A 122,854-nucleotide genomic window follows, 5' to 3' on the forward strand; every position below is an offset into this window, starting at 1 on the left:
TCCAAATACACTGAACTTGCTGACTCAGTGGATCCAGGCAAAAAAAAGAAATTACAAGTCAGCAATTTCAAGCAACAGTAGCACCAAATGTACTGTATCTGCAATACTGATGTAATGTGCATTGCAACATCAGATTTCCCTGAATACTGTGCTCATGAGTTTGATGAGCCACAGCTTTTAGATGAAGCTGAGGATTTGCTGCACATTACATAAGGGAATTTTCCTGACACTGCTAGATGTTGGACCCACCCAGCTGCTCAAGAAACAGGCCATTTAAAGGGAGCAATTTCCTCCAGCTTCCTTCTGACCCTGACCTGAGGCTCACAGCAAATTAAAAGCAAGCACAGATCTAGCCAATTCTCCCAACGGATCCAGAATTATCAGCATTGCAGCATTTGCTTTTCAAAGCAGCTTATGCAAATACCATATGCAAATTGCCTTTTTTGGTAATTTTTTCAAGCAACTTCCTAATTTTTTTCAGCACCTATTAAGCAAAATATTAAGATAAAACTGGGCATATCTTTGCTTTAAATTTTCCATTTAATGTTCTGCTTTAATAGTGGCCGTAAGAAACTATAAGCAGCTGTTAAAAGGCTCTTAAAAAAATAGGATATATTCTAAAACAGAAACCTATTTAGAGGCTGCAATATTAAGCAACTAATTAGAGTCTGTACTCATCTATAGCTATGATAGGTGAGAGAACAGAGAGTGACAATCAGGAGGAACAATGTCTCTGGTATAGGGAAGAAAAACAGAAGAAAAACCTATGAGAGAATTGTGGAAGAATGGTTCCTGTTTTAGTATTATAGGACATTTCTGCATTCCTGAAGCTGCACATATTGTTATTTGGAAGTGTAATGATCAGGAAACATGACATTATATACAATCAATTTATGCCAAATATTAATACAAGTTATTTGTAAGGAGGGTAAGCTTATATAAAATATGAGTTGTAAGGCTCATTTTCTCTTTTGCACATTATATTTGACAACTATGAAATATAAAGTACCCAGAAATTAAATATAGAAACTCACCAGAACTTATTTTTTCCCTTTCCCCCCCCCCTTAAAAAATCTGGCCTTATTGTCTACTTTTCTTTCTTACTACTGTTACTACTTTTCTTTACTTTCTCACTGTTCTTTCCTCTCACTTACCTGAGTATTGCTTGTTGCTTGTCCAGAGCTCTCTGCTCTTCTCTCTCACAGCAATTGCTTCTGTTAATTTAGCCCCCATCAGGGTCACCCTATTCCCACTTCCAGTTTCCCTAACTTTTCAGCCACTGAAAGTGTGGTTGAGAACAAGTTCACACACAGACAAATATTTCCCCCTAAATGTTTAAAACCCCTGATGCTGCTCTGCTACAAGGATAAAGCGAGATGTAGCAACGTGCTCTGAAAAAGCAGAGAGCACACTGGAAACCACCAGGATTAAAGGGATCCCACAAAATGTCAGAGTCCACTCCTCAGAAAAAGCTCTGCTTATGCTGGAATAGTGCTCCCAGCCTTCGTTTTCCAGGAAAATTGCCACGACCATGTAACCAGCAGAATGGAATAGCTTGGTTGTTCTCATACAAAGTGAGCTTTAATAATGGTGCTTGTTCTCCCTGAAGAATATTTCTGGATACCAGACACTAATATTTTGCTTTTCTAGTGGCAGTTCAGAGCCATGCCAGGAGAGCCATGGTTCTAGCACACCGAGTGGGTGCAATACATCACTGGTGAGCAGCTGACAGACCAAGTGTTGTGTGTGGAACTGGGAGGGTTGTGGTCTCTGCAGAGGAAAAGGAACGTTCATCAGAAAAATAAGATGAAAATTGTCAGCAGAGTCACTCGTGGCCAAGGAGTTCTCCAGCTCCAGCTATGATTTGCTCACTGTTCCTGGCCAGTCACTCCCTTCCCCTTTTGCTGGAGAGTACATCACCAAGCAAGTGGGTTTATGGAATAAAATGTAATAATGTAAAAAAAAAAATTAATAATGGCTCTTAGTATCGATGTAGTTACTTTGTTACATAAGCTCAGGGAATAACTGTGTTTCAAACTTGTTTCTCTTACAGCAAACTTGAAACATCCCATACTTTTAATTCTTTGCACGACTGCGACCTTGTCTTCAAGCCTTGAAATACAAGGTAATTTAAGGGAGAAGTGGCTCCAAGAGAAAAATAAAGGCTGAAGCAAGAATACATTAATTCAAGTGACATTTAGGTCAGTACAATCTTTGGTTCGCTCAGAAGAAACCAATTTAAAGTCCAAGAAAGCAATAAACTTGAGTGGCAAGAGGCAGCTCCAAGTTAGCACTGTGAAAGGAAAGAGAGAAATCATTGCACCAGAATCTTTGTTTCTTCTAATTTCAAGTAACAGACGGAGGACAGAGGAGCTTGGTAAATTATTATTATTTACTTATTTCTCACACAAGAAGTACCATAATCTGGTGTTGCAGCGTGGACCATTAGCACGTTTTTTTTACCCTTGTTTTTGTCCTTAAGTGGCCCAAGTGGAGTATCTTCTGATATTGAGGGGTCACATTTAATTTGTATAAATCACCTCAGGTCTGAAGCTCACTTTTGTCGCTTAAAATCAGAAACCTCCTAACTTGCATTTTGTTGTTTCTCCACAGGTTAATTTTCCAAGCTCAAGATGGCTCACCCATCCAGATATGGTACCTGCATGAACAGAAAGAAAGCCATGAAAGAATTCCTGTGGTTTGGGTCAGTAAATAGAACAGAAAGTGGTTTCTGCCCCTAACAATGTGCTGTCCATCCTGGCCACTGCAGCCCTGGGTAAGTCTTATATAAACTAAGCCTCATTTCTCAAAGTTATATATAAATAATTTCACTTAATTAAAGGACTGTGAGGATGGCAGAACTCACAGAACATTCTAACATGGACAGACCATTATTTCTGGCCGTGTTTCTGTAAAATATGTGCACCTTCTCCATTCTTACATGTGTGGAAACATCCAGAAACTTCTCCGAGTGTGGATTATTCCTGAGAGATCCCTCGCCTAGAGAGCAGCAGAATATGGGCACTGGTGTGAAACAGGGATATAAATATTTGCCTGCTGAATTCCTGGAACTGGACCATTGCACTGTGCAAAGTTTACTTGTATTCTTTTTACTGATTGTTTCTTAAGAATGACCTGCCAATTTGATTTTCGCTCCCGCTGGTTATTCCCAGATACTTTAGATTTTATTCAACCTGTACCCCTGGTTTTTTATCTTGCAGTATCAGCCAGTAGTCAGCCAAACAAGGCACTGCAAACCTAACCATAAAAGGTATGTGAAACTCAAGCTTTGAAAAAAAAACCAACCCTCTCAGTACAACGAAGAAAATTGTCTGCTCGGTTTTCTTTGTGTGAGGGTTATAATGCAAGGAAGATGAGACCACCGTGCTGAATAAGATACCTGTGCAAGTTAATTTTGCAAAAAAAAAAAAGAAAAAAAGACATGAACTATTTCAAGAAAGTGAGAACGAGAGAAGAAAGGGATTGTCAGGAAAATTTTTAATGCAACAGGTGAGGCTATATATGGAATTTCCCCCAGAATGGATATTTGTGTATAGGTGCTCCTCCATGCAAGTAGACTCAAGTGGAAAAACGCAGCTACTTGAAGGCATGCTGGGTATAGAAGTACCATGGAAAGAGAAACATGGAAAATGGAGTTTTTATGGACTTTTAGAGTTCAGATGAGCTTCAACGATCCATCAAACATTGCAGATCTCCAACGTTCATTGAGGAGATAGATTTTAATATCCATGTGCCTGTGGCATAATAGCAGCCATAACTCCCACAGCCTCATTTTATCAGGGACAACGACATTAAGAGTTTGTCTCAAGTGAATTAAACCCCACCATTTTCAATCTCAGTGTTTAGATTTACCCTCCTCGATCCACCTTCAGGCACTTAAAAATCAACAGCCTGTTTTTAAATTACTGAGACCTTACATCTCTCACTGACACAGGCAGGATTTGCATGGGCCAGACACTTTGAAAATGAATTTGATGAGGATGCTCAGACGCTGATCTAATTTTGAAAGTGTTTACAGACCAACCTGCTTGTTGATACTTAGGTATAAAAACAAATTTAAAGAGAGGAAATGCAGATTCCACTGAGACAAGACTTGTATTTCACTGCTGTATCACCAAGTATCCTTCCAGTGAATTAACAGTTAGTAATGTACAGATTATCATTCAAGGAAAACTTTGTGAAGACCAACTGTTTGGAAAAGAAGTGATGAAAAATGAAACCACTTTTCTTAGGACAGAAAAGAAAAAAAAATCACCTACATCAAAAATGTTGAAAGCAAATCAAAGGATGCACTGTGCTGAGGGACATGAATCCATGTGCATCCTGCAAAAATGCTGAGACAATGGACAATTCTGACAACTGAGCCTTTGTTTCCTAAGCAAGAAAAATCAACTTGTATTTACATTTTCGAATGGGTTTGTTTGATCTGTGTGCAAGGGCAGTGACAGTCACTCAGAATTATGAGACCTTTAATATCAGCCGAGAGGTTTTAGTCACAGGTAAGATTTGTAGCATAGATAATAAAAATTAAAGTGTAAAATAATTAATCTGCAAAATACCCGTGTATATGCCTAAACTGAAGGATGCATGTAGCTTTACTAGGTTAGATGTTGTTTCAAATGTAAATATGTTCAATGCACTTCTCATGAGGAAGAGTGGAAAACAGGAAAGATACAAAGTCTTTCTCAAAGACAATATTTCATAATTTTTCCTCTGAGTACACAACAGAACTGGAGGCAACCAGATAGTGCAAAATCTGAGGCCCAAGTTCCAGACATTTGAACCAAGGCTGGCTTTAGCCTACTAGGATTAAGCACACCCAGAACTGAAATACATGAATACATCTCAACTAGACAAGCACTTTTCTAACTAAGATTGAAGTCTGTGAAGAGCTGACAACAGCACTGAATGTTTACCTCTCCCTGATTTGATAGACAACACTTTTTTAGCTACTCTTGTCAGAAAGAGCTCAAATAAAATTGGTGAAAGGAAAAATAAGATGATTCTTCCCACAGTAGTTATGCAGGAGGTCCTCTAACATCTCAATCACCTTCTGGTTTTAACTGCCCGTGACCTAAGCAGCATCTGACTGCACTGACTTCTGTGTGACCTTCCAGATCTTTTTTGATCTGGCTTATCTTTGGGATCAGCAAATCTCAGAAGTTTCAGAATTGAGATCACATCAGATCTGGGTAGGAATTCGAACTATATGACAATGAATCTTGTCAGATCTGTAATTTATAAATGTGGAACTTCACTCTGTTAACAGAGCTACAGGGATCTCTCTCCAGCTTGCAAAGTGGTGGGTACCAAATCAAAAAGCATCAATACCAGTGGGAGATGTGCTGTGAACAAACAGGGGTTTGCACCACACATGGATTTGGGACTTTGCTCTTTCAGTTCCTTGGGTAATAAGCAACCATGAGGAGAAGCCTGTCACACACACATAGAATCACAGAATCACAGAATGAGTCAGGTTGGAAAAGACCTCTGAGATCATCAAGTCCAACCCTTGATCCAACCCTGCTGTGCTTCCCAGACCATGGCACTGATGCCACATCCAGTCTCATCTTAAAAACCTTTGGGGATGGTGAATCCACCCCCTCTCTGGGCAGCCCATTCCAATGTCTGATCACTCTCTCTGTAAAAAATTTCTTCCTAATGTCCAACCTAAACTTCCCCTGACAGAGCTTAAGACTGAACCCTCTTGTCCTGCTGCTGGTTGCCTGGGAGAAGAGATCAACCCCCACCTGGCTACACCCTCCTGGCAGGGAGTTGTAGAGAGTGATGAGGTCTCCCCTGAGCCTCCTCTTCTCCAGGCTGAACAGCCCCCCAGCTCCCTCAGCCTCTCCTCACAGCACTTGTGCTCCAGTCCCTTCACCAGCCTTGTTGCTCTTCTCTGCACCTGCTCCAGCCCCTCAATATCCTTCCTTTCAGGAAAGATACTCACACAGATCTGGCTGCATCCAGAAGGCAGAAATGAGCCAGGTACCTCCACACCGGGTGGAAATTCATACCTGCTCCACTGCTCACGTGAGAGACCATTGGTCCCTCACGAGCCTCTTCACCAGACCTGACCCTGCTTACAGCACTCTGCATCAGCCCCCCTGAGGAATCAAACCCTCAGCACCACAGCCCAGCAGCCCAGCCCTGCCCTGTTTCACTTGTGTGTCCAGGAAGCGACCACACCTCTGTCAGCACTTGGTGGCTTTGTTAGGATTCCCAATCCAGGGGGCTCAGGGTGGAGAGAGCCAGCTGTGTCGTTCAGAGACAGGCTCCTCCTGACAAAGGGAAAACACTGGGCAGGCTGGGAAACCTTGGTTCCATAGTGCTGACCTGATTGTATTTAGGAATTTTCTCTTTGCAGAAAAAAAAACCCCAAACAAACAACAAAAAGCACAACACCAAAACACGGAGCTACAAATTGCAGCCTGCAATTAAAAGCTTGGCCATCACAGGAGCTCCACGTTAGGCCACGTGATTCTGGCAGGTGTAACTGCAGCAATAAAATTGTGTACCTCGTGCACCTAAACCCTTTTGCTGTTATCCAGCATTATCTGGTCCAAGCATTTTTCCTTCAGGCATAATTTTGCTTCCCAGTCTAGATGGTTTGTAGCAACGCTGGCAAACTTCAGCATCGACCTACTCTGAGGCAAAGGCACTTTCTGCTTGGAGACAAGACTGTATAAAAGTATTTTTTGAGGTGTTATTACACACACACCTTTGAATTTTGATCTTTCTGAGACTGAAGAAGGGGGAAATTATCTACTTGTTCCTCAGCTAAATTTCTCCCCTCCTCTTCATCCTGGCTTTCTCCTGGAAGTTCTGCTGTTCACTGAGAGGGGTGACAGGCTCACAGCATTTGTTTACCGAGGGTCTCCCTTTGAAGGGTGATTACAACAACATCATTCTGCATATCCGGAGGGTGGATTTCTTATCTCTCTGAAGGAGAGGGAGAACAATCACATATTTGATAAGTTCAAACAACAGCGCACACAATTATAGGAAGCCAAGTGTTTGCTAAAAGAGGGCAGTTTATACAAACCCCGTTTTTATAACCTCCTACGTGTATTTATTTCACGGCAGCTCTCAAGAGCAACGTTCTGTAATTCTGCAGTACCTCTGCCCCGTGCTGACACAGGGGATATTTTCCATCTGAAAACTGAACCACTCCGCAGGAAACAGCCACTGCAAGAACTTTGCCCTGTGTCTGTTTTCACCCCACCCACCTCACCCTCCAAGGCAGTCAGTCAGGTGTAGGCAAACCCACCCAAGGCTGCCTTCCCACCTGTAGGAATAAGGGCAGGAGAGGCACTTCCTTCCCTGTCAGCTCTGGTAAAGACCTGCTGTTCCAGGCCTGGTCATCTGAACGTGATGGGATTACGGGGAGAGAGGAATTCCTTCCTGGTGGAAGAAATGAGGAGAGAAGGGAGATTTTGATTCTGTCCTTAGCACTTTCTAAAAACTCTTAACTGCTCTGTGTTTTAAAAAGACTTTTTGTCTGCCTGTGTCACCTTTCAGCAAAAATGTATTAACTTATAGTAAGGATTAAGCCAAGTCTAACAAAGAATGTTTTCCATTTTGTTGTGCTGAGGGTCTTGTTAACCAATTTGGGAACATCACAATATAAATATCCCTCTTTTTTCTTTCTTTTCCATCCTATTTTTTTTTTTTTATTTCTACAGAAACATAAAAAACATTACTAATCTGATCAAATTCTGTCAGAATTTTCTCCACCCATAACATTAGGGCAACGTTTCTCACATGTCATACCAACACTCAGGGGTGTATTTTATTCTAATCTGTAAAGCTTTTAGACAGCCTCAGAAATAAGGCAACTCAGCAGTGAAAACTAAGATCAGTCATCTGTAAACACACATGGGTTTTGTATCAGGAAAATGCAAAGTGAGCAGTTAAATTGGGTGTAGAGCACTACCAGTGAAGAACAAAAGGTTATATTTTCCTTGAGAGCCCTACATAAAGTGCAGGACAACAGCAAAGATCTTATGTAGCTTCCCTGTAATGTTTCTTTCGGAAAACTTCATAAAATATATGATGTAGCAATTGAAATATCATAATGAGAGAGGCCATAGAGGTTTTAGAATCCATTAAAGCCTTTTAGCTGGCATATACAAGCTAAATGACACTGTTAATTCTGTTACCTAAGAAAATAAAATCTGCAGGTCTTGTAATGTAAAAAAAAAATAAAATAAAATTAAATAGGCATTTCCTGCATGGATTGACAAGGGAAGACTTCCTTGGTATTATTTGTAGCTTTTTTTTTTTTTTTTAAAGGCAATCCTCCAGCCTGAAAATCCAGATTCCAACAGGAGTGAGAAAGGTTTTCAGGATCAGATTGTGGTGTTGGCATACAAAGGAATGCTAGTAAAGTTAAAGAGATAGGCAGAGCACAGCTCATCTCAGTGCAGTTTGCACAGTTAGAGTGGGATAAAGATGCTTTGGGCAGGCACAGACAAATCTAGTCAAAAGGGGAAATGAGTTTAACAGGGTTTCTTTGGGTCTGAATAACTTTAGGTCTGCACTGTTGCTGTACCTGTGTGTAGCCCTCAGAAGGAAAAAAAAAGGTTGATGACAGCAGTTGTTCAAAAGGAATGTCTCCCACAGACTGTTCATCCTCCCCACCCCTGCTCTTTGATTACTTATGAGGGCTGGGGCCCTTTCAGGCTGAACAACAACCCTGTGCCCAGTCCACACATCCAAGAACATCCACACATCCAAGAACTGATGCTCCCATACGAGTCTGCTGGTTCATTTATGATGAAAGACTATACAATTCTATAAAAGCATATATGTGCACCGTTATCAATATTATAGATGAACAGCTTAGAGAAAAGTTCTGTACATAAAACCTCCCAGAAAGGTAATGGCAAAAATCAGTACATATAAATTTAGATTAAGGCTTCCAATCCTGCAAATGTTACTCTCTCAAAACCATACCAATGTGGAGGTTAACTGTGATGACTATTTGCTTATTTTTCTGCAGGCATAGAAGGGTTTAAAAGTTTGCCAGCGAATGTTTCTGTAAATATGAGTTGGAATTGCCACCTTTCTGCCTGGAATTTAAGGCATTCATAGCAATTGGTGTATGCCATTCACAGTATTGACTTTAGAACTACACTACATGTAAAAAAAAAAAAAGATTTTAAGGGCTATTATCCTGAAGATTCGTGTGCACATGAAAAATGGTCATACATATTCACAGAACCAAGGCCAAAAAAAGGCTGGTTTAGGAACAGATATTTCTTTTGCTGGAAAACTTCCATTTCTCTTTTTGATGTAAGGCACAAGTGACTGCTGTGGAAATGTAATGCTGAGGTTCAATCCTGATGCTACTGAAATAAAAGGCAGAATAGTCTTTGACTTCCAGACATGAAAGTTATTTTTCTGAACTCACTGGAAGGTTCAAAAAGCAAAGATATATGTTGCTTTTTAAGGCAAGTATATTCATTTTCTTCAGACATGTACAACTACCTGAAACAGAGACACCTTTCTTTACTGATTTATGCAGGGTAACTGGGGAAATAGTGCACAGAAAAATATGTTCCTTCCTACAGACTTATATGGATTCTTGTCCCTCAGCATATAGAGATCCAAGTAGTATTTTGACTTCCAAATTTTTAACATTAATGATTTACTTTTGGTTTCCTGTAAATATGAAATATATGGTTGCCTTTCCCAGAAAGGACAAAGAATTCTCTTTGTTTGCCTTTTGCTACGTAACATTTTGCAATCCCCATCTGCAGGAAAAGGCAGCATCAACTTCTGCAAGGTATAATTGCATGGGGTGTGGAAGAAAACCTGATCCTGTAAACTCACCCAAAATTATATTTGCTCTTTTTTTTCCCTTCTTTAGACAAGGTTTTCCATCCCCAGGAGCTTTGGCATTTGTGGGGCTGTTAGAATAAATGAAGGGACAGAAGTGTCATCTGGTTAACACTCAAGTAAAAGCAAAAGCAGAGTCACAGACATGAAAGGGATCACAGATATCCCACTATTTATGATGTGATTGTAAAGTGGGATACAACCTTAAGGCAATACATGTTAATTACCCTCAGCAGATCTCTGCTGTTGTAAAAGTAATTGCTGAGATCTCTTCTGTATTGCTGATAACTATATCTACCACAGCTTGGTTTGTTTGTTTAAAATTCCATTCTTATAAGCAACAGGAACTCTTGACAATATAATGCTATAGAATTCTTTATTTTTTTTAAAGTTTAAAACATTGGATCATATCCAATGGGCCCTTAGCTCTGTTCATCAAAAGAAGACAGCAATCTTGCTGGGGCAAAAGTCCACAAATGTGTGCCTCAGGTTTGACCCTGTGTTTTTCCTCTGAGCCTGTAGCAGAGCAAAACCAAGTCTATCACCAAGAGCACTCTCACCCCACAAACCACATGTAGACAAAAAATCACAGGTGTGGTTTTGGTGCTTGTAGCAAGCTCCCAGTTGCAGAGGTGAGGTGCATCTCGTTGGCTTCATACCTATAAGAGTGGGGATAATCACTGCAGAGAGCCTGTATTCCAGTCAGGCCCAAATTCATGCTGTGCTTACCTAAATGATCCCCAGAATTAGTAAGTTACCCCCAAAGCATATCCTATTCCCTATGTCCTCAGGAGCAGGTCAAAACTCCTCCCACCCCTGCAGGAGGTCCAGTTTGGGAGAGGTTGGAGTCAGTTTGGCTCAGCTACAAAAGACATAACATTTATTTCCTAATATAACAAACACCTGAACATATGAAAAAAAAAACCCCAAAACAAAATCAAAACCAAACCAAATAAAATAATCTTATATTTTTTTTCCATAGAGTACTAGAAAAACTGGGTTGATAGCTGTTACCATTATGCAAAGGAAGAATGGGCTGGGAAGAATGAAAACAGAGGCTGTGGAAAACAAGAGTTGTTTAGAAAGTTTAAATGAGCTATGAGTTTTAAGGAAAAACATCACTATTAATTGTTATCTATTAGCAAGTCAGTCAGTGACTGGTACCTGTAGCTACTATATATATATTATATATATATATATTATATATATATATATAACTGCCTTTCTATTATTGCTTGGTTTGGGTAAGGGTATTTTTGGACATTAAGACCATTGTTAAAATCTAGTTAGACTCAACAGATGTTGACATTAAGATCATTGTTCTAGCTTAGTTAGACCCAACAAGTGGCACAGAAGGAGGAGTTATAATATATTTAGTATTTCTTATTGAAGAACAAGAGGAAGTATGTCAACTTTGATTATATTATGGGCAGGATTGCCACTGACTCATTCTGAGTTTAAGACTGTACATCAAGATTGTGCCAAGTACAAAACCCTTCCTTTGGAAAAGGAGAAGATATCAAAAGATCTTTGTCACAGACAGAGCTACATAAATTAAAACCAAGTATACAACAAACCTCTGCAATATCTGCTGAATGAAGACGAGTTTGTAGCAGCTCAGAGAGTTTTGAGACTATTTAAATGACCCGGTTTCAAACAAAATAATTTACAGGGAAAAAGCAAATACTACATATTTCCAGTGCTGCCAGAGAAGCACATCCAGGAGGCAGGACTGCCCAAACCTTCCTGTGCAGCCCCACAGGCAGCTCAGCTGACCAGAAAAGGGCATTGCATTCTTCCCCGTGCATGCCATGGATGGGGTGGATCTCGGGCGAGCACGCTGCACTTAAACAATGAAGTCAGCCAATAAATCTCACAGCTGTCTCACTCTCCCAGGGCTGCAGCCTCAGCCCCTACCTCCAAGACAAGTGGGGATGTTCATCACGAACTCCTGCGATCAGAGCCAATAATTGTCCTCCCACAGAGTGATTCCACTGATTTCAGTCACGTTGCCTTTAGCTCCCTCTGACACGAGTGGAGTATCCATCCTACAGGCTGTACATAGCCAGCAACCTGCTCAGGGACCCTGGAATACTTGCTGGGCCCTGGCCTCAACCACGAGAAACAAGAGTTTCAGAAGCAACCACATCTCCTCTTTTGTCACTCACTGCAAGCAGAAAGGAAGTTGCTTTTAGCATATATATTTAAACAAGCTTAATCTCATTAATTAGTTCTCCTATGATGTTCACTTTAGTTCTTGTTGTTATTCCATTTTAGAAGAGGACTGACTGTAACTAACTCTGTGTTTTTAAGCAAATGAACTCATTTGAAGGGTTGGTGCTGTACTTTTTCTGTCTGTTAATAGCTGAGCCATTCACTATGGGACTGCAGCACCCTCAGAATTCCTGAGAAAACTGAGTCATCCCATCACTGCTCACAGGAGGGCTGTACAGCTGGGTATTACTGCCACCTAGTTTTCAACTTTTATTATTATTACCTAGACTTTTGCATTTTCCATGGGGAAAAAAAAAGAAAAAAAAAAGAAAGTTTATATATAAAACCTGAAAATTTTCATTTTAGTCATAGGTTACATGTACCCCGTGAGGTATTTAAACAGTGGAAAACTGTGCAGTGATAAAGCCCTACTAAACAAACCTACATGCACCCAGATGCAATCTTGAAATTCATATTAAGGGTAGATACTACTAATCCCAAATACAAACACCATGGGAAACCCCAACCTAAATTTGCTATGCAGGATCAAAACAAGAGCCAAGTTTGAAACATCACAGGGGTCTGTAGATCTACAGCTGATCTTTGCCAGCTGACACCCAATCTAATATTTTTTATTATGGATCTTTTTCATTGCCATTGACAAATAACATTTTTCCTGCTTGATATAGGAATACCAAAATCCTCCAGAAAGGTCTTGCAATATAAGACTCCTCAGTGACATACCATGTATTTTTTATTTCAAGGGGTATAAAGAGAACCCTTATATTGGGATAGGCCTTTTTAGACCAAAATATGAACAAAAAGCTCAGCGATAAAACACAGAGAAATGTGGAGAACAATTAAAGCAATTTTTGAAACCTCATATAAGTTCCATTTTGAGGTCTGAGAAAGGAACTGTTAAGATCCTCAATTTCAGTGACCTTTTTTGCTTTTATGCCAGTTCTGTGGTTTCTGACTCTGACTAGGAGTGCCTGTGGGAACCCACAGAAGTTGGAGGTTAAATTCAGAACCCGGCCGAGCAACCTTTCACAAGATGAGAAATAGTAAATATATTGCCACAGGCTGGTTCCAGTTTGGAAATAAAAAAAAAAAAAAAAAACTAAAAAAAGGCTCAGGCTCATAACCGAAATTTCTTATAACTTTTAGAACTGGGGCTCTGTTATGCCAAGGCAGGGTAACATGTTTTATAATTTATCCAGCGCAATTCTACTAAACCAGGCGAGGAGGAGGAAGCCTGCTCTCTGCTGCGACTGAATTTCGTCCATTCTTTTAACAAACAGCATGGCAAAAATTAGGCCATTTCATTGTGTTTGTGTGCAGCAATCACGCCCCAAAGCCGCCCCATAAATCTCCTGAAGGAGCCTGGATTCTCCTTCATGGAGGGGAAAGATTTGTGTGACCACTTTTCGAGGCAGCAGGAGCAAGTACTGATGTTGTCGCTCTTTATTTTTGCCAAAACAGCTTTAACGCCTGAAAGTTAAACAAGATGTTTGTGAACTTTCAGGCATGATGCAATCCCAGGAATTTGGCACGGTGGATGGGCTGACAGGGCACGATTCTGAAGGGTTGCTGTTTTGTTTTTTTTTTTTAAGACAAAACTGAGACATCTCTATTAACGCAGGTTGAGAGGCCACAGATGTCTCCAGACGCCCTCCCTTGTTTTTTAAATCGTTATTGAAAGACCAAATTCTATTTGAACTCAGATCCCAGGCCCCTGGGCTTGAAAACCATATTGTGCACCCCCCACCGTGCTCAGGTTAAGTTCATTCAAACTATTTCTGCAGCTACAGTATGGATCACACTCAGTTTTTCTTTTTCCCCCTAACGGGTTTGTTTCTGGTCATAAATTCTCAATCACTGGGCAAGCCACATTGTACAATTTAGTAAATAGTGTAGTTAAAACATGTTTAAAGTCGAAAGGAAAAGGATCTGACAATGGAGCATTGTCCCCTTTTGCAGAACTGAAGTGTACCTTCTTTGATTCAGTAACCTTGCTGCACTTTGGTATGAAATTGCCCCTTTTTCCATCAAACTTGCATTTAAAGTGCCTCATTAGCATGTCTCACAGGATCAGTAACGATTCTGCAAACCCAACACTCGTTTCAGTCAAGCCACCATGGTTTTTCTATCTGTTTAACATCTAAAACTCCTTGACAAAGTTCCTTTTAAAATTTACTCCTTTTGTTTCTCCTTGGGTTTTCTGCAAAGATCTTTAAACTTCGATGTACTCCGAGATGACTCCTGAACAAAAATCATGTCTAGCCCAGCTAGTAAATCTACCCTCCATTCAATGGGATTAAATAAGTGCTTCACGGCTATTGTAGAAGCCTCTAAAAAGGATCTTGCATCTTTAAGAGTTTCCTACAATAAATTAAACACATCTCACCCATTGTAAAAGAAAAAAAAAAAAGGAGACTTGATCCAGCACAGGGGAACCTCTGTAGACCCACAGTGATGCCATGCTCCCAGTACCAAAGCACCCACAGATAACAGAGCCTAAATTAACAGCAACAGGCAGTGGAAGAGGAATTTTATTTCTTTAGGAATTCAGCCTTGGACTTCACATCAGTAAAACGTGGCCAGCAAAATAAAATAACTATACAGCATCTTAAAAATCTGTGATTTTGTGGGTTATTAAAATGGGACGTGGCAGGTTTTTAGCTTTTTAGGTTAATTTGCAGTACCTCAGGCAGGAAATTCCTGTTTCTTTTCTAATATGTGAGATCTCAAGCCCAGTGTTCAGATTCATTGTAGCATCTGAGCCCTGCTTAAAATACTTGAGTAATCCCCCTGATGTCACTGAGACTGGTTCTCTGCCTGAAGTTAAGCTCATGTTTAAACACAGAGCCTACACACAATCCAAACCTCTAGATCCTTCTGCTCATATTTGAACTGGAACTGAGAAAACCCTTTTAACCAAAAGGGGGATTGAAAAATATTTGATGAAAAGAAAAAAAAAAAATAAATCAAAGGCCACTAATTCATCTCTCTGAAAATCATCCCCACTTGATGAGTGCTGAATGACCTACCTGAAGTGAACCAGCATTTCAAAGGTGTCTTCACAACACAGGAAAAAAACCAGCCAGCATCACAGGGCACCAGTTTACCAAACTTTGCTGTAATAAAAAAAAAAGTAAATAAATTCAGAATAAGTAAATTTAGAAATAACTTCTAATGCTTATATGAAGACAAAGGCCTCCAGTGTATTCTTTCCAACCTTTTGTACTGCCACTCTTTGTATTGCTAAAGTTCTACCTGTTTTACAGCAGTTGTGTTTAACCTTCTGGGTATCTGCAAGGATAGAAAACAAACAAAAAAAAAACAAACACAAAACAAAACCCACCAACCAACCAAAAAAATTTACTTGCTTGTTTCTTTGCTTCCTTTAAATATTTGGTCTACCTTATCAAAATGGACACCTGCAATGGGAATCTCATTTTTCCCAGTTTATGTCACACATAACAAGTTGTAAAACAGGCACACAAAAGAGACCTTCACAAATACTTACTGACTGGCAGCTGTGTGTCCAGTGAAAGGCAGCCTAGGTAGTGGCTTCATTATTTCTAAATGAAGAATGAATTTCTGGTAGAAAAACTTCACAGAACTTATTATTCAAGTACCTACTTTCTTTAAACACACAGTAGAAGCCTCAAAATATTTGAAAATTTCAATCACTCTCAACGAATGGAAAGCAGCACAATATTTTATTTAAACTACTCAGGGTTTTTGATTGCTCTTATTTTACTTATTTAGTTCTCATGACTCCTCCTGGGAGGAGTTTGCCACTGCAGTTTTTAGGGCCAAAAAGAGCAGCTGTAAGACCACACTTTGTAAAAAAGTGCAGCCAGTCACTGCCCAGGTCAGACTTTCTACCTGGAGAGGGGAGAAATGTAACCCAACGAGTTCAGATTGTCCCTGAACACCACAAGGCTAATCAGCCATGGAACATTAGCTGGGTGCTCTGTATCTGGAGTGTAAATGCAATGCAAGCAGTGGAAGAAAGAGAGCAATTTCCTCATTAGCAGTGATTAGAGAAGACTGAAAACAAAGTGCCTTGAGCTCACTAACCAATAAAACAGGGAAGCACAGAAGGAAGTGCTTCTTGTACAAACCAGACACGAGAAGAGATTGCTGTCACCTCTCCCCACTCCCTCTTGCTCTACCCCACCAGAGTTTATTGATATCATTATCTCAACATTAAAGTAAACTTAGTTTTGCACTTTTCTGGTGTATGTGGCATGATCCTCTTGTCCCTGAGTGTCCCCAGTGCTCCAGGTGAAAAAGAATCAGGTGCAAGCAGAGTTGGTCTCTCTCAGGCACTATTCCTGTCCCTCAGGCTGGACTGAGTTTGCAGAGCTGGCAGCTACAGCACCATTTTCTGAACCTTTCCCGTGCAGTCACTCTCTGGAGCCGAGTCATCCAAGTGACCCCCCTGGCAGGGACCCTTCTGCTTCTCCAGAAGTCGTTCAGAACTATAAAAGGCATCAATTTTCACAGCTTTGGTGGAGGTTGCTGCTATTTTCTGGTAGTTCCCGGTGCCAGTCATTTGTCCTGCAATGACTACCCCTCACAAGTTTCAAAGCCCGAAAAATATTTTCAAGCCCATAAAATGAACTAATTCACAACACAGCCTTGCTATTTCTAGGCTGGTCTCATCCTTTCTGAGGGTCTGACTCACAGGTTTTGACCCACCTGTGCTTGTAATATTCAATTGAACACCAGTCGATGCGCTTTGGTGCAAAGCAAAACTGATTCTGTTTGGTGAGCCTTTTCTCAAAACCAAAAGCATCTACAAGTCCATATTTTGATAACAATAATTGAGAATTCTCAAAGTACTGATAGGCAACGAGCAATATTTGATACTGATATTAGTCATTTTGAATTTCCTCAAGTAACAGTCATACAGAATATCTGTTCTGTTTTGGTTTATATTATGAATCAACAGTGTAGAAAAATTCACTGAGTATGGTTTGGAAGAAGGGGGGGTGTGTGAATGAAATGTGTTTGGCCAAGCTTTAACTACTGTGTACATTAGCCAAAAATCTCAGACCTACCAGGTGATTATCCTCCAGAGACAATGGAAGTCTCTCCTCCCAAGCTAACAAGTGATAGGACAAGAGGAAATGGCCTCAAGTTGCACCAGGGAGGTTTAGATTGGATATCAGGAAAGCTTTCTTCACCAAAGGGGTTGTCAAGCATTGGAACAGGCAGGGCAGTGATGGAGTCACCAGCCCTTGAGGTATTTAAAAGCCATGTAGATGAGGTACCTGGAGACATGGTTTAGTGGTGAGCATGGCTGTGCTGGGGGAAACATTGGACTTGGTGATCTTGGAGGCTTTTTCTAACCTAAACTATTATGATTCTAAAAGGCAAAAAATGTTTCTAGAGAATGTTTCCAACAACAAATACGCCAAATATTCACTAATTGTTGTATTTAAGTAAGTCCTGACCCTCTGACAGTGATTCTGTCACTTCCTCAGAGCGACACAACATCATACCTAAAGTTTTAAATTGCAGACCTCTAAATTGTGAAACGGGACTAGAACCTACAGAGCCTCTTTCAAACACAGTGGGCTGTGCTCATCCACCTAGGACACGAACCTTGCCCACCCTCCTGCTGTCTACCCTGCTCACAAGGTTCTCTGTCAGCAGCACATCCTCTGCAGGAAACAAAAACTGTATTTTTTTTTTTTTTTTAATTCCACGGGGTATGTCAAGGACAAGCTTTCCTGCTCTTGCCTTTTTATAGCTGATAACTTGTGTGGCCACGAATTCTACAAAAGAGAAGGAAATTCAAAGCTGTTTGCCAAATGACAGCGAGCATGAATCAAACAAAAAACCAACAAAAACACCCCAAACAAAACCCCAAAAACCCCCAACCAAACAAAACCCAAACAAAAAACAAAACAACAAAAAAACAAAACAACAAAAAGAGAAAAATAATAAAATGGAAAGGAACTTGATGCCTTGTAACAACAGAAGGCTGAGGACATTGAAAATTCACAAGCCTTTCACTGTCCATTTTGTGCTGGCATTAAGGGTCAAATACTATGCCCTACAGAAAATCAGCCAGTTCAGAGGACAACCACCACAGGTTACAGCTGAAACAAGGGAGAACAGTATTAGATGTTGTTTAATAACAATAATAATTTAATGAATTGTTGTGTTTTGTTCCAAAACCAAAAAGGCTGCATCAAATCTTGTCTTCTTTTATTCCGAATTTCCAAGTCTGATTTCTCCCAATCTCAGCCAGAAAAGATCTCCAAAGCACTTGTGACAAAATTATAGCAGCCACTGAGAGAAGCTGATCATTCAAAAAAGCATCACCTTTGTGGTATTTTAGCACGAAAGAGAGGTGGTGTATCATGAGGGACCTAAAAAAACCCAGACAAATTGCAAATTAAAAACCCCAAAATAGGCAGTCATCTCTTTTCCATGTGCAGGAGGTGATAATAATGTACTATAGTATCTTGTTCCTGTCTCAGCCTTAGTACAGGGAATCACATTTTGACCCAGGGCCTTCAACACAGGTGTAACTTTCTGGAAGTCCCAGAGAATGAGTTTGTTAATTTAGTCAACCATCAAAAAGTCAGATACATACTAAATCAATTCAATAAATCAGGGAAACATTTTCTTTCTCCTTTTGCTTTTCTATTGCTCCAAAAAGCCAGAGTTCCTTTCTTCAATCCCTATTTGTTTCCGCAGCATTCACAAGAATTGTTGAGTAATAATCATTATTCCTGCAAGAAGACCCTTCTGTTGCAGCTGTGTGTGCATCCAAACTCACCAAAGGAAATAATTGTTACAGAATATTTCATGTTTTCATGCTATTTCTTTGATTCCTCTTGCTAAACTACTTTTAAAGAATTATGAACAATCCTTTGGGCAGGAAAAAAAGCTTCGTGCCACTTCCACAGTGACAAATATATTTCCCTTATTTTAAGCCCACTTTGGAAATTATATACCAGAAAGAACAGGAAATCCTGTTCCTGAAATGCAGATGTTACAGAGGTAGAATACAGCTCCTATAAACACAGGACACTGAACAACATTTCAGGACAAAAGTAAAGATCACAGCAATCAAGTAAAATATACACAAGGATAAATTGATAAGAAGAATTCATTAACAAAGCTGAGATTCATGACTGACACACCAGATCCTGAGGAAAGAAAGATCAGCGATACAGGCACTGAATGCAAAGTATTTGTCTGACCCTTAAGAAGAAAAACAAATTACTTTTTAACAGGAAATTCAACAAAACATCCAAAAAATAATGTTCTCTTTCCCTTTGAATTTGTCAGATAATTCTGAACTCAATATCTCAGGATGTAGGATCTTTCTGTACTTAAATATTAATTTTGCTCCACATTATGCTTGATGACACCATAATCCCACACCAGATACAAGCACTCATTAAAAACCACACCTAAGTTTAGCTGAGAATTCTGTAGAAAGAGACCATTAAAATTACAGCCAAGCATGATAAAAGTGATACAATTGCTATTTCGCAGCCCAGTGGAAAAAAAAAAATCATGTTGCAGCCTAAACTGTCTTCCCTGAATAAGTAGGTTGATCAGGCAACACCATCTTCCCGTTTGGGGTCATGGATTTGGAGCAGCCTGTACCAGATTGCTGGTGACCAAATGCTGTTCCCAACTGACAGTCCCTCCCTGATCTACTTGGGAAAAACAAAAAAAGTGGAAAGCCTCAGTTTTTCTTCTTAATGGCCAGGTGTTGCCCTGACACAAAAAACCCGGCCCATCGTCACATTTGGTTTGCTGACTGGAATCCTTCTGGATAGTCTGAGAGGAACACAATGGGTGGAAATGACCATGGAAAGTTAATGACTCTTTCAGCCCCACAGATGGTCACTCTTAACTCCTGACTCCAGGAAATTGTCTGAAACTCTCTTATTCAATTAGACCCCAAAAAAACCCCTAGAAAATCTCTGCACGAAGAGTAAATTTGACAGGAGTTTGCCACAGGATAAAGTGCAGGGAAAAGGACAAAGACTTTTTGATACCAACCCAGGCAGGATAAGGTGTTTTATCCCACCATGGAGCAGGGATTTCAAAGCCACCACGGGACTGTCATGAAGTAACATTTAAATTTTGTACTCACCTTTTAAACATTTGACCACCAAGAAAGCCTTGTCTTCCTGCAAATCGCTCACAGAAGTGCAATCAAAATCATAATTAATCTGGTTTGATAGGAGAGGTCTCAACAACAGGATTTACATACCTTGATTCAGTAAATTCCTAATTATTTACATATTTATATTCATTCCCTATAGTTTAAAACAATCAGTGTTGTAACCACATCTCCTAATATTCCAAGAGTAAAATCACTGGGGATAAATAATTTAATATACTGAACACACATGAATAGCATTCACGTGACAACTACTGACACGACAATAAGATCTTTGAAACAACACTGGTATGTCCCTCAGAAATGGGACACAGAAAATTTCAACTTCTCAAAACCATGTTCATGATTAAACAGCCCAATCTCAGTTTCAAACAGAGACCAAAAAGCCCAGAATCGTGTTTACAGGGATTTTACAACACAAAATACTTAGTTCCCATTGATTTTTTTGTGGGTTAAAAAAATACCAGTTCAATGGTTATAGCTATCTGGATATCTGAATTTATCAAGAGAGTCCTAAATCCCATTATACTCAATGGCATCTAAACCCCTAAACTGCTCAGATAATTCTGAACCTGCTGGTAAAAGCCCCAAGGAGCAATCCTGAAATAGTTCAAAATACTGGTACAGGCTTGGGTATAGACAGGAAATAGCCCAGAAGACTTACCATTTTGGGACCATTTCTAACATCTTTTATTCTGTGGGACCAAGATACATATAAAGAGGCAACTGAATTTTACTGCTGCCAAGTCAACCTCTTAAAAATAGAGAACAGAGACTTGGTGAACTTGAGAGAAAAAAAGACCTGTTTAATTAGACATAGTAGAAGTATTTCTACGTGACAGGGACAAGTTAAGGAAAAATCAGGTTTTATTCATCTGTTTTTCAGGAGAAAGGATTTAACCCACTTTTCTTAGTGAATTTGAAAGATACCCCTGTTCCTTGGAATTCAGCCATATTCCTCTGAGGTGTGTTTCCCTCTGTGTTGCTAAAGCTGGCTTTCTGAGAAAGACAGATTTAAATTTCAGCTCAGTACTCTGGACATCCCTTTTATTTTCCATAGTGTCATTGTTTTTGTTCTGCACTTTGAGATGCCTGACCTGAAACCAGCAATTTATCATCCTGCCCCGTCAAGAGAAAAGAGAGACTGTACAATGGAAAATGTTGCTGAGGGTCTGCTGCTGTTGCCAAGCTCTATCTAAAATCGCTTCTTGATCAAGGTCCAGCCCATTTTATTTTTGTCTCTTCCATAACACAAGAGAAACAACTCGGCAAAGGTCTGCAAATTATTGGTGGAAAGACAGAACAGCTACTGGGTACCAGAGTATCTGGCAAGGCATACAAGTGTTCCCAGACACAACTATCACGAGCACATAAATAAAAACACAACTTCCATATAGCACTGCCATGGCCTGAGTGCTTTTTAAATCCATCCCTGAAGCTGCATCCATTTGTGCCTGGTTCAGCTGCAGACAACTGAGAAGCAAAGAACAATATTGAACACAGAATTTCAGGTCCCTCCGTTTGCAGGTCACGTTCACCTTCACAGCCAGAAGGTGAAGGAGGAAGTTCTGAGCCACAGGGACGTGACAAATGGCAAAATGTGTCATGGTCCCTGAAGAAGTGATATTCCAAAAGCAAAATTAAGAGCATTTCCCTCCTTGCTCACAAGGCCCAGACTTTCCCAGAGACAGAAGAAGCACACAAAATAGCAGATGGGGATACATGTCCAGGACTCACCTGTTGGATATGACTTACACCATCATAGCTTGAAGGTTTTCAGGCAGTAGCCCAAAAATGCACCAGAAATTTTCCTTCCCAAATCAAGGTTTGCTGCCCAGAGCTTTGATTGACTTTTGTACAGTATTGGGAGTTACTCCTCATAACTATCAGAACTGTGATCTAGATCCCTCTCAACATCCCTCTGTGTCCTTTTTGTTCATTATGAACAAAAATCACTGGCAAATCAAATTTGCATTTAATTCCATCGGTTGCCAATATTTCACGGGAATGAATATCTGACCCCTATGTCAGTATGTTTAAAATACAGCATGAAAACTAGTCTTAAATGAACCCTTTCAATGAAAACCAAACAAGCAGTTGCCCACATTAAACAGACAATGCCCAAACACAGAAAATTGATTGTAGGTTACAAATAGTGCAGATAGTCAAGTACACTTGGGTTTTTACCCAACACAAACAGATCACACTCAGAGAAGGAAGTATTAAATTTCTGTTGACTCCATCTATTAATTAGGGTAAACATAACTATATAAGTTCCAGGCAATTCATGTATTTTTGGCCTAGAAATGAGTAATTATCTTTTTTTGTGACTAATCTCAGTAGGAAACTTATGAGGGCCAAGGGCCACTTCAGAAGCACACAGTCTAATGTAAGCACCCAACACTGTACTAGAGGTATTTTTCTGTTGCAAAGAGCATTTCACAATCATTACCCTTTTCCAATTAAAAAGGAATAAAAGGAATTCAGGCTTTTACAATTACATCTGACTTTGTTTTTAATTCTAATAGTCTTCAGATTATTATATTCTCTGTCACGGCCTAATAATCACTCAGGCACACAGACTCACGAACCACGTGTGCACTCTGTCAGCTTTAAAACAAGGAGAAACTGGGCAGCAATTTTCCCTCTCAGTTCTCATCAAGGTCCTGGTGTTATCCTGATTGAAGGGAATGCTTTATTTAGAGCCTGACATCACACCTGTGGTCAGGGGCTGCGTGTACACACAGAGGCAAGAGGTCCAAGAGCAATTTAATCTACAGTAACAAAACTAAGGGGGCTCAGTTACCTGTAGTAAAGACCAGTCTTTCTGTGACACAAGCTCACACTGGTAACTTTGCATATTAACCAAATAGTTTCCAGAGACATGAATTTCATGGAGCTTTCCGAGGATTCCGGGGGTGGAAAAATATGTTCCATTTGAGAGCATATTCTGTCTGTGCCTCAGTGCCTGTGGCAGCCCATGCTTTTTATACATCACCTAGATCAAAGCATCCATCTCCAGCAAGTGTGACCATGGACACCAACGAAGTGACTCCAAGAGAGGAGGTGTCTGAACATTTTCCACAGGTATTTGAGCAGAGTAAACTATGACCTCATGCAAAAACAGCATCAAGGGAGAGCTCAGCCACGACCGTACAGCAAAGCAGAACGTTTTAGCTCGGAAAAAAATCCTCCCTCCAAGCAAGGCCACCCCTCTTCCAGCATTACCTACGAGGTCAGCTGCAGAGAGCTGCAAAGTTCTCACACAGCAGGCAGAACTTTGCAAGCCTTTTCTGGAAAGTGCAGTGGTGCACCTGGAAGGTTCATGTCTTTGGTTCCCGCGTCCCAGGATCTGTACGACATCCAGCTGCTGCAAGCATAATGAAATTTAAATGTCAAACCCGTTCTCTGCTTTAAAAGCTTTTCTCCAAAAAGGTTCTGGCAGGCCAGAAAAATGGGCTGGCAGTAATTTGCCAACTGTATATTTTACTAAACTTTAGGGCTTCATATAAATGTGTGACGTGTGGTAAGGCTCACCAATGTCAACACATCTGCAGGCAGGATAATATTCCCCTGTGCACTCTGTCCTTGTTAGATACAGTTATAAGAGCCTGATAATAACATATCCCAGATTTACCAAATGTATTAAGTCTTAATCCAAAATGCTTGGCAGGGATCAGAGCATGATACCTGTTTACTATTATTATTATTATGAATTATCCGAGGGTGCCAGGCAAAGAGAAAGATTCAGGATAAAATCCCGAATCTCCTAAAGTCTGGCATTGTTTCCACTGGTTTTAACAGAGCTAAGATTTCACTCCTGATCCCTGTCTTAAAAAGAAGAAGGGAAAAAAAAAAGTAATAATCAGAGTAAACAATAGACAGCACAATGCTGGGAGGTTGAGAAGAGAGGATAGCAAATCCAGGGACAGAACTACATGGTTATGCAAACTTATTATGAAACATCACCATGCTTTTTTCAAAGCAAAGAAAATAATGACCCAAAATAGAAGGAGTGGAATAAAGTGTCAGCATTATCCCATTTCATAAAAGGGAACACAAAGATTCTCAGAGTTTTGCATCAATTCTTGGCTTTATGAAAACCAGATTACTTTGCAGCTGAAGAAGGAATTCAAGAAGGAAACTTAGAAGCTGAATTCCTGAGGAGGAATTTAAGGCAGGTTAGGTAAGAACTTTGAAAATATGAATTTTTTGCCCAGTGTCAGTCAGCAGGACCATTTACCATAAGAGGGTGAGGATTTTGAACTGTTGAGTTCTGACTCCCAGCCCCACATTCAGAACAGTAGATTTTGAAACACCAGATGATATGAAGATCATCTACCTGCCCTGGCTGTGTCCTTGTGTAGGCTGGAGAAAACAGGCCTCTGCATATCACTGACAGTTTTAGAGCAGAGGAAAGAACACAGAGAGGCTTGGTGGGTATCACCAAACTCCAACACAGAATTGTTCATCAAGGTCTGAGTTTCCCCATTGTGGTTGGGCCAAGATTTATTAAAGCACAGCATGTGTTCACTCATTTCTATCCAAAATTAGCTGAAAAGGCACTTTGCATCTGCTCTCATACAAAAAAAAAGAAAAAAAAAAGTTTGCTTATTTGGCAAACTTTGTTTAAAAATCTGTTTCTTCCAAGGTTTGTCTCTTTAGTTCTTTTTGTTTGTTTGATTGGGAGTTTGGGGGGCTTTTTTTGATTTGGTACATGGGTGTGTGGCTCTCTTCCCCTCCTGTACCTCTCTTCCTCCATCTGTTGACCTCACTTCAGCACATAGTTTCCCACTTACTTTGCCAAAAATGTCTAAAACTTGAGGCGTCTGCTCCGATTTCTTTGTGACTCGTAACTGTATCGTTAAACTAACATTTGCTCTGTTCTAAAGGAGTCCCTGAAACCTTAATTAGGCTCTTCTGCTCCGTTTGCTCCTGCGCAGTTCCAAGTGTGAAGCAATGCTCACACATGGAAGGGAGAGGGAATGGTCTTTATTAGAAACAAGCTGGGTGAAAAGCCAGAAGCCTCAGCACTGCCTTTCCTACAGGGCCCAGTACTGCACTTTCTGCACATAAGATGTTTTTCCTGTGCAAAATATTTGCCTTGCCTTGCATTCCCACCAAAGCCCCCTTTTCTCCCTCTGCCATCCCTGAATTCTGCTTGCCTGGGGACAATCTTATCCCAAATCTGCTCAGAGGCCCAGGAAAAAAAAGGGCAATTCCTTGAAAATTCAGTTTTCCAGCCATGGATATGGGCCACACAGCTCACTAGTCCCCTTATTTTCATCATTAAGCCTGGGGGCTCTAAAACTACTCTATTGCATTTTAAGAGTTGGATTAATACCCTATTAATACTAATTAATACTCTATTAATAAGAGAAAGATGTCATCAGCTCAGTTCTCCTGCATCTAATACACTAATAGAGATAGGCAACAATACTCACATACGAAGCAGCACTACATGATTAGCTTGGGAACAAATTGCCATGAAGTCCAAGAAAGGAAATTATACTGAAATAAGGAAATGTCACAAGTTTCAGAGTTAGAAATCATTTTGACTTATTGAAAGGATCCTTTACTAAACCTAGTATGTACAGGTAGACCCAGAGGACAGAATATTTTCCACCACTGTTATTCCAGCAGCTGCACACCAGAGATCACACAGTGTTTCAGGAAACGTTATTTGAAATTAGATTTAGTTATTTTGTTAGTTTATATCTGTCTCATGTAGACATTTAAAGGGTATCTCCTTTAAAAAGAAGAATGGTTACAAGCTAGGCAGTTTGACATAAGAATATGACATTGGTTCACCTTTTTAATGGGATGAGGACAGTGGTGCTTTCCCCTTTGCTCTGTGATCCCTTCCCATGGCAACATCATTTCTCACCCACGTTTTTCTGTCCAGAGGCATTCAGTAGGTGTTACGACAGTCCTGCAACAAAACCAAATCATTGCAAGGTGTTCCCTTTCACTGTCACGTCCTTAAGAACATTTTAACCCAAATGATTAAAAACATAGAAGCCAAATCTCCCAAAACCCAACACTTTCAGTGTTGGCAGGTGGATTTTCCCAGCGGTCCCCCCAGTTCCTTAAAGGGAGCATGAATCCAGAGATATGTTCTCTGAAGAGCTTGTGTCCTGTAAGAACAAAAGTGAGCAGAAGCAAAAGATCCATTTACAAATTCACTGGACAGGCAATGATTGATCCCCCAGCAATCCTGAGAATCCTTGTTTCACTAGAAAATTCCCAGGTAGCTTGAACAAAGGAGAGACATACCTGTGGCAAAGCCAGGAAAATGGTAAAATCCTGTCTCTAAGTCCATTGCTCTTGAATAGAAAATCCCATTTCAGTAAAACACAGCTCTGCTCTACAATAGCCCCTGTTCTAAAGTACAGTCCCACCAACACAGAGGTCCAAGATGCAGCAAAAGCATGTGGAAAGCAACAGAATCACATTCCCCCCAAACCAGCCCTGAATGGATCCATGTTAGATCTCATGGAAAGGTGTATTTCCCAAATCCAGGCATTTCAAGGGCAATCCTAGTGGTGTCCCTCTGGATGAGCAGGGAGTAAAGCAGGAAGCACAGAAGATAAAAGGGACACTGTCATGCCAGGAAATTTTTTTTCCTGGGCCCTGGAAAGGTTCTATTAACCATCTTTGCCACTCTAAAATGTCCAGCATTTAAAACAAGCACAATAACTCAAAATCACTGAGCAAACAGTAAATTAATTCACTTTACTCATTTAGTCACGAGTCTGAGTGACAAGTTAACTCCAGTATCAATTCCTTCCTCCCCAGAAACAGAGATTACTTAGGAAAAATGGATAAATGTTGCTTTTTCACTGACAGGCAGAAACTGATTTTTTTTGTTTTTAATAAAAATGTGGTGTTTTTAAACGAGCATGAAAAGTATATATTATCAAACCACATGAACTTCCCTCTGAAACCCTCACACACAAAAAAGAGAAAAACACAATAGGCTAATTTCTAAACAAAGAGCTGTGCATTTTCCCATTTTAAACTGTTTATAAAAACTAAAAAACCAGTCAAAGTATCCTGAGAGTGAGAAACAAGGGCTTTCAATTCATCCCTGCCTCTTCCTCCAAGCGTGCCTTTCACCATCTAAGAAAATCCCAAACAATAACAACATACTAAAAAGCCTAAACTTTTGGCTAAGTTTCCAGCTGCTAATTTTGTCTGTCATGAGCTGCTATTGTCAGTCTGAGGGAGGGATTGTTCCCAACTTTAAAAAAAAAAAAAGCAAAGTGGAAGATGCAAAATATACTCAAAGTAACATCTGTGTTTTCTGATTTTATTAAAGCATTTTGTCTTTGTTATACAGAAATAACAAAACACTGAGCCCTTCCCATCAGTATTCATGACGTCTGCCTTTTCATACAAAACCCTCTGAAAGAAAATTCCCCCTGGAAAAAAAAAAAATACTTTCCTTATAAAAAAACAGATTGTGAGACAGATGATTGCATTGTTTAATCAAATTTCCATCTGAAAACTCTTTTCCTAGTTTTAGATTGAGCTCGCCCAGTAAGGCACAGGCACTAGGAAGCACGTGGAAGTACAAAGTAGCAGCTCCTCCATTTTATTATCTCCCTTGAGCTTTGCAATTGGCAAATGAAAAAAGGGGGAGGAACAAAAGTAGTGGACATAAATTAAGCCCTGCTTTTTAAAGTTCAAACTGAATTTTCTTTATTTTTCTACAGCTGTCAGATAAGCAGGGGTAAACCCACTAATGCATGTTTAATATATAAAAAACTCATAATGTTCAGTAGTACGACCTCCATTGGAGACATTAGTTCAGGCCAGTGAACTTGGAGCAAGCCAAGTGTGGAAATGTGGAATTGGGCCAGTGACCCCCACCAGTGCCTGTCATATCTGCTGAAAGCAAACTTGTCAAATATAGAAGGGGCAGAAGGAGGACAAGAGTATCCTTAAACCAGGGAGCAGCAACAAAGCAAAGATGCCCATCATCTATTCACAGTTGTCTGTTGTTCAGTGAAGGCTCTGGCCGTCTCAGGAACAAAAAGTCTGGTTGTAGCCTCAACCTTTCAACCCTGGCTGGTCTGGGGGCCTTTCATTTCACAGGCTCCCCAAAGCTGATGAGTGATCATAAAGCTATGATATGCTCCTTGCTGTTATCATCTCTTCAAACTTACTCTGTACCAGGCAGAGAGTATTCCCAGGACTGTTTGCCTGCCATAATGAAAGAGCCACTGTTCTTCCCCCTTCAGCTACAAAAACAGTCCTTAAAAATAGTTGATTGGTTGTATTAATAGTAATTCCTTAGGATTCTTTTTTTCCTGATAAATCAAACCATTTTAAATATCTGCCTTACATCCTGACACTGGTTTTAATTGACTCATTGTATGCTTTTCCTTGAGCTTTGGCTGTGGCCTGCTTTCTTTTTGTCCCCTCAATTTCATTTATACGGTTTTATTCCCCATTAAAAAAAAAAAAAAAAAAAAGATGCAACTGCAGGGAAAAAATCCCCCATGAGCATTTGATTTCACAGACAGGGAACCAGTTAAACCCCCATCATTGTCAACAGAAGACAGAGAACTTACACTGACACTGTAAAACCCCAAGAAATTTGTAGGACTTTTCAGCTCTCGTATCAGCAAGCTTTGATGACCTTACTAATGAGTTACACTGCTGTTACTAAGGAGAATAAGTGACACTTCTCAGTGTCTGAAGGTGTTTGTTGTGCAGTAGGAAGGGTACACATAATGCCTCAGAGCTCACACCATGCTCTGCACAACGTGGGTGCTGAAAATTCCCATGACAAATCCCAAAATACCGAAGCCTTGGACTCCACTGGCTGCCCTGCATCTCACAGAGGTGCTTTCCCCTGAAGCAAGCAGGAACCTCTGCCAGGTACAGAGGACTGCAGCCTTCAAAGGGCCTGAAGCTGAGCCAGGGAAGGTTTAGGTTGGATCTCAGGAGAAGGCTCTGCACCCAGAGGGTGGTTGGGCACTGGAACAGGCTCCCCAGGGAGGTGGTCACAGCACCAAGCCTGATAGAGCTCAAAAAGGATCTGGACAATGCTCTCAGGTACAGGGTGGGATTCTGGGGAATGGTCCCATGCAGGGCCAGGAGTTGGACTCAATGATCCCAACAAGTCCCTTCCAACTCAGCAGATTCTGTGATTCCATGAGCATCACATTGTGGGATCTTGTCTCTTCACTAGACAAACCTTGGGCAGCACAATCTGGCTCTGACTTATCCACAGACTTCTCCCCTTACCCCAAGTCACAACATCACATCCCTGCAAGGTTGTTCTTTGGTGTTTATTTCCTGTGTTTGATGTACTGCTTTCATGACTACTCTGCAATTCCAATTCTCTTTTTGAACAAACATGTTGCAAGTGAGTTCCCTGATTCTCTCTTCAGCAAGACATCAGTGGTGGCTCTTGTGTGAAAGCAGATCTCTAGGGGCTCTTTCCATCTAAGGCTCCTGATAGTTACCTACCTAATCACACATCAGCATTTTTATCATATGGGAGTGAGCACAGTTCTGCTTTTTTAACACAAGAAGGTCTGCTGGTGCAGACTTTATTTTATACTTTCAGTTTTGGATGGTGTGTGCAAAAGAAAGGAAGTTAGATTGCAAAAAGAAAAGACAAAATTTTATCCTCCTCCATACTAACTCCTGCCTACCAGATGAAAAGACTGGTGTTTCTTGCTATACAAAGCCCTCTTTGAATTTTCCCCCAATGTCTCACACCATACTGTGCAGACTGATAACACGTTTGGGTTTGATCACTTTTTCTTATCCTAGAGATAAGGTTATAGTGTGATAATTTTCAGACTTCTTGTGTCATGTTCCTAAAAGATAACTTCTAGGATAGCCATTTCCAGGCTAGGTATTTTTAAAAGAGAGAGATTTAAGATTTTCACGTAATTTCTCACTTTGTTCTCCTGAGAGAAGCAAACTTCAGTGTTCTGAATGAACTGTAATCTACCCAAACACGTACCTACAGTATTTACAAACACAAATTTGAAGGAAATACATACAGTCACATGTGTAACTTCTGGTCTCAGTCCCAGAGAGGTAGGTGAGGCAAAAAAAAAAAAAAGTAGGTTAATGTACCTAAGAACAAATAATCAATGCAGATTTTTAAGTAAATTATTTGTATGTCAGTGCCTCCTCTTGAGTTACCTTTGTACACAGGCTTTTAGTAAGGACTCTGGAAAGATACTAAAGAACTAGTACTATTTATGTGGCAACTAGAATTTATAGCTAATAGTTACTGTTAGCAGTTGACATGTGCTAATTGTAGCTTTTGCTGTGTCAAACACCACAATTCAAATGCAGCATCACACCAGGGTATCACACATCGTGTCATTTAAGTGGTGTTACCTTTTCAAGAAACCCTGGAGCCAAAAAAAATATTAAAAATATCATTACCATTGCAAGATTTTATATTCAAAAATTGAGAGAAGCAATTTTATAGGTGCATAAGCGATATATTTCTTATATGCTGTGTTATTTCTCCACAGTAACCAAGTCTACTGAATGGCAAAGAGGAAATCACAGGTTACCCCCTCTAATGAATACAATCTCTGTTCTAAGGAAAATCCTGGGAGTGTAATTAACAAAAAAAAATCTTATAAATGTAAAGTAAACTGTGTCATCCTTCAGCATCATTATTGCTTTCTAATTTAAAATAAGAGGAGATTATTGAGTACTGTCAAAATACTCACAGCTTCACGAGCCCTGGGGATGATTTCAGTGCACTCAGACTGGTGAGATGGACCTTAATCTGCCACCATTATCTCTGAGATACATGACCCTCTTGTGGGAAAAAAAAAAACCATAAAATGACCTGTTTCCAAACATGTGCTGTCAGGTGGGTCTGGTAACAGCATTATGAGGTTGAGTTTATCATTTATGATTACGTATGTTAGTTATTATGAAGGTTACTGACACCACTGAGAATATTTAGAGGATCCTGAGATGGAAGGCAATGGGTTGGAAAAGGGGACTGTGAAGCAATTGGAGCTGGAGAACAGACTGAGCCAGATTTGGCCTTCAGTTCAAACACCAACTGTGCATGTGGATTTTTGGGGTGCTAACATGCCAGAGAGATACAAACTGAGAATACAGAAGACTGAGGCTGAGCTATGATATGGTCATAGGGCTCAGGCTAAGGAGACCCTGTGAAAACATCTATTTAAGGTGATAAGCAGCTTGACAGGTCTATGCACTGCATTTAAAACTTCGAGCCATGCTGGTGAACCTGAGGTTGTCTCAGGGCACAAGAGGTGAGAGTTTTAATTACATATATGTAGTTTCGTGGTTTTTTTTTTAAATGTAGGAAGTTACAAACCAACTTATGGAAATCTCTAAACAGAGATGTGAAAAGGATGGCAAGATCAAGTTATCAAAATTCAGAAAGCCTGGAAAGTCGGAATTAAGGTTGGCCACCACCCCACCTTAACTGAACTCTCTGTATGAAAGGATCTGTATGAAAAAAGTCATCTATCCCACTGGTGAGCCTCTAGTCCCCTCATTTATTACTCACCATGGCTCTGGGAAGCTGCAAGAGGCATTCATTTGGAAGGAGAGGATTCCTGGACCACACGAGCTCCTCTCAGGCAGCTGGGCTGGTGTGGAGTTTTTGGCTCCATGGGGAGGTGCCCTCCTTTCCCTCTGTATTTTTGGCTCTGCCATCCACAGGGTCAGAGTGCACTTCTGAACCTGAGGAAAACCTCCCCACATCTGGGCAGTAACCTCTTCCCTTTTACTGTTTCTAATACAGACAAGAAAACAGAGGTTTACTCCATTAAAAAGACAGAAGGTGAGCAAGTACCCCCCCCAGAAATGGGACTCCCCTTTCCCTCATCCAAGAATTACAGATAGTGCAATTTGGAAGGTTTAGTGATATTCTTTAGCAAATCACATTTCCCCATACTCTCCTCTGCTTAAGATGTGTTTTCAGTTTGCTATTCTGCTTGTTATTTTTGGGGCAATGATGCAGGGAGTGCTTGTTTGTTTGTGGAGCATTTGGCAAGATTGGTTGCATACTCGAGTCATTTCCCATTACACTGATATTGAACACTCCTATAAACCCTATTGCCTTTTCCTAATATATTCCTAGCTCATACTACAGGGTTTATTCTTGAAACTACCTCTCTGTGTCACCTGTTCATCCTAACTGAAGACCTCATCAGCTTTCAAGAAGACCCTGCGGAGAGGCATTCAAAAATATACCATAAAATACAGTAAATTTTTAGGGTTTCAGCAAAATGGATGGAATTCGAAAGGTTTATCTTCTTTTATGAAGACTCATATCACAACAGGCTTGCAATATTTGATTTAGCATTGTCCCTAGCAAGAGTTACACAGTTCTCTTTTCCTGCAAAGTTATCTTTCTTAATTATTTTTAAGGTTTGGTTCTGTATCGGATGTGATTACAGTAATTCATATATGCTAATTTTTTTTTTAATAAGACACATTTATAGGTCCATTTCAGGGTCAAATCTTCAAGACCTTTGCTTGAAAATTGATTTATCTTTTAGTTTCCGTTACATATTGACAATCCAAAGGTAGGCAAACATTTCTAATAAGAACATAACATTTACCCACAGTGCAAATGGTTTTACACAGTCAGAGTTCCTCCACATATTATGACCAAGTCTTTGTTCAACCTCTTAATGTATCAGCACTGTTCTGTGGTGTTCATTAAGAAAGAAACCACCATCCCTTAGGTGGAATTGTGCAACTGTCTGCCAATTTTGGGTGTACAACCACTGTTTTGATGAGAGACCTGCCTACCCCAAGCCTGTCAACCACTTCCAAAACCACTTCAGATCTCTTGTCTGAGAGCAGTTCAAACCCTCAGGATGTAATTTTTCTTTCTGAGCACCATCTCTTCATTTTGTGTCTCTTTGGTCCCCCTGCACCACAAACATGTATCTCATTAGACTACATAACATCCCTGTTTAATTACCCTTAGCAGACTAAAATTTGCCAGTTTCCATATGGCTGATCTGTTCAATCTGCCAGGTTTTTCATTATTTATTCAGGAAAAAAAAATGGCAATTTACAAAAACAAATTCTTTGTTTCCCCACAGAAAGGCCAGTTTCTATTCTCTGAGCCAAAATACTAGAACTAAACAATATGTACAACAGAAGCAGATGCAGCTATTATAGTGTGGCCTGGTGCTCTGAGAGAAGGGACAGCATGGGTAAAATTAATGCATTAATACATTTGCTTCAATGTGTTTAACCTTTCCTGCTTAACATCACCCATGTTATTCTTTGGAGGGCAGGAAAATTCAAACTTCTTCACCCTGGTTTGCTGATCTGCAGTCCCACCATCAGAACCTGGTACTGTTCTGTGAGAGAGCTCATACCTAAATATAGTCAGAGCTCATACCTAAATATAGTCAGAGCTCATAACTAAATATAGTCAGAGCTTTCAGCCTGTGACCAACAACCTCTGCTGTTGTCAAATTCAGCATTAAAGCAGTGGATGTATTTTGTATCAATACCCTGTAATTGGTTTGCTGGATGACATCTCTGCAGAGCAGTGCCAGGGTCGGTCCTGAGGAGAGCAAACATTAGGTTATTATGCCCCTTTCAGAGAGCATAAAAGTTACTCTAGCTTGAAGCCATATGGCCTAGGAGCATGTTGACACATCTCAGCAATAAAGGGTTGTGTTACAGAAGGGCCCATGCTGAGGAGATCAGAAAAGCTGGATCGGCCACTTGACCAGTGTCACATCACCGAACCCGGCGCAAAGAGCCCCAACAAAGTGACACGAACTCATCTGTGACCAGTGTCTAGGAGCAGAGACCTTTAACAATGGCAGCACCTGCCAGACCTCCGTCCTCCTCCCCAATAAAGTCACCAACAGCCCCCTCACTGTTCTGTCATGTGCCTGGCACAAGGCCCCTATTGTTACCAGCCACTCTCACTCCAATAATTTCTCCTCTAAATGACACTGCACCACCACAGGTCATTTCAAGGGGCCTGAAAAGAAAGATTTTGCATCTGTTTTGAGTTGTAGGCACCAAGGGGGAGGGGGCTCCAAACCCCTTGATAGCTGGCAAATGGTAATAGCAAAATGTCTCTATTGTTTGTGTCTGAACAAACAACCATACTACATGAGAGTTTTTATTGTCCTCAAGGCAATCTGCCACGAATGCTCCCCTTTGCCCATACTCTACAGAGAGAGAGAGAAAGAGAGAAAAAAATCACCACAATAGTCACAGTTAGGGAACCTTAGTGAGAGTTTAATGACCAGCTACCAACTAATGGATGGTGAGTAACATATGGCAGAGCTTGGCCTCTTCACATATTGATTAAAAATAATTTAAAATTTAAAGCCAAGTTTGTTTGACAAGGTTCCAGCTTCTCAGCAGCCACTTAACAATCTGAATAAATCTGAAGGGGAAAAGCTTAAATTCTGACTAACCCAAGACAAAGCAGAGCAAACTCATTGTCACATTACATAATTGAATCTATTACATTTACCCAAGATTAACAGCCAACACTTAACGATTTTCCCCCTTCTACCTAAAATATTTGCTGATGTAAACAGCAAAGCAACTCTTTGTAATATTTGGTAACCTTTTCAGAGTGCCTTTAGTGGACCCTCTTTATTAAACACAAACATTAATGACCATAATCAAGACCTGTTAGTCACTTTTTAACCACGTAATATTATTTAATGCAACAGAATGAGTCTATTCTTATGCCCTTGAAGCACCACTCAAGTTCAATGCTCATATTTTTATACACATCTTTGTGTTCTTTTCTAGCATGATGAATGTCAGAAGCTAGAGCACTTGAGATAATTGTTCCTACTGGATGGATTTAAATAAAGTCTAACTGGATTACTTTTTATTTGCTTTCAAAACCAGCCACACACACACACACAAATGGATCAGATAGCAGCATAGAAATTACAGTACCTGTCTCTACCAAGAATCAGATGTGCAGCTGAGAAGATTCCAAGTAAATTAAAGGAACAACAACAACAAAAAAATGCTGGGGCTGATTTTTAAATGGTCATTACACACAGTAAGGATCTGGATAAAGACTTTGGATATTGGGGAGCTGATATAAATTGGTGGCTAAAGCACTCAGTTTGTATCAGGAGGCTGCATCCTGCTCCTGGTTCAGGTGATAAGCTGCTCCATAACCTCAGACACATCACTTCATCTCTGGCTTCTCCCTTACTCATTTTCTAGTGGCTTCTGCAAAATGTTCAGATCTTTGTTGAGGCAAGCACATGTTAATTCAACATGAGTTAGAAACAGAGGGTTCAGTGCTGAGACTTCCACTCACCTTCAGATCCACCATGAATGTTTCCCGTTCGTGACAAAGGCGAACAGCAGGTATTAAAAATTTACATTTTGGAAACTGTTACACCCCCAGTACTCCAGAGAACACCCTAAGCAGTAGTGAGGCAAAGTATCTGCAGCATGGAATTAGGCAGCACAACCATGGAGATGCAGTTTGGTTCTTAAGCAAGAGGGTCAGCTGATAACGTATTTTAGAAAAGTCTTTAAAATATTTTAACAGGTTTGGCTTGGTTACATCTGCTTATTTCTCGTAACAGAATTGCTAAATTACACTCTAAGAACTCAATCTACCTCTAGAGCTTTTCCATTATGCCAGAACATTAGTCTATGACAGAACTTTGAAAGGGATTAGGCTACACATGGATAGAAGACAGAAACAGAGCCCTCAAACTGCCACAGGAGTTAAGACCTAACTTGTCTAAATGCTTTCATAGGAATGCCCCCCAAAAAAACACTGGATTTGAAAATATAGTCCTCAAGTAACCAAAAGATGTGTCCAAATCTGTTTTGCAGTCATGCATTAACTGCAGAGTGCTCCTCAGAGATAACAAAGAATGATTGTTGCATTTTACTGATGGGAAACTGGAATGCAGCAAGAGATTTTTCCAAGGTCACACAGGAAAATCTGTGTCAACACCAGGATTGGAAGTGAGATCATCTGGCTTCCAGCTCCATAAAATCATCCTTCCTCTCCAGAAAAAAAAATTACTTGTCTTTTCTAATAATAAAAGGCACTACAGGAAGGGGTGGTCTTTTGTTTTTGTCTTTTAACTTCAGAAATACAAGGAATGATCAGCTCTGGTCCCCCCTGCATTTGGACTTCCTAGATGCTTCCCGAGCACAGCCAGCACACACCAAACACAGGAAAGCTTCATTCTCATCTCATTCCTTCCCCTTCACCCTCCCAACAGCAAGCAGCACGAATCAGGATTTGGAACAAACTAATCCTTGGCACACTCTCTTTTCTTTCAGGTGTCTCCATGGAATCTGACCACATCCCAATCTTTGGTGTGTTTTTCAAATCTTCAAGAGAAGGGGAACAAAGGTATAGACCAGGGTAGGTTTTGAGGGTAGGTTTTTGAAAGCAGTTTCCTAATTCAAAGACCTGTTGTATCTGCCTTCATCTCAAAAGCCTGAAGGAGGCAACTGGGACTCACTGTGGGTGCCAGAATCATCTTCTATTAAATCAGATCACCCAAGCATAAAACATCAAAATTGGGGCACTATCAATTAATCGTGGCATTTATTGCATATTTGACGTAGAATATGTTCTATATGTTTGGTTGATTTTCATGTTTGGGGCAAACATGAGTGTGCCACGCTGGTATGAACACACAAACAACTTCTGGAGGACTGCAGCTGCCTCGTGAGCTTTCTGGCAGACCACAGGTATTGACTAAATGTCCACTGAGATTATATTCCTCACACTGTCATACCAAACATTTTGTCAATTTTATAAACAGACTAAAACTGAAGCTTGTAGGACATAAATGTCTTTCACCAAAATTATGCCCAGAACACCAAGTGTGCCATCATTTCCTCCCAGGCAGTTGCATGTTGCCCATAAACATCACCAGAGTTTATGTGCACACAAATGATCTCTGAACTATTTGTCGTTAAAGTTAATTAAAATCTCCTGTCTGAAGGGAAAAATAATAGGACCTGGGAGTGCATTTGGAAGCCATTATGGATGGTCTTTGTGCTCTGTGGAAGGGCAGCTGAACTGGCCACGTGCTAGTGCAAGGGTGGAGGAGCAGGGAAACACAGGGCACTGCAGGAGGGGCAAGGGAAGGCAGGGGAGACCTCAAGGACCTTGGATCTTCCTGCCCAACCTCGGGATGCTAAAATTTTCATCGTGGCAAATGCTCTCCAAAAGGAAAGAAAAGATGGATTAAGAAATCCTCAGTGAACAGGCTCGATCCTGCAGCTTGCAGGATCTGCCTAAGGAAGGAGAGGAGAGCAGTCAGCACTTCCCAGGGAAAGCTGGGGAAGCACAGGCACTTGTATAGTATTTGTAGGAACTGTTTCTGCCACAGACATTTTAGGGTCATGGAGAACTTCCTCCTCCCTTCCTTGCCCCCCCTTCTCCCAGCAGGTCAAGTAAAAGTCTGCTGCCCTGAGCTATCTTTCTTAGCAATCTGATTAACATATGGACACACTCTGGCTTACTAAAAACAGGAAATCAATTTGAAAGGCAAGACAAATATTATTTGCTTTCTTCCCATCTGCTGTGATATGTGAACACGCCTGCTTTCAGCAGTGATACAGGATTATTGATTTAGGATATTTATAGTGTTTGTGCCGTTATCAGGCCAGCTATCAGAGGGCTGTAGGAAAGGCTGTTTGACCCTACAGGCTATTTAAATATGCAGTTGCTTAAAAAAAGTCAGATTTTCTTATTCAAGTTGACAGCAATACTATTTCATGTCATGCCTAAAGACATCATTTCCTGCTTGGCCATCTACTTCTGTTTGATTGCAAGTCAAATTAAACGTAATTGTTGAAGGTCTCTCCTCTCTGCATGCTGACCCCAATGCATTTCCAGGCTACTGCTCCGACCCTCTGGGTCTGCAAAAAGCTGGTTTTCACAGCACCATTGCCTTTTTACCCACAACCAGGCTGAGTCACTTTGCTGGAGGGAGCACAGAAAGCCAGAGGACCATTTACCACAAGCAGAGACTGTCTTTTAAAACAGATGAGTTTTAAGAAGTCTCTCTCTATATAATCAAGCCAAATAATTGTGAAGCAGCCACAGATAACTATCTAAAAAGAGATAGCACTGTGTGCTTCCAGCAGTAGCCCATGTGAAATATCAAATATCAAACTGGATTGCTGCCGAGAGCATATAAACCATATATTTCACAATAATATTGCATTCAGTCCACAAACACTTCTCCACGTTGCTCAAGCCTTACCAGAAAACCCACAAGCTGTCAGGAGGGCTTATTTTGGAATGTGAACCAAATTAGTGAGGGCCTGTGCTCACACAGAGCTCCAAATAGCAACGGGAGGCTCTGCTCAGGGACACGGTCCTCACACACACACACATCCCTATCACTGTGTCTCCCACAGCCAGGATCTAAGATGTGCTCTGACTTACACAAGGTTTATGACAAAAACACAATGTTAAAGATATGCCCCATAAAGACAGATCAGCTTTGGGACACTCCACACTTACAGGGAAATCCTCAAGACTGACCCCATATTTTCCAAAGTCTTCGCAAGGATGAATTCACGTCCAGGAAAATGAAATTTGCTGGTCCTTCACACCTATCAGATGCAAAATGGCTTATCTCACAAATTCAGGTGTAACTCTCTATATTTTTTCTTTCTTAACTCTTCTTAACAAGCATCTTTTAGGAATGGATTAGGATTTAGGAATGGATTAGGATGATTGATGCTCCTGGCTGTACTGGCTGTTGTTGACCCTTCCAGCCTTGTTTTTCTATCCTTTTCAGTTGAAAATAACTGGAAAAAAATTACAAAGTACTGGAATATAAACTACAAATGAATATACATTAGTTACTAAGTAAAGCACTTTATAGCCATCATCTGTGAATCTGTAATCATGGATACAAATTAGATTTTTAACAAATATTTCATGTGTTACACAGATAAAGCACTGAGCTGAGACACAGGAGACTTGCATGTGGTTCTTGCTTCTACCAAGGGCTTTCTACAGTAATTTATTTTGCCTATTAGGGTTGTCTATCAGATGTAGGCGACTGTCTTAAAGAGCTGATGATCAAAAGAATAAATCCTGCCCTTCCACTGTCACTACTGCCCCATTTCTGCTATTGGCAGCCTATATGAAACACTTCCGTGCTCTATTAAGGGACTTTCCTTCCTCCTTTCTTCCTTCTCTCACCTCACTCCTTACTTTTCTCATGACTTAGACTCATGTTTTGCAAAATGAGTGTGGCACAAAAGCGCCCCGTGAGAACCAGGTTGACTGCTTTTTCCAAAGGGAAGGCTGTGGGACAAACATGCCCATCTCTAGCTGGCAAAAATGATCTGCAAAGAAACATTGAATTTGCCCACTGATGGTTGAAATACAGGCCACTCCCAGATCTTAGACCCAGGTGCTCCCCTGTCGTTGCACTGGAACAGGGCTTGAACTCAGCCTGATGGAAGTCTGGAACCTTCAAAGGATCCAGACAGGTCAAACTAAGGTGAATCCCAAGCAGGGGCAGGGCCTGACAGATCTTCCCTACCATGAAGGACTTGGGGACCTGAGGCCTTCACATGAGAATGAGTGGGAATAGCTAAAAAATGTCTCCAGGGATTCAGAGGGGGCCAAGGTCAAGGCAGAGTGATGGCAGCTGTTTGCAGCCATGGAGGGAAGCACTGACTTACAAAGCCACAGGACCTCAGGGAACTTGAACAGAAATGAAAGTTTGGGGAGCAATTCTGCGCCTAGAATCCGAAGAAGCTACGAGGTCATGAGAAAAGACTTGGTTTAGTTTCAGTTTGATGCGTGACACCACATCAGCCAGCTCCCTTCTGCAGCAGGTGATAACTGGCTTGCAAACATCTGGCTACAGTTCTAGGGAAGCCTGAGGAGAAGGAATTGAACCAGCAGCAGGGTATGAAATCAGCCTGGGTTGTATCATGTTATAAGGTTACCCAGATGCAACGGGGACTGTTGGAAGCCACTGGCTGAGCAGCATCCTGGCAGGACAATTCCTACTCTGTGCACAGTGTGTTTCTAAACGGCTGAGGGCTGTGCTGGGAGTTAATCACAATATTTTCTAATAATAAGCATTAATTCTCAGTAAAAGCTACAGAATTACTCTTCAGGGTCGGGTAACCCTCATGTCTCAAAGGCTCTAACACACTCTCACAGGCACTGCCTCTCCTGACCGGAAGAAGCATATAATAGGAAATCCTGACATCTGGAAGAGCACATCTGGCAACCATAATGTTTCCAAACTTGCTAAGAGTCCTTTTACATCAAATTATTACCAACTTCTTTGTGTCATGTTCTTTCTTTACAAGGTGTGCCTGTATCCCTCCCATTTATCCCACTGAGCAGCATCAATTACACGGTAATCACCTGTTTATCTGTTGCCCAGTGAAACTTTGAGGATATTCCTGGTGCTGGTGAAAAGTCAAGAAGTTTACGGTGAGACGCTTCTCAGTTGTTCAGAATTATATGGCAGTTGAAAATATCCAGCCCAAGCTAATAAAAAGAGCACAGGAAGGAACATAAAACCTTCTGAATCAGGCCTCAAGCCAACCTTTGCAGACAGGGGATAGGAAGAAGTCCTCATGTATATTCACATCTACTTGACATGAGGTTTATTGCCTCTTTCTCTGGAGCAATCTGAGGTTGCTGCTGTCAAACATAAAACAACATGTCCATAAAGGAATCCCTGTGATACTTTAAAGCATGGCAGGACCATCTTTCACACATTGTAGGATAAATTCACAGGGAAAAAAGGATGTCTCTAAACAGCTACAGAGCCTATCAAAACAACGTGGCATTCAGGAAGAAAATATTTGTGTAGCCCTTTTACCAATGCAAATCACTTTTGTCTTCAAAGGTACTTCATTTGCTAAATTGTTGTGGCCCCACTCATGTTCACCACTAAACCACGTGCCCAGAACCTTGTTCCCATATCTCCAGTGTCTTGTGCACACCAACAACACATACTGTTATTGCTCCAAATGGGTATCAAATGAGGCAAAATCATAACGGATTTTTGCCAGTTTTTTTTTTTTTTTTACTATTATTTAATCAAGCTTTCTGTCAGGCCAAGAACAATGTAGAGCCTGAGACTGGAATGCCCCCACACCTGGTCCAACAAAAATTACTTGTCCAGGATGGACTTAGCTTAGGCCTCTGAACAGGAATGCCAAACACCTCCCCCTGCTCTCTGCCACTGATACCTCCATCCCCATGGGTCACTGCTGGTGGTCACAGCTTTTAATCACGTGCTGGGCCTCCAATGATTTATCACCCCCTAACAGTCTTTGTGCTGAAGATTCCCAGTTGGGAGCCCAGCTCCCCTTCCCCACCACCATGTAGCATTACCCAAGAGCACCAAAAAGAAAGCAGAAAAACACACTGATCCATGTGGAAGCAGAGTTAAAGCTATTTAAGAAAACTATCTGTTACTGACAGGCACTTTTAGCAAACAATTAGTGACACCATAAAAGATTTTGGGAATTATGCAAAGGTTAAAAAGTTAAAGACTTGAAATCTAGCACAGTGTTTCCAAGAGACTGCATGGCTATCTGTTTCTCTCTGCATAGCCCATTTCAAGACACAGTCAGTCCTGCTTTTGATAAATTCTTGCTGTGAGAGTCACCTCAGTTTTCGGCCCCCAACTGCTTCTGTGGAACTTGCTTCCAACTTATCATGAGCAGAAACACCGTGCACAGGAAAAACTCCAGCACTCAAAGTGTGCCCACATGTGGTGTGGTATTTCTGGTCTCAGTACATAACCAAGATTTGTCTCACAGGAAACACCAACGCAGCATTTTTCATCCACAGATCCAAAGGTTTCCTGCACTCACCTTCATTTTAAAGCTGAGCTGACTTTCCAAGTCACAGTGCAGGACACTGCCTGAATCCCTGGGTTGAAGCCAAGCTTCCCTAGTCCCCAGCAGAAAGGCTCTGGGACTGACCTAGACACCTCTCAGGAACAGACAAACTTCCTTCACTTGATCAGATTCATTGGGAAGTAACAGTTGTGCCAAGTCCTTGCTCCTGTACCTCAGATTCCAGCAGGGATTCTTCCCACTCAGGCAGCAATAATCCCTGCAGGTGGTGGTGCTGGCAGTGATGAGGGTAATGTTGGTCCATCTCCTTCTCTGTTGGAGCTCTGATGGATCTGAACAATCCATCTTGGCTCATTTTTCTCTGAAACAAAACTGTAAACACGCTCTATTTGTGGGTTCTGAGCACACTTAACCTGCACACTGTGCACAGCAGCCACATTATTTCAGCCACTGAAGTAATAAATTTCAGTAAAATAAGTTTCAGACACTCAGAAAACCTGAAAATAAAGTCCAAAATCCAACTCATCAGTCAAGTAAGTATCTTGAAAACCTATCTGGCACATCTGGGAGATCTCCCTTTGTCCAGGTCAGGGATGCAGCTTCAGCACATCACTCCCCCCTTCCCATCCAGCTCTCATGCTCATGGAAAGAGGGGTGAGGACAGGGAAAATGGGGATGGAGTCGTGCTCAGGTCTCATCCTGGCATGGAGCTGTAATGCAGCCAGGGAGCACTCACTGGTGTGAGAGCTGAGAAATGCATGCAAATGCCTGATTTTATGTATACCCTTATCAACCCCCAATATTTTTGCTTGTATAACATGCAAGCAGCAATTATTATGGGGATAAGGTGTATTCTTGATACATTTAAACATAATATCCACGGGCTAAGTTTCAATGATACTGAGCATTCACAGCCTTAACCAAAATCATGCCATTCTGTGATTACCTTCTCTAAAAATAAGACACTCTGTTACATGTAAAGTTATAATCTGTAAAACATATCTAAAGATGTCGAAATACAAGCATATAATTCATAAAACACCACCTGCCACACTACCTTGCAAACAAGGCCTATAACAACATATAACTTACCCAGGAAAAAGGCAATCCACCACTAACACAGGCTGCCTTCTCACATCCCACTAATGCAAATCCCAGCATTTCTCACCACTGCTGGATCCATTTACAAAGGCAGGGAAGGATAATAACCAAATATGATTGTTCAACTTAATTGCTAGCACACAGTATATAAATAGCATTTTTGCATGATGTCATACAAGTACCACAGCCCTACATGGTAACAGGTCCTTAACAAATAGGTGTATGTGACAACCAGGGGCAGGCCAGAACCCTTATAAAGCAAATTGCTTCATTCTTATAGTTTTACCACTTGCCATAGGCTGTGAGTAGAAGTATTAAAACCTAAAGCTAATACACAGGAGGTTTGTTTATTGCACTGTATGGAGCAAAGAAGAATTTCCTGCATATGACACTGAAGGCAGAGTGCACAAAAATTCCTCTGAAGTCTGCAGAGGGAGCTGAACAGACCCTCCTCTGTACTGGGCTTTTTCTCACATATCTGTGTTTTGAATTTTAACACAGCTGTGAAAGAAAAAAGAAAAAAAAAAAAAAGCCCCACCAAAAAGCTTTGCCAATTGGGCATTCAAATGTCAGAGACAAAGGAAAGTTTGGAGTTCGCTGTGGGCAGTGGCTGTGTCAGACAGCCAATGACATCACTGCCTGTGCTATCTCCATCACAATTTTCCAGAGCAGGATTACAGTGATGACAGATTCCATTCCAAAACTCCCAGGCAGCTCTTTACATAGATGTTAGCAGAACAAAAGCATTACACAAGATTTCCTCTCTCCGTCGAGCGGCGTTTGATGTTCTCTAATCCTCACCTTGGGAAAAGCATTCGAGAACCATATGGACCTGCTGCAATCACACAGGATGTCCTGTCTCGTAGCTCAAACTCAAAAGTTAAGGGACCTCTGTGGGGCACAGAGAACAGAGGAAGTAGGCTGTGTCTTTTATTTCCAAGAAGAGAGTAGGGATACCCTCCAAAGTTATGCCCATCACCAAGTCCAGCTGCTCAGAAAACTATTCTGGTGACTTACTGGGGCACGATGGGGAGAAGAAAAACAGAAAAAGCATCGCTAGAGAATTCTTCAGCAGCCACAAATATGTAACAAATTTTAAAAATTCTCCTACTTTCCTCTTTAAAAATTCAGTCCCCCACTTGTATGGAATTTTGACCATAGCTGGTTGACTAAGGAAGTCACAGCACTTGATACGTGGATAGAAGCTTACATTTAAAATTAATAACCAGCATTGTCATGCATTTTAACCAACACTGACCCAGTAGTTAAGAATTTATGTGTTCATTTAATCTAGTTGCCTTCTCTAACTCAATTATCTCTTGACTTTTACCATTGGCAGGAAGTTGTTCAGTTAATATTCTTACATTGTATGGAAACTCAATCTTATTTGTTTCTATTGCTGGTCATATCATCTTAAACAACATTATCAGCATCAATTGTCTGCAGTCTACTGTGTCACTCTCGATTCCAGCAGAAATTCTTTCTTCTTCACAGAAGTAAAATGAGCAAAGAAGCAGTTTAAGTCACATTTTCAAAATATGCATGCAATTTTGTATATAACGTTTATCCCATTTTTAAGCTCTGCATATCAGAGGAATTATCAGAACCAAGAAGCAAATAAAAATAATAGCATGCATTCTTTTGGAGTTGCCATTTTTTTTAAAACTGCCCATAAAATATTATAGCTTTATCTTTTTCTCAGCCTTCCACGGGCACACACCTCCACGATGGTATTTAGTTAATGGAAAATCAAAGGAAATTTAACAGGTGTTATGGTGAGGCACCATTCACACTCGAGACTTCACGGTCATTATCTGGCTTGTGGTTTGGAGCCACACTTGAAGGTTTAGATTTCTTACACTGCCCAGTGCTCCATTCCCTGCCCCAGCCTCTGTTTTATTACTGCCAGTGAAGACCAGTCGTGTTTTTCGGACATGAACTCACGTGAAAGTGCCTCCTAATTCACAGCCACCAAGGGATCCAGGCCCATCCCTGCTTGCTGTGTAATTCTTTTGTCCCGTGTGGTATTCTGCTATTTCTGCAGAGTGATGAAATGAATTCAGATTAAGGGCACAGCCATTGATGTGCTGCCCACCCCAAGAGACTCAGGCACGTTCAGCTTTGTCACAGTGACCTCCCAGGTCCCCAGGATTTATCTTTGTAGACAACACAATCACAAGGCATCAAAAAGTGCAAGGAATGTGCTGTGTTTCAGAAACTTTCTTTTTTTTTTTTCTTTTTTTTTTTCACTTTTAACTGCAAGCAAAGGGTTGTAATAAGAAAGTATTACATTGCCTGGCATTAACAGGCATGTCACTGCAAGCAAAACCAGTTTCACATCTCGGGTAGTTTGAGAAGCAGACAAATACCGTGACTGTCTTTTTCTTCTTGATGTCCTTGTATAATTGATCTTGAGCTAGGAACTTTGCATTCCAGCAGAAGCCTGGATTAAAAACCTAGACCAACAACAGTCAGCCATCAATCTTGAGGCAATCTATCCTATCTGCAACCATTTGTATCAGCCATTAGCTATTCAGTAACTCAGGAAGAGATCATCTTTCAAAGAGAATAAACCCTCAGTGCATATCCCCATTCATTCCTCCTATTCTTTTGCTAATTCCCATCTATTACTCCCTCAGCACTTGCAGTGAAATCTCATGCTCATTGCTTTGGTCATATTTATATGCCACATTACTAAGCATCAGAAAAGAACTAATTGCTTTCTTTTTTTTCCAGATACGATTTCCAACAAAACTTTGAGAGTGGGTTTTCCAAAAATACGGCAGATCAGAATGCAGTAACACCTTCAGCAAGCAGAAATAACTACTTGCTTCTCAGTTGTATGGATTTCTCCTTACATCCTTCCTGAAGTGCAATGTGGCACCAGGGGCAGCAGTGTTAAACACACCCTGGGTTCTTTCTCACTGCCAAAGGAGAGCAAAATGAGGGGTTAGTTACTATGAAGGAGACAAAGGCTTTGTATTCAAAAAGGTATCTCTGCATAAGATCCCCTTCTTCAAAAACTTTGCAGCTGTTTGTCCTGTGTCTGAAAATACTATCACTTTAAATACATACATTTTAGTGAGAAAACATTCCAAATTCACATTGGAAGTCAGTTACGCTGCATTCCTGCCTGGACCAAGGACCAGGAAAAGAGATGCACGTTGCTGGATCTTTTCACCATCCCTCTGCCCCCCCAAGGCAGCTCCCTGCTTCATCCCATGCCCCAAAGCAGCCTCATCAGCCAAGTTTCTGGCTGCAATTGAGTCAGGACTCCAAACTCAGCCTGGATGCCTGTTCCTCTGTTTGTACATCAGGACAAAAAAAGAAAGAAACTGTTCCCCTTTCCTGTGCTGAGACAACTGGACACGAGCACCTTATCCAATGCATGTGTTTTGAACGCCAGCATACAGCAGACACGGCCTGCTGCACTTCCTAAATAATCCTATTCCTCAAGCTTTAGTCTTCTTAATTGTTTAGGTAAAATTTTCCAATTGTTAGCACTCCTCTGGGGTATTCCCATTGGAATTCTTCTTCCTAAAGACCAACAATAGGCTAAAGTGACTTTTATTACTCTGGGACTGGTCATTCAAGTCGCCATATCTTTTTAATATTTTTTCAGATAGCAAATCACAGGCTCTAGAATGTTTTAGTTTGTTGTTTGTTTGTTTGTTTGTTTTTAAGTACATTACACTGCAGATCTTCATGACCACATGAAGGTTACAACTAATTAGCTGACAGACTTTCACTCAGTGCACCTCGTTGAATGATTTCTCTGAAAGCAGAAGTGATCCCCAACTGGACCCTCCTTCTGGCAGGCACAGCACCCCATCCTCATCCTGCAGTCCAGTAAACCAGCACACAGACCAACAGTAAATCAAAATGCCTGAAGTTAACCACACTACATCCAGAACTCCAACTGTGTTTGTAAGGCATCAGGTTCACAGCACTTTCTGTTAAAGCCAACAAATTACTTCAAGGGATGCTTTTAAACTTTTTATAAATGGAAATCAATTTGATCAAGCCATGAGAGATGCAATTTTCAAAGTCCAGGAAAATAGTCTGGTGCCTAATCATGGCAGAGGAGTCAAAACTTACAGACTCCTCTTTAAATTTCTAGTTTAAATAGTCATATTTCTTAGCCAGAAACAGCAACACTGGAGTAAAAAGGTGTAAGTTATTTGAAGGGTTTTTTTCCCTAATATAATAAAGTGAATTAATTTATTTTGTTTTAATATAAGAAGCACGCATTTTATAGCTGGCTTTACTTTAAAAGAATTTCATATCCACAATTAAGATATTAAGCATGGGCCCGACCATGTTGTTATGAATTTAAGAGCGCCAGTACTGACAAATCATTGGCACTTAACAGCTCTGTCTTTAAAATCATCATAATTTGACTTCAGAGCACTGCAAAAAGCTAAAAAAAGATTTTTTAAGAGCTGGAAAATGACTTTTCTTTCCAGACTGCTCAGAGAACTGTACATTCATTGTACTTTTGAAAGCAATGTGACTTGGGAAACTGGCAGCTTTCCCATCCATAGCTTCTTAGAGATGTTCATAGCACATGATATTTTAATTGCCCGATGACAAAATTATTTGGAAATGGATCAGTTTCACAATGCATTTGCTTCATATTTGAAGCAAGAAGCATGAGATCTGAATAATGTTAATGTCTGGAAATAAGCCTGACACAACAACACAAAAGTTAAGGAAGGATGTCCATAATCCATCACCTTTAATGCATCCATGACCCCACATGCACGAGCTCAGGTGTTGGTAGGGATTCAGTCTGTCCTGTAACTATCCAGGTGCTTGGACAGCCCTCATGGATGAATCCTCATTAGGGCCTGAAGTTTATCTTAAGCCATGTCTTTTTTTTGCTGAACAAAACTCCGGTAGTTTCTAAACAACTACCGGTATTTGAAATAGGGAGCTACTGAACAAAGAAGGCAGAGTTAGTAAAAAAATATATTAATTAACTAATTGCAGCCAAATTACAATAATGTGGCCTGATTTGCATAAACCAGGCCACAGAATTTCACCCAGCAAACAATCAGACCAACTGATTTTTTTTTGTGGGTGTGCAAAGGAATGTTTACCAAGTAAAGTCTCTCCCTAAACCCACAGGACTGATGACATGTGAATGGGGTGTCTCCTGCCTTCCAAGATAAATTTTCCATTTTTTTGATGTGTAAAATACTAAAATGGCTCTGGATTCACCTATGTGGGGGACTGACCTCGACTCCATGCTGCATCCTTAAACCTGGACTATTCTTTATAGAAACAGTGTTGGACATGACCGTGTAACCAAACTCCTGCAGCTTTGGAATTTATGCCTCACTTTCTATAAGCACCTAATAGATAATCCAATCTGTTAACCACACATCAACAGATTTGCTGTTGACATCCCACCTTTTTAGGGGGTAGTCAGGAAAGTTGACCCACTTGGTGTCTACATTCAACAGAAAGGAAAAAAGAGGAAAACCTTTTAATGATTACATTTCGTTTTAGTTTTTTAAGTGGGAAGCTCCTTCCACCTCCTAAGCTTTTGGTTTGTTTGTCTTATTTTTAATTTATACTACCAGGGTGTGCAGGCAACCTTGAAGTTAAAGTCAAGGGAAAAAGTCTCTTCAATACTTTATACAATATCCTGTGTGTGCAAAGGCTGGTTTCATGAACTAATGGATTTTTTTTTTGTTTTATTTTACGAAGCACACACAACATACACTGTACTTATACATTCACAACTCACAGCATCTGATTCAAGTCCCATTAACAGCACTTGGTGACTTGCAAATTTAGGTCCTGCTGAAATACCTGAAAGCAAACCCTCTTATGAGCATGAACTTGATTTACTACAAGTCAAGTTCTAGCCTGTAGATGAGTCTCTCAGTTATTTGTACATAGGAAAAACGTGGTCCCCACTCCTAACCTGGGATTTTACTGGAATGCTGTGGTGGAAGAGGAGTTACACGAGTGTTCCTTACTGCATTAGAGATCATGTTCTGTAAATGGGGACTGACTTTTAACTCTACCAACACGAGTATAGGTGTCATTATAATTTATTCCTTGATGGGATTTCCTCTCTGCTACTTCCCCAGCCCTGTGGCCCTTGTTTATCAGTTCACTAGTGCCCGCAAGAAAACATGGCCAAATATTCCACAACGTACATCACATCCTTCCACGGAGCAAGGGCAGCCAGACACCCTGAAATATGGAATGTGCATTAGCAATCATGCTCCATAAAATTTCAAAGCCTGAGATCTTTTCACAGCCTGACAGATTTTCCCATATAGCTTTCCACATTCCTAGTGTAACCCAATACAGGCACTGCAGGCTGAATGATAAACAGAGGCTCCTTCAGGAAACCTTGGGAAAGGGGAGCCTTGGAATATTGCACTTCGCTCTAACTATTCCACAGGTGACTGAAGGCTGCACAGCCCATTTTTTCAACTCAGCCGAAGACAGGCAGAAAAAGTGGAAATGGGACAAAACAAGCATCTAAAAGTGTCTGGCAATGACCTATCACCACTCTCAAACACTGTATCTTATGGAAAATAAAAATACTTCAGTACTTTCCAATCCTGGACAAAGTGGAGGCAGCATTTCAGCAGACACATGATTTAACATTGTTTTTTGCATTAGGTACATTGATAAATTTAACTGTAAATAAATTAAATGGAACAGCAAACCACGAGGAGCATGAAGGCACATTTCTACCAATTGACTCACTTCTAATTTTTTTTTTCTATTTACCAGCTGTGAGCTTGCCAGCTATGGCTTGAGCATATAACTCAGTGCAGCCCCAGCCACAGGCGATGTGCAACACATACAAGCACTCAGAAAATGGGAGTCTGGCTGAGCCAGGCTCTCAGCAGTATTCAACCCACTCAAAAATATCCTAGAGCAGAGCCAGGGCAGGTACACCCTGCCAGGGCTCCCCAGACCGTGCATCCTCACAGTCAAACCCCAGGGTAAAGTGGAGCATCCTCGGAGCTTTCTGCTTCCCCTCAGCCATCAGTGGCTCAGAGCTGATGAAGGTTTCAGGCATTGTTGGGATATTTTGGCCACACTCCCTCACTTATAGCTTTGCACCCTATGGAGCAGGGGGATTGTTCCAGCAACAGAGGGACAGCAAAGGATTGACTCACTCACAGAGTGTCTTTCATGGTACAGATCCAGTGCAAACCACCTCCAGCACAGCCAAGAACCAGGGCCAGGATGACTAATAATGACCTTCTGAGCAGCCACTGCACGTAGAGCACAGAGCACAAGGGGTTTTCAAACAAAATAATACATAATATACCCCAGCTAATATATCATGCCCACTCCAGAGCTGGGAAAGCTTCAGCTGGTAATGTTTGCAGTAGATGTGATCAAAAGAGGGAGAGCGTGGTTCCCAATCTTACAAAACCTCTCATATCTGCTATTCAAAATTATCTGTTAAATATATGCAACCATATTTCTGACCTTGGAATCTGGGCAAAACACTGAACTAGGCTGTACTTTCATCAGCTGTTATTCTTGATTATGACTGGACAGCAAAATCAGATTGCATTGCCTCTGCTCCTTCCTCACACTACTCTGACACAAACAGGAAAGAGTTCAAGATGACAGAACAGTATTTTCAGCTTGGAGTTTTAGGCAGCCACAATCTGCAGATTATTTTTAAGATTTCTGCTGCTATTGGTGTTAACAAAATATTTGCAGGAAACAGACTGAAATGCTGCATCGACAACAACAAAAAAATTGTCATGTTCTTTAGCATTCACCTTATTTTAAATTGTATGCAAATAGAGAAAACAGGTTCATTAATTATTAGATACCAAGTACAGTTCATATATCCACACTATTGAGGTCAAGGTGCTAAATGGCTAACCTAAAATTCTGATATTTAGTACAAACCATAGGTGTGTGAACATTATTTAAAGTAATGGAAAGAAATATCCCAGGCTGTCCAACCTATGGCACAGCCTGTAAATGGTAAATACCCATTTCTATCATACCATCATATAGTGGTTTATGTTGGAAGGGACCTTAAAGATTATCTTGTTCCAAACCCCCTGCTGTGGACAGGGACGCCTTTCACTAAACCAGATTGCTCAGAGCTCATCCATTTTTACATATAATTATATCAAAAGGTTACACATTTCAGTGTCACTATCTGTTGAACTTATTTTCTTGTTAATAACATTGAACTAACACGACCAAAACTGAATTCATCACTGATACTCATGCACTATTTTGCATCAAGAGTACATTTAGCTGGTTTTATGGTAGAGAACTATACTTTGAATAACTCTACATTTTTGGAATCCAGCCTGAAACCTCAAATTTTTTCCCCAAATGAAACTACGTTAATAAAAATCTCAAACTAATCAGCACAGCAGTTACACATACTCTCAGCTAGAGGAAAACATAACGAGTAGAATTTGGGGGAGATTAATTCCCCCAAGCCCACCAGAAATGTGGTAAAGTATCTTTATCCTTGAGTCCAGTAAATCTTTTCCTGTCTTACTGAGGAATAATCATTGTGGTGTGATTGAAATAGACTGGAAATAGGATTTTTTTTTTTTTTTTTAAGTAATCCACCACTCGAACTTTCCAATTAATTCACAAGAGCCACGGAAATGCCCGGTGTAGCACCACAATGTTAAAATCATCTGCGGGCACCGAAGCCACCCAAACTAACATGTGTGCACACAGTCTCCACCAGCAGTTGAAGATCAAGCTGCAGAACAGGTGATGTCACCATGTGGAGCCTTGACTGCTAAACGAGGTCAACTGCCAGGCATTATTCTGAAGTAGGAGGACAAAATGGAAAGAAGAGCCAAGGTTGGAGAGGAAGCTTTAGGAGGCTGAGCAGCAGCATCATGGCCAAGCTTCTATTGTGCTCGGAAACATAAAGAATTTGACATCTGACCCCTCCTAGGAGAAACCCAAGCAACATCTCCCAACGTAGGCAGCGAAGCATGGAAGTGCACTATCCACACAACAAAGAACAGATAAACTGATACACACGGGATAAACAGATAAACAGGTGCCTCCTGGATGTCTCTGAGAAACCCCCGAAGATTCGTGCTACGAGAAACAGTGCTTGCATGCCCTGTGAAAAGCTCCTGGATATCACAGAGTGCTCTGAAACCCTCCAAAATCTCACAGCTCTTTTTAGAGCTCCTCCACCCACTTCTCCATAAGGCTTAGCTGCGAGCCCGATTCTTATATCAAGCAACATTAATGCTCCCCTTTTCCTCTTCATCCAGGTAGGGAACAATTGCTATTGTGCCCATTTGTGGCCAAACAGGCCATTTATATTTTAAAAGAGCAGTTAATGAACACTTTCCCCCGGTATGACAGCTGCTAACCGTCCCTGTCCAGCAGCAGAGGTGGAAAATTCATCACAGCCATACCCTCTGCTGGGAATGAACCTCAGTGACACCAGGGCTGATCCAGGATGAGTGTTTATATCCAGTGAAAAGGGCAGGTTTGTTTACCAACAGACAACGCCCCAGCCAGGCACTTTCCATCCCATAAGTTTGTGCAGCAGGGAGTGCTTTGCTTGTGTGGAACAGTTACAACCACCCTGCTACAGCCTTTCTTAAAAAGCAGTTTATGTCCCATTTTGACCTTCATCCACTGTGTGCAATCTGAGCGTTTTTAGCTCCTCTGAAAACCAGCTTTGGTACCTGGTTTCTAAAACAAACAATAACTGAATATCTGGATGCCTGATCTAGAGAATCTATCAGGTCAATAAAACAATCTGAGCAGAATTCCAGCCTAGGTCCTTGCCTGCTTTTGGACCAGAAGCTCAGCAAAGAGTGATTGACCAAACTCCATCATCCAGGGCTCTGAAGAAGGAGTCTCCAAAACGGGAGGTTTTTGAAAGGGACTGGTTTTCCTGCACCAATATTTTCACAAGTGGCTTCTCCTGTCAATTATGTGGTTCAGGGACAGGCGGAGAGAAAAGACCTGACTGACCTGAGACCATTAACAATGAATTCTGTCACATGGATATTTCTTTTTTATTTCTCTTCATTGCACTGTAAATGCTCACATGCAGCCTGAGGAGAGGTAAGTAGTTTGTTTTTTTTTTTCCTTTTTTTTGAATACAGTTGGCAGTAGACCCCACTCATGGCCAGTTGCTTGGTAACAAGTTTCTCTGGCTACAAAATAAATATTCCACATCTGAAATATTTGAGAAAACACTGTTTTTCCTAACTACATTCCATAGTACTTGGGCCATGGGGTTTCCCAGAATAGTCTAAAATATTAACAGGGTTACACAAAGGACGACCTCCAATTAGGTTGTCACTCTGAGACAGATACAGATGTGTCCCCCTACACAACACTGTTCACATATTCCTTAAATAGTAGGTTAAATCTACTCCATGGTCTGGAGCTCATGTAAAGTAGTTTAACTGCCTAGGAACAAATTAGCTAACTGGATCCTGTGCCCTTTTAAACGTAGGCGTGGTGGGAGACATTTTGCAGGGACTGAAAATCCTGGAAGTCGCTATGTTCGGTCTGAGACGAGTGCCAAAGAAAGCATGTCTGAGGAAAGAGACAGCGAGAGAGGCGTAAAATGAGGCATCTCATCGCCTACCACAGCCACAGAGGGATGCTACTGGAATTACCTGCTCTGGGACCGGCACAGAAAGCGTCAAAGTCACGTGGCTGCAGATATCTCACAGTTCCCACCTTCCTCTTCACCCTTTAGCACAGCACTTCTTGGTCCAGGACACAGGCAGTAGAAGCCAGTTCTTCCAACCCTCCGAAAACATCTGCCCCGGAGATCGATCCTAAATAATATTTATCTAAATATTCTATCTAATATCTACCTGAATATTTATCTAAATATTCTTATTTTGCAAATGCAAAGACAGTGTGTCCTGGAGCAGCAGAGAAGAACCCCGAGGAACCAGATGATTCTGCCCCCTTCCCCATCACAACGACAGTGGACATCTACAAAGAAACTAAGAATAGGACCAGCATTTAGTGATGCTTCTCTAATACCCTCTTCAGCTTTCGACACTCTGTAGCACAAGGATTTCCTGCACTTAATAGCCCTTGATGAATCCTCCTTCCATGAATTCGTCTTCATACAATGACTGGGGAGGAGAAATAACTATTTCTAGATTTTGTGATTTGGTAATAATTCCCAGAATAGAGCACTAATTATTCGGGGTGTTTTTTATAACCTGGCGGCAAAAAAAAAAATAAATTATTCTCGAAAGAACAAAAGAGAGGCTATCCACCTCATAACTATTAGTTAGAAATTCTGACTGAGAGTTTTAAGGCTGCCAATTCTAAAAGGGGAGGCAGCCAGAAGAAGGGTCTCAGCTCACATAGGAAAGTCCCAAGTTCAAGCATTCATTAAATACAGGACCCAGGTTTCAAACTCACCCGGGCCTTTCCAAAAAAAGGATTTAGACATGTACCACTGATATGCAGTCTAGGGATCCAAGGCCAACATGGAAAACTAAACATCTCCCACGTACACCTAAAATGCTATGGATGTCTCCATTCTACACTATTTTTTTTAAAATTTCTGCATACACCAGAGCACTCACATCTCAGTGCTGGAAGCTCTGCATCTATGAAACAGTCAACTGTGAACAGAGTTTAGAAACTAAGTGGTACTACACATATCTGGCCACTCACTAGCACCTTAGAGAGAAGTAACAATTGTTTTCTTCTACAACACAGGGGGAGGAAAAGTTAATTTCCCTCCATTTTGTTATACTCATTTGCCAAGTATATTATTTTTCCAAGATATTCCTGCCACATTCACTGGGATGGGATGGACAGTGCTTGCTTAATTAGTTCTCATGTTTTCTTCATTATCAGCACTTAGTCCCCCATGCAAGAATAATTAATTTCCTCCTGAATGTCCTTTAAAGTGTATGTGTTTTGCAGACGTTATCCTGCACTCAAAACTTTAGTCTTCCTAGAGCTCTGCCTTTCATACTCCATCTCCCCACTCCTGAATATTCAAAGCATTATTCCTGCAAGTTTCCTTCCCAGAGAATTTCATCCTGTGCAACAAATGAGCAAAAGAACCTGTCATAATACTCAGGGAGCAGAGCAAAAACTGCATATAAAGCCTTAATTCTATTATTGCCTTAATGCCAGTGCTCCAATTTGTTGCATCATATTAAAAAATATGGAGTTCACAGATCCAGAGCATTTTCTGTTGGAGATTGAGAGGTAGATGGGACAGAGGAGTTTTTGACAGTGAATTTCACAGAAATCTGTTGACAGCCAAAAAAAGGATAACACTTAAGTTCCAGGATTTATATCAATATTTTAAAGGGAAAATGATCCAGCAAACTTTTTATTCAACTCTTATCCCTTTGACAGTTCCAGGGACTTCCTTATTCCAAGTCAAATTGCTTCACTAAATAAGTCTTAGCCTCCTGATTTCAGTCTTATCATAGAATTGTTTAGGTCATGTATTTCAGACTCCACTTTTGCCCTGTCTGCTAGTCCAAACTATCCTAATTCCATCTGGTCTGTCTCCTCCCTCATTCACTATTCAATCAACTACTCACCTCCTTCCATGCAGGTTTTCCTTCCAGCCCACATCAGATCTGATCTTGTACCCCTCAAATTTGTGGTGGGTACCTACATCATTTTCTTCATGTGAAACAGGAGTTGCATATCCCTGGTGGGGCCGAGCAAAAATTATCTCCCAGAGTAGGAGAACTACATATTGAAACAAAACAAAACAAAACAAACATTGCCAATATTTTTGTAGCATGGGTAAAACAATATTTTTCTCTAATCTCGTTCTTGGAAGACATTAAACTGTTCTGGCTGAAACTTTCTGAAGGGAACTCAGCTGCAGGCAGACACCAAATGCAACATGGAAAATATCTAGTTTGAAAAGCTACTTTGACAAAGTTGTGAACAGCTGAAAATAGGCCTTTAGGACTGGAAGTTGCCTGGCAGTCTTAGCAAGAGATGATGTTACAAGCCCTGCCTGCAGAGCCAAAGTGTCACCCTCTAAGGTCACCCACTTCGGTGACAACCCAACCGCATTTATGGAGCGACTCTGACCAAGACAAGACTCCTGCCATTTAATTGTCCACCAATCTGATGCCTACACAAATCCAGACAGAGACACCCCAACAACACTTTTCCATTCCCCAGGGCTGTTCCATGGACCATGGGCCTGGGCAGCAGTGTTGGTTCCACGATTCCCCCCGAGCCTCAGCTGATGCTGCGGCAGTTCCGTGTAAGCAGCTGGTGACTGGGTCCCTCAGCTGTTCAGATTCCTCCTGCAAGAGCCAACAGAATTGTAGCCCTACTTGTGTCTTCAGCTTCTCCACTCCGAATTTTGCTGTAATGGACCTACCTAAAGTAATTAGGCCACCTGTTGCATCGCCAGATCCATTGAAGGGAGTCCTTCTGCAGTTGGGTTTATGTGGTTTGACAGTAATTGTTTAAACGGATACCAGTGTAATGGCACTGCAAAATAAAGTTGTGGAATTATTTTAATCAATAAATATAATTACATGCTCAGATGACCACGAGTTTATCTGTAATTAGTTCTCCATACCACGATGCAGTCCGCAATATCAACTTTTTTGCACCTTACACGACGTGGGGCAGAAATTGCACTCGCAGATAACGGGATATTTACAATCAGCTGAGGTTTTACAGCTCAGCAAGATTTTGACCCCGTGTTAAAAAAAAAAAAAAGAAATAAAAAAAAATTATCAGTTGTGGAACTTGAAAATGGCTATTTATTTTGGGACCAAGTTTTTACTGGTACCATGAAAACAGTCACCCTAAATCAACACATTCCAACACGAGCAGCGTTCTGTGACGTCAGCTCCCTAAGCAGTTAAATCTGTGGTTTTCTTCTTCCAGAGCTGCACAAGATTGAGCAGCTTGGAGTGGGGAGGGCTGTAAACACAAGATATTAAAATATTAACATCCTTAAATGAAAATATACATGTACGCACATGCCTACACATTTATCTGAACTGTCAAGTGTGCAAAGCCAAAGTTCATAAACTCCCCACAACATGTATAAATTGACCCTGACATCGCCTCTGAGGCAGATTTTTGTCGTAACACTGGTCTTATGGAGGAGGGAATTCAAATATGAAAGTTGGGATAACCTTCCTAAAGTACTCACAAAATGAGAACTAGTACTTTATACCAGTTACTTTATACTTTTGTTCAAATCACAGGCTAAACCCAAACCTAAGCATCATCTTATAAACATAATAACCCTACAGGTACAATATCCCAGTAACAGTTCTGCATCCATACATCATCCAGTTTTATATTTGGTTTATATGTAAAAATATAATGTATTTTATATATTTATATATATTTTATATATATATATAAAGAGAGAGAGATGGACCGACTACTAGATAAGCAAAAAAATACATCAAGAAATAATTTCACACAAAGGAAATGGAATATGAGAGAGTTTAATTGCACTACAAGTGGTTTATAAACTGCTGTAATTAAACCTGCTTTCAGTAGTGCCTCAACAGGTCAGTGTTGCTGGTTGGTTACAAAGGTACTGCACTATCAAACACACTGGGAGGCAAAAATCTGTAGTTGTCTGTTGGTGGAGTCCCAAAACTTTGATCTTCCAAAATAAATCAGAACAGAATCTAACCCTGTTTTAGAGGTTCTTCTTGATAATGACTTAAAGCAAAGAGGGGAGTTCCTTCCCTATAGATAATATGGTAATTTTGGCCACTGTTTAGCATGTTAGTGATATAATTAATAAATACATAACATAATATAAAATATAGACATAATATATACAGAATATATTTATATGCAGAATATACTTATATTTAATGTAAAATGTAATTATTTTACATTAGGAAGAATTTTAATTTCACTACTATTTTTCTCTGTCTTTACACTTACCTTTGTGTCATGTTTTGAAAGGGGGCTCCACACTACAATCTTCATTAACACTGTCAAAACTGACATTAAACACATGCTTATTTTTAAACACATCCTTAAACACACAAAAAAAATCAGCAGGGCATAAGTATCTTTTAAATACTAAATGAAATGGAATGAATTTTAAAAGACTCTAAAGTGATTTCCAGTCAAGCCCATTAAAATTCCATCAAGGTATGGGCTTCAAGTTGGATCCTAAATAAGCCACAACTAGTTGACATGAAGCAGTTATTATCCAAAGTTTCTTCTTCTGCTGCACCCCTTTCAGGAAACAGAAAGGGATTTGTAAGCACAGGCACAATCTTTTGTATCTGAAAAAAAAATAGCAATTGAAAATATTATATTTATATTACATTTTCCTTAAGGAAAATGAATATGGTTAAATTGCACCAGGAAATACTAACAGACACTTTCAAATCCCACCACACTTAAAAGGGTCCAGATTTTTATTATCTCTGTGATAAGAGGAAGAGCAAATGCCCATGGGAATAAAGAGGAAGATCTCCATTTCCTTCATATTTTGCACTCTTGCAAGTGTGATAGCCCAGATTTTGTGATGCAGGATAAACAGGATGGCTTCCCATGTCCTGCAGAACTGGATAAAAACTATATGAATCCACAGAAATCAAAAAAGGTGGTAATAAAACTGCTTTGAATGCACAAGGGGCTGAGTAGGAAACAAGATCTCAATGAAGTCTTCAGTAAACTGTTTTTATTCTTTAATTAAATAATTGCTTAAGTAATTCTGCAATAAAGAATTAGAAGACTTGTTTCTTAAAGGCACTATCAATTTATCTACAAGCTTGACTTTGCACAAAACAGCAAAGAATAGGGATGGTTAACTGAAAGAAGAAAAATGGATCACTGTGCCTATTCTTCCAGTCACTCATTATCAAAGGTATATCTTCAAATAGACAACATTTCACTTTCCCACTGTGGTCTGGTTTGCTGTTGGGAAATAAAAAACCGGACAGAATCATCATTAAAATTAAGAACCACAGATACAGACAAGGGGTTAGTTACATCCACATTTAATTTATTGTCATCTGGCTGGATTTCAAGTCAATGACATGCATTTCAGGCATTGCAGGCTGTTTAGTACATTGGCCATCCACCATAAATAAAATCTGAGGCTGAAATCAATAGACCTGACATAAGCATAGCCCAGTTCTCACATCTGAGTTTTAGGAGGCTTCAAAACACAAAATGATAAGGGTTGATTAACAGTTATTAATGACGAGCCTGTAGGAAGGTGAGAGTCGTGAATGGGCCAGAAAATTTGGATGGGAATACTGTAGCTGAACTCTGACATCATCATGTGAGCTACCAAGAGATACAGAATTAAGTACACAAAGTGGCAACCTTCACTTTTACATGACATAGAAATTTATCAAACAAAAAGAACTTTTTATTTTTTTTTTTTTTTAAAAGAAAGGTGACTGGGCCTCAGGCAAAGCAATACAGTCTTTCTATTTTTACAGCAGAAAATTCAGTTCTTAAAAGCAGATGTCAAATTGAGTTGGGTATGTAGTAAGATATAGGATGTTTGGCTTAGTATAACACCCATCTAAAAGGAGACAGTTCACTTGGAACAGTTTACCTCCTTTTGCAAGGTAAGTTAACCAAAAAATCCTAAGTCACTATGGCCTTGGACACGTAGTCAAATCCTTCCGTGCTCTAGTAAGGTCTTTATTTAAGGTTGGAAATGAAGGTACCTTGCAGGGCTTTGGTGTCAGAACTCACTCCATGCCAGCTGACACCTGAATGTGCAGAGCAGCAGTGTGTCCAGCAGGCACCACACACCACATCTCACGTGTCAAGGCTGGGCCACTGGCACTCTTGGACTGCCCAGCAATAGGATTCCCCCCAGCTTGTCCAAATCATTTAACTGGCAAAAGTCCACAAGTCTGCTCCCAACAATAAATCCATGCCCCAGTTGGAGAGGAAGTCATTTGACTCAGTCAGTTGTCACTCCTTCCCCTCTGTCAGCACGTGGCTTTCTGAAGGATCTTCACTCGGTTGCACTCTCGACACGTCATTTCTCTCTCATCAGATCCCAAGGTAAGAGCTGCTCTAGCTCCATTTACCTTATCCAGCTCTCCCCATTGTCCATTCAAATCTGAAGAAGCCTTTTGAAGTCTCTCAGTCCTCTTTCCTTGCGTCAGGAAACCTTCGGGACAGCTTATAATCTATATAAGCACTAAGGCAGGACCACAAAATGAATCGTATTAATATAATTACAACCAGCAAAATCATCAAAAGGGCCGATTCCATATTTAAGCTAGAATAATGAGGTAATGTGAAAAAAAATACTCTGGGAGATCTAATTATATAATGCAGTATTCAGTTCTGCACGGCCAGCCCAGCAATTCCTCTAACATTCCAATCAAAGTGATCTCACTAGCATGTGAGAGAAGAGTCCAGCTGACAGATTTGGGACATGTAACGTACTATTTAGTCAAGAGGCCCCATGTGCTATTCATAAAGAATTAACAACTCTTATATTGACAATGACAGTATTGTCAGAAGACCTTTGGAAGGGGGGGGGGAAAAAAAACCTCCATAAACTCCGTCTCTGTGAAGTTGGACTTCTTTTTTTTTTTTTGCCCCTTTTTTCCAATGCTGATGTAATCTCCAAACATCTCCAGCAGCAGCTGCTCAGCGAAACCAGGCACCTTCTCCCTAGTCCCTTTCAGCAGCACACGCAGCACTTTCCAGCTCCCTCAAGACAATCAGGGCCTTTCTTTCACCAATTAGCTATCACTTCAAGAGTCCTGCGCTGTCCAACGAGCTCTTAAGAATGGTCTTTGCAGGAAACAACACTGGAGGAGCGTGGTTTTTTTTTTTTATTTTCCCCCTAGACAAATGAAAAGGGGAAGAAGGGAGAGAGAGGAGGGGGAGGGAAAAAGAAAAAAAGAAGCACAAGAAAACAAATCAGAACTCACAGAAGCTGTCCAAAATGCATCGCTCATTTAGTGCATCGACAGAAATGTCCTCGAGAGCCAAGGCCAGAGCAAAGCACACACACAAAAAAAACCGCTCCTACTTTCTCTGGGAGATAGTTTGTTTAGTTGAATATGTTAAAAAGGTTTTCATAGAAAGAAGTGCTCTCGTTACAGCAAGTCCCTGAGCTGTAGGAACTAAAGGGGAAAGAAACTCCTGTAGGATTATGCTCCATTTCCTTATTTGGCTCTCCAAATGTAAAGCAGCATTATTTGAAGGAGACATTGTAGGAAAGAACTCGGTTTAGCTCACTTTAAATATAGATGGCTTGATGAAATGAGTAATTACTGGAACTGCTACGATCTTTTCAAACTTACTCCACCAGCAAGCTCCTTTCCCCAGAAACCGCACTTTCCGCCTAAAAAAGAAATGAGAGCCTGATTCAGAAATGTAAAGCTCTGGGAATTCTACTTTCTTTTTCCTTTAAAATCAGGGAATAGGTACAGTAATACCTTGAGGTCCCTGTAGATGCCAAGGCCTCGTCAGAATTAGTACAACTCCAGGATCCAATTCAAGAAGAAAACAAGGAACTTTTATAGATGTTTAAGCAATTCCTTGCCTGGGCCTGGACAAGTAGAGCTGTGGAGGCAGAAACGGGAAGGATCAGCAGTAAGTGAAAGGACTTGGATGTGGTCCAAGCAATAGCCTGGCTACTTCCCTGATTTTCAAAAATTCTGCATTAAACCAAATGTCATACCAAAATACTGACTGCCAGTATTCTCTCAAAGTGCCATTTTCTGGTCAAATTTGTCCTTGATTGGGGTAACCTCATGAGAGTCAACACATTGCCTTCTACAAGGCCAACACATACATTTACGTTGCAATTAAAAATAAAAATAGCCTGTTCCCTTTTATTGACTGTGTATCAGAAGCAAAGCCCTGGGCTTTGTAAACAGTTAAAAGGCACAGCAAAGCAAATACTCTGAGGGGTTTCAGGAGTTTCTTTGCACTAATGGGTTCTCTCACCTACCACATGGATTTTTTTAATGGAGTTGGAAAGCGTCAGAACTGATCAGAATGCTTAGAGGGAAAGAAAGTCTGATGTATTACCCCACATGCATTTATGAAGGAATGTGAATCCACTCAAATTCCTCTGCACAGGAAGGCTCAACCAAGGGATGGGTACACACAGTGAGGATTAAGAAGGAATCTTTGTGGACGTACACTGAACAATGAGCGTCTTTTTTATACCTACGGATCTCAAAAGATGCTGAGTTTAAAGGGACTGCTCCTTTCAACTAGCAAAGATTTTTGCTGAAAAAATGCAGCAGGCTGGAGAGTACAAACATATCCACACATATATATGTTACTGGGGCCACCTACAGTCACAGGAAAAAGGATGAAATGGACCCAAAAGGTGTATCAGCTTGCCCTAAAGCGAGATCAACTACGCCATTCCTGACAGCTGTTTCTCTAACCTGTTTCTTTTTTATGAGACCGACATCCACACAGATGAGAAGAAAGGAAATCATCATCTCACCTGAAGAGGATTTCAGCAGGAAAAACAGTTTGACAAACTGTTCAGTGGCTCTACCTGCTACAACACAACCACTGTCAGCTCCAGCCAGGGGCTCTACATTACAGACACACTTGGGCAGCTGGCTCACTTTGTAGCTGTAAAATAACAGCTAATAACATTAGCCAGTAACATAATAATTATAATAGTAATACATAATTAGCTAATAACATAAAATAGCAAATGTACTGGTTGAGGTAATGACATCTGCCTTTATCCACAAAAAATACCTGTCCACCTGGAGGGATGTCACTGGATGCACCTGAAAGTTCCTCTTTGGTGACAACCATCTTCCTTCCCTCCGGTGCAATCCTGCTGGAAACCACCAGCAGGATTTTAACCAATTCCCACGTGAGCTAGCGGGGCTGTCAAGTAATCCAGCACATCCCATGCCCTGGCCACCAGCTCCAGCCCAATCCACCCGCAGACACAATCCCGGCGGCTACTTAAGGGCACGTGAGGAATGAACTGGGGGGTTCCTCCCGGTGCCAAGCGAACAGGTGCCTCCTCCCCGGGGCTCACAAGTGCTTCTCAGCCCTGAGAGGTGTCAAAGCCGGAACAGAAAGCGCACATCCCTGGCGCCTGGCAGCGGGACAGGCTGGGGACAGGCTCACACAAAGCCGGGGAACGGCAGCTCCGCATGCCACGGCTGTCGGCTTGGCACTCCCCGGCGGGGCTGCGGTTGTTCACACGGAGGAATGCTGCTGGGCATGGAAGGGCAGCGCTTTCCTGCTTGGATTTCACTTCTCAGGGCAGATTTCCTCCCACAGAAAATCCGTGGCACAGCACAGGCAAGACGAATCTATGCGCCGGATGAAAACTGGCGCGGCCGGGTTTGGGAAAAGGCCGTTTAACACGGATGGTTGTTCTTCCTTTCCTTGTAAAGCCTTTTGGGAACGAGCGAGGAAAAGCACTATGCAAAGCCTATATATCGATAATCGCTATTTGGATTTTCCAAAATTTTTACTTTTTCACACACAACAGATGTTCCTGGAGCCGTTTTTTTTAATGGTTTGCCTTTTTGGAGAATGTGTGTCGTATCACCAATAAAAGCATCCTCTCTGTTCAGAGTTTATTTTGTTAAAATCACTTCTCAACTAGTCATCTCCCTAGAGAGCAATGGCATGATAGAACAGTATTCCTGATGGATGATATTTTATTACTAACATATGTTTTCATCACATAACCAACATTATTACCCTGTTCTGTTACAACTATTTATTAAAAAATCCTCTAATTTGGAACTATTTTTAAAATTCCATATTTTTCTTTTAAATTAGTACATAATTAATTATCCCGGTAATCAGTGCCCATTGAAGGGTAGTTTGGCAAAAATAATTATGTATTATGCAGTTCTGTTGACTTTAAAATGTAAGGCAACAGGTTTCACATCTAATTTTCCAGTTCCCCTACAAAGCAGTCTATCTCCTAAAATATCACTACATTCCTGAAATTTCAAAATATCAAGTGTAGCTACACGTGACAAAGCAGAGAATACAACAATAATCAATCACAAAACACCCCCTGTTGCCATCAGTTTGAAATATATCCCAAAACATTAATAAATTAAAATTAAAAAAATAGAATATTTTACTTACTGCATTTTGCCACGCATTCAAAACTCAGGATATGTCACAAATGAAAACAGCAAATAGTTGCAGTAGTTGGCATGGCTAACAAGAAGTTCCCAGTTCTTTGTTAAGAGAAAAAGAAAAATTCAAGACCAGCACTTATCTCTCAGAATCATGTGCCTTCTACAGTTATCAGAGTCAAAAAGGCACCTTGCTCCAGTTTGCATATGTGAAATCTCCTGAACAAGCATTCCACATCACACTGGAAACAAAATGCCAGTTCAAAAGAGCCAGATCAAGGTCTTCACAGCTTTAGAGGACAAAACCTGACATTCAAAGCCAACTCCTGCTTCAAATAGGTTGTGATAACACGCACATATCAAGATCATTCCATGTTGCATGGAGCCAAAGCAAAGTCAACACCTGCCCCACTGCTTTTCTACTGGAAAATCCCCAGCAGAATCCCACCACAGTCAGTTCAACATGCCCGTTTCCACGATCAAGAAAAACAAGGACAGAAATCAGTTACTACATTTATTACGTATTTCTTCCCTCAAGACTATTTTCAGTGTCCATAAAACCAGAAGTATTTGTAAAACTCCCGCTCATCCTCAAAGGCCTCGCAGTCAAAACTGAAATTCAATCGCAGAAGAAAGGGCACAGATTGCAGGGAAAAAAAAAAACATAATGAAAGTGAGGGGAAAGGGTTAGGAGAAAATGAAGCAAAACTTATAAATCAGTCTTAAAAGTCATTACCTGAAGACATCTGTATTTCAAAATACAGACTTGATGAGACCTCTGCAGTTATGGAGCTGCCATTCCATGATCACCTCCGTATGCTGCTGGATGTGGCCATACTCAGCAGTAGATATTTTGGTTCCCTTTCATTTACAGGAATTTCTTCTTAGGAATGTGATTAGAACATGACCTGGTAGTAGCAGAATAGATCACACATGTGCCATTGATACTTAGTCATATCAATTAAATAAAAGTTTCATAATATCCAAAGTGTCCACCTAATTGTGAACAAACATAAAAATACAAACATATTTAGCGACTCAAAGGAAAAAACCTAGAACAAATATTTAGGATTTATGTTACAAAGTTCAGAATAGTTGAGTAGTTCACATAAATTCAGGAGAGAATTTGATTAGTATTATTTTGGACAAAACAGTGTTTCAACTGAAACATCAGTTTTTCAAACACAGAAGTCTGGCCAAACGTGCTTCAGTTTTGACAAAATATTTGTCAAGAGCTGCTTTTCAGATCCATTAAATTCAAGATCAGTACAAAACAGACACTCTCCAAACATTATACAGCCAAGGCACTCATGCATAAAACCACAGTTTGAGTCTTTTGACAAGTGCTGTGGTCACCTATCTCTGGGCTATTCCCACGTCTCACTTGACTTAAAAAACCTTTTTTTCCTTCTCACTGTGCACAAACCAGATTGGGACCTCCAGAAATGTCACAGGATGGAAAACTCCCTTCCCTCTTGTCTGTAACTCCACACCTTTGGTAGATTTGAGGGGGCTGCTGCAGGCTCCGTTTCCTCTGGTTTCACTTGGATGATGCTCCTCCTGTGCTCTACCAAAAACAGATCAAAACCTGCCTCTGGTTTACAATTAAATTTGGGTTTCCTGTGCATCCTTTGTTTTGAAAGCATAAGCCAGTTTAGAGGGAAGCAAACAATGACACAACTGCCATTTTCCTACAAGGTCCATGATGTGAAAAGCTTTGCTAAACAGCGATTTAAACTCTCTTAAACTTATCACAAGCAAAATGTGCTTTGGCGAACTACAGACCTTGGAAAGAACTTGAAGATTATATCACACCACCCCTAAAATGCAGTTATTGAAAAGGACCGTCATCCTCTGTGCGTGATGGAAGGTAAACATTTCACATGCTGCACTGACACAGCTCCAAACCTCATTTTTCCATTTAAAAATGAAAGCCGGGCATTCAGCAAACTGCATTGTGTTTCGAAGAAGTTTTTCATTCTACTAGCAGGTTATCCTGCTTACTTTTAAAGTCTCTTTGCACACAAAAAGAAGGGGAGCTGGGGCAAAGAAGGAAAGAAAAGAGTCCATTTGAAAAAATTACACTGCTAGATTACAAGAGTTGAAAGCTGGTATGTAACTTTGCTCCGGGTGATCAAACTGCTAATCAGGAATGCTGTCGGGAACAGAATGGAATTCCAAATAAATTAGCCATGTCCAAGAAGCCAATACAACACAGGATTAAGGCTCACAAAGAAAACAAATTTATTCAGCCTACTTTATCAGAATTCTTAATAACGTGTACTAGTTTTTCTCATCGCAGTCTAAGCTCTTCCACCGGAACAGTGGGGAGAAGGAAAAACGAGTCACACTTCATAAATCTACTTGCACAGACACCTAAAAATGTTATGTAGAGCAAGACACACAATACCATTATATACATACACACATATGCTTATCACAGCCACAGTAGAAACGTGCCTATTTATTTCCCCCAGTTTATTTTCAAGGCACCTGACCAAAGAAAAGACACCACACACTTCCGTGAAAACCTACAAAGCTGAAGGAAAAGTTCGGAGCTGCATGGATCTCCACGCCAAAATGAGCTTCAGTACCACAGTATATGAACCACTGAATTGAATAACCAACTACAGAAATAAATCTCTCTCCTGTGTGACCATCCCATGCGTCACATTTTTTATCAAGTGTAAAGAGAAAAACTCCTGTGTCCACACACCGCAGTGCTGCGGCTGAGGTACTGTCTGCAACTCAAAGCATATTCTATTTTCACCTCTGACAGCATCCCAGAGAAACCATTCATGATAGTTTATGCCAAAATCACAGGAAAATTAAAAGATGTGCTGAAGTTTCTGCTTTTCCTTGAATTGGGATTTTAATCTTGATGGGACTGGTTTTCCTCACCTGTGAAACAGAGATTCTGACAGCTTCTTGTCTATGCAGTGATTTGAAGACAGAACTAGATTTTCTGAAGCGTTTTAGTAAAAATAAAATTTTTAAAAAAAGAGAGATGAAGTACTTCTTGCTGAATCTAGACATGTAGAGTGAAACTGTCCAGTGACACCAGAGCATGGCTTCTGAAAAAAAAAAATAAGTAAATCATAAACATATTCTAACTTCCAGCCATCCATTGTCCAGCACAGTTATCCACTGGAAAATAAGAGACTGAGCACAGCACTGCTTGCATTTACATGACTTTGCCACGTTACCTTGAGAATCTGTGTGTGCCTGGGTTTCCTGTAATAAAATTCACCAAGCAAGCCACAGGTTGAGTGTGAGTGTTGGGGATTTGTTTGTCTGCGGGTTCCCAGCCATGGCACTGCCCTGCTTTCCAGGTGACCAAACTGCACCAGCAGTTTGATACACGTGGTTAGTGAGTTAGGTGTTTTCTAAAGAATTTTTGTCCCAGGTAAAGGGGGACTCCCCGTAAAACACCATTTGTGCCCCCTTCCTTTCCCACAATGAAACAAATTAAATTCTATTTACCACTATCACTATAAGCATCTTAATCAAGCACAAAAGCACACATTTTACCAAGTGTGACTTAGATTTTTTTTTTGGTCAAGTGTTTTTTTCTGACCTGTAAGAAGATATTTGCACAAATATGGAAAGAAAAGCATATATATCCCCAAATGGAAATGCATCTCCAGAGAGCAGGGGGCAAAGGATGAAAGCCATTGCTGTACCATCAAGACATGACTGGAAGGGTTCTGCCTATACCCTGATGCCTCCATTAGATGTACATTAAGAAAACATTTGATTTTAGCAAAATGCATTTAAATGAAATACAAACTGTGTTGTTTTCTCAGAAAAATAAACCAACAAAGCAATATGCACCAACAAAACTTTTCACGAGGCCCAAGGAAGAAAAAAGTATTGATTTTCATTTTCAAAAGGGTCTCTCCTTAGATAGAAAACGAATTTTTACGATTAACTACTGAAAGAAATGCTTTCATTCAGTGAACAGCAGAACAAGACATTTTGCCAGCTAAAACTATTTGCCAGAGCTTTAGGACACATTCATTTGAGATAATTGTGGCAAAAATGAACCACTGATCTGAAAAAACGTTACCTTGTTCTACCTTGATGTGCCAAACAGGGCTGTGTATGCCCTGCATTAATGGATGATTCAGGGGCTCAAGCTCAGCACACGTGCAAGCACTTGAAGAACTGGGGTAGATTTCTCCATTTCCAGGACACAGACCCTGGATTTCTGAGGGAAGAAAAGGAGGATGACTGCTGGCAGCGAGCAGCTCCACTTACCCGCTCTTGGTTGGTCGTAGGCCAACGAGATGCATTCTGGGTTACCACATTCAATATTTGCCCTTGCAAAATAATGCCATAAATTACAGTTTGATCAGCAAGTGCGCTCCTCTCGTACCCTAAAAACGGTATTCTTGAGGTACATCTGAGATTTATTTTTATTTTCTCCCTTTTCAAACCACAGAAAATAAAGCCAGTGGGTGAAAGGTAACTGTATCACTTCACAGACACAAGCTGCCCTCTGATTACAACTAATTAAGATATTCAGCAGCCTTAAAACAATACCTTTTTTTAATCAATGTACCCAGACGGCATTCACAGCTTTTTGAGATGACAAATGCCCTTTGAAGGAGTTAATAGGCAAAGGTTTGTACTGGCAATGAATAGGGCTACCTTTAATTGATCCAAGAGCCTTAGAGAGCCGTCTTATAGCGTGATGATGTATTTGGGTTGCAAGTAGGCCAAAATAAGCATAAAGAAAATCTGTAAGACCATGAGACCTTTCATTTTTTTCATTGCAGGGAGGGAAGGGCCGGGGGAGAGGCGGGGGGGAACTGCTGGGGAAAATGAGAGAACTATGATGGGGTTATCTTTGTGCTCTGGCACTTAAAATAGATAAAAACGAGAGAAATTTTGAGGAAAAGAGAGGAAGTGATCAGGCCATAATTCTGAGAATAAACGTCAAGATGTACGGAAATGTACAAAACAAGGCTTCTTCAGAAAAAAAAGAAAAAAAAAACATGAAAAAAAGAGGAGATGACCTAATGGTATAAAGAAACATTGATTAAAGAAATACCCAGAGGGAGAAAGATATTCCATCAGCTTTAACAAACACTGCATGGCCCTGCATTCCCTCTTAACTTTTCAAGTAAGGGAAGAAAAAGAAATATCTGTAGAAAAGGCAGTCACATGGATCCATTTATAATTTTCTCCTAATTCTTTGCTCATCTTTTTGCATGGTTTTGTTCAAGATGTACAGGAAATGTGCACACAAGAAGTGACTCACAAAATTAAACATGATGGATTAGCAGTAAGCATTCTACCCTGAGCAGCCAAAGAAGAAACAAAAAAATCATTTTTATAAGGAATACAAAATCCATTTAGTCATGTTTTTTCTTGATGAGACTGATTGTACACTAATATTGCCTAGTAATGACAAAACTAGTCTATCTGTACTTCCAGTAGCCTTTCATAAAAAACTTAATTTTGGCAGAATCCCTTCCTCATAGAGCAAAAGCTAAACAGATTTCCTTGAACTTTCCCAGGTGCAAACTTCAAGCCAAGGTAGAATTTTTCTGGAATTTTTCTGAGGCAAATCAGACAAGAAAATTCCTAGACTAGAAGACTATTTTAAAATGGAATTACTGCGTAAGCATATTATCATATTATCCATAACTCTGTAAAAAAAAAATCAAATAGAGACATGTTGGGGTCTGAGATTATCTTAGAAGACAGATATAGGAGGAGCCAGGAAAAAGGTTGACATTGTTCATTAAAAATAAAAAAAGCAGAGCAATAAAATATCCATATCTATGCATCCAGATGCATTAGGAAAAGTAAGTCAAGTCCACTTTCAATTTGGAATGGGAACAGACAAGCTGTTCTCAAATCCTGCTCATCCTCTTCATCCCAGAGCCATGAATGAGCCCTCTTCCAGCAGCCACTAAACAGAAAAAAGTACAAAGTCTTCATTGTGGTCTGGGTGAAAATGAAGAAAGACTGAACTTACCCCTGTAAGACAAAATAGCTCAGATAGGATTCTTCAAAGAACAACACATTCCCATTGGGAATATTTGCCTCCTGTGAGTTTTCCTCTGTGGCACAAAGTTCTGAGGAAAAGAACAGATAAAAACTTCATGTCATAACTTCCAGACATTTTCCTAATTAAGCCCCCATCACCAAGCACCACAGAATTAGAACCATACCAAGGTAAGCACCAGCTGCATCCTTCAAAAACCCCCTCACTTCAAGGCACAAACGAGCAGATCAGGAGAACCAGGGCACGTGGACAGTTTAAATAACACTAATAAGTATTGTTGTTGTTGTTGTTGTTGTTACTTTGAGAAAGCCTTCTCCTTGTTCCTTTCACTTTCAGTTCAGATTCTTAGACTTTTCCTTTGTAATTTAAAGCTAAAAGATTTCCTTCCACTATATCAGGTTACATGTACATTCTAGCCACCATGAGTTTTCTAAAAATAAATAAATAAATAAATAAATAAAAAATTAGGAACTGCAAGGGTGTCTAAAGGACGTCAAGTCCTTCGGGAACACTTCAAAACCAACTGCTTTTTGTGCAGAGAACAGCAGGTGGATTGCCCATGCCATTCTTCCAGAGCATGGTGAAGCACCCGTGTTTTATAAAACAGAAGTCAACCCTGTCAAAAATAACCATGTCCAGTAGCTTGCTATTTGACAGAAAAAAAATAAAAGGTCCCTTCCAATGCAAACTGCTTTAGGATTCTATTCCATGAAGTGGTATAATCAGCCTATTTGTGGGACACTCCATGCTATTGAAGATCATATTTTCACTCCTGCCTTTATGGACAGAAAAAGAGCCAACATTCAAATCCTGTTCACACATGCTCACTGAAGAACACACTGGGACAGAAAGGCACTTCTGTGGCAAATACCAGCAAAATCTGAGCTGTTTTCCCAAATCAAGCCTAAAATACATTTTATAGCTCTGTTTACACAGGGACAAAACACATCCCACCTGGAAGCAAGTGGGAGCTGGTTACCGAGGGCACACTAAGGAGCATGGTAGGAGGGCATCTCCTCACAGACTCAAACTGACCACCAATGCAACAGCAAAATCGTGAGAATCCCATATACACACACTTATCTTTGACCAAAGATATACTGATGGGAAACTGAGGCATAGAAAGCCTGAGCGGAAATGAAGCCTGATTGTCCAACCTGCATCTATTTGACAGATGCCTCTTAAAAACTAACAGAATCAATGTATTTTTAAAGCCAGTTCATACTGTACTCCTTAAGGAATTTCTGTATTTGGTTAATCTTCACCCCTGCATACACGTGCACACACACACACACACACTTGGAACAGCTGAAACCAAGACTTAAAGGTGAGGGAGGAAAGCTGATGCAGAAGGAGAAATGGGTTTTTCAGTTTCAGAGACAAGACCAAAACCCACTACTTTTTGGTCTTCATGCCAGTGTTCAGACAAAAATTTCCCAGGTTCCTTATAAACTGAAATAACCTTGGCTGTCTTGAATAATTTATCCCTTTAAAGTGATCTCCAGCAAGCTTTGCTTAAGATCTAGTTGAGTCTCCTTGTAAAATGTGCTGTTTAACTGCACTTTAATTACGCTGCCATCTACAGTCCCAGGCCCAAACACAGCACACAGGGAAATAAACCCCTCAATGTTTTCCCAGAGGAGGCAGGAGGGGGTTCCACGCTGTATCATAGGCAGCAACAGGCACAGATAAAGTTGTGCCTTCAGCTCCACCAGCGTAAATCCTCAGCAACTCCACACTGACAGAAACCTCACCCTAAACTCCCCATGGACTCTCCCCAACTCATCCGGGATACTAAGGAAGAAAACTTCGATCCTTTTTTTTTCTAAAAATCTGCTTCACAATTCGACATCTTTGATGTAAACCTTTTAAAAGCCTGTGATGGCATCAAGTCAGGGACAGGGCGGAGGGAAATGTGTTTCCATCCGCGGGGGGATCATTAGGAGGGGGGTTAATAGCCCTGGGCATGCGATCAAATTAAGGCTTGTGCCAGTTTCCCCAGGCTTTCCCTTGCCATCACCAGCTTCCCCGGGCTGGGCAGCTCACCCTCACCTTCTTACCAAAGACAGCTCTTAAGCAGAAGCATGACGGGCTGCTGGGAGGAAACAGAAAGACAATCAGACAACTAACTTATATGGACAAAGTATGAAACGGGCCGAGGGAGGGAGGGAGGGAGCCTTTGATATCTTCACCTTCGCAGAGATACGAACCCCACGCGCATTCACAGCCCGAAAGACGGGGAGGCGGCAGGAATTCCGACCTTCCCAACATGTGGACTGCAGCACTGAGGCAGCACAGAGTCTAAACAAGGCTGGAGTTAGCATTCAGAGCACACAGCCCAGCAGAGTATGGGAAAGGGATAGAGCAGCCCAAAGAGCTGGCGCCACGAACTGACGAGCAGAGCGCAAGTGATAAAGATTTACTGCGAGAGAGGAGGAAACAGTCCGCTGGCCCGATTAGAGCTGTGAATACCGAGTTGTTCAGGGAGGATTTTGCAGCTGACTGATCACAGGCTGTCGGAGCAGGCCTCGGACAACAGCTGCAAGGCTTGCTGGGCTGCAGAAACAAAAGGCGCCTAGCACGGTGCAAAGAAAGAGTTGACAGGTTGTTGTTAGCAGTGGCAAATGTGTGAGGTATGTCACTGTGTGTGAGACGGGGTGGGTTGGGTTGGTGGGGAAGAAGGAGGGCAAGAAGCACAGGCAGCGCTCAGAAAAGGGGGGGCGTAGGGGGGGCGGCGGGGGAGGGAGCAGGGACACAGGCTTGGTCAAAGCATTTTCCTAAAATCAGGCCGGTGTTTGTGAGGGGGACAATCACAAGGTCTGTTTACTGCTGCCAAGATGAATTAGCCCATCGTCTCATTTATGGGACGAATCCGGTGGCACAGACTATAAGGTGCATGGCATTAAAGGGACTAATTAGACGATTCCGGCAAATCTGAATTAAGACCCTTTCTTTCTTTGAAAGCTGGAAAGCATTTCTCAGGACTCCAGTCAGATGGCTGAGGTTTTGTTGGGCTTTTCCTTTCTCTTCTGAGAAGGGATATCTTGTGCAGTCCCCTAACTCACAACGGTCTGCTCTACATTCTGCTCTGAGCTTCAAGAACAGTTGTTAGGAAGCTGCTGGCATTTACATCATATCTAAAAAGGTCCAAACTAAAATCCTGGATTCTGCAGGAATTCAGCTCCCAGTCCAGGGACAAACTTTGCAGCTGGTCCCTCCTGTTGGAGTGGGCCAAAGCAGAAGCCCACATGAGAACATACCTGAGCTAAGAGCCTACAGCTGAATTCTCTCTCACACATACAAAACAATCTCGGTTTTTCAAAAGCTGGCTTCTAATCTGACACCCATCCACCCCCTCCGAACACAGGGTCTGTAGCCAAGTGCTTTTCCCAAGCAACTCCCTGCTTTCTGGAGCCATGGTTCACTAAGCATGTGAGTGCTGGGTAGGAATGTATCAATGAAACTCCAGAGGTGATCAAAGACAGAAGCTGGAGAACAGGAGACCTCACTTCCAGCTCCCCATTTGGCAAGTTTTGGATTCAGTTCTTGAAATCTGGCAACATTTTACTCCAATTGTGACAAAAACAAAGTGTTCCAAACACCTCTGAAGCAATGGTGCATGCTGTTTGCACACAACCACTATATTACAGTGGTCACTATTAAAATGTTTTACCAGTGGTTAAGGTTACCATGGCATTCCCAGCATACTAAGAGAAGGGAATACCACGAAAATCATGGAATTACTCGGCACTGCAAGCTGCAAATATCAGATGTTTCATAGTAATTAGTGACACCTTGTTAAGCAGGGGCTTCTTGCTTTTTAACACATATATCTATCGCTAACCAACAAATGGGAGACACTAAGAAAGTGCAGTGGCCTTTACAGTATCTGATCAACTGAACAAGCAAACCCTATTTTGATTTTTCTCTTCTATCTCTGGGACCCAGTTAGCCTAGTCCCAGTGGGCAGCACTTGATACACTGTAAAGGGAATTCAGAACAAGAGGCATTTCAAGGCCTCTAACACAGCTCCATTCTCCCAAAATATATATAAAAAAACCCCAACCCAGTGTGCAGAATACTCCATCTAGGGGCAGAAATGCAGCCCAAAATTTCCTTAGCCTTTGCTTTGACATGTGTTAACCTCATTCTGCTGGGACTGAGTGCATGAGAAATAATCAGACATTTCACAGAGGTTCCAAATAGTTCTTCCTCAGTATGAGTCCATAGATTTTTGCTTTTTATTATTTTAAAGACAGAGCTTCCAGCTTGAATTTCCGCTTAACAGTGATGGAGAACACAGGCACCACTTTTATACAGCTACTAGCAACTGGACTATACTTTAAACTACAAATATTATCTTAGGAACAATTTATAATCTATCATCTCCATATGCTCAAACTTTTCAGCTGAATAAGGGTGGCCAGTGAGCTCAACTGAAAGGAAAAATGAAATGCCTGAAGGACTATTTAGGTAACTATATTTTTGGATGTAATTATGCTCCCACTGAAGTCAAAGCAAAGTCTGAATTTGGCTTCAGTGGGAGCAGAAATGATTTGTGGCAGAAGCAGATTTCTGAGTCAGAAACTCTCTCTGTAGCTGGATAATTCAGTATCATTTATGCTTGATATTAGCACATGGGATTTGTTCACCGAATGTATTTGAGAGCAATGTATACAGTAGACAGAAGCAACAATTCACAGGCTCTGAAAAAAACCCTGAAAAGATAAAATAATGCCCATTAACAGGGTTTTTTTTCTTCTTAGGGAAAAAATTAATTACAGAAGTATATCAAGCCTGGCCTTCCAATTATGTTTCCTTTGTACAAATCGCTTTCAGCTGACAAGTCCTCGCTAATTTTCCGTGGTAAGCGACGGGTTACGGCTTGTCCCTAATGTCACAGCTTCCCACTGCACTGTGTCTCGCTCTTTGTCTCTCTGGTACAGAGGGGCTGCTCCTGAGGCTGCTGCAGCACTCTGGAAAGTCATCGAATTACTTCCTACATTTGCTCTCCTTAAACACCTCCGCTCGATCCCCCCCTGCTCTTCCTGCTCCTCGGCCCCCTCGGCCGCGAGCTCCGTCCCCCGTAAACGCAGAGGTTAGAATTTTCTAGACACCGCTTTAATTTTTCAAATAGCAATCCAATTACTGAGCAAATTGGCACATGTGCCTGGTTACATAGTGACTTGGCACTGCCTCCCCTCGCTGCTGGCAGTGATGAATGTGTTCCCCCTTCGCCCTCCTCGTCTATCTGCCCCAGCCTCCGAGCCAACACCAGTGACCACATAAGGAGAGTGCCTGGCAGCTGCAAGCCCGAGGTGCCAAGAGGCAGATTGTGTTCTGTAGCAGCAGGATCTGGGGCTGTGACTGGCTTCCTGGCTAGTCTTTTGTAAGACCTTTTCCATGGCCTCTAGGTTGGCTCTAATGAAGCCTGTAGAAATGCCTGCAGGGAGCTGGTATAGAAGTGAGTTAAGTCAAAGGTTTAATTTAGTTTCTAAAGTGAAGCGAATGTATATTGGCCTTCTTTTTCCACCCTGCAATTATATTCCTGCCACATTTATGTGAAAATACAGTATTCAGTCAACAATAGGAGTGCATTCCTGGGTATGTCTGCACTGCACATTGGGGCAAAGATCCCCAAGCCAGCCTCAATTAACTTAGTGCAGAACCAGGAGCAATATAGCTGTGTTTGCTCGCTGCGACACCCGAGCTAATTAACTATGTATGGCAGTAACAGAGCTTTACTGTTTCTGGCACTGCTGCTGCTATCCCTGTGTGGTAATCGACTGCAGACATGCCAGCTCACTTGGAGGTAACCTGAGGGCTCCCCAGTCCATCGTGGCTCTGCACTGCCCAGATACGTTTAGGAATACTCCGGGAACTGGCAGGAATTTGTTGACCATCATCATGTGAGAGTGCTGAGGCTACAGATGTGGTTACAGTAAATCTGGACTGTTCCTCTTCCATCCCATTCACATTCTTTTATTACTCACAACATGATGGTCACAGAGCATCTTTAACTAATGTGTTGAGCATCTTGAGCAGCATCTGTCACATGTGCTGCTTTCTAAATTTCCCACTTCCTCCTCCAGGGGCAAAAAGCTGGACAAAGATATTTTAAAGTATTTCTCAAACTTGCCTTTTCTTTTCTTTTTTTTTTTTTTTTTAAGAAAATTGTGTCTTAGCCCATAACTGAACTTCTTCAGACTATTTAGAAACCCATTTTCAATTATTTCAATGAAGTAGATAAGAACTTTCTCACAACAGGATAGCTTTCCCCCATCTGGTTTTTTTATGATCCCCAAGAAATTAACTTTCTTAAAATAAATGAGTGCAGGTTCCAAAGACCAGAGATGCACTATGATCCCTGTAATTCAAACAGGCTTTGGCCAAGGTAAAAACAAAACACAGCTTGCCAGCTATTCCTCTTTCAGAATCCCACCTCAGGCATACCAAGAAGCTACTGGAGAGAATCAGAGCTATTTTGCCCAGCAAATTTCTGATGCAGATGGCAGTCTGGAAAATATCCTAGTGGACTCTGGACTGCACACACTGGAATATTTTGCCGAGTTCGCTTGCTTGGACTTTACTGTAAGAATTGGAATTTATGGGTACAGTTGTTTGTTACTGATGGAATTTTTCCTTTCCCTTTATATTTCTTTTTCCCCCTAAATTGAGTATGTTGACAGAGGTACCGAATGAGATCTGAGCAATTAGATTATATTTAATTAAATTCTCATTTATCATTTAAGAGCTTTATCAGCCACATTGCCTTTACTGATGTTCACCTTACTTGAAATCTGTAGGTAGACAGGAAAGCCCAAGACCTTCTGTTGACTTCCTAGACAAACGAGTCGAATTGTAATTCCAAGAACCACCATAAGGACCCAAGGACTTTCTCTCCAAACCTAATCCATCCCCCCAGCTCTCAAGACCGACTTTTTACAAGGCAGCAAACGCAGTGATAAATTTTAACACATGCAAGTTCCCAGGCTTTCCCTCAGTACAAACACCCACAACTGTGATGCAGCAGCAGTATGGGTTTTAATCAAGTGTTTGATATCTAAGCATGATGTTTTTCCTCTCTCTCTCTCAGTCTTTGCCACAGTTTTGCACGAGTTACTTGGAGTCACTTTAAACAAACAGCACTAAGTTCTGCACAGGCATCAGAAAAGGTAAAGTTACACACAGCACTGGGAGGCTTCACACCATTTCTCAGGAGTTTGTACCTCTGTAATGCAGTGATGTTGAAGAGGAGGATAAAAACCCCAGAGCTGTAGATGATGTGCAGCCCTACTGCCATCTTCCATGCCTTCTATGGGAGCAGGAAACTGGGTTCGCACTCCTGGCCGCGGGCCTGTAGGACACAAGAAAGAGCCAGTTATCCAGAAGGGCACATGAGCATGTGCCTCTCACTAGGCATGTGAATGCCCCAAAAGCAGAAAAGCTCACATGCCAAAGTTAGCAACACTGCTGTAGCCAGGCTGTGCTGAGAGTTAAACACGCACTTAAGAGCTTTGCTGGATGGCAGCCATTTACAGATGTACAATCAGTGCAGAGACATGTAGGCAGAGACTTCCTTTAATGGGTCCTCTGAATCCCCCTCTTGAAGTTACATAATTGGTTATTTTGATGAATGTATTTAGAAAACATACTCTTCTTCTGATTGCATCTCAGACACTGGCACATGCATCATTTTTCCTGGAGTCCTTTATTTACCACACTTCTTAAAGATTCAGGGCCAGACAAATGACTGAGAATCAAATGCAAAAAGTAGCTGAGTTCTGATAAGGTAGAACTCCCCCAGCTCCTGTTTTCCTCTTGCTTCATCCCTGCCTTGTTTGAAGATGCTGATGGGTGCTCGCCTGCATGTAATAACTACTAACAGCAGCTTGATGAATAAGACAAGAGAAAGTAGGGGGAAAAAAAAAAAACAATAGGAGAGGCATTAAGGGCACTAAGTCATTCTTTCTGGGATGGGCATTAGACATATGTTCACTACTCCAGTCCCAGTGCAATCAAAGCTGTCCTGTGCCACTGCCAAAAAGTGCAACAGGTGCCAGAAGATTACAGCACTGGTTAAATCCACTCCTAAGGCACCAGCTCAGGGACTGATCCAAATCCCAGAAGCCAATGAACATCTTCCTCCAGATGTCAATTGTTTTCAAATAGTTCCCCTCTTATTTCCAGTGTGATGCCGGGGAGGGGCAGGGGGGGATAAATAAATTCAACTGCCAAGAGGCAAAATCCTCTGATTTCATCACTGCAGGTCTGGACAGATGCCAAAGCCAAGCAGAGCCTCTCAAGCACATTTGTAAGGTAATTAATATTTTATATTCACAACAATAAGAGGGCTTCATTCACAAGGAACTATTAAGACAGTTTCTGCTTCCATTCTTCCCAGCACATTACAATGACGACTCCATGCCAGCAGCAGCCACATGGCCTAAAGGTGCCAAGCTGGCAAGGATACTCTCTCACAGCATTTGGCATCCAAGCCCTTGGCAAACCCCTCAGCAGTTGTGCTTGGCTGCTTTTGGATCCGTCATGTGGTCAGGCTGCTGATAGCAGAGGAGGGTGCTGCGTCCTCTGGGCACCATTTCACTTTAACACCTGTCTGATTCAGAGGAATGTGTGCACATGGAGAGCAAGATCCCTGCACAAATCCTCCCGGAGACCCGGAGCACATGCTCCATTTGTTACTGAAAGGGGTCGTTTCCTCAGACCCACAGTGCTTTTTTTTTTCCCCCCCTCTCCCCCTCCTCTTCCCCTTCACATATCTGTACACAGCCCTTAGAGGGTCCTACATCCTGCCATGCATTCCACATGTGTTGGAGGTTTGCTCTGTGAACCAGGAATACAAAACATAGCCTTTTTGTATATAATGAAATCTCATATTTTACTGTGCTCATATAAAGCCATCGCTTTGTGACTAAGGCTTTTTTATTTGTGACATTTTAATGATCTACAAATGTTTGGTACAGATGAAAGGAAATTATTATTTCCAGGTCACCTTGCAGTAATACTTTTTGATAGGCACCATAATTCCAATTAAATTGAGTAATAAGGGAGGGGGAAACCCTTCAAACATTTGAAGTGCTACTGAAGCAGAAATATTTTTAAAGGAAAACATCAAAACAAGCATACATCCTTTCACAGAATCACAGGATATGCTGAGCTGGAAGGGACCCACAAGGATCACAGAGTCCAACCCTTAGCCCTGCACAGGAGTCACACCACAAGCTACAAAATATGACAGGAGCATAGACAGGAAAATTCAAGGCCCCTTTTCCATTGGGGACTACTCAAAAAATGCAGATATTACAACATGCAGACCAGAAGGACGTAATTCTGAGCCCCACAAACACTCTTTGCAGGGAATGCAGCAGGTTTTCGTGTCACAGGATCGAGGCTAACTCGGGCACAAACTTCATGAAATAATCCCAAGTCCTGTCCCTCAGAGGTACTTGTCAAAACCACTGTTACCACCCCAAACTCGGCAGGGGCAGCTCTCCAGGAGCTGCGGCAGAGGCGCGGCGGGCGCTGAGGTGTCAAACAGCAACCCCCAAATCCGCGCCTGTCCCAGAGCACCACGACCCACCTCACGTTCCCATGGGCTGCACTGGTTCATCCAGTACATTCTGACACTTCAGAGCAGGGTTATCTCGGGATCACACACTCCAAAGCCTGTGGAATAAACGCGGAGTTTATCCCGGTTGCCAAGCTCGCCGTCACGAAACAGCCGCTATCGCCGGCTCGGGAGGGGAAGGCTCAGCGCACCCGTTTCACCCCAACTGGGACACACGAACACGAGCCAGGGCTCCCGTGTTCCACCCCAGCCATCTGCCTGTCACTTTGTACCGTGATTTTTTTGTTTTGTATCGAGCCTGTGGCCCACAGGGACCAGCCAAGGCCTCCCCGTGCCAGGCAGAGCAGTAGCACAGAACACGAACCCCGCTCGCCGCACGTAACCTGCATTTATCAGCACCCCCATGTTTGGCCACACAAGCTTTTTTTTTATAAAACTGAAGTTAAAAAACAAAAAGCCAACAAAGATAAAGGCATGGCCTTTTTGAGATCCTCATACTACAACAAGCTTAACCATGACATCACTATCAGAAGGTTGCTGGGGCTGCCCGCACGTAAAATAATTTTAAAGCTACTTGAACGGAAGACAGGATAAAGCATTTCCAAAATTACTCTACTCTAGCATCAAGTAAGCAACTCATTTTATTTTTGGAGAGCTGGGTTTTGTTGTTTTGTCGGGATTTTTCTATTATTCCTTCTTGAACAGCTCTTCACTGTTTAATCAGGAAAAAAAACTTATCTCACCCCCTGCTTTGAAACATATGTTTTCTTCAGAACATTAGGGTGACATACAGGATGGACACTTGGGCCACGACAAATTTAAGATCCAGCATCTTGAAGGCTTTCCTGGCCACAAGCCAAACCTTTCTGGAATGAAGAAAAGCTTTTTAATAAGGCATTTTTCAGTAAAAAATTCAGTATTTGACCCTGCGGAGGTAAGGAAATACCCCAACGTAAAATTATTATTCAGTTGCATATAAAAATGTTATTTTAGATCATTTTTAGGAGTTACTGTGATACATTATTTTCCATTTCTTTTTCTCTGTGACCTGGGCAATGGATTTCATTGTGATTAAAGCACCTGGCTTTTGGAGCAAGGGAGACGAAAAATAAGTACCAAATAAACATATAAAACTCTCCAGCAACATTCCTGGAATAGTTCCTCTGTAAAGTGCATGGCATGTTCTGAACACATGATTTCCTAGTACAAAGATTTTACTGGCTTCACTGCTCAGTGTGGTCATCTCAGATCCATGCCAAATAAACCTTCCACACCATATTGTCATTTATTTTTCACCTCTGGCTACACATCCACCCTTTTTAAACAGCAAGATCCCAGTTCCTGCACAAATTCACGACCCGAATGCTCGTTATATTGTATTATCTTCCCTTGAAAATTATAACCTAGAAGAGAACATGTTACTGCATGTTACTCTTGGCAACTAAAGTGGAAAGGAGTAAAGTACAGGACTTCAGAAGATCCAACAAAAGAACGAGAGCCAAGGAGGAGGCTTTGCCTCCAAGGGGTTCCCTGCACCTCGTTTCAGCAGCGTCCCTGTGCTGGGTACCAGGAAGGCTCTGGAATGAATGCCCCACACAGCATGGCCTGTACAAAAGTTGTGTGGGAAGGCCAAGGAAAGGAAAAAATTTTATGTCAAAGTCCAAAAAGCCTCCAGTTTCACTTACATAAACCTACATGAACAGACCTTGCCAGATGTTTCCTTATCATAATACGCTTCCCCTTATTAACGGGACTGAATAAATACGACTTTCCCAAATCAAATCCTGACCATTTCCCCACTTTCAACCTAATGAATTTTCTCAGCTTTATGCACTTTTTTTTAGCAATGTGAAGTCAAGAGCTTCTTCATGAGAACGTGCCCGCCTGGGACATTTATTTTTGTTAAAACAGTTACTGTGCCATGACACAAGGGTAGAACACCATTTTAAAGGGCTGCTGACTCCGGACAATTTATATGCTAATTTCAGAAATGATTCCTCCTACATTAAATAAGGAGCTGAGGAATGTTCCAAAGGTCTAGACAGCCCATGCCATTTACAGATTGGGTAAATCAACGCTAATACTGCCCACAGCGAATTACACCGTGTGAACTTTCTTCACTGCACACACTTTACTAATTTTAGTTCCACGTGGTTCCTCAGCTGACTGGCCAAAATATAAACTACACCAGCTCCCCAAAGCCTCCCTGTGCCCATCTTGACCTTGGACTTGCCTTTAATATTAAACTTGAGAAAAAACCCGAATGGTCACACTTTTTTCATTCAGGGTACATTTATAAATGGTTTATAAAGGGTTAACAAATGATTAATAGGTTATGATAATGTTAAAAAAGTATGGATAACTACATACAATAAGGATAACTGCTAGGCATTTAATACTAATTGATCAGCTATTTAAGACATACATTCTAGCCCAAACTCCATCAGTGTAGAGTCTGGCAAATAATTCAAATATCTTCAAACTTGTTTGAGCACTGACAAGTTCTCCAGCATTTATTAGAAGTGTTCTGAGGCTATTATTGTTTGAAAGTACAAGTCAAATCTGTCTCCAGATTTAGACTTGGTACAAAAAAGCTGTTATAAAACCTTAGACTGACGGAAAGATTTCCAGTTTTAATTTTACTTTCAGTAGAAACGATCTTTACCCAAATTCTCATACGGGATATGTGATGCCAACAAGGCAGAACTGAAAAACTTAAAATTCAACAAGCATCACTACGTGGATCGTAAAATACTAAAAAGATCAATTGAATTTTCAAAGCTCCCTCTGGTTTTGTATCTCAGCTTACCAGCAAGATCTGATTTCTTTGCAAGGTGATGCCATGAGATGGACCTTTCTTTCTTCACTCCCTCCCCCTTTTTTGGTTTTTTTTTTTTGTTTCTTTCTACTTAACTGCCTGAGGATTATATCAAATATAAATGACACAACCTCATAATAACTTTCTTAACAGATTGAGGACACAGAGCTGGATTTTAAGTCAAAAGAGCACTGGGCATGTGCCTCCTCTCATCCAGTTCAATAGCTGAACTTCCACTGAGTGCCAGGGAATTGAATTAGGGAATCTGTTTATAGTGTGGGTGCCAGCAAACTCTTCCCCCCTGTGCCATCATACACCCACCTAACTAATCAGTGCACTACTAATTATACCATAGGAGCTCCCTTAGCAAACTATAAATGCAAGCAGGGCCCAAGACCTGAATAATAAATCACATACAGCAAGACCATTCTTTGCTATACCTGAGACACCTCAGTCAAATGGCTCCGGATAATGATCAATGATGGTAAATTGGCCACTGGGCTCCTGGAAAAATTCCAAGCTTCACCTTCCAGCTACAGGGATGGGGAGAATATATGTGAATGTGATCGTTGGCAGGGAAAGGTACATTGTTTCATTGCTGTGGGAAAAATGCTTAATGCTCAAACATTTCCTTAAAATAAGATTACAATGAAACATTAGAGGTGGCATTATTAACGATAATCAACTTTCCTGGCTAAATGAAAAAAAAAAAAAACCAACAAAACCCTCCAAACCCAACTCCAATCTGCAGGAAAAAAAGAAATCTAGTGTTTCATCCCTTGCTTTTTTCTGAGCACTTCAGCAGAGATGCTTCCTGCAAAGAGAATAGGCCTTTGTGTGCTTTGGTTTTTGAAACTCAAGGAAGTTCCCAACTTACCTGTTCTTTTTACCCATCAATGAATGAGGAGGAGATTAATTGAAATTTTAAGACTTTGGACTATAACGCGTTTGACATACGGAAAAAAAGAACCCTTACATTTCCAATTCATTTCTGAATATTAGAACCTTGTCCAGGAAATAGGTTGTGCCTAAAGAGAGCTTCAAAAAGGATTTGAAGAGCTACAAAATGTAGAGAGCTTCAAAAAGGATTTCGGGATCTTGGAAACCAAACTTGTTGCTGGACTCCTTGGCATCAAAACCACAGCCATAAAATATTCTGCTGCCTAGTAAGGCAAACTATGAGATATTCCCTCAAACTATGAGATATTCCCTCAAACTATGAGATATTCCACCACCCCACACTGGAATCTTGGGACAGTATTTCCTCTTGCAGCCACAGCACAGGAAGCACTGTATGTGATGGGAAGACAGGTTCTAAAATGTTATGTTTCTGAAACATGTCTTTCATGCTTTCCCCAAGACAAAAATAAAAGCCTAGTACAATGATAAGAATGCTGCTAAATATTCAAACAGGTTCTCTTCCTGAGAAACCACTAGGGAAGCTCATGCAGACAGATGTCTGCTCTTGAGTACACACATGCAATACATACACATAAAGATATATGTGAAACACCCTGTGCTTCTCAACAGAAAACAAAGCATTCCCACCTCAGAGCTCATTCAAAGGTTCTGACTCAGAATTGTCCATCCAGTTCAGAGTCATCTCCTTTCTCAGCTTTTTCCCTCAGCTTCATTCCATCCTCCTTTAACTCCTCTGAAGGTCCAGCCAGCTCCTTTCCTTCACCAATCCTCTTAGTTTGCCCCAGAACACACCTTATCTCAAGAGGAAAACAAAACACTGAAATTCATTTTATTTTATTATATCATTACTTCTCTGTATCTCTCTCTCCTCGTGCTGCCTTTTTAGGTTACAGTTTCTTTAGGACAGGGATTATTTACTGTTCTGTGTACTAATACAACACAGCCTGGATCTCAAGCAGCCTCAAGTCACTGAGAATAAAAAGAAACTGCCTTTGCCCTAAGTAAATGCTCTCCAGAGTGATATCAATCCCTTTTATCCATCTTTGAAAAAGGAATCCAAGAAAGCACGTAACAAACACGCCAAACATTATAGAACCTAAATCGCCAATTCTTTTGAGAAATATTTATTTTAAACAATTTTTATACCATGAAATGGAATCCCACATCTATTCTAGGCGTCTCTGATACATTAAATCAGGGTGGAAATTCTATTTTAATTCAAGTCTTGCTCATTTATCTTTTCAGGGTACTTAGGAGTAAATCATACCTGTTCACAATCACTCCTTTCTCTTCATTGAGCTGCCTGAATTCAATTAGAAAAACATTTCACTTGCAAAACTTTTCCTATGAAAGTCCATATTTGGATATAGAAAAATTTCAAAAGACTCAAGAAGACATCCATAAAACCATTAAAAAAAATTGTTTCTGAACATGTTCAGCATCTAAATATTTTTTACTGATAATTTTACATCAAGTTTACTTCATTTTCTTAGTGGCAAAGCACTTGGAAGATATGAAAAGCTGGGCTATAGGTACGTTGCCAATATGCTCTTATCATAGAATCCTGGAATGGTTTGGGTTGGAAGGGGCCTTAAAGATTGTATACTTCCAACTCTCCTGCCATGGGGAGGGACCAGGTTACTCCAAGCCCTGTCCAACCTGGTCTTCAACTGTGGATGGCATCTCATCCTTTGTGTGTCACCTGCACCACTCAGTTTGGTGTCATCTGCAAACCTGCTTTAGGGTCAAAAAAAGCCACAGTGAGAGTCCCTGTTATCTTCATAGTGCATCCCACCAGGTCTGACCAAAGGCCACTGAAATCAGGAGATCTTTCAGACCCTTTAGTGAAGTTGCAATAAAGAAATAATTCATTCTTCTGCAGAACAGCTCAAAAGCAGAGTAGCCGATGAATTTCTACCACTCTTAAGCAAGTGGGAACTCAGAATCCCAGACTTCCAGTTGGGGAAAAAGCATTGGGATATTGCAAGAACTAACCCATCTTGAGATGCCAAAAGGATCTTTTTTCTTTCCCATGAAGCTCAGGTTTCCACCTTTGGCTACATTCTCAGAACACAAAGTCCTGTTTTGAACCCAGCTGAGCAGGGCACACAGCAAGGAGAGCAGAAGAACTTCCCTGAGCATGCACTGAGCAATCAGCCAGGGCTGCTGGAGAGAGAGACATCACTTTCAGATCAAGATGGACCATTACAGGTCACCTTATCTCATCATTTCCCCTCCCACAGAAACTATTAGGTGGATCTAAAAAGCTTAAAACTGCACATTCCAGAAAGGCAGCTCTGAAGTAAAACAATAATGCTTCAAAATGCCACACTCCTTGAGAAAGGGACACCTGAAAATCCTGCTGTGAACATCACTCAGACCTGGAAAGGACGTACCTCCAGGCTCAGCGTGGCCTGCAGCCTCCCATAGGCATTCAGAAAGCAGGGAGTGACAAAACCTGGCAGGAACAGATCAGTTTGAGCACTTTGGCTGTGAACCCAAGCTAAATTAAGTAGGTGATAAATCCTTCATCCCTCTGCTGGTGAATTGAGGGAAAGGAAACAGGCAAAATGATTGAAACGCTATTTTATGAATAATATATAATCATTCACTCCCTTTTACATAAGACCAGAAGAAATTCCAGAGGTCTGTGGTACACTTGCAAACAGGCACAAACCCCCGATTTGTAACAAAGTGCCCCAAAAATACATGAGCTGATCTCAGGGTTCAGCACAATTCAGAGAAGCTGAGCATCACTAAGGCACCATCCTCAGTCCAGGCTGCAAGGATTTGGTAGCTGACATCCAGCCCAGTGCTCAGCAGGAGCTGTGGACCAGAGGTCCCTCCCTACTGCAAGGACATGCCATTCCCAAGCCAGCCTGTCCCTGATGCCTTCAGGAAGTCCATGGAGGCAGTTGCCCATTTTTAACTTTCTTATTCCCAGGCGAAGCAGCAAAAGAAAGATGTTAAATTCCTTCCAGTCACCGAGTTTCCACATTTGCAGCGATATTGCCCATAAAGCATTAGATTGATGGCATTTCCAGGGTGGTGACAGCAGAATGGGCAGTTAGAAGGTAAGATATTTACTTACAATAGCAGCAACCCACAAACAACTTCAAAAAAGCTGGCAAACAGAGATGGAACTTCATCATGTGTGGGATGGAAAGGAAACAGGGTGTTTGTAAGTGTTCATGCTACAGTTTGTGTTCTCCTGAAGGCCATAACACAGTTCTTTTTTATCAGCTACATTGTGAGGTATTAAAAAAAAACCCAAATAAAAAAAACAAATGCGCCGAAATGAACACACCCAAAATACATTTAGTTTCTTGTTCCAAAAATAGCACAGATTTTTGAAGCCTTTCAAGTACCATCCCTATCATCCAAAAAGCCTAAATACTCACACTGTACAGTAAATATGGGGATGTTAAATCCTTCCTGAAAGAACACTAACTGTCCTGCTTCTCATACTTATATTACAAAGAACCAGACACAACTAGTAAAAACTATCAGTTTTGCTGGCCATATTCACAGACTCACTTGATTCCTTCCAGCAGAAAAGTGATTTAGAACTATCACGTGGCTTTATTCACACCACCACCACCACCACGTTATGTATCTTGGGAACAAGCTTGACCCGTCAGGGAAACGGGATCTAATTTAGGAGCTGGTAGATGGAGTAATCACGTTAAAGCTCCTCACTATCACAGAGCAAACACCTGCAGATGCCACACAGAGACATAGTTTTTATGTGTATGTGCACATACGTGTTTATACACACATATATGTATATATATATATATATATATGTACGCACACAGACTTTTGGAGAGAAATCTTCTGTCTCAAACACAGAGGGCTCTCCCACCACAGATGCCATCCTGAGATGTCGTTTTCAGCTACCTATATCACAGTTATGCAGCACTGCAGTTCTTTCTGCCTTTGCTGGGATGCCACGGTCAGTGGTAAATGCTCTGCTGCCACCCAATGACATTTCCTGGGATTGCCCACTTCCCAAGCCCATTTCCTCCTACTCCATAGCCAGGCTAAAAAAAAAAATAAAAAATCAAGTTAAATTAAAGGCAGCGCTTAGAACTGAGCACTTTGCATACCTGTGGCCTCTGTGGAACACGGGACAACCCTGCCCCTCCTCACCTGTATGCAAATGGCCCCGGGTTCTTTTTATCATTCCGCCAGCAGCGGCAAAACTTTATCTGAACTCCCGGTCACAAAACCATCATTGTGCTCCGGCAGTTAATTTTTACTGGTTTACAATGTACTTTCCTTTACACAAGAGATAATGCCAGGGAAGCCCAGCAAACCTCTCCCACAGCTGTTCTGCTTTACAGTCCCTCAAAGCATTGATTTGGCAGCGTTATGTCAACGCCAGACACGCCGATTCCCCTCCCTGCTTTCACTCAAGTTCCTTCCTTGGGTCTCCTGACAAAGCACAACTTGTTTTAGTCCTTGTTACTACACCTAAATTAAGTTTGCAGGGGTATATAAACACAAGCAGTAGCCCATCAGGTTGAAGTGGAAAGGGGAAATGCTGTACCCTGGATCTTGAGTTCACCCCCACCTATAATTAAGTCCTCAAACGTTTGGACACTTCAGCTTTCCCTGCAGCAAAAATATACATTTGCAGAGCGCCAATTTAAAGAAATTCAAGCAACTAGCGAAGTAATTTTTGTCAATATGTATTTGCACACAAGAACAAGCTGCTCAGTTCTGTAGAATCTGTCCAGAATTCTGGGGCTGCAACACGTGCATCTGCTCAAATTAGTATAATTTAACATTTGTCAGACCAGTATATACAATGAATTACTTTAAAACGTGGTTTACGTTTTCAGTTATCAGTTTAAGCTGGTATAAAAGGCCCTGACTGCTCCATGGATGAATGCTCAGTTGAGAGCTTATTATCACAGAGAAACCACAATTACAGGTTTAAAGGAAGCCCAGCAGTGCTTGATTTATTTTCACCTATTTCATTATTGTTCTTGTTTTGGCATACAAGATGTAGCAGGATGTTCCTGCCACCAGAACCTGCAGGTTGTAGAATAATACACTAAAAACCTAAAGAAAGGCAGAATTATCTTCTTTCCCAAGAGCTGTCTGTGAGAAAGTTCAATCATCGTGTTAAAACTCAGAAGCTATTTCCAAAACACTGTTCCCACTCCTGCTCTCCGGGGTTCTCAAAGATCAGAGATTGTTTTGAGACTCATTAGCAGTTAGTGGTATTTAACTACATTTCATTCAGATGGGACAACAAAACTGGATTTGGCACTTTAAAAGAAGTGTCACTTTCACACTTTTACATTTTCAATGCAGAAGTGTTAAGAGATAAAAACATTTTGGTACAAACAGACGTGTATTACTGATCATTCACTGCCTCAAAACATACCTTCTTATGTTTTGTCCTTAAAAAACAAAACCCGATTGTATTCCAAGCCCTTGATTCAGGCCCCAGCACTTAACTATGCTGAGAATGTTCCATTAAGTGCATCCAGAAGTGCTGATCACACAGCCCAGCCTGCACGGTCAGAGTCTAAAATGGGGGCTTGAAACTCCCTCTGCTGGCTGAAAACACAGCTAGAGACCTAAAAACATCCTCTCTTGCCCCAAAAAAAGAATTAAAAAACAAACAAACAAAAAACAAAACCCCCAAAACCAAAACCAACCAAACTGCCAACAACAGAAAAAAAAAAAAAAAAGTAAGATAAAAATGGTATGTGAAAAACTTTTTAAAAAACTAAAATAAAGACTCTCTCTTCTTCAGAGATTTTAATCTTTTTAGCTGTTCTGGTCCCAAGTCTTTCCAGCATTCAGATGCACCTACAGCAGTGTCCTGCTACCCAAAGCCTACCAACCTCTGCAAGTCAGTGTCTCAAAGTGATTTTACAGCACCCAGAAGGAAAAACTCCTGATCTCCCAGTTGTTGCTCCCATGAAACACCAGCCTGTGACTGGGAAGCTCTGCAGATGAGCCCTGCACAAAGGATTTCCTTCTTAAGCACTGCCAACAGATCACAAAGAGGATGGTCTCTGTGATGAGACAACCAGCCAGACTTCACAAACAGGGTGGGAGAACTGCTGCAAGAAATCCACCATCATAGAGGCCAATTAAGACAGATTTGACAAGGGCCAAAATTACAACTTTAGGTCAGACTTACTGAGAATCTTCTACCAGAGGCAACAGAGTGGCAAATGTAGGATTTGGGTTCAGAGCCCACTCCTGAGAGAATTTCTTGTGCTCCAAGTCATTCTGGTTCAGTTCCTTCTCTGGAAAGCATTCTTTCCCAGTCTTCTTCCCTTCATCTGTCTTGACTGCAAAAGAGAGGGTTTCTGCCCCAAGGACCTTACAGAGCAGACTCAGTGTCTCCCCCTGTGCCTTCTGTGACAGGTCACATAACTCAGTTTTCTAAAGCTTGTTCCAAAATTCCTGTGAGAGCATTGTGTCTGACCTACCACTATCTTGCACAGGAGCACTCATTTCCAGGTCACAATTAATCAGATGATACCGTACAGTTAGAAAGATTTTGCAGAGGGATGTGACAGCAACCCTGTGAAATGACTTGAAGCATAAATGGCAAAGCAGACTGTCATGGTCAGGGGGTTCCATCCCACAAACCCCACCAGCTCTGCAGTAAAGTACTCCCCAATTCAAATGGCAATGTTTTACACGTATCTTACTCCAGCCTGATCACCACCACGAGGTACAAGACAGATCTAATTTCCCATGTTTTGATGACTATGGTATTAACCTCAGTCACATAATCTAACAGGGGAGTCATTTCCAAAGATCATGGAAAAGCAGTGTCAAGGAAGATCATAGGGCACCATAACCATCCCCTCAGAGTCTCTCACAAGGGCAGGAGTTAGTGTAAATTTGCTGGAGGTGAAAATAGTAATGAAGTAACAGAGCTAGATCACCACAGACATTCCATCAACAGTTTGTTCTGTAAAATAATTTTTTACAAAAAATTTACAAAAAAATTTACAAAATTTACAAAAAACCAAAAAAGTTTGTTCTGCTTTCTGGCAAGTCTGTTGGCCCACCAACACACTGGTGGCCACAGAAAACGTAGCTGTAACGTAACATAGTTGGGACAAATCTTGTGAAATGTCTTCTTATACAGTGAAATTGCCTTCCTCTCAGTGGGGTTCATACACACATTGATGGGTCACAACCCTTTTTATCCAAACCACCATCTTATCTGGATGGGATTTAACTGAACCCTTCCTCATTTAATAAACTAAATGTGGTCCTCTCCCAACACCTGCTCATGAGTGGCTGGTGCAAAGCCAGGTAACTCCTCTTTCTGTGCAAACCAGAAATCCCACACATGAAACTTCGGTGCAGAACTGCACATAAAGTGTTTCAGACCTGAATTTCACCTACACAAGGTCTTAGAAGTCTTAGAATACTTAAGCCTGGACCTGAGCCTCAAGCCCACACCTCACTTTCCAATATCTGCACAACTGGGAAGCAGAGGATTCTGCTTTACAGATCTCCAGAGGACTGAGTCAGGGTCAGTCAGGAGATGAGACGAGAACCAAGGACTTTGGAAAATGTCAGAGGCAAAAGCTTAATAGCCACTGTGGAGGGTCTCAACCAAGCAGATGTTTCAAACATGTGCCTAATTTTTAAGTGCTGAGTTTGATGGCAGTAGATATTACAGTGGGCACCAACCCAAGACAGAGCTAAGGAGGAGAGGCTGGTGGACAAAATAGGAGGAAAAGCAGAGCACGAAAAACATTTTTTTCATGTGCTCTCTTAGTCTGTGTAATCTACCCAAGAAAGGCCTCAGCTAGCAAGTCAACTTCAGACCTCAATTATAACACGTGGGCAGCTTTATTGCCCAACAAAAAGCACACTGGACATTTATGGCCTCATTTTATTAAATTCCCCTACGCATGACGCTCACTATTGGGTGTGTATGTGTGAGGTTAATATAAAAGTCCACACTATATTTGTATATTAACAAGATTAAAAGCTCACCTGCATGGCAGGTGCTGCTGTGGGCACAGGTTTGGGTTATGGATTAACCAAGTCCTATCAAAAACCGGGGTCTATCACCAAATCTAAAGCAGGAAAAGCAGGTGCTTTTCCTACTGATGTAGCTGAGGGCTCCGATTGAATTACACCAGGAAAGAATAGCTTTGCTTTCTTCATGAAATCTGATTAGACAAAGAGAGAGCTAACACCTTACACAACATGGTGCAGCTTAAAGGACAATCTGCTCCTCTCATGGCCCCTTCTGCTGGTTACTTTGATCTAAGTTTTATTGTCTGGGTTTAACACCTTTGCCTTTGGTTTTACAGAAAACTTCTTCAGAGGCGTTTTCCTACACCAAGTAATTGCTCAAGTCTTTTCAGAGAAACCACCAATTATCCAGGATGTTGGAAACTAAACACCTGTAGTTTTGGCAAAATACAAGATTATTCTCATTGGTATTAAACAGGTAAGGGAGGACACATTAAAGACTCAAATTTTACTTTCTAAGATCAGTGCTCAATAATAATAAGAGCAGTGTCAACAGCTCAGCACACTATGGGAGGAATCAGTTCATTCCTAAATGCAAGAAGGAGACCTAACATCATAAAATAATACAGGTCAGACTGGCTTTCCAGCTCCCCTCAGTAGGATGCTCGTGGTACAAGGTCATTGTCATACCACCACTCCCCAGTTCAATGCTAGAGTGTTACAGTTCTGTAGCACACACAAACCAGCAACTCCTTTCCAGAAGCTAATGAAACCAGTCTGATTTTAGCCAGAATCCTACACAAGCAACCCTAATTTTAAGCATAAAAATCGGAATCCCTTCTGATCTTACCTCAAGTGACAGGCTGGGTAACACAATCCTTACAACTTAACTCAGTAATCTCTGCACCCAGCCCAGCAACCTGTAGTCGTGTCAGAGATCATATTTCACATCACACATATACACACCTACTGTACAACAGAACTTGGTCTTAAAAATGCACTCAGTTTTCTATTTTGATGTGAATTTCCAGCCTCTCAAACGCTGGTGATCCAGTGAAATCCTGCAGGGCAATTGGCCTCCTGGCCAGTTTTCCAAATCCAAAGTGATGTTTGAGAGCCCACCAGCTCTGAAATGTCAGACTGTTCACCCACCTCAAAGAACAGAATACAAGAAGTACAAATAAAGACAATGCTAAAAGCGTTGCTGAAGTGTGTTTCAGGCCTGAAAGCAAGCTGGAGCTGCCAAATAACTGTTGTTTAGAATGGTCATCCTGTGTTTTTCCAATATTTTTGTACAGCTAAGTTAGTAATTTCATTACTAGAATCTATCCATTTACTTACACTCACTAAACCTCCAGTACATGTGCCAGCCTCAAATCATCCCTATTAAATATTTCTAAATCAGATGGCAAACCAGTAATAGCCCTCTCTCCCCTTTTGATAAGGTGGGAAGTAAAGAAGTTGAGAGGTTCCAGGATTTTTCTTTTTTTTTTTTTTTTCAATTTTAAAACGAAATAAACGAAAAAGTTGCATCCAAGAACGGGTAGCAACAAAATTATAAACCAGCTGATGTGGAAACGTCAACATCATCTTCTAAACATGCAACTGAGGTTCACAGCTGGTGCAAAAAAAGAAGGCAGCATTGTCTGTGAGCAAAGGCAGTGAGCAGGGACTGCAGGTTTTATTCTGAACTCTCCCACGGATTTCGAGCTCGGCTGTGGGCAGATCACCAAATATCTCAGCTGATCATCTACAAAATAAGGATAGCAATATTTTCCTATCCCAGCAGGATGTTTTCAGAAGAGTACTTGGGAGGCACTCAAACAATGCAATGATGGGGGCCATGGAAAGTATCTGTGCAGAACAAAGACAACACCTGCTCAACCAGTTAATGGAAAAAAGATGACTGAGACTGTTATAAGGAACTTTTAGCATTAAAGGAAAGGACAAGCTGCAATTGTCTCTGGTTTACAGTTAAAAAATTCAGCATCAATAAACCATTTTTTTTAATGTAATTACTGTGGAAAAAATTCAAATATAGGACCAGATATGAAAACCAATGCAAATAAACTACATAAGGGGCTGGAATTCTAAGTCAAAGACAACATTTAGGTTTCCCCTTATTGTGGGTAACATGGATAATTCACGACAAAACATCATTTGACTTCCTTTAGCAAACGAGTGCACACATGATGGAGGTAACTGCATACCATGGTTTTCCCTCCAGAACTGCAACAATTTTAGTTACCAAAGACACTTTTTATAAGCATTTATGTTGTGAGTCCATTTTACACAGTCTCGAAGTTCTGCTCGTACTCTTTGTGGGAGATGATGTCAGGTGGCTGCTCCAGTGCTTTGCTGTACATATCACTGTGTACTCAGTATTTGAAGAATGCCAGCTCAGCCTTGAGGGTTTTTTCCCCTGAACGTTTTTCTTTCACTTTATGCTGGGAAAACTGTAGCTCTACAAACACAGAAAAAGTTCTCAGCCCAGAATGAAATATGAAGTTTATGATTAGGGAAGTCTGATGATCTGGTGTTTATTCCTGAATTAGCAACAGATTTCCCATGACCTTAATCACTTCATTTAGATACTCTGTGATCCATTTAGAAAAAAAAAAAAAAAGGGATGGTATGTCTGGAGGATGCAAGAAAGCCCAGCTCCCAGTTCTGAAACACGGCAGCCCACACTTCTACAAACCCCCCAATAAAGATGATGAACATGATTAAATCTCTGGACCATCTCCCTTTCTCCCCATTGGAGATTAAGTGTTCCATTCTCACTGAATGGCTTCACATTCTACACTGCCACAGATCCAGGGAAGCTTCAGATTCAACTAACAAAATTTCCAGCAATACATCATTACCTTTTGTAAGGTTTTCTTGTTGCTTCAAGGATTTATGCAGCATCAGTCCACTGGTAACAAAGCCTTTAAATTCATTCACCAAACCACGTTGGAAAGAAGAGCTGAAGTGTTAAGAGATGTGAGTGTCACACATATTGTGACATCTGGTAGCAAGCAGAGAAGAGTGTCCAAATTAAGTCTTCTCATCAAGGGAAAGATCAAGTTATCCGACCTGCTTGGCTTGTCAGTGAGCAAATACAGCCTGGGAGAAGGGCAAGACATTCCCTCTTTTTTCCCAAAAGGGCAAGGGAGGTAGAAATGAGATTAAAGAGAACCCAGCAGAGAGAACTGCATGGAGAATTATGGGGAGACAGTGCAAGGTCAAGTATGAGCAACAGAGCACACACAGCCCAGGCTCATCTTCCTGTCTAGAACAGGAAGCTGAAGGAGCATTTTTTTTGTTTTGCTACCCCTATTAGAACCGTCCTTGTAATGCTGTAAACATTTGTAAGCCATTAGCTGGACCCAGCAGCACATGGTGTAACAACAAAAGCTAGGTTTGTTCCAGCCATGGGAATCCTTCCCGGTGAAAGCACGGAGAGGTGGGTGGGACAGGATCTCAGGGAGCAGCTGAGGCATCACCAGGCTGGGGCAGGTTCACAAACATCCCCACAGAGCTGCAGCAGGTGACTGGCAAACAAACCCTTCCTAAAGGAGCACTGGAATGGAGTCTGCATCCCCAGACACTGTGCTTGGAGTCAGGGAGCTTCCCTCGCCTGCACCAACTCCTTTTGCTGAAATCCAAACTGCAGCTTCTCTGAGAACCAGCACACAGGGATTACACACCACCTACACTTCACTCCTCTCACCCATTTACACATTTGGATACTGTTTAAAAAAATCTATTTGCCTGTCTCTTGTTTGTCTGTAATTATTTCCTCTAAAGTTCTTCTCAACTCACGCCTTTGCAGTTTCTTAAAAAGGACACCTCCCCCCACTTGCTGATTTTAAAATTCAGGGCCCAAAATGCAGGGCCCCAAAGAGAAGGACTATTACAAATTACAGCAAAGCAATTTTCTTTTGATCTCTTTTGAGATGCTGTTGGCTCACTCAATTTGTATTGAATATCAACACTATAATATTTGTCTTCTAATACCACTTATTTATTCCCTGACACGTACTTTGAAATCGTAACAGTGCATATTTATCTCTTAAATTTTCCTTTAAAATTTTGGTAATTTCCTCTGGTTTATAAAGGTCATTTTGGAACAGTGTCATATATATTGCTTAGAGATGGACTACAAACCCCATCTTATCCTTCCACTCCCCAACCCCAAATTATCTCTACCCAGAGCTCACATAACAAATGGCTCTGAATGTTTCTAAAGACTGCAGATTAAGTCTAACCCATTTGATTTGTGGAAAACTCCCAACAGCTGTATAGGCTTTTAATCAGACAAAAAAAATCTAGTGAAAGAAAAAAAATCATTAACATTTACATAAAAAAAAAAAAAAGGCAGGCAAACACCTATTTTTATTTTGCTTTCAATAAAAACCCAAGACAGAGCTCTGGAATTACTCCACCTGACTAAAGCACAATGTTAAATTGTACCAAAAGCTGTGGTAACACTATGTACTACTCTTAATATACAGGCAGGTGAAAAGATAAACCATCTACCAGGGTAAGAGACACATTTACCTCACATATCAGTGTTAATTAATCTATACCCCCCCATCACTTTCCCACAGGACCTATTTTGTCTTATAGGTTTGTATGCCCCTATTATTTTTTTTGTGCACATTATGAAGTGCTGGAGGGATAAAAAGCAATGTTCCCCAAAATGTGTCAGTAGATGTAAACATAACCCCAAAAGAGGCCATGAAAGCACATGTCACATGCTCCATTCATATAAACCCAAGACAGTGTTTCTTCCTTTGTCTGTAATTCTTACACAGTTTCTAAGTTATTCCAGCTGCCTGTTTGCAGCTCAACCAGTTTATGTTACTTCATAGTTAATTGTGCTTGTGAGATTTATCACTGTATTTCTGTGTTCTTACTAAAAGAATCAGGAACATTTCAATTGCATCCATCCTCTCCCTCCACTCCTAAATCTTAAAGCAACAAAAATTCACAGTAAATCAAGAAGGAAAAATAAAATAGCCGAGGAATCTCAAATTAGCCTTAATTAGGTGATTAAGGTCATCCTTCAGAAGATAGAAAAATCTGATCCTGATTTAATAACACAAGATTATCTGCTCTTTGCTTTGGCCTTCATGTGCTTCACACCTGAGAATCTGCAACAACCACTGTCAAGAGACATCAGCTTGACCCAGGATTGACTTTGTTCTGCCCATAAAAAAATCCATCATCTTCTAAATCAGAACCTGTTCCAAAAGAATGCCACGAACTCTGCTAAATCATGGGCAAAATCTGCCCCAGTCAACATGCTAGCAGGATGCTTTTTGCACTGATCTCTCCAGGAGGAGATGAAGGGATACCTGGTTTGTAGAGACTGAAGCACAAGTGAAAAATCAACCTGCTCAACACCCCCAACGCCCGGTTCCAGTGAGGTTTCACCTTAAAAATTCAGTGTCCCAAGTGCCTACAGATGATTCTGTGCCTCTAGAGCTGGAGAACAGCAGAGCAGCATCCTTTAGGTGCTGCATTTTGAAACCAGGCAGATATGTCCCACGTGCATGTAACCTCCTCCTTGGGCCCAGCCTTTAACCAGCAAAGATAATGGGAGCAGAGATGTTGAGCACTGCAGAAATCAGCAGCAAGGGAAAGGCAAAAAAAAACAAACCACAAGAACCATTGCAACACCCCAATTATTTCCACAGTTTGAGAAAAACTTTTTTTAATAATGCAATCCTCAAGTTTTACCTTATTATGTACATTCATTTTCATGATTTTACACAGTTATTGCATAATGTGGTCATTTACATCTTCCAGTTCAAGTGACATTAGGTGGCACAATTCTGTATTAAATTCTAGTTACACTTTCAGGCAATTACACCAATGTGAAACAAGAACAAGATAGACTATTCCCTTCAGAATGCCTTCTTCACATTGCCCAGATGCAAAGAAAGCATAATGGAGACAGTTGTGATGTTTATGATAATCCCACACTGATTCGTGCTGCTTTGGTAGACTGTGGTGGAACGTAATGGCAAAAAAACCAAACAACCAAAAGCAAACAGAAAACTAAACCCAAACAACATTAGGAGGCAAAAAAAATAATTAAACTGGTAAGAACTGTACACTTCCTTTTTTTGGAAAGGCAAAACTACTTCAAGTATTCAGAAAAGTGGGAAAAAAATAACTTTTTATTTTCAGTAAAATAGACTATTTAACCACTGTGTAATAAGTGCCAATAAATTGGTGGAAGTGATTATACATCATGCTAGAAGGAGCAGAAACCATCCTGACATAAAGCCATACTGGAAAAAAAACAAACTCAAAACTAGAAAAAACAGTGCTGATGCTTTTATCAGCTTGCCATGATGAGTGTTGTAAGTGCATGACTGAAAATAAGCAGTGATGGCACTGGAACCAGTGCAAGTGAGTTCCTGGGGAGCTTAATCTGGAAGAGAGACAAGAGACTGAACACAGACAAGGGCCTGGCTTAAGATGCAAGATTACAAAAGTAAAGAAAGACTGCAGGAGTAGCCCACAACTCAGTTCAGTTTTGTTCTACACATGTAGAAGCTACAGCACATTTCACTCCACAGCAAAAAGAAAATATGAGCAAAAAGATAAAGAAACAGACAGACAAGAATTATTAAGCCACCTTTGAACAGTGAGACAACAAGGCAAAAATAAGCTTTGGAGTGAAAAAGCACCATCATCCTGGATATTTTCCTCTCCCTCACGCAGGACAGAAAGAGAGGCTAATGAGAAAAAAAAACAGGGAAAAGTATACAGGATGATTGCTTGGCACTTCTGAAAACTGTTTTTTATCTTAAAAAAAAAAAAAAAGAATCAAATAACTTACAAGTAGTAGCAGTGTTTTATGGACAATTACCTTCCCCAAGCCCTTGTCCCTACAGAGGTGACCACAACAGTGTCTGTTTTGGTGACAAGTGTCTCCATGAGAAGGCAGCACCTCAAAGAGCAGTTTCATTTTCACATCTCAAAACAGTAGCTGGGATTCATTCTGAACTTCACAGGGCGAAGATTCAAACAAAAAAAATAAATCACCTCTTCAGAGGAATACCAAGGGACAGTGAAAAGCACCCAGACACAGGTTACTGTTAATTCCCCACTTCAGGTTTGTTGAGGAAGTCACTTACCCAAAAAAGTTTCACCCGGGTGAAAGTCAGTGATATGGAGCGTGTGGTCATTAAGCCATAAAGGTATGTGATCCTGCAATACTGGTTGAGCACCTTCTAATCCCACAGACTCAAATTAAAAATTTGAACTGCCGAGCACTTTGATTATCCCAATTCAACCTTTTTTTTTTTCCATCCCCCTTTAAGGGGAGACTGGCAGCGCTCGTGGCGCGACATTCCGGCCAAAGTTCAGCTCCTTCATGGGACACGACACAGAGGCAGGACGGGAGAGTGAAAGGAAGGGGGTTCACTAAAAAGCAGCACGAGAATGTTTACTCCAGAGGAGCTCGGTTTTTACCACATGGAAAAGCACGAGTGCGATGGCTCCGGTCGCGGTTGGAGCTGCTCTCACAGCGACCAGCACGACACAGCCGGCACCCAACCCTTGAGCAAAAGCAGAGGAAACCAGAGGATGTGCAAAGCAGGCAGCCCCTGCCCCTCAGCTGAAACAGATTGTGTTCCAACGTGATTAACTCCTGAAAACTCGGTAAGATACGCTGGTGTCACGTTACAGCAAAAATAGTGTTTCGACTCTCACTACAAAAAGATTAAGGATTCTGTTCTGGTCCTGCCTAATCCATTCATGGCTTGCAGGGCACAGCCCTTGCCACATTGCCAGAAAAGGCAGTTCCATTTTCCTGTGCTGAAGAAAGTAGGAGGCTTAGTGGTTATAAAGTTCATCTTTTAAAGTGCACTGTCATTTTAAACACACTTTCCCTCTTAAAAAAAAGAAAATAAAACATGTTCTGATATCAACAGTCTATAAAAATAACAGCTGCAACACTCCTCTAAAACTGCAACTTAAAATCAAGTCAAGTTAGCAAGATTCAAATCTTCTGCAAAAAAGATATGAACCCAAAAATAAAATAACCTTCCTGCAGAGAATTGCCAAGCAAAACCTCACACACTGTCCTACAAGCCCCTCTTCCTAAACAGCATCTCACAGAAAATCCAGTTTCTTCCAGCTGACAACCTCAAGAAAACAGAGGTCTAAACAAATCAGTCCTTCCCACCAGTCACCTACATAACTGCAGGTGTGGGTGCTGGTGCAGTTTTTCCATCAGCTCCTCCTCTGTAGGTTCTTCCAAAACATCTCTACAAAGAAAAAGCATGAGTTGTTAGGGGCAGCAAAGGGAGCTTTCTCAGCATTTGTTTTAGCAATGCACATACTGAGGATGTGACGTGTGCTCGTTTCAAGAATGAAACAAGGAATTAAAATCACAATAAGTTGATGCTCCCTAAAGATGCATCTACTTGCAAATGATCCATCCTCTACAGATGTGTCATGGAAACCAGCAGCTGTTTTCCCACAAGAAGCAGGGAAGCAATTTCCTGCACGCAGCACAACACAAGTGAAGGTCAGTAGATTTGTTTTCCTGAAAAAACTCCCAGATGAGAACATGTTCCCAGTGCTACTATTGAATATCCAACGTGCACCAGAAGTTCCACTCATACACGATCATCAGGTCTCAACTCACCACCCACAATCTCATAATAAGCCAAGAACACGCATCACTTTCCTCATCTTCCCTTTTCTTCTTTCCCTTGTTTCTGTCCCCCTCAGCAGTTGTTCCCCTCACCCCCAGCACCTCTTCTCCCACCCTGCTATGAGCACAAAACATACAAAGGTTAGGCTTCCACATCAGCTTAAACCAGGCCCAACTGAAGCCCTTGTTGATTTTTTCCTAAGTAACAGATAGAACAGTTTGCTTCAGAGGGAGGAAATGGAAGACAAGCCTTTGCCCTCTTGCAGGCAGCACATCTCCTTTAAAACAGAACACAAAAAACCTAGATTGATTATCAAATCCAGTCAGGAACTCACCTGAACATTAGTTCCACTGTCCTCTGGTATTCAACATCTGAAAGAGACTCTCGATGACAGCGACGGTCCCACTTGTGAATGAAGTTCTGAAATGTAAAAGGAACAGGGAAAAATTAAAAGGACTACTTCTGATGACATCAGAAATATCTAGTCACTATGTCTGCAGGTAAGGTTTGGGAGGGGGGTGAGCTTTGTTTTCAAACTCAGTGCCAGAGCACCTTTACTGGCTGTGGGTCACTGCTTTATTCGAGCCTGTTGTTCAGGAAAGAATTAACTTTCTCATCACAAACTGAAAGAACAGCAGAGCACAAGAGAGCCCTGCTGCCTTCTGCTCCTAGCAAGGACTGCCTCCCCAAGACAACCAAGTGAACTACCCACAAATTTTTACCCTGCTCTGAATTTCTTCCACTTTAAAACCCCAACCGTATATAAACCTACTGCTAGTCCAGGCATCACAGCTTAAAGCTCAGCTACTGGTTTTGTCACGTTCCCTTCCCCATCTTGAGTAACACTGACAAATTAATAACTGGGGAGCAGACAAGGCAGCTCAGGGGAAAAAAAAAGGGGGGGGAGAAAAATAGTGAGATGCTGCTCTCCTCCTTCAGAATGCTGCATCTTGGCTCTTACAGCAAAAACTTTGGCCACAGCCCTGCAGAAGTAAGCAGACAGAAGATGTCTTGGACTGAAAGTCTGCCATTCTTCCTACTATAATAAATTTAAATTCTCAATACCTTCAGCAACAACAAAAACATCTCCCAAAGAAACTTTTAGAGGTTTTGAGATGGGGTGAAGTGCCCTCTACAGGTACTCAGTTCCTTCCATTACTTATAAGAGAAGTCTACAATTATTAACCTGGAGGAGATGGTTCTGATTAGCATTCCCTCCACCATCAGAAATTTGAATTTGCAGGATAAACATACACAAGAAACTGGCAGAACCATATGTTCTTCATGGCATTGCTTGGATACCTCCATTTCCCCAGCTTGTTTGAAAGACTCTAGAATATGGTCTCTTGAAAAGAAACAATCAGTTCCACTCTTCTAGCGTGGAACTGAACAATGGTAAATTCAAATCAGGGTGGGAAGAACCACAGGAGAGCCAAATAAATTAAAAATTTGAAGAGCTAACTTCATTTGCTGATACATTAAAAGGCAAAAAGCCTGCAGCTTGAATAACTAATGCTGAAGTTAAATGCAAATGTACAAGAGACAAGCAATTTTATAATACTTATAATATTTTTCATCTTTATAGAGAGTGATATAATGAAAATGTACATACCCAATGAGATGCAACCAGTTTTGTGACAAAACTGCAAGTAAAGCATACAATTGTCTAGGAAAAAAACCAACCTCCTTCACTCCTCAGGGTAAGGGCAGCGAGGAGAAAGGTAAAGAAAGAACACACACAAGCCCAACATACTATTCTCAAAAAGTTGCCTAGGTTCTTTTAACTTCCTGCAGAAATTAGAACCCAGCTTTGGGATCCAATACCAAATAAACACATTTCCTTACCTCCAGAAGTAAAGCCACGAAGAGATTAACCCAGATGACAGAGGAGATCAACCACCAGGCTACAAAATAGATCTTTGCCCACCTGCAGATCAGATTACACAGACAATAAGTAAGGTAGGCAGTAAATACCCTCAGCCTCAAAAGTGAGCAGAGCACCATGAAATCACATTTTTCCTTGAAATATAATGCTACTCCTTTTTTGATGTCAAACGAGGTATGGAATAAAAAAAATTAAAAATAGAAAAATCTTAGCCCTTCATTAAATCAGCCAAACAGACTCACTCTCTCCACTCAACCTGCTTAACTGAACTCTGAAGGGACAGAAAAGCAGCCCAGTAGAAGCTGTGCTGGATCACAGGAAGACATCCATCTGGGACAGTATCCTTGGAATGGGCAAAAGCAGAAACATAGGAAAGAGTGCAAAACCAAGGCAAAATATCTGTGTTGCTACCCTCTAAGCACTCCCCAATCTCCAACTGTTTGCAGTTCAGAGATTTCTTGAATTACAGGGAGCTTCCATTCACTGCAGATCCAGTGGATTTCTCTGTCATAACTTGTCCAGTCTCCTCCAGACCACGTTAAACATTTATCCCACACAGAGCCTGCAGAACTTAACTAAGGGCTTGGGATAACCAGCCAAGGAGCACTGGAACAGCTCAACCCAGAAGCCACCCAGTTCATTCAAACATTCCCATAAAGTCACTAAATACAAATGAAAGATATGCCCAAGGGTTTAAGTCTGCCAAAAAAATTGTTCACCCACAGAGAAAACACAGAAGCATTAAATTTCTTTCCTTTATACTTGAATTTCCAGAAGAAAGGTAAGCAGCAGCCCTCTTAGCAGGTGGAATTGTGCCATGTGCATAGTTCTTGTTCAGTTACCTTCCAAACTGGATTTATAGGAGACTTTTTCAGTATTGTTACTGCTACTTACGGACTTGAATATCTTGAAAACGCATCCAAAAAGACCTGCCAGTTGTTCACCACCATCACATCCCAGAGGGTCACCACTGCTGCCTAAACAAAGTGAGCAGAACAGAAGGTCAGTGGTTATTTCTCACACACTCAATGCTCAGAAAATGAGGAGAGGGGAAGAGGGAAGGATGTCATCAGTGATCACACTCACGGCAAAGTCATCGAAGTTGTTGGGCCAATATTCCAGCTGCTCGTAGGTCCCACACTGCAAAGTGCCATTAGCAAATGTTGTGTTGGCAGCACTGTGGGAGGATTACAGGGAGATGTGAACACAGCTTTCTGTAAACTGGACCTTAAAAGCAAAATTCTCCTGAGTGCCCTGCAGAAAGTTCATTATCTCAAAGGCAGAAAACAAGGGAAACAGTTCAAACCCAGACGAGCCTTCCTGCAATTCCAGTGCAGCAAGAGGAAACAGAACATGAAGCCTTGTGATTTAACATTTAAAATTCAAACATTAAAATTCAGCTCCAGGAATAAGAGAAAACAAACAACAACAAAACAGCCACAAACAGGTGCTTTTGAAAGACAGGATTCTTTGTGGGCAGTGACGTTGAGAACCTTACCTGGTGTTTCCCAAGGGAACAACAGCACCTTTGAACAGTATTATGCCAGTGATAGCAAATGCATAGAAAACCACCTGGGAGGAATACAAGCAGCTGTTAGCTTGGAATATTTCTGTCACTAAATGAGAAAGCAACACAATTAATATGGAATTTATATTTGTACCACAGGTGAAGGAATTACATCAAGAACAACGCCTGAAGCTTTTAAAGTGAAAATACTTAACTGTTTGCTCTTTTTAATATTCTATTTAACTTTCTGTTCTTAAAATGCGTTAAATCCTTTTATTTTATGATCTATTTTACTTTTTGATCTGTTTGGCTTTTTTTGTGTCTCAGAGTGCTGATATTTAACTGTTAATGTTGCAGAATAGCAACTTCAACCAAAACACACTGACAGTATTTACAAAGCATAACCTAAATGTTTTTATTTAGGGCGTTTTCTGCTAGATTCAGTGAAAATAGCTTTTATTAAACTTAACTGAAGGACAAAACCAAGCCAGTATTTTATATTACACCAGCAACTTTCTTAAAGATGTTACAATTAGCCTAAAAATAAAGTTTTCAGTAACACAGAGGGGTTTGAAATTCCTTTCTTCTACTTGTTGGAAATGCAAACTTCCCTTTAAAAAGACACCTTTCAGTATTTAGCAGTCACTTGGGTGATTTCACAGTTTTTATCCTACAAAGATTGTTCTAGAAATAACCTACAGCTTCGCTCCTCTGAGAAAGAGCCACTTGTCCCAGGAAAGTTTGAAACAAGCTGAGTCTTAAAAATAAAAATACTCTTTTCATTTGATTTTTTTTTTGTATTTTGTTACAAACAGACCTAAGGAGGGGGAAGTCTGGGAGGAAGAGAAGAGAACTGCCCTGGCCTATGAACCACAGCACTTTGAACATCACTGGAGTAAGCTGAAGCTGGTATTTCACAGCCTGCCAGAAGATGGGGCAATAAAATTAATTTTATTCTTTGAAAAAAAAACCCATATATTTCAAAGACTCACTGCATGAGAAATTAGCTAATTAGTTACATTATTTTATCAGCATGTGTTCCAGCCTAACTTTAGGAAAGATATTTTCTATCAGCTGGCAGTGGGGTCAGATTTCAGCAGAGCAGCAGCTCGGTGACAGCTTCCACATAGCCTGGGGCAAAAGCAAATTAAACTAATGGAAGTGGCAAGCACTGTGGCAGACTTGCCTCACAACTGCTGCAAAACTACAGTTCACACTCCTGACGTTCAGGGCAATCAGCAGCAGCCACTTTATGAGAATCACGTCTCACATATATGCATAGAGACACTACAGTGAAACACTAATGCACATTTTATGAAAATAAAAATCAAGCCTATCGCTACAGGCTCCCACCCCTTCTTTCAGGAAGGAAAGAAAATACTTCTCAGTTCCAAGAGTAGCTCCCAGTGGCAAGTGTGACTTGTAGAGCACAACAAAAGTTGTAGAGCACAACAAAATTTGCTTTGCCCCAACCAATATCTTTATTTCGAGCTGCAACACACACCAACCTAGGGTCCCTTCTCTACAGGTAAAAGTAGAGATTATTAATGACAAAACCAGACATTCTGGTTAAACTGCATGCTAAATGTATAGACTAGAACAACAAATCATTGGTCTCTAACCGCTACCTCAAAATAAAGTATCCTACAAAACCCCATGGACAATAACAAAACAAAACCAAACCTACCCAGGTACTTCTCTGCTCTACCAGGAAGACATTGCTGCAAAGCCAGAAACTCGGGATTTGGGAGGATTTGTGTCATGGACATCATGCATTGTGATCCACCCTTTAATCACATGGTTACAGAGCATGTGCTCTACACAGACACACCCAAAACAGGATGACAGGAGGCTTTCAAAAGTCATGTCCAAACATGCCATCTCAAGACCTTCTCAACTGGAAAACAATTTTCAAGTGGTTCTGCTATTTAATAAGCAAATATTAATAAGCAAATCAGGGTAAGGAAAACTGGTCTGCTTTTTTAGCATGGATGAATTTTGATTTGCAACCAGAGTATCCAGCCTGAGGCAAGCACTCTGAGGAAGCCTCAGTCACTCCTATAAAGATCCTCCTGATAAAAGAGGCACTGTCACTGTGCACAGGCCATAACAAAACAGCAGTTTGTCCTGGCTTTCAAACACATGCCCTGGAGAAGAACTGGCTGATTGAGGTGAAATGATAGTGATCCTGGTGACTGTACAAGATACTTGTTAACTCTGTTGGAGACATACCCTTATTAGACTGCTAACTATAACAAAGCAAATGACAACCTTGCATCATGACTTACCACGAGGATTCCTGCAAAGGCTCTTAAGTTTTTCACCAGATCCAGCAATGTAGTGACAACCAAAGCCATGAACTAAAACAAAGCAGAATTCTACATGTATGACATTCATCCCACTTCCATTCCACATCAAATTATTTTGGCTAAAAGGACAAAGAAATACCAACGGGGAAGTGAACTATGACTACATGCAGGACATCTTTGATACAGAGAAATTGCCATGATTTATTTAAAATGAATGAACAATGCTGTAGGAGTCTTTTTCACAGACAGACGTCATCATAAGTCTTAAATATATACAGGTACTGCAACCTAAAGGACTATATGTCTAGTAAGACTAGAAAGAATGGGAGGCAAGCAAAACACCAGCACCTCCCAGCTCCAGGGTGACTGCTTCATATTTGACCCACATAATTCCTATTTTACACTTTCCACTGACACCATGACCTCTGATTACATCAGGTTTGGTATTTATGGCTTACTGAAGTGAGATATAAACCCTGCGCCCGACATTAATTTGGGCTTAGCTTTTAAGCAAGTAAATGCAGGATTATAACAAACAATCAAAGTGATTTCTGACTCAAGTACATGTATCGTGGTGGAAATACCTCTGCTGGGAAGGTGAAGAAGGATTTATCCCCCAAAACCCTTTGCATTACCAAATGTCTTGCAGCATCTAGTGAAAGCAATTCTAACTCCTCCTTAGTACAGAGTTCTCCAAGGATCCCCCAGCCACTCATCTAATTAAGACTGAAGCACCACAGGAGCTGCACGAGTGTTTCTGGATAAGTTTGCCCACCTTAGAATAGCAGCAGCAACTGCCACCACACCAACAGAACTTGTCTGCTGCCTCAACAGAGGAAACCAGCCCCAGAGACAGGGAGTTTGTGAGGGGCTGTGCAACAGCCAGGACAGGCAGAGCTGAGCTCTGATCCCACCCATGGGCAAAAGAATCGCAGTATGTACGTTATTCTGAAAGGCTGGAACAAACTTTATGAGGTGGCCAAGAAGGAAATGGGAGTTGTGGAGGGATGGGCAATCACCTTCATGTTGGGGATGATCCGCAGGAAGCGGAACACGATGAGCATGTTCACCAGCCGCACCATATCCCACAGGGACAACAGACCCATGAACTCGGGCCTCCTGGGAAAGATGGGAGAAAAATAACTAATCAGAGAAACAGCTCGTGACAGAGAGACAGAGTTTCATCTCCTGGGCTCCAGGTAACTGTAAGTATGTGCATTTACTTAGCAGGAATCTCACCCTTAACAACTGCTGCAGGAAGCGACCTGTTTAACCTGGGCTCTTAAACATGCAGAGAGTGCTCCTTAAAGTGCATGTTCATGAAAGAAATTATTTAAGACAACACTGCAGAGAACATATATTCTAGATAACAGTCACATCGCTGTCCTGAAGGTGTTACATCTACAGACCAACAGCACACACTCACCAGTGACTCATGGGGGTTATAATCTGTTTGCAGTGACTGACACAAAGACCTAACAAGTCTAACCTAACTGGTGCTCCAAGATGTAGAGCAATCAATCAATCATCTGCATTTAAGAATCAAAGGGCGAAATCAAACCCAAACAGAATCAATTCTAAGATAATAATTAATGCCATTAGGCTGTAGCAATTACTATTCTGCCAACCATCACTTTTTTGTAGTGATGTTTTTAGTAGTGTTCAAATATAAGCCATTTTCAAAACATAAGGTCTACCAGGTCTCTGCAGAGATAACAGTGTAAATTGTTTTTTGTAACAAAAAAAGATCAGGAGAGTTATCCAAAAGCTGTTTGATCTTAAAAACAAAAATAAAAATACAACTGCTTGGTATTCCAGTATAGACAAATAGTCTAAGTCTATGGGTATTTTTCTACTAAATTTTACAGCATGACCCAGCCCAGTCACTGAGCAAAGTGCAGCAGTTCACAGAGGTCACCTACCAGCCAGGATGAGGAAATCCATACACAGCAAAAGTTGCAATCTCCAAAATCTTTAGTTAGGAAAGAAAGAGAGGGAAAAAAAGGTCAAAACTTCACTTTGTAATTCTGAGTTTCAGAAATTCTGTAAGCTTCTTGACAGGAAACATTTTTAAGAGCATTAAGCTGCTTTTTTGACTCACTTTAGAGCTCTGAATTGTCATATTTGCCCAGTTATTCCCCAAATTATCTCAATGTACATAGGTCATTCAATAAAAGGATACACAGTGAATACCATTAGCCATGAATTTGACCTCATCTGCCACATGGGCTTCAGGCTTTTACCAAATAGTTATTACAATAACCTGCCTCTTTATTGAAAGAACAAGGTCATCTTAGCTGCATAACAGAACTCCTCATGCAATTATTTAAAAAGCTGAATATTTCCAAATAGCAATAAAAAGACTTCTTCTAAGAAAACTCACCTTTTCCATGGATTTAAATAAGCCTGCCTTCAGAAAGCAGACCCTAAAGGAACCATGCACCAGCAAAAACTTTCAAGCCACTGAAAGCCACTGCCCATGTTGTTCAGCTCAGCCTGTCAGTGTTGAAGAAAGAGCAATCCCACCAGCTCCTGTAGTTCCCAACCTCCCTACCCAACAAACACAAGAACACATTAGTTAACAAAACACTTACCAGCAAAATTACAGTCAGAAGTCCATCAAATCTATTGCTTGGGTAAGACAAGTATCTTCTCAAGCCCATTGCTAAGATTTTCAGCAACATTTCCAGCAGATAGTACAGGATGAAGAAGCAGTTGATGGCCTTCACCCCCCCAAAATAAAAACAATCATTAGAATTACTGACATCTCAGGGAACAGCAATAACTGTAGGAATGCTACTGCATCTTACCCCCAGGAAGAAGTCATCTCTTTCAGAAGGCTGTTTATCTGCATCCATCACCAAAACCACCTTAAACAGGAAATATTTTATGAATCCACTGCTTTACTGCTACATAAAACAGATTTTTAAGCACAAGAAGAGTCTTTCATGCTTTGCACAGACCTTTTCCAAGCAGTTGAGAACATATTTTCAACTGCAGGTATTCCCCCTCAACTTAAGACTTTACATGACTAAAGTATGCCAAAACCCTGCCAGCTGCTACAAAAAATGGTTGTTGAAAGAGAGACTAAAGAACAAAAACAGAACTTAGGTTTGTAGCAGAGGAAAACTAAAAAAAACAGACAAAAAACCCCCACCACCTCACAACAAAAAAACCCTTTTACTTACACAGATAGAAATAATGTTTGCAAGGGCTACCACATTCCCCAAGTAGCCAAAGTAGGGATGGCCAAAGGCAAACTGCAATTTCTGCATAAAATGGGATTGGTACTCTGGACTGGGAGGATGCTGAAAAGAACACAAAGGATTTGCTGAGAATCAAAGCATAAGCATTTTAATAGTACTAAAATAATAAAACCCCACACCCAAGCTCAGCTTTTAAAAGAAGCCAGACATTTTCAAAGCAAAACTTCGGGACCACAGGCTAATTTTGACATTTCAGCTGGAAAATGTTTCCAAGCTGTGGCTGTTCACAGCAAAAGTTCATTTCTGATTATGGCACAACACAAGGGAATGGCAGAGAAGGGAGACAGTCCAACCCTTCTTCAGTACCCCAAGCAGGTAAACTAAACACCAAGGTATTAATTGTACCCACTCCTTCCCCATTTCCCAGTGCTTAATTCAGAAGTCTTGGTTACATGCAAACATAGAAAAGAACATTTCTTAACCCTCAAATAGTTGTGTTTTGTTTTTTTCTTTCTCCCTCCAAGAGGAGAAGGCTGCTTTCTGCCCATCTTCATCTGAACACTTAAAGAATCCACGTTTTGTTCTTCACTCAGGGACTGGAGAAAAGTCTTTGAGTATGTTTAAGTGTTACCCTGCAAAGACTAACACAATTGAAGAGGCATTCCTTTAATGTAGGACTGTCACAACAAGACAAATCCCTCCTATTTCATCAAAACCAATTTACCAGGGAGGTAATTCATTTCTCCACAGCACCTCTCAGAGAGCCAATGCTGTAAATCCAACTCCTACTCTTTGTTTCCTTGTAATAAATCTTCCTACTAGACAAATACACATGCAGATCTTACCAATTTTGTTTGGCAAAGTCGCTTTAAAATGCTGACAGAATAAACAATTTTGTACATTTAGGGCAATCCCAGATGAATGCTGTGAAAGCTCCTAAAGCCACATTGTTTGTGACTATAAGAGCAACTCATGAACAACTTCAAAATCAACAACGTGTGATTGCACCTTGTGTTGTGTTTACATGTTGTCAAGTCTGTTTATACACTTTATAGACAATACCATCACTTATTTTTGCAGAGGACCAGACAACTTCTGATGTTTCATAAACAATGGTCAGATACATACTTGCTTAATGGCATCTTTGTCTAGTTCTTCAAAGAGCTTCTGGAACTGGGCAGCTGACAGTTGGTCACAGGAGCACATTTTGAGAGACTGCACATGAAAGAGAAACATTCAGATCAGAATCTGCAATAGGTGCAACTGCAAAAAGTGCCCAAACCCTCAGACAACCTTTAAAAGACAGGGAATAGAGATCTAACACAAGCTACTGCAAGCTGTTAGAGTGAGGTTCCATTTTGCTCTAACACAACATTGCTGTGTGACTGGAGGATTCCTCTCACCTTTTCTATTTTCCCCTCTCTGGAAGCACAGGCACCTTTGACAAACTTAAATTTTTTAGCCCTGTGGTAGTGCCATTGTTATGTTATGATCCAAGGAATGCTGCACAGCAGAGAGCAATTCTAGACCACAATACTTCCAGGGAGAAAGTAAAGCCAAGGGAAAAATTAGCTCTGCAAAACAGGAGCTTTCATTCCTCTGTACCTCTCTCCAGGTGAATGCATCCCTCATCACACCAAAGAGGGAGCAACTTTAGGGTGAAATCCTTGTCTAAGGACTACTTTTATTCTGAAGATCAAAACATAAACAGACAGTGAGCTGGGCTTCTGTTCACACTTTGAGAAAGCAGCATAAAGGAGCTGAGCTGAAAGCTGCCATTCCTAGATCAGTGGTGTAATTAGGGAAATTTCAGTTTCCACAGCTGTCACATCACAGGGTTTGACAGTCACCAGCATCAGGGCTAAGAAAATTCATTTCTTACCCTCAGGATGGCTTGTTTGCAGCGAGAATCCATCTCAACTTTCTGCAGCACTTGGTGTAAGGCCCCACTGCTGACATATGACCTATTTAAAAGAAAACAGAGTGGGCCCTGGTACAGATAACTGTATAGATGGCAAAAAAAAAAAAAAAAGCTGTTCCAAATGCATTCCTGCCTTTCTTTTCTGGAAAACCAGGTAAAATTAGAAGTAGAAATAAAAGGGAAACAGACACCATAAGTCCCAAATAGTGTGTTATGAACATTCAGTTAAATTAAAAATAAATAAAATGAGATGAGCAACAAACTGCCGTTTTTTAAGAGTGGATCCTCAGTAAATTAAACAAAATGCAGATGACCAAAAATGTACTTTTTTTTGCTAGATAATCTACTGTTGCAACATTGTTCACTTACTGTTGGGCATTAGCAGGAGTCTCTTTCAGGGTGGAAAGCACTTCGAAGGCAGCCCGGATTCCCAGCCGCCTCCTGAAGAGGGAGGACTGAACTGATTTCTGAACAGTAAAAACACCACAGAGGAAACAATTTACTCACACTTCATGCACTACAATGTCCTGTGGCCACAGAATACACTGATCCTCTGGCACACATCCTGGATCTGTGATTAGAGATCAGAACAGGGGACTGCCCTCAGCCTCACTCCCTCCAAGAACTCTGTGTACGAGGAGGAAGGAAGCAAGCAGGAAAGCAAACAAGTCTGGAATCCAAGTAAACATCCAGGTCATGATTTATTTTCAATTCTGGACTGCACAACCATATGCCTGTTCCAGAGACAGTGGCAACAGCAAAGCTCAAGGATTCACAGCAATTCACACTCCTGTGCAGAGAGAAGAGTGAGACAGCTTGTGAAGCTCCAGCTTCTCCCCTAAAGGCACAAATCCAGAGCCACAGTTTTTCATGCCTTTTTTTTTTCCCCTCCACAATAACCACTTTCAAACTCAGCTGCTTTGTTGGGAGTCAAGTTTTGTCATGCTCTCATGTGAGGAAGTGAAAAACTGAGAAAGAAGGGAAGAAACAGAGGAGGAGGAAAGGATTACCGAAAATCCTCTTTGCACATACTGGGTTCAAACACCTCTCTCCCACAGGAGGGTGGGGGCCATTCCTTCTGTGTAACATTGCTTAAGGCTCACTAGCCAAAAAACTTCTCCTCTCTGGAACTCTACTAGAGCAGGCAGCTATTACTTCACTTTCCCCCCAAGCCCACACTCCACTCCTCTAAAGGGCTGGAGGAACTATAAAACTGTGTAAGTAAGGGGAAGGAACTATAATATATATATTAGGAGAAGCCAGTAATGAAGGAACTATAAGAAGATATGTAAATAAGGGGAAAAAAATCACACCCAAAGTCACCAAGTTTCTCCTGACACTAAACCTTAAGGAAATCACAGGCATGAGAACCCTGGGCTGCACCAAGAGGAGCATGGCCAGCAGGTCAAAGGAGGTGATTCTCCACTTCTACTCTGCTCTTGTGAGATTCCCCCGGAATGCTGCATCCAGTTCTGCTGTCCTCAACACAAGAAGGACATGGAACTGTTGAAGCAAGTCCAGAGGAGGCCACAAAGTTGATAAGGGGACTGGAGCACCTTCCCTACAAAGACAGGTTGAGAAAGTTGGGGTTGTTCAGCCTGGAGAAGAGAAGGATGTGTGGAGACCTCAGAGCACCTTCCAGCATCTGAAAGGGCCTCCAGGGAACTGGAGAGGGACTTCTCATCAGGAACTGTAGTGACAGGAACGGGGAGTAATGGGTACAAATTGAAAGAGGGGAAAGTTAGGTTAGATATTGGGAAGAAATTCTTTACTGTGAGGGTGCTGGTTGCCCAGGGAGGTTGTGGATGCCCCATCCCTGGAAGTGTTCAAGGCCAGGTTGGATAAGGCCTTGAGCAACCTGGCCTAGTGGGAAGGGTCTCTGCCCATGGCAGAGAGGTTGGAATTGGATGATCTTCAAGGTCCATTCCAAGCCCTTAACATCCTGTGATTCTATGATTTGCAACAATGGCTATTTAAACAGTACAGCAGATTTTCTTCACAAAACCCAAATTTGAGTTACTCGTTCACCTTGTTCAATTTTATAATAGGGTTTTTTCCCCCCCAATAATAGTCAAAGTTGCAGATCCACAGCATTCATGGAAGTATGCAAGCAAGTAATTTTGTCACAGAAGGGGATCAAGCTACAGCAGCATATAATGGGAAAAGTATCTCCATCAAAGAACATTTAGCATCTTAAAACTTACAACCAGAACAGGCCTCCTGCTTTAATGCACAGATGACACTTAATAAGGTTCAAAGTTATGGCAGGACACAGAAATTAGAAATGCTTTACTCACCAGGAGGTATCCCCGAAACTGGTTGTATATTATTGCTGTAAGCAAGTTCATCAGAAACAGGTTGCCTATTGGAGAAAAAGAGGCAGTAAGAACTACTGAAATCTATATCATATTTATCAAAGAAGTTTCAGTGCATGTAGTAAATAAAATTTATCACTTAAAGAGGACTAGTTTTCTCGTGTTTGATTTCCAAAGTGGTTTCATGTACTGTGATGTGTTACCAAAACCCCCAGGCCACAAGTGAAAATTATCTTACAGGCATTACACAGTAATTGGAAGAAACACAAAAAAAGGAGAATTTTATGATTAAACTTTCCCAGGAAAATAAACCACCATGGCTGCTAAGCACAAGTGTCAGAGTTAAAGTGCATTTACACGACTAAAGACAAGGGGTAACTTACCTAACACAGTGAAGAGGATGAAGAAGATGGAATATGCTCGATTCTTAGAATATGCAGGAATCATCACTGTGTGAGATTGAACAAAAAAAAAAAGAAATAATATTTTAATGCTTAAGATGCACAGTGGAGACCTCAATCAATCTTTGGCAACTGGTAAAAGCTCTTATACAGCTGCACTGGCAATACATAATTACCCCAAAGAAGGGCAAGAATCAAGTTATTAAAGGCATGGAAAACCCTTTTCCAACCTTCCTCTGGTTGTATTAAGAACTAGCAGCTGAAAGAATGGTTACAGTAGTCTGCAGGTGATCTTAATTCTATTGTTCTTTAAAAGGAGAGACAAGAGTTGTCTCTGAAGGACTGCTCACCATCAGGATTGTTTGCAGTAGTCAGCAGGACCAGCAGGGATGTCAGAGAATCCGGCAGATTTCGGAAATACACCACCCACTCCTTATCCTGCTGGTTATCCTGGTCAAAGAGATGATCATTGTTAGGAGAAACACTGAAGAATCACTGTCTTACCAAGGAAAGGGGGGAAAAAAGAACTAAAGTCAGTCAATAATGGATTTCTTACGCACATAATCACATCTACCCCGTGACAAAAAAGCACAAACCAAGCATCAAAAGGAAGACATTATGTGGGAATACAGAACAATCACTTCACTTATTAACAGCAATTAAAAACCACCAGGAAGAACAGGAAGCTCAATATAGAAGTTATATCACAAACTGACAGCACAGGAATCTGAAACGACCCTTGATTGATATAAGAAGTGTCACCTCTTAGCCTGCAAGAGATTATACTGCAGATAAAATATTACTGAAAAAAAAAATAATTAAAAAAAATCACATCTGCAGCTCTACCAGCACACCCACTGAGTGTCTTTCACTTCCCCTTTGACTTCCAAATAAAAAACTTAAAATCCCCTGGATCAGTTTTTTGTACAAAAGTTACTACCACTATGCAAAACAAAGGTTTTCCCCTTCTTCTTGCTATCCCCTCAGGCAGGAACTCATGCACAGCACAGGAATTGCTGGGCAAGAAGAAAACAGGCAACTGTTTTGAAAAAAAATGAAGATTTAAAATGCTATATTACAATATCAATGAAAACATCACTAGAGCTTAAACACCTTGGAGAAAGAAAAATTAAAAAAAAAAAAAGGATAAGTGCTATGGCACCCAGAATGTGTTTGCAAATACTTTGGCAACTAAGGTCATCACAGTTATCTTGTGGCTCAGGGAAAACATCAGATGATTTGCTTAAGCTCAGTGTCAAAATCTTCATCAAAAACATACTGGGAGGCTAATCTTGGGTCATCCACATATTCCCCCCCCCTTCCAAGGTCAAGCAGAGACAGATGAAAAAAGATGCAGAGTGCAAACAATACAAACATGAATGATGCAGCACAGAACAAACAGCCCTTGAATCTGCTGCAAAGACTGCAAAATGTACCTCTAGAGGACGTAAACAAGACAATGCAAAAACGTAGAGGCATGAATTTCGTTAAAAAATGTATTTTTAGAACTTGGCTTTCAGTAATTCGCCTTGTCAGATAAAATTAGTTTGTGTGAATGTCAGAGCAGCACATCAAAATAGGAAAGTCCACTCTGTAATTTGTTATTTTTCACCTAAATGTACACAAAATTGACTGGTTTAGGTATACAAGTTATATTCCCACTGCTGGGAAAGCTCATTACTGAAGTTAGATGTGACATACAAAGATAACACAAAGATCCAGAATGCAACTTAAAGCAGGAAAACAGAGCTCTGCTTCTGATTTCAGAAATTCCATAAATTGGGAATTCGAAGAATTTGTTGACTATGAGGAAGACTACAGGCAGGCTCAAGTGCAAATTGCAGTAGGAATGAAGGTGCAAAACTGAGATTAAGGAGAGGACTATAATTACTGAGAGAAGTAGGCAGGAAATTTCTGTGCTCACGTTTATGGAAGGCCTTAAAAAGTAAGAACAAAAAACCCACTCAAAATATCTGAGCATAATACATTAAGATAGAGGAAATTTTAGAGAGAGGGAACATACCAAGAGCCCTGGAACACAATATTATTTTAACCACGAAAGTTCAAATTTGCTTTTCAGAAGCAGGAAGAGAAAAACGAGAGGAAAACCCAGAGATCAGAAACCAAAACATCAGAGCAAAGCAGGTAAAAACCTACCAAGGCATGGCCAGGGGTACCAGTATTGGAAGGTGAGAAAGCATGGAAGAAAAATTAGCAAACAGCTGGATAAGGAAGAGAAAAAAAAAAAGAAGAGATGAGTGATAACATAAATGAAAAAGCAATAAGAGATTTGGATGCACAACAGCACAGAGGGTTTCCACAAAGGCAGGGAAAGCAACTCAAAGGATCAAACTGGATAAATGCATAAGGAAGTCTCTTATGCAGATGGAATATTGTATATTATTTATTTAATATTATCAATATTAAATATTGATTATTTAACATATGCACATGTTAAACCCCTCCAAGTGGACTTCAAACTCATCACAGCAAGTCTGACAAGGTAACATGACCTTTTCAGGGGAAACAAGTTTCACTAGTTTGATTATAAAACTGGACATGAAGCAGCTGTGCAAGTAAAGAGAAAAGCCCCCCGAGATCCAGCACAGCAGAAATGGAAGTGATTACCTTTGTTCGAGCAAACAGCAGCATGGCAAACATGGTGAAGAGGGACAGATGGACAGCCAGCAGCAGAACAACACTGTTGGAAAGAAACCATGTGCATTAATAGCAAATTTCTCTTATTCTTAATAGCATCCTTTGCTAAAAATGCAATATAAAGGAAACTAGGATTGTTTTTTGCTTTTTAAGAAGCTATGTGGAAATAGAACACAATCTAAGTTTTAACCAAAAATAAAAACCACACTTGTGGAGACTCCTCAGCACAAGCTCAGACTTTTTGTGATGTCAATGAGATTCTAACACTTCTTTTTTTTTTTTTTTTTTGAGAAAGGACCATATTTATGCCCTCCAATAAAAATACAACACCTTGGCTTGCACACACCCCTTTGATTCTCCTGGGGCTTGGTAGTGAAAAAGTAACAGGCAAGGGTAGTGGGTTCCATAAGCTCTACACACACATGACCCATGTCACAGGAAGAGATCTCTATCAAAAACCATCACGTTGTCTGGTTACAATTTCACCAGTGGGGTTTCCAGCTTAACACTAAAAGTGTATATATTTATATTGCTAAAACCATTTAGAAAGGAAAAAGCTGAAGTAAAGCACTCTGAAGACAGATTTACATCCATCTGAAGATGCAAAGAAAGAGGTATCTTTTTGTGTGGCCCTCATGACTGGAAGACAAGTACACGTGCGTCTACCCATATTTCTGAGAGGTTACCTTGGAGAAAACACAGCACAGACCCTTGCTCAGCTCTTCCCTTACAAAAGCAGAATCAAAAATTCCCACTGCAGCAGCACCAAAAACCTTATCTGTCACAGAGTCACAACATGTGCATTCTAGAGCTATTTTACAGACTAAAAGGAATCAAAACCCTAATACAACCTCCATCCATTGCTACCTGATCTCACCAAGAACTTAGAGGGAGGTTCTCATATTCCACACAGCAGAACACAAAGATTACCCCCTGCTTGCTGTGAAAGGATGTTTTCTATACTATTACCTACCTTGCCATTTCAGGCAACGTGCTGTTGATACTTTTTAATGTTTTCTTCATCATAGAGGAGTTCTGAAGGAGAAAGAACGGACGAAGAATCCTTCTTATCCTCAAACTCTGCAAAAACCAACGGATCAGACACTGAGTTCCCATAAGACTGGTGGCACAAACACTTTCCAGGCAAGTTTGCCAAAAAACACTGATTTAAATACCAACAAAGTCAACAGAGCGACAGAAGAAGGCTGTGCTCAGATGGTAACTCTGCCCCACTGAGCTCACAAAACAGGCAAGAGAGATTTCAGACTTCAGATGCCTCATTAAAACGAGGAGAGATTGCTTTAGAAACCACGCATTGACATTTCAACAGCCTCATCAGACCACTAATTAGAAACAATCTAACCTCACTGCTCGCTAGACATAACAAGCTGGCAAGGGATGGTACTTTTGTATTTCCTATCTCAGGAAAGGAATTAATAGTGAGCTGCTTTCAATAAAAACAAATACACATGCTAAAAATAAGTGCTTGATTTCAATTTTCAGACTGACTTCTTTTTTTGTTTTATAACTAAAGGGCCTGCTTATTACTCAGCAATTTCTGTCTCTGACAAGACTCAAATTGTAATTGTTTTTTTTTCCCCACAACACTACAGCAAATAATCTGTTTCTTGCCTTCAAGACACTTGCCAGCCTTCAAGTTATTTCTGTGACCACTTATCAGCTGCTTCAGGTGTTTCAGCATCCTGGATTTTAGGATCAATCTTCTCCGGGTCACACTTAACATCAAAAAAACCCCCCCACAACACCCCTTTCTTCATTGTTATCCCCTCGTTCACACATCCCAGCAGTTCAACTACTCCTTCTGCCACTGCTTTGTGTGGGAGGCTCCTGTTCAAACTACTCATCCATTATCACACCTAAAGATTCTATGATCACTTCCCCACGCTGTAAGCCCAGTTTTCCTCCAAGGTGATTAACTTCTTTCAGCCGCATTGTATTTGTTTGGCTCGAATACAAAAAGGACATAGTCACTTTTCTCACTGTTAGATGCTTGTAAGCTCAAATAACATTTGTATTCACCATTTCAAGATCATGTCTCTGATGCTCCATCACATGCAGGTCAGCAGTGACCAGTGATGAGAGAATGAACAGCACGAACAGTTAAACAGTGTGTCACCCACAGCAGCACCTGCATCCACCCTCATCCTGACCAACACTGACAGTAACTTAAAACAGGTCTGGAAGTTCTCTGAAGACAGCAGATACCGGTTTTGACATGAGAAATGACAAAAGAAGCCAAGTACAAGATTTCTCCCTCATTCGCTTCCCAGTATTTTTACCATCTTAGTGTTTTCTTAACAATGACTGTTAATGAAAATCCGTGGCAGAGAAAACCAGCTGGGAGGTGGCATTATTACACAAAGGAGGGCACTTCTAGAGCCATTTCACAAAGCTGACACTCCCCCCAGAACACAATTACTTTGAACACAGCACAGCTTCAGCTCAGCAAGCAGCTGTTAAACTACCTTTTACTTACACATCACTGCATAGACTCTGCCGTTGAATCAAGTTAAGGATATAATTCTCCAACTGCATGACAAAATTGCTGCCATGCAGTGAGTTTTCTTTAAACTTTCTGCCTACTGACAGACCAGAGCAGCAAAGTTTTATTTAATTTTACCAGTGAACACACACATTAAGAATCAAACATAATCCTTAGCAAGGCAACATCACCAATAACTTTTTCTGTGTTTGTCTGTTATCCAGTTATCAAAGGCCAAAAATGAACCATCTCTTCCTCACCTCTTAATCCTGCAATGCACCATATACACCCTGCTGACTATCCCTTTGCAGGCTCTTCTCCTCTGCCACTTTCCACAATCAAGATGCTGATGGTTTCTGCAGAAACCAGTTCTTACCTCTGTGCAGAAAAAGCTCAGCGAGACAATCCAATCAGTCAGGGAGACAATTAATGTCAGTATATAAGCCATTAGCCATTTGTTTTTCCAAAATTCTTTCCATCCAATTAAGTAACTCTGGGCAAGGGAAAAAAAAAAGAGCAACCAAAACTTACTTTAACAATGAATTCCAACACCCCAATACTGGAACATATAATTATATATATATAGGAATATATATACCCTAATATTGGAATATATACTATATATGCATAACATATATGTATGCAATTATAATATATAATTATAAATAATTATAATTATAATAATTATAGATAATTATAAATATATAATGATAAATTACAATATATAATATATATTATATATATTCTAATATACATAGTGTATATATATATTCCAGTAAACATAGTATATATATATATATTCCAATATACATTGTGTGTATATATATATATTCCAATATACATTGTGTATATATATATCTATATTCCAGGATACATAGTGTATATATATATATATATTCCAGTATACATTGTGTGTATATATATATATTTTCCAGGATACATAGTATATATATATATTCCAATACATATATTCCAATATATATTGTGTGTATATATATATTCCAGTATACATAGTATATATATATACATATTCCAGTATATATTGTGTATATATATATATTCCAATATACATAGTATATCTATCTTGGTATACACCAATTGTTTCCCAAGTACTTGTAATTTTAAACCAGTGCTCATTAAGAGCTCTCCAAAATCCAAACATAAATACATTGTTCAGATATTTTTTTTTTTCTTTCCTACAAGAACTAAATAAAGGTAGATAAAAGTGAGAGGTGGATGGAGAAAACGGGCACTGGGCTGCCCCACACACCAGTATTTCATGCAGTGCTCACCTTCACGGACACGTCCAGCCCAAACACCAGGAGGCAGAGCAGCTCCAGGCTTTCGGTCAGGCCACAGGGCGGGTTCCAGGCGGGAGGGCGGTACCGCACATCCGATGTGACTGTGAGCGAAGAAGGCTCTTCAATGAAAGCCAGAGCCAGGATTACAGTGATGGTTAAACTCAAAATCCTGGTTGGAGAGAGGTGAAATTTAAAAAAAAAACACCAACAAAAAACAAACAACAAAACAACAACCCCCCCCAAAAAAAACACAAAATGACTCAAACGAATAACAAAATATTTAAGAGTAAAAGCACTTTCCTCAGAAGTAAACCAAGCTTTATGATACCATATTTAACACAAATGGGTTAGATTAGAAGGCAGCACTTGACTAGCATGTTGTTGCATGATGCAACTGCTGACCACCAAACAACCTCAGGGGGTGCTCTTTTGGGACTAACAGCTGCAAAACAATCTTGCCGTTATTTAGAATGTTTAGAAATAGACACTTTGAAAACTCTGAACACACAGTGCTGCAAATCTTGCTCACAGTCCATTCATGCAGCAGTCCTACAGCTGTTCTAAAGAGCCACCTACGTGATCAGACCTTCCTATAACTGGCTGCTCTGCGCTTCTGTCGTGTTCACACCCCCTGGCTTCCTACAGCAAGTTCTTGTAAGGATAAATGCAGAGTCATCTAATTGTTTAACAAAAAAGAAAGATGGAAGAGCAATTTTTCAGAAAGGCTTACTCTTAAACGAGAAAGCAAAAGGAATAACCAAGTTCTTACCACTGGCAAGTCCTTGAATAGTACCATCGATAAAGCCACAGGGATTTGGAGTCCACACGGTGATTTATGGATCGATACTGAAGGCAGGAAGCAAAAAAGGATAATTCAAACATTACATTCAGTCTGTCTCAAAGACAAAGATCAAGTTACCAAAGTAAAACAAATCAAGTACACGTTATTCATTATTAAAGTATCAGTCACCCATGACCATAGATGTAGCCTACATGTGTGAAAAGGGAATGATTTAAAAGAAATTCTCCTATCTCAAGACCACAGAGCTGCTCAGGTAATCAAACTGTGTGGCAGCCACCTGAAGAAAGCACTGCCATCACTACAAATGACAGCACCTGTAACAAATCAGTGATTACTCTATGTACTTGCCAAAATGATCCACCCACTTAATTCACCTTTCTAGCATTCATTCCACTCATGGACCTTCTTTTTGTCTTTCTTTTCCAACAAGCCATAAGATGCAAACAAATTAATCCTGAATATAAAAGACCTCAACCTGTGTCTTTGAATAAAACATGCTTTAAGGTCAAGGAAGTCCCCACAATCCTTCAGAAAGAATTTTGGCTTTTGCCAAAATCTGCTCAGTCCCTTCTCTGCAGTGGTTCCTGGGCTGCTGTTACCCTGAGAAATATCTAATTCTAGAAAGGTGGGCATAGCTTAAACACATCTGATCCCTGGAAACCTCCCAACCAAAAGCTATCTGAATGCAGCAAGAGAGCTCAAAAACTGCCCTCCAGCATTCCCACTGCCTGCAACCACTCACTGGGAGATAACAGACCCAAGAACCTGCAGTAAAGTCCAGTAAAGGAAGGACAAAGAGGGAATGAAGACTTCCAACGGTATCAAGTTCAGCTGAAGCAAAAGAGGCTTCTCACTTGAAGTCAGCCTTAAACTCTTCAGCTTTTACCAGCTCTTAAAGTGTGCAAGTAGTCAGATGGAGAGGCAAATTACAGAGGATTTCTCAATTTCTCCTAGAAGTAGGTTAGTCACTCTCAAAAAAAACCACAAACAAACCAACTCAAACAAACAAACAAGAAAACCACCATGAAAGCCACTCCACAAACCAGCATCTCTTTTGAAAACCTTAAAGAGAAGATTATTTCATTGCGTGGAAAAATGTTTCTCCTGGGCAGAAGTTCACAGACACTTGCGTACCACAGGAATTCAGAATTCTGATTTTGCTTTGTGAGTCGAGATGACGTGACATAAAGGCTTCCTGAACACAGAAAAACTTTAAAAGTGGCAGAATGTGTGACAAACATCCAGCACGGGAAGCATAATAGCTCTCAAAGAAGTTACATTTACCTGTATTGCATCTTCAATAAATACTACAGCTTGGTTTATGTAAAGGTCATTATCAGCTCCAGCACCTGTGAAGGTATAAAGAAATGATAATCACTTGCTGTGTTTTGGATAAAGCCTACAGCTTCCTTATTAGTTACTAGAAGCTCCACAACAATGGCTTAAAGTAGGTAGATTACATTAGTAGTTAAATTGCCACCACGAGACTAAACAGAGACAAGTCCTAACACGCAACATAGTGGGCATTAAATCAAATTATTGTTTGACAAAGTGTACAGTCAAGTGAAGCTGGAAAAATCAGGCACCAGTATCCGAGTCATTTTACTTTTGTTGAATAAAGGTACTGCGGTTTAGATTGGTTTTGTTCTCTCCAAAACCATCAGGAATCTCCAGTCAGATGAGAACTAAATTAAATGCATTTTTTATTTGTCCTGAGAGTGTTTATTACCATACCAAAGAGATCAGAGTTCAAAACAGCAAGGGGTGAAAGTACACAAAATGAAATAAAACATCACTAAATTAGTTAC

General features: G+C 40.9%; 2 protein-coding genes across 3 annotated transcripts; both read right to left on the reverse strand.

Annotated features, from left to right (window-relative positions):
• Positions 1 to 59,150: 59,150 nt before the first annotated feature.
• Positions 59,151 to 70,284, reverse strand: SMIM38 (small integral membrane protein 38). Of its 2 annotated transcripts, none has more exons than XM_029963824.1 (4): positions 70,235 to 70,284; positions 61,591 to 61,717; positions 61,391 to 61,496; positions 59,151 to 60,992 (listed from the first exon to the last, which is right to left on the reverse strand). In XM_029963824.1, the coding sequence occupies exon 4, from the start codon at positions 60,407 to 60,409 to the stop codon at positions 60,278 to 60,280; it is 132 nt and encodes a 43-aa protein (XP_029819684.1). In that variant the 5' UTR covers positions 60,410 to 60,992; positions 61,391 to 61,496; positions 61,591 to 61,717; positions 70,235 to 70,284; the 3' UTR covers positions 59,151 to 60,277. The 2 variants fall into 2 exon arrangements, with proteins under 2 accessions (XP_029819684.1, XP_029819683.1); XM_029963823.1 differs by lacking the exon at positions 70,235 to 70,284 and adding an exon at positions 62,619 to 62,852.
• Positions 70,285 to 97,247: 26,963 nt separating this feature from the next.
• Positions 97,248 to 121,241, reverse strand: TPCN2 (two pore segment channel 2). Its single transcript, XM_029963809.1, has 23 exons — positions 121,014 to 121,241; positions 120,236 to 120,413; positions 119,320 to 119,436; positions 117,414 to 117,520; positions 116,411 to 116,483; positions 114,133 to 114,232; positions 113,765 to 113,830; positions 113,364 to 113,428; positions 111,436 to 111,533; positions 111,028 to 111,109; positions 110,274 to 110,360; positions 109,128 to 109,247; positions 108,750 to 108,809; positions 108,534 to 108,662; positions 107,862 to 107,911; positions 106,959 to 107,058; positions 105,919 to 105,990; positions 103,622 to 103,695; positions 103,210 to 103,300; positions 103,018 to 103,100; positions 102,084 to 102,165; positions 100,573 to 100,658; positions 97,248 to 99,845 (listed from the first exon to the last, which is right to left on the reverse strand). Exons 1-23 carry the CDS (start codon positions 121,124 to 121,126, stop codon positions 99,767 to 99,769), a joined length of 2,112 nt encoding a protein of 703 aa, XP_029819669.1. The 5' UTR covers positions 121,127 to 121,241; the 3' UTR covers positions 97,248 to 99,766.
• Positions 121,242 to 122,854: the final 1,613 nt, after the last annotated feature.

This window comes from Manacus vitellinus, unplaced genomic scaffold (assembly GCF_001715985.3).
Source record: "Manacus vitellinus isolate BGI_N305 unplaced genomic scaffold, ASM171598v3 scaffold_63_pilon, whole genome shotgun sequence".
Lineage (NCBI taxonomy): Eukaryota > Metazoa > Chordata > Aves > Passeriformes > Pipridae > Manacus > Manacus vitellinus.

What these genes read in the sequence shown, in the direction of transcription:
- SMIM38 (XM_029963824.1), bottom strand. Translation starts at nt 60,409, where the DNA reads ATGGAATCGGCCCTTTTGATGATTTTGCTGGTTGTAATTATATTAATA.
- TPCN2 (XM_029963809.1), bottom strand. Translation starts at nt 121,126, where the DNA reads ATGTTTGAATTATCCTTTTTTGCTTCCTGCCTTCAGTATCGATCCATA. An exon ending in GGCTGGACGTGTCCGTGAAG is followed by an intron (nt 119,437 to 120,235) that starts GTGAGCACTGCA and finishes TCCCTTGCCCAG; the next exon opens with AGTTACTTAATTGGATGGAA. An exon ending in ACTCCTGCTAATGCCCAACA is followed by an intron (nt 111,110 to 111,435) that starts GTAAGTGAACAA and finishes TCTTTTAAATAG; the next exon opens with GTCATATGTCAGCAGTGGGG.